Source organism: Pleurodeles waltl, chromosome 7 (assembly GCF_031143425.1).
Source record: "Pleurodeles waltl isolate 20211129_DDA chromosome 7, aPleWal1.hap1.20221129, whole genome shotgun sequence".
In the NCBI taxonomy this organism is placed as follows: Eukaryota; Metazoa; Chordata; class Amphibia; order Caudata; family Salamandridae; genus Pleurodeles; species Pleurodeles waltl.
Window position 1 is genome coordinate 646,360,498 of NC_090446.1, and position 144,179 is coordinate 646,504,676.

Below are 144,179 nucleotides of genomic sequence, written 5' to 3' on the forward strand. Positions count from 1 at the left end.
GTATGGGGGCGCAGAAAGAGTGGCGCATCACAGCTTATGTGCCACTTTTTTAAAATCTCGGCTTAAGTGTTCTCCAATATTTGGCACAGCAGTTTGAAAACTGGTTTATTAAGAAACACAAATTTTCTTTTCCCGCCATGAAAACAATATGGCCGCTCAAGACCATAACATCTACTCCTCACATGTGGTGTCATACTCATATTCTATGAATGTTTCCATATAGTACTTCTTTACGGTTGCTTGGACATTCTACTGACCTAGTAACAGAATATGTTCTTTAGAAATCAATAGAAAACATTGCACACTGTACTTTCCAGGCAATCTGAACTGAATGGATAAATCACAGATTTACAGTTACCTCTACTTGGAACTTCTGTACAGTGTCTGTTTAATATCGGGAATAACTGTGACATGCGTCCTGATAGCCCTGTACCCATGAGCGGTGCCAGGAGCTGTCTCCGATCTTCGCAATCCATTTGCTGCTCAGGCGCCTTTGGCCCTAATAACCGTATACAGGCAAATGTCTGCAAAGCCCTTCAAATAAACACACTAGAGCACAATCTACAGCATTATTATTACAAATAAAGCACATGCCAGTAAGGAAAACATTTCAATGCTCGCTGGCTGCCGCTTTCTGTGTGGTCCGGTCAGAATCCATACCCCGACGTCGCTCGGAAGCCCAGTCTCATAAACACGAAGCATTCTCCTGCGTAGATTCAGCCAGAAGGATCTTGTGCCGTTTCCTGCAGGCCCTGGCACCCACCTCTCTTTCTGAAAACAAATATTCGCAAAACTGTGCCTTGCACCCTTGAGCAGTACGGCGTTAAACACGCCGGGCCGTCTGAGGGCACAAAGAGGATTGCCAATGCAGGCCATTCGTGGTCACGATTTACGATCACAGCTTCGGAAGACATGCCGTGCTTTCACCCCTAGACCTGTGTAAGTGGTAGATGGTACAAAGAACAGAGTGTATGTGGGGGTGGAGAGGCCTAGCAGTAGATGTACACGATTCTATGTCCCATCCCATGTTGTACTCTTCACCAGAAGGCAGAGTATCTTTCAGCATCCCTCATCCAACTGGCGACCTGTCATTAATGAAGCAAAGAAACATTCAAATAAGAAGCAAGCAAATGAGAGGGACAGGAAATCCAACCAATCGTGAGCAATAGAAAGTATGTCTTTTAAGGAGAGACAAAACCAAAAACGGAGTTCCATGCAGCCCAAGAGGGCCCTCAGCTCCAAAAGCACATAAAAATGAGTTTTGATTTTTTTTTAATTGGAACAAGTAAATGATGGACCACATCCGGTCTCGTGAAATCACATTCCTCAGGGAATGGAGTAGAATGGTAATCCTTTTAACTACTGTCTTTCTTCATGCACAAACAACCTCAAGTAAGAGACTCAACAGGATTCTCCTTTGGGAAAGGGGTGTCTACATACCCAATGGAAACTAGTCCAAAGGACTACAATGATCTCCAAGTTTTTATGACAGTGATGGGGAGACATCTTCGCTTCAAGGAGCCCCTTTGCCGAACTAGGGTGAATTCCAGATGGCAGCTCAGGCTGTCTGGCGGCTAAAGGAGGAGCTCAAATGGAAGTGAGAGCCAGGGCTCCATCCAGATGTGAAAGGATAAAACTCCTGAGACTGAGGGGCTTCTGCACCTCAGCCAGTGGGTGCAGGGGCGACGCACTGGGGCAGGCCCTTTGGATAGAGTGGAGTTTGTATTTGGAAAAGGTTGCATCTGCCCCCCCCCCCCACTTCAATGGAGAGATAGTAATTCTGCTCATATAGAGTAATGCAGACTTCCAAGAGTTGCAAAACTCTAGTAGCCAAAGAGTAAGCTAGAGACACTCATTTCTAACGATGCAGCCATGAGACGGTCACCAAGATGCTAGAAAACACAATTGGAATACTTGAAAACTCAGTGACCAACCAACAATCAATGGCTTTGTCACCATAGTTCATCCCAGTGCTGTAACCTCCAGTGACTTCACAGAAGGATGACTGGGAACACTTGACAATAAGACAAGGGCTGGCACAGATGCAACACTGGACCAGATCTGCAAGCCTCCTTCAAGAATTTTGGGCTCTTGGAGCCACCAACTCTTACATTTGAAGCAAGCACTGAGACTACTTAGAAAAGGGAGCAAATCTAAAAAAATTAACAAGGCAGTGTGTTACTGATGTTACATTTGGTGTCACAATGGAACAGAAATATGAGTCGTTAAAGGGGTTTTATGGTGATTATGTCACAATACACCTCAAACCCAAGTAGACATCATCGAACAAAGGAACTTCACTGGACGTCCCCTGTATCCAAACATATGGTACCAGAATACATTGGCCTAAATATTGTCTGACAAAATTGTGCTCCAAATAATATTTATAGAACTCTTAGCACATTGGAGTTAATAATAGAAAATACATACCTAATGGAGTGATATTTTTGTAAACAATATTTAGGCCACGATATTCATGAAAGGCAATATTTTTGTTACCGATATTATGACATACAACTGTAAAAGAATGGAGAAAGTAGTTTTGTCGAGGTGGCCGCCTCCTGTTTGGATCAATGAAGGCAAATAACTTGACTGCCACATGATATTGTTGGAGAAATACTACTTCCCATTTTCTGGGGTCATGTTGGACATGTCTTTATTCAGAGTGGCTAGCCAAGTTAAAGCTCTAGAGAGAAGACAGTCTCCCCGGATTTACTCTGGAATGCCTTAATAATTCTTATTTGTCGTGCGGATGGAGAAAGGTCCCCTGCATGACTTTGGAGACTGTCTGTCCCTGCCTTGAAGCCCCCATAGCAACCTGTAGTGTTTCTAACCCACTAATATAATATAATACACTGTTCCAAAACTAACAAGAGGAAAAGGAAAGGAAAAGGAGTCCTGATAGTCATCCGGGAACGCAGACGCAGGGGTAGGTGCTGCTCCAAACGCCGGCAGTTAAACAAATTCACTGTGAACCGGGCAACAGGCCTGCGTGATCCCATAAAGCCCCTTTTCTAATGGAGATGGGTGACTGATAGGAAAGGAAAGCCAGTCCGGTTGACCTCCAGTAAGTGACTGATGACGTTCTGACTGTGAGTGCTAGATCATAGGAGCTGCAATTTTGTTTTGCCTTTTTTTTCACTTGGAAAATTCCAATAATTAAGTAGGTCCTGAAGAAGCGTCAGGGGATCCTGTTGGACCATGAGAGACGCGAAACATGTCGACCGTATACTAACCAAATATTGAGGGATTTCGGATAATTACCAACTCCCTCTTTTCTAATTAGTGTGTGAGTGTCTGAGCATTATCTCTTGTGTCACTCCGCTGTTACTTTTTTAATCTTGACCATTTCCCAACAGCAAATAATAAATTATTTAGTGAGGGTCTTGAGCCAATTTTATCTTTTCTTTTTGTTTTTCCGTCCTCTTTCTTGGACCCATACTTGGCTCCGCGGCATCATCGTTAACAAAAAGATCTCCGGCAAAGAGCCCCCCTTCGGGGGGTGCCCGTCAGGCATTGCAGCGCCGGCCTGACAAGGAGCTGTCCGATGATGAAGCATGACACCAAATGTGGTGTGTGAGGACTTTTGCTCCTGACTATCAGGACTCCTTTTCCTTTCCTTTTCCTCTTGTTAGTTTTGGAACAGTGTATTATATTATATTATCAGGTTGACTGGAGGATATACACTGGACCAGAAAATCCTCCTATCCCTTCTCTTTATTTGTGTTTCTAACCCACACCTCGGCACACATGATGATAATCTCTGCACACTGAGCCCTTTCTGTGATGTGGAATGAGACACAGGGTGGGGATCTGTGGTCTGAAGGTCCCATTCTTAGGTAAGTAACTACTGCCATCATCCTTTGTTGTAGAAGACGGATTATGGTGGCAGACAGATAAATATAGTGTTAGAGTGAACTACCAGCCTGTCCCACATTTGAAATTGTTGTTAGTCCCCTTTAACCGGGTCCTTAGTCCAACTGTAAGAGGAATGGATGTTAAAAGTACAGATGTGTAGTTGTATGTGTGCAAATTGCCTATGTGTGAATAATACATGTAGAGGGCAAGACAATGCATGTGGCTACAGCCACACTGGGTTCCATTTTGTATCCGGCATACTCTATATAGTACCTAAGATGAAGGCTTGGAGGGAGAGCCCGACAGCAAATGCACATTGCAGGACTTTATCCAGAATATTGTACGGATCTCTTTCAGTACGTCAGGCAGTGGAATGTTACATAAATTAAGAAAGGAGACAGAGGGTCCCTTTTGAGCTAGAGAGCTCCCCTTCTCCTTCCTGGCCCACTGTTTCCTGGAAGAGACTACCCCACAGTAGTTACGAGGGACAGCCTCCCTTGTCTTTATGCTCTCGTTTTAGGTTGCTCCTGAGAGGATACTCCGAACTCCACCCAGCTTCCTACTCACACTTTCACCAAGACCACGGCTGGCCGATTTTGTGTGGAATAAAAAAAATACAGAACTGTTCAGAGAACTGCTTGAAATGCTTGAATACACAAGGACTGTCTGCAACGTGCATATAAAGATGGTTCATAAACTTCCAGCAAGGGTGCCAAGCTTTCCTAATGAGAGGATTGGTGTTCAACACCGATGGTGACCGGGAGATTTCTACGATCTTACCACCAACTCCAATTGCAAAGTTTGGGGCTAGTAATCTATTGAAAACACCCTGAACTTGCCAGGAGAGCTGTATGCTTTCTAATTCAATTGTGAAAGCTGAGTGACTGCTCAGAAGAAGTAGAGGTTCCAAGGCGAGTTGAGGCAAGGCAATGCTGACACAATGACATTGTTGTGACCTGAATCAAGGTCTGGAGGCCTGGACGTGTCTTCAATGAGAAGGCTACATAGACACCTGCGACTGAGGGTTTCCCGGGAATCATCCTAAAGAGAATGCCATTCTGAGACTTAGGGCTCAGTGTAGAGTTTGCCTGATGAGTACTCCGTCACAAATGTGAATGATATGTCATCTGCCTAATGGCATTGAAGGGTATTCAGTCTGCCTTATTACAAGGGCTTTATATCCTAAGGCATTTGTAATGAGGCAGATGAGATATCTGTTACATCTGTGATGGAGTACCCATCTGTCAAACTTTAAATTGGGCCCTTGGTGCCTATGTCCTAGATGATGTGAAGAGCTGAGGCAACCTCGGCCGTCAACACACTCAGGCTTTCAAGAATCTCAGAGTGCTGAGAGAAGCCCAATAATGTTGAGAGGAGTCTCACAGCTGACACTAGGGATGGGCACATGCCTGTTTGATAGGGGAGTTTGAGACTGGCCTCAAGAAAGAATCAACCACAAGATTCCTGCGACCATGAGGCCTGTTACCACTCACACAATACCAGTGGGATAATGCTGGTGCTGCCATGACTTACCGTTAGCTAGGAGTGGCACATGAGGTGAGAGCTCTACCTCCAATGCAAATAACCATAGTTTATGAGCAGTGCCAGAATAACATCACTGGTGAGCAGCCTCTGATTACTGTGTCTCACACAAGCAGCTCCAGTGAAAGGAGTTCATGAACTACATGAAAAGTAATGTGAAGTACACTGAGAAGAAAGAAGAGACAAGTGTACCCGAATTGGAGCGATGTAAAAGATTTGACTCCGACTGAAAGTACACTGAACACCAGGCAATACCCCCTTTCCAGGCACGTATTGCACTCACCCTGTACAGGGCCAAGTGCTACTATTCTGCACCAGAAAAGACTGTTCCATAACATACTGAGGGCAATATTCTCATTATTTTCATATTAATAAAACTCTGCTAAATTACGTCAAGTGATCCTTGTTAGGTTTGGCTTAACAGTGCAGCCGTCATCACCCCTTATGTGATTAACCTAAAAAAAGAGCTTTCTGGAGTACTACAGAGGAGCTTTAGTTTGGCCCACAGAAAATTGCTTCTCCTCCCTAGTGCTATATGTATATGACAACAAAAATTGTGGCTGTGTGAAAATGGTGCGCACTTTCAGAAATTAAGCTAGCATATATGTGCAAAGTCCATGGTAGTAAAGTCTATGTTGGTGAAACGAGTGCCCAAAGTGGTTTGGCACCCAGCCACAAGGTGCGTAAGTTGTCGCCTGGAAGGGCCACAAATCATTTGTAAAGAGAAGAGAAACCATGGCACATCACAGGTATGTAGAGTATTAGATTTATTTCTCTATGGTGTCTCGGGAAGCACATCACTTGACCCGGTGAAGCAAAATAGGCATGATGTCAGAAGGCCAATACAATTCCCATATTCGGAAAACAACAGCCGACACGTGTTTTGTCAGAATTGACTTTTTCAAGGCTCCAACAGAAGTATCAAATTGCGTAGTTGAACTCCAATGTTCAATGATGTTAACGAGATAGCATGGCATGAATTAAGAAAAGTATCTGCAGACCATGATAAGTCTGGACTTGTTGTGAAACAAAGGAAGTTTTCACGAGCTGCTAGACTGCAGCCCGAACCACTGGACGGAATTACACCAAATTTGGTAGAAAGCTTGTTTTTGGTATGCAGATTGTGCTTTCGCTTATTTGGTGTAGATCCGTCCAGTAGTTTTTGAAAAATTAAAGGGAAAACTAATTGATATATCTCTGGCCGCTGTAACTTTGCGATTATTTTGTGAATAAATCGTGAAGATTTGTAAATTTTCGCGAATGCGCGTGCAAAAAGAAGCACTGTAATTGGCTGACCACATCCTGACTAGAAAGTTGCGACTGCCATTTTATTTCATGGGGCACGGTTCCCTGGGGTGAAAGTCTCATTGAAAGTGGCATAAGGGGTCAGGGTGAAGGTACCCTGACCCCAGGGGTGTAAAATAGGTGTGTTTTAGGGGCAAATTATGGGTTTGAAATAATTTTACATTACCACGTGTGGTATTCGCAAAAATTCATGAATTTTCACGAATTATTTGCAAAATATTCACAAACGTGAAAAAAATTGAAAAAAACACCACAGGCTCATTCATTATATAATTCATTCACTCATACATGCATTCAGAGACCCATGCGCCTACTCACACACCCACTCAGACACTCATGCATCCACTCAGACCCACTCATAGACACACACCCCTGCCATGCACAGAGCATGGACAGCAAAAGGGAGTGGCAGCAAAATGGACCACGGAGGACAGAAAGGAGGGGTTAGGGGCTTGGAACTCAGGCAGAGTGGAGGTGGCAGGGACAGACGGCAGTCATCTGACCATCCTAGACAGGTGGAAGGGGCAGTGGCAGCTCAAGAGAACATGGTGGGCAAAAAGGAGGAAGCACACAGACAGCGTAGGGCATGGGGGGAGGAGGGTGGGGACAGAAAGCTAAGCACAGAGACTAAGAAGCCGGGCAATGAAAGGCCATAGTAGGCAAGTACATCAAGCTAAATGGAGGACAGTGGCAGTACGTCGGACCATGAAGGGCAGGAGGGAGGGGGCTGGTGCATGGACTCAGACAACAGTGGGTAGGAAGGAGGTGGATGGGGAAGAAAGCTAACTATTCAGGGCAGGCGGGATGGGCAGTGGCAGAACAACAGCCACACAAGGCTGTAATGAGGGAGCAGGGGCATCTACTTGAACAATGGTGTCAAGGAGGAGGGGATCAGGAGTATCAACCTTGGATGAGGCAGCACAATGACAGGCCAGGCCCTGTGTCCAACCCCCGTCCCATTGTGCATTTTATAATGGGCATTTTACTTAATGTTGAAAAAACCCTAGAAATTCACTGAAAAAAAACAAAGGTTACAGGAGATAATAGTTAGGTTCAGATTTTACACGCACAAAAGCATATAAATCCAGCCGTTATAGTTGCAATTATTTTAAGTAACTATAGCTCGTGCCCTAAGGTAACTATCACTTGCATCCTCGTCATTCACTGCTAATTACCCCCGATATTGCATCACTCATGACATCTTCTATGACAGCTTTGATAATATCACTACAACATTTGCAGTAAAATTATTGATGAGAAAACTGTGCATGGTGAGGGCGTGAGTTATAGTTACTTTAAATAACTCTAACAGCTGAATTTTTACGGTTTTGGGTGTATTAAATCTGTACCTAGCTTTAACGTCCCTGTAATCTTTGTTTTTTCAGTGAATATATATATATATATATATATATGTATATTTCTTTCTTCATATGATATGTAGGGTTTAGTCCTTTACCCTGACACAGCACCCACAGTTAGGCACGCCGCTGTGCAGGATCAAGTATTTTGTTGTAAATATATATATGTGTGTGTAGATAGATAGATAGATAGATAGATAGATAGATAGATAGATAGATAGATAGATAGATAGATAGATAGATAGATAGATAGATAGATAGATAGATAGATAGATAGATAGATAGATAGATAGATCTTTGGGTTAGCCTTCTACTAATAGTGTGTTTAACTGTCAGTTACACTCTGCTTCTATCCATAACAGTGTACCACTTAGGGCAGTGGTTCCCAACCTGTAGTCTGGGGACCCCTGGGGGTCCGCAAAGGCACCTCAGGGGGTCCGCGACTGCTTAGAAAATTCAATAATATTATCAGATTACATCCCCAGCTTTCAGTAATGACTCAGTGGGGGGTCCCCGGATTCCAATAATTATTCAGTGGGGGTCCCCGGGATCCAGTAATGATAAAATGGGGGTCCACAGACGTCAAAAGGTTGGGCACCACTGACTTAGGGTATTAGTTCAGTGCACATCAGTCATTGGATTTCTTACCCTGTGAATGACAGCAGTTTCTGAACACATGTGCACATCCACCTGAAAATTAATGCACTGCAGTGAGAGGGCTGATTAGCCAGTCATTTAGTTTTCAATTTTCTCATTTTATGGTTCCCCTTTTATCTCTTTCCTTCTACTCGTTTTATTTAAAGTCTTCTTGAGAGGATACAATGGCTGTCTGGCAGTGGTAACAGGCATTTGCTTGGATTATTTCTGCCCCTTCCACTCCCGAACCCACCGACCCTCCCAGTAACGTCTGATGATGTCAGTGCCCGATCGCGTGCTGACCTCATCAGAGGTTGCCGACATCGCGCTGCAAGCTGCTCAGCATTTCGCTTCTGATCTGGGGTTGGGAGAGGCCAGAGCGACCCCTTAAGCAAGGGTCCCCTGGGGGGCAAACTATTTTTAGGACATTTCGGCCTAGTTTTATTAGGCCAATTTGCCCCCGGGGGGGCAGAAACCACTAGACACCAAGGATTTTTTTTCACGACAATTTCACAAAAGGAGAGTGGTCTCTTATGCAAAGGTCGCTCCGCTGGGTGGAAAATTTATTTTAGGCCATTTCTGCCCCACTTGGGGGCAGATCAGCCACTTTTACTTAGGCTTATCTGCCCCCACAGGGGGCAGAAACCACTAGGCACCAGGGATTTTTAAAATGTTTTTTACAGATGGGGAGCGACCCCTTAGGCAAGGGTCGCTCCGCTGGGCAGCAATTTTATTTTAGGCCATTTCTGCCCACCTTGAGGGCAGATCGGCCTATTTCTATTAGGCTGGGGCAGAAACCACTTATGCACCAGGGATTGGTGTGTGTGTGTGTTTTGCTTGGGGAGACAGCCCCTTGGGCAAGGGACACTTTCCATGGACACATTACTGTTGGCCATTTACCCACAATGCCCTGCAAACCTCCAACTTTGCTTGAAATCACACTTTTTCCCACATTTTTGTGAGGGAACCTTCCGGAATCTGCAGGAATACACAAAATTCCTACTACCTGCATTGTCGCATCTATACCGATAAAAATTCTGCTCCACTTGTCAGCCTAAAAACGTTTTTTTTTTCTAAACTGCCCTTTTGGACCTGATTTGGTTCCCCCTCCTATTTCGGCAAGTTTTGGGCTCTTCTTTGTCACAGGTACTTGGCCCACCTACACAGGTGAGGTATCATTTTTATCGGTAGACTGAAGGGAACGTTGGGTGGTAGGAAATTCATGCCAGTGTGGTGATCCCACACAGAAATGTGGGGAAAATGTGATTTTTTAGCTAAAGTTGAGGTTTGCTGAGGATTCTGGGTAAGAAAACACTGGGGGATCCACTGGACTCCCTCGGGTGCCTAGATTTAAAAAATGTCTGGGTTTGGTAGGTTTCCCTAGATGGCTGCTGAGCCCAGTACCAAAAAAGCAGGTGCCCCCCCACGCAAAAACAGGTAGTTTTCTATTTGATCATTTTGATGTGTCCAAGTAGTGTTTTAGGGCATTTCTTGTTGCAGGCACTAAGCCTACCCCCACAAGTGAGGTACCATTTTTAATCGGGAAATGTGGGTGAATGCTGGGTAGAATTAAGTTTGTGACTCCTCTCAGATTCCAGAACTTTGCAGCACCGAAATGTGAGGAAAAAGTGTTAGTTTTGCCAAATTTTGAGGATTGATAAGAATTCTGGGTAACAGAACCTGGTGGGAGTGCCACAAGTTACCTCATCCTAGGTTTTCCTAGGTGTCTAGTTTTCAAAAATGCACAGGTTTGCTAAGTTTTTCTAGTTGCCGGCTGAGCTAGAGACCAAAATCCACAGCTAGGCACTTTACAAAAAACACGTCAGTTGTCAATGTAAAAATGTGATGTGTCCATGTTGCATTTTGGGGCGTTTCCTGTCGTGGGCACTAGGCCTACCAACACAAGTGAGGTACCATTTGTATTGGGGGACTTGGCGGAATGCTGAGTGGAAGGAAATTTGTGGCTCATCTCAGATTCCAGAACTTTCTATCACTGAAATGTGAGGAAAAGGTGTTTTTTTGCCAGATTTTGAGGTTTGCAAAGGATTCTGGGTAACAGAACCTGGTGAGAGCCCCACATGTTACGCCATCCTGGATTCCCCTAGGTGTCTAGTTTTAAAAAATTCCAATTTTTGGTAGTTTTCCCTATGCGCCAGCTGAGCTAGAGGCCAAAATCCACAGCTAGGCACTTTCCAAAAACCACATCTGATTTCAATGTAAAAATGAGATGTGTCCATGTTGTGTTTCCTGTTGCGCTCTAGTCCTACCCACACAAGTGAGGTACCATTTTTATCGGGAGACTTGAGGGAAAGACAGAATAGAAGAATACATTTTATTGCCCCTTGTCTTTCTCTACATTTTTTTCTTCCAATGTAAGACAGTGTGTAAAAAAGATGTCTAATTGAGAAATGCCCTGTAATGCACTTGCTAGTATGGGGACCCCGAAATTCAGAGATGTGCAAATAACCACTGCTTTCAACACCTTATCCTGTGCCCATTTTGGAAATACAAAGGTTTCCTTGATATCTATTTTTCACTCTTTTTATTTCACCAAATGAATTGCTGTATACCCGGTATACAATGAAAATTCATTTTATAGTGCAGCTCTTTATTGGCTCTGTATACCTAGGGTTCTCGATGAACCTACAAGCCCTATATATCCCTGCAACCAGAACAGTCCATCAGACCTAACGGTATATTGCTTCAAAAATCTACCATGGATGGAAAAAGTTATAGAAGAAAACGTGAACAGAAACAGCTCTTTTTTTCACCTCAATTTCAATATTTTTTTATTTTAGCTCTTACTTTCTGTAGGAAAACCTTGAAGGATCTACACAAATGACCCCTTGCTAAATTAAGGATTTTGTCTACTTTTCAGAAATGTTTAGCTGTCCAGTATCCAGCATTGGTTTCACACCCATTTCTGTCACTAACTGGAAAGAGGCTGAAAGCACAAAAAATAGTAAAAATTGGGAATGTCCCAGTAAAATGCCAAATTTTTGTTGGAAAATGGTTTTCTGATTCATGTCTGCCTGTACCTGAAAGCTGGGAAGATTGTGATTTTAGCAGCACAAACACTTTGTTGATGCCATTTTCAGGAAAAAAAAACATGTGCTTTCTTCTGCCGCCCCTTTTTCCCATTTTTTTTAAAACAACATTTTTGTATCTGTACTTTGGCTAATTTCTTAGTCTCTTACTGAGGAACTCTCAAACTCTGGCTACCTCTAGAATCCCTAGGATGTTGGAAAAAAGGACACAAATTTGGAATGGGTAGCTTATGTGGACAAACAGTTACGAGGGCCTAAGCGCTTACTGCCCAAATAGTCTAAAAAAGGCTCCCCACCTGAGGGGAAAAGGCCTGGCAGTGAAGGGGTTAATGTATTTTCCACGTGTTGTTGAGATTGTGTGTTGTATTTTATTTGTATAAGAGGGAGAATTAAAGAATGAGTTAGTGGGTGGATGGAATGGTACATGAGCGCAACCGTGAGTGACATAGTGCATTTATGATGACTTATTAAGTGCCTACACCCATCAATGACACATATGGCACTTTCATTCATAAAATAGACCTATTGACATTGCCAATGGTTGTTCTAATTTTTTTGTTATGAAATTATTTTCTTTTCTACAAATTAAAGTACTGGCTAGACAGTGATTGCTTCTTACCAGATGAATGCTGAGTGTTGAGTCTATATCCTCAAACCACCTCCCAAAGTAAGCCTTGGGACTGCTCGCCTTTGTTACCTTGACACTCGAGTGGGAAAGACGTCTTCTGGGTAATACTTGTCCTGCCAAATAATAAGGTTAAGCCGCTGGACACCAGGGGTAAAAGGCTCTGGTTGATAAGATTAAAGCCCACTAACCCATTACTGCAAATGGACTCCTTGAAAAGTCCCATACTTCTGTTTAGGATTCCAACAATTAATTATGGAAAATTAAATCAAAACTACTCCTGCGAAGTGGGAGTGGGCAACCAAATATAAACTAGAGAGTGAGCATACTTAAAGTACCACACCTATATTAGAAGAAAAAGTACACACTGATTATAATGTGTAGAACAATTCTATTTTCTTTTCTCAACTTTGAGAACATTTACATCCGATACATAATACACTCCATTATTGTGATTTACGCAAACTGCCTGTTTGCCACATAGCATTCCGACCCCAAATGTGGTATATGTTAGCAAATCTGTGGTAAAAAAAAGTGAGCACAAGTGGGTCATCCAGCAATCGAACCCACCCCACCCTGTGCCACTGTTGACATATCATGCACTAGGCCTCTTCTTCCAAGGATGAGCAAAGATAAAAGGAAGGGTGGACCAGAACACAGCTTTCAAAAGGAACAAATCACCAATCGTGAGATTGGGCACATTTCAGTTGTTTTCCATGTCTGGGGGACTTGCTACCTTTTGACAGTCATGGACCTGATGGCTGACAAGGAAGAGCTTCCTGTATTTGTGCTATGCTTGTCACTCTCCACCGAAAGTTAAACCAGCCATATTGACTTACAGGTATGTATATCCAGGTTCCTATAAATAGAATCAGCTGAGCCTTCTGCGTGTAGCACACTGATTAATCTACCAGCCTGTGACAAGGGCACGACACACACAGACAGTGCACAGAGACAGTGCACTCCGGTCCTAGTGCTGTGAGACCAATAACAGCTCACTCCGCAAGATCCGTCTAGGGGACACCCTCCCCTTCCCATAACAGCATGAGTGTAAACGATAACATAACAAACGTAACATGTATGTGTAGGCTGGTCTGGCATGCTGGATGTTCTTGCTATGAATATGCTGTGGCCAAAAGTTGAGCAACTGATGCCTAGATAGTCTCTCACTCGGCATTAATTAATGTCTTGAGCTTCACCATATGACTGCTGTTGGATTTCCATACTCGTGCCTCATGACGTTTGCGTTGCCTCTCCCAGGACACTGAAGGCTAACAACTTATCCTCAGAAAGCACCATCCAACACAATCATACAATCCCAATTAGAAATGGTCATACTCGGACAAAATGCACTCACCATTATGAGTACAACAGGGCACATAGCCAAACAGCTGGTAAGTTCAGGGAGCCTGCAAAGTTCGATGAAAAACAAAGAATGGTTTAAAACTTGCATAACAAGTAGTTTTTATGCATAAAGAACCCTACAACAAAACCAGCTTTATGACTTTTTTTAAACAACTCTGCGGTTAAGGTTTCAACAGAAACGTATTCTAACTGTATTTTACTTTTCGTAATGACGTACTGAAAAGCAGACAATCTTCGCAAACTTTCCACCACCTCACAGTAAGAGGTATTGGTTTTCAAGGATGGCTAGCCCGTCTCGTTTGCCCAGAATATATTCACACACATTCCCCTCGACACCCCTGTTCCATCTAGTCACTCAGTGTCTCACTCTCTGGTGACGTAAGGGAGGACTGGCTGCTGAGATAGAGGTGAGGTATTTTAGAGCCCCGACTCCTCCAAGGTCACTCGACACCAACCAAAGAGAAATCCTCTGACGCCGGTTCCCACGGGCTAAGATGAGCTCGCGCCTCCTTCTGGGCTGGACACCAACCAGCTGCCATCTCCCGCGGTTACTTGATCTAACCGCCATAACGGTTCTACAGAGCAATCACTCCTCCATCCTCTTCATGTAACTCTCTTTCGCGATATTATCTATGCTGCCGCGATCCTTCGGACACCTCCAACGTTCTTTTAATAACACTTTACGAAACGAGCACTGAATAGTTTCAGCTTTATGTGAAGACTGGAAAACAATCCAGTCTTGATTGCACAGATGACTGAGTCTCTGGACAGATGCAGGACTACGCAGAAAGGCGTGCCACAGAGATAGACTTGTAATTTCGACAAGACCCATTGTGTCTGTGTACAGGGCCGGCTTTAGCGCTGATGGCGTCCTGTGCGACAATCTTTTTTGGCGCTCCCCATCCCATGACCACCACCTCGGACTCCCTCACTACCACCAGGTAAATGAGCCCCTCATCTCTCCATAGCACCCATACACATGTATTAATTTGCTATAAAGAGCTTGTAAAGGCTGGCTTTACTAATCCACTCAGCTATCCACATAAAATATAGTTCTCTTCTTTGCAGCCTCTACGCTCTTTTATGGGGAGTCAAAGCTGCCAGTAGACAAAACTCCCATTTCTCTCCCTAGCAGGAACTTTACTCACAAGAGGTACCTTGACATTTTAATTGCTTCCTGAAGGCTGGACGCACAAGGAACTTTACAGTAGGTGCTTTTAAATAGCGTTTCTAAGTTATTGCTAAACATTGCACCCCCTAAGGTCAGCGCCCCTCAATTCAGGTCAGCACCCGGTGCAATAGCACCACCCTAAAGCCGGCCCTGTCTGTGTACCATGCTAGCAACAGTGAAGCACTCTAATGCACTTCTGCCAAGCCCTAACTATATAAAACTTCAAAACTGCATTCAGAGAAAAAAAAGCATAGCGCTGTGCGATGTTAAACACTTCGACCAAGCTCGGACTGGGACAGAAAATAGTCTCGGGCACTACAATAAAAGTGGCACGCATTTGTGAAGTAGATACCTAAAAAAGTACACCATGTTGGCAAATTATGGCATTTTTGAACTTGCAAAGGCACGCTATAAATGTTTTACAAGGGAGGTAAGGCTGCATGGATTTTAGTTTGCAAGCAGTATTTGTTTAATATGAGGGGTATCAACAGTAACAAGCCTTGGCAAAGCCAATAGAACTACTCGCCTATACAAGAACAATTGGCTTTGGCAATGTGTTTTGCAGTGGCGGCTGCTGTCAATCTAAAGTGTCATGGGGGGGTTGGGGGAGTTAGGAGATTAACATTTTTAAAAAAGACATACCTGCCGCTGCAGGCTGCCTCGGTGCTCCTCACCTCCGGGCATGGGCCACACGCACAGGCTCCCACCCAATCCAGACACTGTTCTTATGCTATACCAAGAATGCGAGCAGCGCAGGGATTGGCCTTAGCATGCTGGTCTGATGCTTGTTTAGGCACAGGGAGTCTGTGCTTCTTTTTGTCCACCCAGCTGGGCTGGAGAACAGTAAGGCGCATTTCAGTTTGGCCGTGCTAAGATGGCCAGTCGAACTGACATGTGCACTTCCAGTGCCCACCACTCTTCCTCCCTGACCTGGCCCGGCCCGCCCCGCCCTCCATTCCATCGGCTCAGTCAGTCAAAAATAAAATGATAATAAAATTGTTTTATTATCATTTTATTTTTCTCTGGCTGACTCTTAGCAGGGTGAGATGCTCGTCAGCTATTATGGAAGAGCCGCCCCTGGTGTTTTGCCATGTTGTACACCAGTGTAGCTGCTGCTCAGCATGGCTAAAAGTTAGTGGTGTGGAGTGTCAGAGTAGAGTCGGGGAGTAGAGTGTCGTAAAGTAGATTTGCTGGAGTGTTGTAGAGCGGAGTAGGGGGAGGTAAGTGTTGTATAACTAAGTAGAGGGGAGAAGAGTTCAGTGGTTCAATGGCAGAGAGTGGAGTAGAGTGGAGTGGAATAGGGTGGAGTGGGTTGGAGTGGATAGAGGTAGTGGGTGGATTGAATTGGGGTAGAGTGGGGTTGAGTGAGGTGGTCTGGAGTGGTGTGGGGTGGGTGGACTGTATTGGAGTGGGGTGGGGTGTGTTGGATTTGATTGGGATGAATTGGGGTGGGGTGAATGGGTTAGATTGGAGTGGTGTGGACGGAACTGGGATGAGTGTATTTGATTGGGATGGTGTGGATTGTAGTGGGGTGGATTGCAGTGGGATGGATTGTGGTCGATTGGACTGGAGTGGGGTGGATTGGAGTGGGGTGGATTGAAGTGGTGTACAGTGAATGGACTGGATTGAAGTGTGGTAGCCTGAACTTGGATGGGGTGGATTGGATTGGGGTAGAGTGGGGTGGATTGGAGTAGAGTGGGGTGGATCGGATTGGAATGGAGTTTATTGGAGTGGGGTTGAGAGGATTAAACAGGGTGAGGTGGACTGGAGGAGGTGGATTGGATTGGAGTGGGGTGGACCGGATTGAGGTGGGGTGAATTGCATTGAGGTGAGGTGGACTGGATTGGCGTGGGGTGGATCGGAGTGGAGTGAGGGGATTGGAATGGGATGGACTGGAGTGGGGTGGACTGAATTGGGGTGGATCTGATTGGAGTGGAGTGGAGTGGGGTGGACTGGATTGAGTAGGGTGGATTGGATTGAGTAGGATTGATTGGAGTTAGTGGGGTGGATAGAATTGAGTGGGGCTGGATGCACTGAGTGAGGTGGAATAGAGTGGGGTAGGGTGAATTGAATTGATTAGTGTGGATTGGATTGGGCTGGGTGGGATAAGGATGGATTGGAGTAGGGTGGGGTGGATTGGGGTGGGGTTGGGCTTTATACTGGAGAAGGGTGGGGTGGACTGGAGTGGATTGTGGTGGATTGGGGTAAATTGGATCAGAGTGGGTTGGATTAGATTGGAGTAGGGTGGATTGGATTCGAGTGGGGTGGATTGGTGTGGGGTGGATTGGTGTGGGGTGTGTTGATTGGAGAGGGGTGGACTGGGTTGGACTAGGGTAGATTAAGGTGGTTTAGAGTGGTGGACTGGACTGGAGCAGGGTGGATTATTGTGGACTGGATTGGATTGGAGTGAGGTAGAGTGGATTGGGGTGGGGTGGAGTGGATTGGTTGGGGTGGACTGGATTGGAATGGAGTTTATTGGAGAGAGGTTGAGTGGAGTGAACAGGGTGATGTGGACTGGATGAGGTGGATTTGATTGGAGTTGTGTGGATTGGATTGAGGTGTGGTAGATTGGAGTGGGGTGAATTGCATTGAGGTGAGGTGGACTGGATTGGCGTGGGGTGCATCGGAGTGGAGTGAGGGGATTGGAATGGGGTGGACTGGAGTGGGGTGGATTGAATTGGGGTAGATCAGATTGGAGTGGAGTGGGGTGGACTGTATTGAGTAGGGTGGATTGGACTGAGTGGGATTGATTGGAGTGAGTGGGGTGGATAGAATTGAGTGGGGCTGGATGCATTGAGTGAGGTGGAATAGAGTGTAGTGGGGTGAATTGGATTGATTGGTGTGGATTGGATTGGGCTGGATGGGATAAGGGTGGATTGGGTAGGGTGTGGTGGATTGGGATGGGGTGAGGTTTGGTTTTATTTTGGAGAAAGGTGGGGTGGATTGGAGTGGATTGGGGTGGATTGGAGTAAATTGGATCAGAGTGGGTTGGATTAGATTGGAGTAGGGTGGAAGGGATTTGAGTGCGGTGGATTGGTGTGGGGTGTGTTGTTTGGACAGGGGTGGACTGGGTTGGACTAGGGTAGATTAAGGTGATTTAGAGGGGGTGGAATGGACTGGAGCAAGGTGTATTATTGTGGACTGGAGTATATGGGAGTGAGGTGGATTGGGGTGGGGAGGGGTGGACTGCATTGATTGGGGTGGATTGGATTGGAATGGAGTTTATTGGAGTGGGGTTGAGTGGATTGAACAGGGTGCGGTGGACTGGAGGAGGTGGACTGGATTGGAGTGGGGTGGATTGGATTGAGGTGGGATGGATTGGAGTGGGGGTGAATTGCATTGAGGTGAGGTGGACTTGACTGGCGTGGGGTGGATCAGAGTGGAGTGAGGGGATTGGAACGGGGTGGACTGGAGTGGGGTGAATTGAATTGGGGTGGATCAGATTGGAGTGGAGTGGGGTGCCTGGACTGAGTAGGGTGGATTGGATTGAGTGGGACTGATTGGAGTGAGTGGGGTGGATAGAATTGAGTGGGGCTGGATGCATTGAGTGAGGTGGAATAGAGTGGGGTGTGGTGAATTGGATTGATTAGTGTGTATTGGATTGGGATGGATGGGATAAGGGTGGATTGGAGCAGGGTGGAGTGGATTGGGGTGGGTTTGGGTTTTATACTGGAGAAGGGTGGGGTGGATTGGAGTGGATTGTGGTGGATTGGGGTAAATTGGATCGGAGAGGGTTGGATTAGATTGGAGTAGGGTGGATTGGATTAGAGCGAGGTGGATTGGTGTGGGGTGTGTTGATTGGAGAGGGATGGACTGGGTTGGACTAGGGTAGATTAAGGTGGTTTAGAGGGGGTGGATTGGACTGGAGCAGGGTGGATTATTGTGCACTGGATTGGATTGGAGTGAGGTGGATTGGGGTGGGCCGGGGTGGACTGGATTGATTGTGGTGGATTGGATTGTTATGTATTGGATAGGGGTGGATTGGAGTCGGGTGGATTGGATTGGAGTGGGGTGGATTGGAGTGGAGTGGGGAGGATTTGATTGGAGTGGATTTGATTAGATTGGAGCAGGGTGGGTTGGATTTGAGTGGGGTGGATGGGGTGGATTGGATTGGTGTGGGGTGGGCTGATTGGACAGGGGTGGACACAACTGGACTAGGGTAGATTACAGTGGTTTGGAGTGGGGTGGATTGGACTGGAGTAGGGTGGATTAATGTGGACTAGATTGGATTGGAGTGAGGTGGATTGGGTAGAGGTGGACTTGATTGGAGTTCGATGGATTGGAGTGGTTGTATTGGGTTGGTCTGGAGTTGGAGGCTGGACTGGGGATGGGTGGGGTGGATCAAATTGGAGTGGGGTTGGGTGGACTGGATTGTATTGGTGTTGACTGGACTGGGCTGGATTCTGGGGATTGGATTAGTGTGGCGTGAACTGGATTTGTGTGGGGTGGATTGTGGTGGATTCAATGGGGGGAATTGGGATGGAGTGGGGGTGAGGTGTATTGGATTGGAGTGGGAAGAATTGGAGTGCGGCAGATTGTTTTGGATTGGAGTAGGTTGTTTGGGATTGGAGTGGGGCAGGCTGGAGTAGGGCAGATTGTTTTGGATTAACGTGGGGCAGATTGGAGTGGGGCAGACTGTTTTGGATTGGAGTGGGGAAGAGTGGAATGTGGCAGATTGTTTTGGACTGGAGTGGGGAAGATTAGAGTGGGTCAAATTGTTTTCGTTTGGAGGGGAGCAAACTGGAATGGGGCAGACTGTTTTGCATTGGAATGGGGGCAGATTGTATTAGGATGGATTGGAGTGGTGTGGATTGGATTGCATTGGAGTGGTGTGGATTAGGTTGATGTGGGGTAGATTGGATGAAAGTGCAGTGGATTGGAGTGGGGTGAATTGGTATGGAGTGGGGTGGATTAGGTTGTGGTGAAGTGAATTGGATTTGAGTGGCGTGTATTGTTTTGAAGTGGAGTGGGGCAGACTGGAGTGTGGTGGACTGGAGTGGGACAGACTGTTTTGGATTGGAGTGGGGCAGACTGGAGTGGGACGGATTAGAGTGGGGCAGATTGGTTTGGAATGGAGTGGGGAAGATTGGAGTGGGAGAGATTGTTTTGGACTGGAGGGAAGCCAATTGGAGTGGGGAGGATTATTTTGGATTAAAGTGGGGCAAATTGTTTGGATTGTAGTGGGGCAGATTGTTTTGGACTTGAGCGCAGCAGATTGCTGTTGCGAAGATTGTTTTGAATTGGGACAGATTGTTTTGGAATGGAGTGGGGCAGATTGGAGTGGGGTAGATGGGAGTGGGTCATATTGTTTTGGATTGCAGTGGGGCAAATTGGAATGGGGCATATTGTGTTGGATTGAAGTGGGGCAGATTGCAGCGGGGCAAATTGTGTTGGATTGGAGTGGAGCAGATTGCTTTGGAGTGGTGCAGATTGTTTTGGATTGGAGTAGGGTGAATGGGAATAGGCATGTTAGATATGGGTTGGTTGGAAGGATTGGAGTGGGTCGGTTGGAGTGGATTGGGGTGAATGGTATGGACTGTAGTGGGGTGGATTGATGTTGGGAGAGGTGGGGTGGATTGTAGTGGAGCGGATTGGAGTGGGGTGGATTGGGGTGTACTGCACAATTTTGTGGTAATGCATACTTTCAGAAACTACTCATAATTAAGAAACAACAAATAAAAACAAAAGAAATCATGAGTGCAAAGTCAGAAAAGACGACTTTGCAAAATAAAATAAAGTTAGCTCTAAAACACATAAGACTTTGCAATTTTGTTTGGTCTTCTGAGCACATTTTTGCCAGTCACAAGCCTTCTGTTTGCAGGGCACTGGAAGTTAAAAAGAACAGAACAGTATCAATCACGTCGGGAGCAGTGGACGGACACTGATTAAGTTGAATCAATCATTGCTTGGTCCCTGCTCCACTGAGAGGAACGGAAATGATGCCAAGCCTGCAGTGATTAATTATGAGGCTGTAAAGAAGAGTGCCACTCAATGTAACAAATGATAAGCAGCATGCAGGCTCCAAACCCTCCTGCTAGCGAGACGCATGCGCTAGAGCCTGCTCTCGCAGGTTCGACCCTAAAAACCAGTACAGCAGAGCATAAAACAGACAACAGACCCACAAAGAGCTAAAAAATGGCCAAAATCTGACCTGTAAAACAGCCTTTCTGCACTGCTGGACACCCTGACTTTGACTGTAAGGCAGAAAACTCCAAGTTTTGCGACGTTTGGTCAGCAGGTGACCGTTTCCTGCTGTACTGAAACATTTAGTGATGTCTCAAAGGAACTTGAGAGTCTTTAAATACTGTTGGGGTGGGGAAGGCAAAGACAATGGTTCTGAGCAGATGTAAATATTTTGCCCACTACCAATCAGGGCTATCCTTCTCTCTGAGTGGCACCAGTTTAAAAGCCATCGGAAGTACTGCCTCTTCACAGCACGACTTTGGGCTCAGGTGAAGAACAAAGCAAGGACCAGTTGCTGTCACTTGAGTTAAGCTTAGCTATGGTGGAAGCTTGCTCAACAAGATAATTTAAGCCCACTAATAGGGAGATCATGAAAAAGACTAAGACCAACTGCTATTATAATTCACTCCACATGTTTTGGGTGAATTTGACACCATAGTTTCTTCAGTCAGACTTCAAAGAACTCAAATCCAAGGCAAGCAAAATCTAGTTGTCTTCTACTTGTGAAAATCAGTAAATCACTGAGTAAGCCAAAGGTGAGTACATGAGTTCTATTGTCTTCAAAAGTTATCCCTAACCCTTCACCAGCTTCTTTTAAAATGACATCTCTACATATGTTTCAGAAAAGTTAAGTCTGTTTATAACAGTTCACTTGGAATTAAGTAAAAAAATCAGTCACTCTTCACTGTGGTAGCCCTATTCATGGAGGTCTATCAAACACTTTTCCTTCGATCTTCAGTTTAATGAGCAGGAACATGCACAAAGGACCATGGAGGAGAGAAGGCAAAGGGAGGGTCTGGACACAGACCATAGAGGACAGGGCAAGGGGCTTCACAACACACCACTCATTGCAGGCAGGAGGAGTAGTTGTAGAACAACAGTGCAAGGAGGGCAGAAGGAAATGGCAGCAAAATGAACTGTGGAGAACAGGAGAAAGGTGATGGGGTATGGTACTCAGGCAGTCAGGCTCACTCTCAGCAAAGTATGACCATTCAGGAGCAGAGCACCTTCAGCTAGGCATCTGTGTTCTCTTTGATCACCTGATTACTGAAAGTTGTCTTCAATGTTACTTTGCACACTTGTCTCTGTTTCTTGATTGACTGTCTCTGCAATGGGCTTCTATGACATATAAGGTCTGAATCTTTCACCCTTTCTTGGCACTCGGTCTCTTCATGGTCCCCTCTGGCTATACTGCTTATTCCTTTGTCCATATCAGAGTTGTTGTTTACATTTTCTTCAGCTGGGTTCACTGTGGCTACTCTTGGCTCATTCACCACAGACTCAGCACGTGTCTCAGACTGACTTTGAGGCACCTGTGCACACTCTTCTCCCCACTCTGCACATTCAGGGTTCTCTGGAGATTGACTCTACAAATCAGTGGTTGTGGTCACCACCTCTGCACTAGCTTGTCTCACACTTCGGGTATGAGAAGTATGCACCCGGTTTGGAAGGCCACTGCACTTCACAGCATGTTGGTCACCAGGATGACTTGAAAGGGGCCACACCAGCAGGGCTCAAGACATGACATTCTAACATTTTTCTTCACCAGGACCCAGTCTCCAACATTAAGGTTGTGGCATTGTTCTTGGCTCTCAAAGGGAGTTGCCACTTCGAAAGAACGCACCATATTAGTCAGTGCTTTGCAGTAGTCAGACCATATCATTTGTAATATTCACAAGCGCAGCCGCAGACACAGTGGGAAGTCTCATTGCTCTTCCAATAAGGATTTCATGCAGGGGCAGTCCTATCATCCAATAAGGAGTGCTTAGAAGACTCATCAACACCAGGGGAAGGGCATTCGGCTACTTAAGGAACGTGGATGCACAAACTTTGGCAAGCTGAGACTTCAGTATCCCATTAATCTGTTTAACAATATCTGAAGTTCGAGGCCTGTAGCTACAATTAAGTCTTTGAGACACTTGCAGGGATACATACAACATGCGCATCATCTCTTTATTGAAATGAGTTCTGCGATCTGACTTCGAAGAAACCAGAAGTCCAAACCAAGTGGCCAACTCCCTCAATCACAGCTTCGCTACAGTGAGACTGTGATATGTCCTAGTTGGATACACCATCGCCCAGCTTGAGAAAATACACACCACTACTAATGTATTGGAGCCCATTGTATGCTTGCATTTCAACAAAATTCAACAGCACACTATTGCAAAGACCACTTATTCTCCCTACACGGCTTAGGGTTACTGCGGTTCTCATGCCCACATTTAACTGTTGACAGGTGGCACATCGGGGACATAGATTCTCACCAATGACAAGGATTCAGGGATGAAACCGATGCATCTTAAACAAGCACACCATTGCATCCCTCCATATAGGGGTTGGCCATTAAAATGTCTGGCCATAGGAGACATGCATTCGGCAAGATAGGTCTACCTGCTGTGGAAACCCAGCTCTTATTCTGATTCCTCACACAGCCTGCTCTGAAACGTCCCTCCTGTTCACTCTCTGAAAAGTCTTCCTGCAGCCCCTTGAGCTCTCCCTATGTATTAGCAACAGTCAGCAAGAGTGTTGAGGGTGACATTGCGTTTAGATTCATTGAGAAATCTGCATTAAATGCGCAAGACTCAAAAGCGCACAAACTGGCTACTTCATCTGCAAAGCTGTGGCCAGCGGTCACAAAATCACATCCGCTACAGTGTACAGTACATTTGACAACAGCTATTTCACTAGGCAACTGTAATGCCTTCAAGAGATCCATGACATAATTAACATTTTGTATGGGAGAGCCAGAGGAAGTCAACCACTTTGGGAGCATAACTGTCTAAAATCATGTACCACGCCAAACCCTATAGGTTATCAGTAAAGATGGTGACTCTTAGAATTTTACAGACACATCAAGTTCTAGTAATAGCAATCAATTCAGCCACCTGTGAAGAAGTTACATTAGAGAAACAGGAGGATTCCACCACACCTTCTAAGGTGCAGAAGGCATGTGCTGCTTTCTACAATCCCTTGTTCATCTCTTTAGAGCCATTATCAAAACAACATATGATAAAGCTCTTCTAAAGGGACGACTCGAATGTCAGGTCTTTGCTTGGCACACTACTCTGTAACATCAAGGCAGTTATGATCAACCCCATCATTATTTTTATGCAAAGGTAACAGTGTCAGGATTGACACAGTCGTACCACCGAAGAATGATGTTTTCAGCAGCGAGGATAACCTGCTTATAAAATGTTTGTCTGCTATTGGTCATGGGTTGGTCTCAAGTGCAAGTAAGCAGGATCTCAACAGAATGCAGAACCATAACTGTACGGGAATATCCCATTAATATACCATAGCATTAGTTAATGCAGGCAACAACTGTGGCAACTGCCTTTAGGCAATCTAGCAACGTGTTGGCTACTGAGTGAAGAGTGAATGAGAAGTAAGCAACAGGATGTTTGGAGTTGCCATGGGTTAGTGTGAGCACTGAGAGAGAGTGCCCATCACAATCAGTGCAATATAACAAAAAATCCTTCTTAAACTTCCATTGCTATACCATAACATTACTGAATGCTGGCACCAACTATGGCAACTGCCTTTAGGCAATCTAGCAAAACAATATAGAGGGCTTCTGGCTCACGAGTGGCTGAGAAGTAAGCAACAAGATGTTTGGAGTTGCCATGGGTCTGTGTGAGCCCTGAGAGAGAGTGCTCATCTCTCTCAATGCAACGTAAAACAAAATGCTTTTCAAAGTCAGGCCCTCCTAGATCCGGCGTGCAGAAGCGAGGTAGGCAATCATTAATTTGCTGTCCCAAGACTGTGCATCAGACACAGGTTTGTGAGTCAGCCTCTGTAGAGACTTTGCCAGTAGGGAACAGATGGGAATCCACTGGCGACAGCAGCCCACCATTTCCAGAAACAACCTAACCTCTTTATGGGAGGGTTAATATTCAGTATTCCAGAGTTTTCCGCGAGACACATTTCTAGCTCCTTTCTCTCATAGATACAGGACCGCCTTCTGACAACTCCGCAATATTGTCAGAATACTTTATGTCTATTTTCAGCCAAATGCTTCAATAGGTCAATGTCTGTCTTGTCTAGATGCTTCTTGTGTTGTCAACAACACAAGTAGATTGTCAATATATTGGACAATGACCAAATTGCACAGCAAATGCAAGGTCTCCAGATTCTCTTTCAATATCTGATTGAAGATCAAGAGACTGCCCCTGTGGAACGCGGCATCATGGAAGAACTTTATTTTCTAATTGGAATGCAAGGAGGAATGGACTCTCCTCATGCAAATGGATGGAAATGAATGGCTGGCACCAGTTGATGCCCGTGAACAACTTACTATCTTGGGGTATTGGGAACAGTATCACAGCCAGATTCAGTACCAAGGGACAACAATATTATTGATCTTTCACAGGTCCACTATCCACGACTATCCACCAATTTATTTGGCGAGATGGGGAGATGACGTGCACTCTGCGGAGAGGCCCATGAGCCGGATGCCACCAGTTAGAGGAGTCCCCTACCATGAGACCATTATGAGGCTTCCTCCTAAATCTTTACCCTGCTTTAATCAGAAGCCGCGATTCGTGGCAGGAATTGTGGTTTGCCACTATTAACGAGATCTTTACCCCAGGGGAGCAGTAGATTTGTCAAAGATAGGACCAGACTTCCCAGTGTGCATCTTTTAACTAGCAAGAGTGGATATTCACGTGCCCTGAAGAAGGTGTGTGACTGGCTGGTCACATGACACCAAAACGCGCGTCGGCACGATTCTCATACTATTCCAAACCTACCTGATGTTTCTCTCTCTGCATCCCGCAACATACATTAATAGAGTTAGACGATTCATTTAAGGATGGAATCAATATATTATGATTGGCTCACAGCAATTTATTAAGACTTCGAATGAACATAACATGTCAATAGTCGAATTTACAAAATTATTTCTGTGTTATGTTATTGTTCTCCTTTATAAGTGGGGGATCATGTGAGAAATATCTGTTAGGCCATCTGTATTTTTACAGCGTTTTAACTGGTGAGCATGAAGAGAGTATGTTGGCATTAGTGATTTCGATAGGAAGTACAATTTTAGGCCATTGTATTTATGAAATAACATATATAATGATATTGAATAATAACTTGCATGTGTATAAAAAAAAATCATGTTTATTATTGTTTTTGTATGTATAAAGTTTAAGCTTGATGCCTAGAGAATCATTCTAAGGATTCTAGTATTGGAACCTCAATTGGAGGTGGTTGTTTTCTCTTTTTAGTCTGGTTTGTCCCTGTCCCGCTCCTTTATCTATGTTCTCAGAGTACCCTTCTTTTGTGGTGCAGTACCTCATGCACAGGCTTTAACTGCCAAAAGTTTTGCATTCTGCTTAATATACAAGCTAGTCTCCAGGTGCAAACCAAGAGCATCATGTGGCACAAAATAACTCAGATTTAATTGCTCATGGTTTTCAATATCACTATGCTGGTGAAAGATTTGCTAGAGCCTTTTGTAAAATGCATGCACCAATGCTTTTTGGTATTTATTGATATTTTCAATTACTCAATCTCTTTCTATTGAACCTTAGTTTTCAAAAAGTTAATCACATGATTATATTATTTCATCACAGTCTGAGAAGGAGCATTCTTCTGAGCAAACTACAAAGATTCTGCAGTTGGCCATTGTACCAACACCTAGCACTCAGCCCACAAATCATTAAGGACAACAATATCAAAGAAAGTATTCAAATCTTCCCAAAGCACCTTTGACATTTTCACAAAAATTCACCTTGTGTAAACCAAAGGTCCTGATTTTTTTATCAGGTTTTGGAAATTGATTTGTGAATGTGAATAGATCTCTACGACTCTAGGGTACATGCACATAACCATCCCCAGGTACTTCCCTCAGTGAGTAAGCCCTATCATCTGAATCACTTTTACTGCTCTCATCTCATGACCCTCCAGGATCATTATCCTTATTCTTCCTCACTCTCTGAGCCTACCAATCTTTAATCCTTTCAGCTTTTAAATGTTACAAACTAATTCCCTCGGATATAATTTCAATTTGGGCGTTTGCATATTCTTGGGAACTTTATAATTCATGAACATCCTAAAATTCTTCTGCAGAGTTTGTCTCTTCGACAAATCAACCCAAAATTCATCTGCTATCCCTTCTAGATACTCGTGAGCATCACACGCCTTCCTAGCAGCTGCTCTGTACAGGAACAAAAGTTCCTCTTTGTTGTGCCCATTACTTTTAAAACCCATGTATAAATTCCAGTTCCAGATTTCCTTTAACAATCTCTTCAAATTTCATCTTTACTCTCAACACATTGAACGCCTTTACTAGAACCTCCTCCTCTGGAGTGGCTGACTTGAATTTCTCCCCAATCTCCTCAACCACCCTGCTAATGGAGCTTGTCCAACAAGAAGTAAACCTCCCCAAGAACACTCTGATCTACCGGTGCACTCGTAACTAAGTTGACAAGCTGTGTGGGCACTATGGGCTGTTAACTTCTCGGGCCGGCCAAACAAACATGCGCAGTAGGCTCTCTCCAGCCCAGTTGTACAGTTGCCGGGCTTGAGAGAGCCTGCACAGGCTCCCAGTCAATCCAGAAGCTGCTCGGAGCAGTGTCGGGATTGGCCGCAGGGCACCTGTGCCTGCAGCCTTCCTGCATTAGAGGAGCAGCGCGGCGGTGACGATGAAGGTACGTTTAAAAAAAAATCATTTCATCTCCTCCACACCCACCCCGTTAGCACCGCTAGCCGCTCCTGAGTAAAGTATTCCCAGCTTTCACAACAACGAGGTCTCGCTATACCCAAACTTTACATTAACTGTCCAGGAAACATTTTTGTCCCGGTGAAAAATAAGCTTGCGCAGGTTGGAATACAGTTCGCCATGTTATACCTGGCATGCTTAAGGATTACGCATAAGGGAAAACTAAAGATCTTCCACACCCCGCAGCAGGTACTGAGGTATTTGTGACTGATGTGTAAGGGGTCTATTCCGGGCTCAGAGCAGAGATCGCCAATGAGGTTCTGTGCCTCGCAAATGACTCAGACTGAAGCAGGGAGCAAGGCTTTTGGTGCCCAAACAGTCCGCACACGGACCAAGATGCCTTCCCTCTTTCCCTGCAGTTACAGCAGGGAGGTAAGATTGTGCCAGATTACCTCCCTCACAGCCAATTCCCCGGTTTGACAATGGCCACAACATGATCTGCTGCCACCACCAGGGAGAACGGTTGGACTGTGCCTGTACTGTGCAACGAGTGTCATTGTGGCATGCACACATTTGATTGCCCCAGATACTCTTGGCTTCTGTCGGGGATGACTCACTGCCTCTCATGCCAGTCCCAGAGGGACACACACATATTTGATAAAAGCACTTGGTGCCCTACTTCTGTTACTTGGATTGTTGAACGTATGATTTACTGGGAGACTTTCTCAAGGGTGACACGGCCATGGTGACCGCAAGGATAACAAAAATATAATGCATAAGAGAAGCAACAAACAAATAGCACTAAACCGGCACATATGAATCCCCACCCTCCAGCCCCGTCCCAAAGTCCAGTTCCAGAAGTCTCATTTATAAAGAGCGTGAAGCCATGCGGTTTATCAGGGGCGGGAAGCCCCATATTTTATGACCTCATTGTCCAGACAAGATGTGAGGGGTTGTATAGGTTCCAAGCTGATACTCCTATCTTCTGTCCATCTCTCCTAGATTTTGGGGTGTTTTGGGGGGCATTCTCTCACCTCAAACACTGCAATTTCCAGCCCTATGCAGACATCCAATCCCCATTTCCCCGTAGGGGGCACGATCCTCTTTCCATGCCCTTGCTATTGCCACTGAGTCCGTATGTGGTGTGCAAGAGAATTAATCTCGGGTCTACGGGAACGGACAAGGCAAGAACCTCACCCAGGCGGGAGGTGACTCCCCCCCCCCCCCAGAGACAATCCAGAACAGGCCAACTCCAAACTGTATGTAAGAACATGCTTCTTCCGCTTGACACCGCAAGCATAGTGGCGAGTTTAGCAGGCCCATGCGCCATAAGGGATGTCGTGATAGCATGCCCTATGAAGATATATAAGTTGGATTAGGTGGCGACGAGCCGAAATGGCTGCCTCACGGTACGCATGCAGTGCATCAGACCAGTCATCATTGTCAACATATCTTGGTCTGCCTCCCATAAGCTCCTATGAACCAATGAACCAAGAGAATGTATGTGCTGTGTAACATCAAGGAGTGGTATATCTGGGCCTCCAAGTCGCCAGAAAGCAATTTACCCTCCAGTGGACTGAAATTGCGGAGCGTGACTAAGTGTCTAATGTAAGGGGTAATGGCGTGTCAGAGCTGTGGACCACTGCCTGCTCTGAAAAAATGGAACGAAAACGTTTAATTTTTTAGTTTTGTAATGCATCTCGTTTTCCTTTTAAAAAAATCTGTTTTAAAAGCAGTCACAGACATGGTGGTCTGTGATCTCCAGCAGGCCACCATCCCTGTGAGTGCCACCACTGTCAAGGGAGTCGCAAATTGCAACCCACCTCCTTATTATTAATGAGGTGGGCCTTTGCTACCCCCTTGCGAGTCGCAGATGGTGTCAGGCACACCATCCTACATTCTGGACTGCGACTCGCAAATTGCGAGTCGGTCTGACTCGCAATTTGCTGCATTTTTGCTACATCTGGCCCTTAGTCCCTATTTTGGAGTCTCAGATCTTCCAATTGGAGGGTGCTGGAGGCCATGTGCCTGACTCTGATGTCCTCCTCCTCCCCCACTTCCTGAAGAGAAATGCGGTGCCTGTAAGAACAGAAAACATGACTGCAAAGTCATTCATCAACAAACTGGGGGAAGGGGTTGAACAAGATTGTTGGTACTTTCCAAGAGCTCGGATTAGATTTTTCTGTGGGCAGAAATGAACTGGATTTAATTTTCAGCAGTTCACATTCAGGGGGTTTGCATCAATATTGTGGACAACCTGAGTAAGGCCATTCAGGTTTCGGAGGAGTTTTGTTTGCATCCCTGGAAGTTTTCTCTGATATTCCAGAAATGGGGATGACTGATAATTTGTATGTTTGCCTCTCCTCTCAATGCTCAGGTGGAGAGGTTTTGTTCAAGAGGAAGAGAAGAGTGAAAGAGACATTTTAAGGCATGGGCAAAGTTAGCTCTGGCCCAGGGCCTCAGCCCTTCAGGAGGCCCCCTGATTGGGCCATCTCTGTTCTGCAGAGGAGTCATACCCTGTTGACCTTGAATAATTCTTAAACAGATTGTTTTAAATACTGTTTTCCTTTAACTTATTTTAAATGTGGATGACGTGTGAGAGTTTTTTACAGACATTTTGCAGAGAAATGTTTCATGCAACATCCATAAAAAAGTTATTGTAGATCAAAACAGGATCTCATGTATGAGAAATGGGAAGGCATCACAGAGATTATCTGCAGTAATATTAGTGAGCTGCTGCTGGGTTACAGCACTGAAAACACGCGTCACTATTCCTGAATAGTAGATGTGAACACATTTAGAATTTGGACGATTGTGTCTGTGCACTGTCAGTGACCTGGTAAAAGAGAGCTTGAAAATTGGATCACACATTCATGGCTGTTTCGAACAAGGGCCCCCAAAATACATTTGGCTTAGGGTCCCCAAAATCCTTAGGATGTACCTGAAGAATGAGCCTGCTTGTGGATGTTCCGCTTGCCGGTGGCCTCTAGATCTTCTTTATGCCTTCTCTCCTTTGCATTTAATGTTCAGATTTTCGATCAGAGTGAGGAGAGGAGAGGAGAGGCGTTGCCACGCTTGTGTTGTTTTCTTTTTATATATCCTTACTAAAAGACTCCCAGAAATTTCTATTCGCCACAACTCCTCCTCTGTTGTTTCCCAGTTTGCATTAGGAAACCTTGTTTAAAGCTCGGTCTTAGAGGCTGCAGATTGGAAGTTTAAGGTCTGAGTAAAGGTCTGCAGGAATATTTGGCTTCTACTCTTTGGGCATCTAGAAGGGCATCCTCCTTAATATATTGTGTCAAGCACTGAGGTCTTTTAACAAGTGGTGTGTCTCAAACCATTTTGATTCTCAAATAGTGGATTTGACTCATAATCTCTCGTTCCTTCAGGGTGGGTTTCACCTGGGTCTTAAAATGTCCACATTAAAGATTCAATGGCCAGTAATCATAGCCTTGAGGAGTTCCGGAGGAAACATTACAGATGAGGATGGATTGGTTCAGCATTTGTCCAGGTGTTTTAATCATATCTGTCCCATGACGGCTCCTGTTCTGCTTGCTAGGGATATTTTGCTGCTTTCGGAAGCCCTGAAAGATCTACCTTTCAGCCTCTACAATCAGGAAATGTAAGATACTGGTACTGAAGACTTTTGCTCTAGTGAAAATAATTAGACTGAGAGGACTGTGATCCCTGTTATACAGACATCCATTCTGTAAGATCTTTGACTATAGACATTCTTCACACTGGTTCTTCTTCTGTACCTATGGTTAATTCTACCATTCACAGAGAGCAGGAGGTGAGTTTGTATTAATTTTTCCAATCTCCGGAGGAAGCAAATAGGCTCCACAACCTTGATGTATGGAGAGAGTCCCTCATTTATCTTGAGAAGGTTCCTTCTTCTAGGGCTTCAGGTTCAATTTTTTTTAATATTAGTCCTGTTAGGAGGAAGGAGAAGCCTTTGGTCTCTTCCTTAAGTAAATCAATAACATCTTTAATCTCCTTAGCCTACATAGCAGTGGAACACCTGCCTCCTCTTGGGGTTCAGGGCAAGTTGAGAAGGGGGGTTGCTAGTGTCTCTGGCACAGTTTCAACGGACCTCTATTGCGGGGAATTTGGGAGTGGCCGCAATGGCTACTCCTTGTACTTTTGTAAATCATTACATGATTACTCAAGAGTTGGACCTAAAGGAAGTTTTGGCTCCAGAGTGATTTCCTCTATGAAGTAAACCGAGGAAGGTTATAACTAGTGGAAACGCAACACTTAAGTCACTGTTTCTGCATGGAACCTTAATTGTACTGAATCTGCTTTGGTAAATCTCAATTTGGAATGAATTCAAGCGAGGGAGTGACGAGGAGGCAGTGCTTCAATTATTTACTGGTAATTGTAGTACTGTGAGTCCTACTCCCTCTCTTTAATTCATTACTTCCTTCCTTTTTCTTTCTTGGCCACCTAACTCTGGTTGTGTCTGGTGCTTTATACAAACAGGACTGATCCATGGGGGTTACTTTTAAAATACTGACTGCATGGTGATTGGTGTCTGTAGAGGCAGGATGACCTCAAACTGTGATGAATTGAAGCGAGGAAGTAGGACACGGTGTAATGTGTTTACCAATAAGTAATTACGCATTAAAATGGGCTCATATGACCTTGCATTTAGAACATTAGTGAAGGGCTTTTTCTAAAGATTTAAAACTTTGAAGACCATCGTTGTCTCCGCATACAAAGTAGCTCTATCAGAAAACAGTGTGGAACATGCAGAGAACTACATAAAAAGAAAATGTTCGCAATTAGACAAATGTAGGCCATGGATAAATATGAAGGAATGAAAGGAAATGAGAACAGAGATGTCCCTTTGGTAACAGAAAGAAATGATTATTTGTCAGCATGAAAAGAATGCAACTTTTAGCTGTCACTACAGCAGTACAACAATTTATTATTGCAAATTATTCATCATGCACTAATACATTATGATGTTTATTAACACGTTAAAGTATCTGTGAGCTCTAAACCGCTTATATGAGTTAAAGGTAAAAAAAAACACAAAAATAGATTTCAAATCTCACTGTCTTCTGCCACCAAAGCACCAGACCATGGCTGCCACCTCACCAGGGCCTTCGTGTGCTAGCAATACAAATTTTAAATTTAAAATACATTTACTGATGTGGCTTTGCTAGTGTTTTTTTTTAAATAATAAGCCTTTCAGTAGTGGCATGCATTTTATTCAAATATTATTCATAAAGGAGAGGAATAAATCTCCACATAACCAATTACTCAAATCGCAGGCAGCTACAATGGTCCACTTCACTTTATAACAGCAGCTTTAAACAGGAATTGGGAAAGCCAATAGGTTTCGCCAATGCAAGAACCACTGGCTTTGCCAATGTGCGTTAACCATGTTGTACATCAGCATGGCTGCTGTTCAGCTTGGTTAAAAGTTAGTGGCATAAAACATTGTGGGTTGGAGTGTCATAGAGAGGAATGGCGAAGAGTGGATTAGAGTATTGTAATCTGGAGTGGCAGAGAGTGTTGTGTTTTGGAGTGGCACACTGTGGAGTTGCGTAGAGTGGCATAAATTCCGGAAAGCACAGTGTGGCAGAGTAGAGTATCAGAGTGCAGTGGAGTAGAGTGGGGCAGCGTACAGTGATGCAGAGAAGAGTGCAGTGGCATAGAGTACAGTGACAGAGTGCAGAGTAGATTTGAGTGGCGTACAGTGGATTGGCGTAGAGTGCAGGGGCATAGAGTTGAGTGTCACAAAGTAAACTGCATTGGTGGAGAGTACAGTGTTCCAGAGTGTTGTAGAGTACAGAGGCGTAGAGTGGAGTTGTGCAGAGTAGATTGGTGTGGCTTAGACTGGAATGCTGTAGAGTGCAGTGGCAAAAAGTGCAGTGGTGAAGAGTAGAGTGACGAAGAGTGCCTTGGCATAGAGTTGAGTGGTACAGGGTAGAGCAGAGAGGCATAGCATGAAATGGCATAGAGTGTAGTGGTGCAGACTGCAGTGTCGTGGAGTGCTGCAGAGTAGAGTGCAGTGGTGTGGAGTAGTGCAGAGTAGAGTTGAGTGACGAAGAGTGGAGTATTCATGGTGTGGTAGCACACTGCCATTACAGACAACACATATTCAATTAAATTGAGTATTACATGTGCACAGATATACAGTTTTACTAATTAAACTATATAGTTCATAGACGAAAATGTGGAAATTGCATCATCTAGTTTAATGATTAATTTTGATCATATTAAAGTATTTGTTTCCAACAAGCTTGCTAACAAAAATGTGCTTCATTTGTGCGTTCCTAATTCTGATATATTCTGAAAATCAGAGACAGTTCTTTTAAATGTTGCCGCATGCTTTCATACCCCCACTATCCACCAAGACTGTCACATAAAATCTCTCACTTTGAAGTCAGAGAAAGAAAGTAAACAAGTGCCCTTAGAATACAGTGTCTGTCATTTGACCTCAACCTTTGAATGCACAGAAAATGTGTCAAGATAAGAACAAGATTTATAGCCCTGTTTACAAAAAGGGGGTCACTCGGAAGAATTCTGTGAATAAGATGTTGGCAAGGGAAGGACCAAACTCAAGCTGGCCTGCCTAAAACAATCCTAGATGAACTTTCTGAATGTCTCCACGATGTCTTTAGCAAACTGGGAAGCTCTGCTGTCTGGTAGGCTGCGACCTAAAAAGGACACAGAACATAAACCAGAATTTAACTGGACACCCAAAGTGTAGTCAAAACAGCGGGTGTTTAAAGGTATTTAAAAAAATAAAATTAGAAAATGCCCTTTGAACCTTCACTGAAGGGAAAGGAACTGTTTTGAAGAGGAAGTGAAATCTGTTAGATTCTCTCATCCTGAAGGGAGCCAATGGGAAAATTGGACTGGCTCATAGCCCCATGCTCTGGTGGGGGTAGCAAAATGTGAATGACAATAAGATCAATAGATGACACCCATTGACCAAAAGGCCCCTCTATATATATGTAAAAGCCAGACCCAAAAATAGCAGACATTGTGCAATGCCTTCTGTCACTAAGTGAACCTAGGTGACAGTGCAACTTGTGTAGCTGGTGAACATAGAAATATATAGCACCAATGCCCTTTGTTTGGAACTGGTCGATTCCAAAACTTTAGGGGCAACTTGGGAATGGTCAACTGGCCTGAGAATAAGTGCTACTCTTCTAAAAATAGGCAAATCATTTTAGCTTTTTAAGAGCACATTTTTTTACTTGTAATTCTTTTTTTACACCAGTACAGAGAAAGACTAAGACAAGCTCCCTCTGCTGAAGGACTGAGTAAAACACTTTTCTCCTGCTGTAACCTGAAGAAAGGATATAGATACCCTGACGCAAAAAGAGCCTGGCTTCTTTCAGCCCAGAGACAGAATCCAGCTTCCCAGAGTGTTTTGTGAGGAGCAGTGCTTAATTTGTGCTTGTTGTTTCCGGCACCAGCACTTATTTTTGAGGGCGAGCACTTATTTTTCTTCCCCAAGCATTTACTGCGAGCAAAAAACACATATGGGAAAGACGGAGGAAGAGAAAAATGAAAAAGCGTGATAATGGGAGAAAGCAGAAACTGCAAGAGTGAGCTGAAGGGGCAGGGAGTGGCTTTAAATGGATAGAAGAGGCCCGAGATGGCTTCAGGAATACGCTTCCTCAGTATTCCATGTTTCCACATTTAATTGCAGTAGCTGCTTCTTTAAGAGGAGGGCTTTGGTCACCGGCACATTTATATTTACAAATTAAGCACTGGTAAGGAGCCTTGTTTTTCAGAGTTTGCAGAAGCTAGAGCTAAGTGTCCTTTGCCAAGCCTGACCCAGATTGCACTACAAGTGACCAATGCATGGTGTGTGGAGAGAGTGAAGATTGCAAAAGTGAAGGTTCATCGAAGCCTGTCTCCTGCCGTGCCTTGTACTAGAATAAACACACCTGTGATTCATGGTCACAGAGATGGGGAGGCAGAGCTTTACTGGTCACGGCAGCAAGACTCTGGAATGCTCTTCTTCATCACTTCACGTGTCTGAAGCTGCACCCTACCTTCAGAAGGGCCTTAAAGACGAGGCTTTTCACATTGTAGGGAGATCTATTTCCTTCGGCATCTTTAGGGACCAGCATATCACCGAGCAGCATAGCAGGACTTTAGCCCTGTGACACCTAAGGCAACTGTTGCACTCATAAATCTTGCTCATATCAAATCATGGTCCACAGGTTACCTTGGTGTCTGATAGCCATGGAGCCTCCATACCCAGAACACCACGCCATTCTCTCTGTTGGGTTTGCCAACTCTGTGCGACTTCCACTCCAGCAGCTCCATTCTGTTTCCCTTGTTGGTGGTTCTGGCCCAATCTAGGAAGGGCCCACGGGCCTTTGTAGCACTAGCCCCACATTATCTTACCTTTTGGTGGTGGCTTACCCATGCAAAAGGGCTCATTTGCCTCAGTACCTCATGATGCTTGAACCCCAATCATGTCAGCACAAGATGTGAGAGTCCTACAGCCTGACTCCTCACCTAAAGCCACTTCTCAGTCATATGAACTGCACCTGCAATATCCTGTGACCTTCGGAGCACCACATTGCAACCATGGGTCTACATCTGCAAAGTTAAAGAGGCCACAGCATGGCCAACTGTTTGCAATACAGGATAAGCTACATTCATTGCCAGACTATTGTGATGCAAGGGTTCCCCATCCAAGAGAGAGACTGATACTGAGCGGTAAGCCTTACGATCATACATGCAATGTGGCCAAACTTTGGTCTCACATTAAAACCGTATTCCTCTTACCACTGTGTGCAAAATGTTTCAATCGTGAGCCTATGATAAAGAGTATGCACAGAACTTTATTGAGAGCAGTTAATAATGCAATTGAACTTTCCTAAATCACAAAGGGCCTGATTTAGAGTGTGGAATATTGTTTGTCAACGGAGTTCCTGTCCTCCGCAATAAGAAATGTCAATCGGCCATGCAGATATCTCTAGTCATTGGCAGGAACCGCCTTCATTGTGGTTACTGTTAATGCAGGGGTGGCTCCTCCACTATGGGTAAGCAGCATCACTGCCCCCTGCCAGCAGCTGCTAAACTGCTAAACTTTAACTAAGTTTATTATGATTTTACTTTAAAAGGGGCAGGGCCATGGGGCATGACAGGGACCTAGGGGAGTGCACAGCACAGCACTCCCCCTCAGTGCCCATATGTGTTTGGCTGGCCATCTGGTGCCTGCTAAATGCACAGGCACACTATGCTCCCACCAACCCGGCACTGCGCTGCCAGCAGCATGAAAGCAGAGTTAGGATTGGCCGCAGGGCAGGCTGGGAGTCTGTGCCTGCAGTGGAGGAGAGGACCAGATCGGAGCGGCGGGTAAGGGAAGTTTAAAAAAAAATCAAAATCTTGTTGCCCCCCCGCCACGAGCCACCACAGCCCTTTTCCCTCCCACGAGCCACCACTGTGTTAGTGTGTTAAAAGTTTGATGGACGGTACTGTTAAATTGATGGACAAGTGTCAAATTTTTTACATGTTTTTGGTTTTTCGAAAACAAAATCCCAAAGTGGGAGTTTGTGTTTAAAAAATTGATGGACGATACTGTTAAATTTATGGACAACTGTCAAACTTTTAACATGTTTTTGGTTTTTCGAAAAAAAAATCCCAAAGAGGGAGTTTGTTTTTGAAAAATCATAAACTAATGACCCAACACCACAGAAGTTGTTTCCCAAGGCGTGGGCGTCATTTAGTCATTTTCTCTATCCCTTATCGTCAGGTTTTACCCAGCAGTGAAGAATAGGGAAAACTAGCCATTTGACCGCCCACCCTAAATTGGATGGGTGCTCGAATCACCAAACTCAGACAATTCGTACTCTGTCTGGTCAATAGAGCACTATCTCTGCAACAGAGGTACAGTAGACTCTGTTGTCGAGATACTGAATGTTGGCCCATCTGTAAATCAACGGAGTGGTATGAGTGTTTGGAGAATGGGTTCCCCTTCACAGTGGCAATCGAGAACCCTCTCCACCAAAATATAAATCATGTCCTAAGTATTTTTCTTAACCTAAATAACGGTTTATCTCCTTTTTACAAAATAATAGAATCTGGCCATATTTTCTGTGAAGGATACAAGAGCTGGCCGAAGGTAAAAGTTGTACCCTACACAACAAAGAGAAAAAGCTGCTGTTTGACCTTGCTACTAATGAAAGTTAAACCGCAAGAGAGGGTACTTGGCAATCACTTTGTTCTCAGTAGTAGTTTATATCTGTGGTTCCAGGAACAATGCTAATATTTGTAACAAGGTTTGCCTTGTTCCACGAGCCCTTTTAACTTTTAAGCCTGGAAAAAATATAATGATGACCTAAGTCATGTGACAAAATGCAATTTATGTCACAGAACTTTTAACACATTTAGGTAGGTACATAAAAGTAGGTCACAGGGGTTTTAAAGAATTTGAATGGCAAAAATTATACACATTCATATCGCTGTATTCAGAATAATACTCACCAATAAATGTCTTAGACGAAAAATCGCATTTTGTTTATTTTGTCCCCGCCTCTAAAGTGTGCTATGGAAGGTCAGTGCGTTTTTTAGTTTTTACGTTTTGTTTATTTCAACTCAGCTCAAAGGTTGTCGCATACCAGGTATGTGTAGGTGCCAATTCCTATATGTGTGTTCAAAGTAGCACTTGCAGTTTTTATCCCCAGTATAAATGGAGAAATACAAAGATTAGAATAGAAAGAAAAATCAAGACTGAGACTGACAGAGATACGCTTGACAAGGGATGACATTTCACTTAAAGACGCAAATATGCGGAAACATCTTGACATTAAAAGTAGATGTCAAATATTTGAAGGGGAGTGAGGAGCGATTTTAATTTTGACTGCTGTCCCAAAATTGATAGTTTAATAAAATTGAGACAAAGACAAATTGGCTTCATCAGTTAAAATAACCCACTGAAACATCAATAAATAAACAACATACTCATAACATAAGTATGACACTCGTCCAGTACTTGAGGTCCTTACGCTGCCATTTAGTTGTTATACGTTCGATGCTGGCGTTCGTCCTATTTGGTTATTGGGTATATGTAAGTATACATAGCAAGAAAACCAATGCTTCGTTAAAGCCTTATTAAAAAATATCCTGTTTTGAATATAGTCAAATGTGCACATTTTTATTTTTGACCAACCTACAGTATTCTCAGCAGTCTTTTGGGTGCCACATTAGAGATGTTACCCTTGAGTGCAGAGAGATGCTCGACCCTTTGAAGAGCAGCAGGGAAGAGGTGGAAGGTGAAGAAGAGCATCAGAAGCTGCAGCGTATTTTCCATGCAGCGTTTTGTAGCTCAAGCTAGAAACAACAATTCAGATTTATCAACCAGTAGCACCAGTGCAAAGTCACAAAAGTTATGAAAACTGGCAGAAAATGTTGATTTGAGATTTACACATTTTTTGTGTGCTGGAAAGTTATTTAAAAGTAAAGCAAAGTAACACTACTTTGCGCTCCCTTGTTAAAATGGGGTGTCACGTTTGTGGAGCCAATGAGGCATCCAATGGACTTTGATGCAAAGCCGAATCTACAAGCAATGTTATGCAGTGGTTTGTGCCAAAAATAAAAACCTTCTTTAGGCAGGCGCAAAGTATGGAGAAAAGTTTAATTTCTCTAAACTTTTTCCAGTTTGTATGTCAACACTGTCCAGCACACATACAAAGCTAGTAAAGTTTGAAAGTTAGTATAAGCATTCTATTTTGCACTGGAAGGCCACCCTTCCTATACAAAACCCATGCTAGACTTACAGATACACCTATGTACAATGGAGAAAATGAGTGTCCGTGGTGCTAGGCAGCCAGTGCGTTGGAAGGGACCAGCAGTACTATATTTGAGCAAATATGGTGCTACCTTGCATTCTCCCTTTCACGCAAAGCAGTGCATCTACTGCACAGCCCAACATTTCTTCTAGCAAACGGTAAACTCTGCGTAAAATGTCTAATAATTGTGTACGGGTGGCCACAGCTGTAAAATTGCACGAGATAGTACCATGGGTTATATATTTTAAGTTACACATAGATGGGCCTATTCATGTGTGTGGAAAAGGATTTCCATGAAAAAGCCTCTGAGCTGTCCTGGGAGGTTCTGTTCTTTCTAGATCAATTTGAAGCTGCTCTGCTAGAGGTGCAGGGGATATTTCAACAAGCAGTATTACTAGAGACTCAGGATATGAGATGAAATGTCCTCCCTTTGTTGGAGCAGTGCCATCGATAAAGACGTCAACAGGATGCACCACTACATGCAAGTGACATCCCTGGGGGGGCATAGCCTCGGCCTACTGGAGGGACAGATATTAGCACTCAAGTTTATCTCCTGCCTCTGAGCAAGAGATGAAGTCTCCTCCCAGGAGAAGGGATTGATGGGATGAGGTCATGCTGCTGGCAGGCAGCAAGTATTCTTTGGTGACACCGCTGAGGAGGTGGGAGGGTGAGTCATGCATTTGGCCTTTGAGGATCATACAACGTATGCCTCAAGGCCTTCTGACTGTGATTTACAGTTCAATAGCTGTCTTTAAAGTTGTATTCTGGTGTGGGTTCTCTAATCAGCTGATCAGCTTTAAGCTCTACCATTGTCTGTTCTGTGATTGGGGTTGTGTTATTTGTTCAGCTTTGAGATCTGATATCTCCTTTAAATACTTTGATTAGCTTTTAGACAAGTGATCAGACTTCAGTACTATATTTACTGTAATTATGTATTTATTTCTACATGTATGAATGTATTCATTTATATGCCTAAAATATATATACATATATATGTATAATGCCTCCTGTCTACCCCTTATAAGCAGAATGCCGAGGTTTAAAGAAGAGGAGCTTGAAAGAGGCAATAGAAAGAAGTACTAACAGAAGCCAGTGATAAATTCCAGTTATGATTTTTATTTATTTATTTATTCATTCATTCAACTATTTTATATAGCAGTCCTGAACCCCACTGAGTAGTATGCTGATTTCCATATAACCAGTGACAGAGCAGTATAGAGGGGAAGAGACAGAACGATGAAACATTTATTGAACAAGATGATTGTGTATCATTTATGGAAGGAAAGCTTAGCAGCGGAGAGACAGCAGGGTTTGTATCTGACCAAAAAAGCAATGGAACGTTTGAGTTCTTCAAATATCTTCCAAAGAAAAGCAGAGTGTGCTAAGAATAGAACTTGGTGGGCAATGAGTTCCAGCAGGCAGTTGCTTCACCAGGGAAGGACTCAGAGTGAATGCAGAGATTTTGGAGTTTGGTCTTTTGAGATAGAGGTAGTTTGTCTGCCATGCTGCTCAAGCCCCCCGAATGTATGATACGATAATATCAGTGACTTTCTGTCGTCTGACAAAAATATTGTGATCTAAAATAATTGTCAAAATAATCACCCTTAGGAGTCAATATTATATCATCTTCAATCAACGAGACATATTTTCGTAACTAATATTGAGGCCAGAATATTTAAGTCAAGCAATATTTTTGTCAAAGATATGCTGCCATACAACCCTCCAGAAATGGTGAATCGACAGTCCAGGTTAGAAGTTTTGGTGAGTTGCTTTGGACACTAGGCAACATCTTTAGAAATGCATTGTTCTTTTAAAGGGTGCCAAAAAGGCACTCTTAGCATTGGTGAGGTGTGATTAAATGTCCTCTCGTTGGCAATGAGTCATACTGCTGAGAGAAGATCAGCCTGAAGAGGAAGAGTGAAATTTGAAATAATTCCTTGTACAATGACAAGTTTAAAAATGACTATTGTCACATTGGAAGCAGAAGTAAGATCAATGATCCTGTGAGAGCGAAAATTGAAATCTGTGGCTTTGGCCATGTGTTTGTTATGTGAGATGTGTTGGATCAAGGGTGAACCCCAGGCATTAGAGTTGAGGTGCAAGCGCGAGTGAGCAGCCCTTAACTTCTACTTCTGTGGTCACCTCTGTTTGGTGTCGGTGAGAAAGGACTCAGATTTTTGTAGATTAATCATCAGAAATGAAGCAGCCTTCTAAGTTCCCAAACTGCAGTCAGGAGTGTAGAGGTAGTATATAATAGAGGAGGGGCTGGCCAGTATTATCAGCTGACACACTTTGGGATTTAAGAGGGCATGTTGGAAAAACTTTTTTTAGCTTGTTTTCATTATCTGGGAAACTGTTTGTGAGCAAAACCTTGGGAAGAAAAGTGAGATGTCACGAGAGCTGGTCATGCCTTTGGCACTAATGAGAGGTGTCCTTCACAGAATTTTTGTATTTTGCTGAGGGGTCTAAACAGTTTGATAATCCTAGGGTTTGTTACCTGAAAAAAGGGGCTGGTTGTTAATATTCCTAACCCAGCCATGTGCCAAATATTAGGAGCAATGTGAGGTAAGTGTGAGGAGTAGTTTTCTATTTTTCTATAGGGGTTGATACCTGCAATCTGTTTAGAAGGTATGGAAGTGGAAACGTTTTGTAGGACTTATGAATTTCACTTTTTCTGTATCCTCTATGCCCTGGGTTACTGTGTGTCCATCCATTTACAGTCCCAGCAGAAGTGACTCCACGTTTGTTCCCGTGGCTGTCCCTTTTTCTAGCTTTGTTACACAAAAGATATAATTGTCTTAAAGTGATTGCAGCTCTTTTCTATCCCCAAAGAGGATGGCACCCATCCTCACACTGACCAGGCTTCTCAAAGTTAAGGCTGAAGCATAATGTCCAGCTACCCATCGATAGAAAGGAAGCGAAAAATGCAAGATCTCACTCTACCATGAAGTACCGTTGTTGCATCCAAGCAGCGCAAGCAGTGAGGTGGGATCGTCTTTGAGCTCTAATCTTCTGGATGGATGCCATCAAAAAGAAAAAAAGACCTCACCTCAGTAAGCCCAGGAGTTATCTGCTGGCATGATTCAGACACATAAGGGAATGGGCCAAGATCTTCCTATATGGGCAATGTGGGAAGCTCTGTATGTGCAGACTGTTTAGCGGCTTTGCTTTGGAGAGGGTACCTCCTTCAAGATGCTGCACACTGGCTTTTATGACACTCCCATTCTAGCCCGCAGGTCAAGAAAACTCCTCCAGGGTTGATATGAGAATACTTGCAGCAAACATTTGAGGAGAAACAAAAAACTCTGCCCTTGCCTGTTAAATGATGCTGAGTTGAACATTTGATGCAAGCATTCCATAATATTATATCATGCCAAGGAGACAGAGACTGAAACTCAAGGAATGATGTCATATAGATGAAACAAACACTTCAGCACCCCTCTGCCGATTATGAATGCGTCACGTAGATGAGACAACATTTGGAGGTCTCACTTGTTGTCAGCACTAAGACTCCAGCCCCAATTTGTTGGTGGTAAACACACTGGACATGCAAACCACTCTCACCTCAATGTAGAACTACAGTGATCTGAGGAGACATACAGTTTAAGAGAAGAATTTGATCAAATCTAGTCAAAATCCATGAGGCCATATGTAGAACCACGTCCCGAGGTAGCTTCAAATTATACTAGTACCCACAGACACACATACATATAGAATCTCAAGGCCTCCTCGTTTTCCTGTGGTGTATATGATTGGTTATGGCCAGTTCTAAATAACCGGATGTGAGAAAAGAGAGTAATGAATGTATTTTGTTAGATTGTCACAGACAATTGTAAATACAAAACTAAGAAAAGCAAACTCGTGTATTTGGTTGACCCGACCTTCTGGAAAAAGGGATGCAAATGTAAATGGGGCTGATGGTGGATGCCCAATGAGGCGTTCCTTCCAGCTGAGCTCTGCTGTGGCAGTACTTGCCTCCTGCCCCTAGTGATGCAGAAATTTGCTAAAGAGTACAAGGAGATTAGACGACTATCAAATCAGGCATCCATAATCTTCGCTGCCCATCAAAGCCTAAGGGGTGAAAAGAAGAAAGCTTCTGTGGGACACAAGCCCAGGCAACTCACAGCAAGCAAGAGGGAGGTGGGGCCAGGGAGTAACTTGCTAGGAAAGTATAAGGTACATTCCTGCCTTCCAAGACACGACCAATCCAAGCTACAGTAGGCCGATGTCACAACAGTGAGGAGAGTTTCTGAAAGGTGAGGGCATTTATGAGGATGACAGGTCTGCTACAGAGTCAACTCCACATAAGGTTCATATCACTTGTTTCTGTGCTCATTCAACTTAATCATGGGGGTGACTACATCTCTGCAGCAGAGCTAAAGGACCAGTGACTGCCCTGCATCTGTGACATGGGACAAACCACTGCCCTGCAGCTAAGAAATGGGAATAATCACAGTTCTACCTACAGGTGAACCAACAGAATCTGTAACAAAGCTCTACAAACGAGACCTATGACCAATTACCCAGCTTTACTATCATTCATACAGTCCAAATACAAATCAGAACAAACGACCACTACTTCATGGGATCAGAAACATAGCCCTATCACAAAGCTTTCAGATAAATCATAATCATTCGGAGATTTGGTGCAGACAACTTTGTGCTATATAGATGATTACTCCATCCCCCTAACCTGCAGAAAACATTTCCTATACCCATGATTCCAAGAATTTCAAAGATGCCAGTTCTTCCTTCTTGTATTTTTCCCAGTACCAGATGGTTGAAGATCTGGACAGTTGTCTTAAATATCAGTTATTTATTTAATAAATACACCAAAAAAGTTTTCCTTGGACAGTTCATTATTTTTGGTGTTGGATTGCCATATCGACTGCCTCGGAGTTTCTGGTGGAACATGTAATGCGTTTCTTCTGTGTGAGATAGAAGAAGGCGCTGGAGGTTCAACAGAACATTGGTGTATTGAGTAGCGTTGGAGGGCTGGTGAAAGGTAGGCCTCGCCTCTAGTTGAGGCTCTACAAGTACAGGCCTCATTCCATAATTAAGGGAGCTGAACAATTCTAAACGGTTGGCTTCATAGTATTCTGACCTACTAGAGAATAATCTTCATTGGATAGTAATTGTGCACTATGGCAAGAGCTGAGGGACAACGAATGAAGTTTGTTTTGACATCTTCTTTTATCCACTTTCCTTTCCAGACATCATTGTCTCACTTTCTCTAAATTACTGTCTCTGGTACTGGCTTCCCCCAGGTCTTCCTTGCATCTCTCCAGTCCGCACTCTTTGCCCAGTATCCTACCAAGGGTACAGGAAAGGAAACTGGACTCACCATCCAGTGGTTATACACAGTGAAAAACTCTGAGGCAAAGTGGGCCCCTTACACCACTGGGTGGTGGTACCACTGCACCTGCTGCGTTACTGATGGCTGTGCCCCTGTCTCTGTCTCTCTGGCCTGTCGTTTTGTCTCTCTCTCTTTCTGCCTATGTTCCCTACACCCAGCGTCCATCTCTAATGCTTCTCCCTTGTTCATGCAGCATCCACGCCAGTGTTTCTTTCTATTCCACGATCTGCTGTTTGCACCGTGCATCTCGCTGTTATTTCTATTCCTTTATTTTCTGTCCCTCTTACTTTCCTGTTCCCATTCTCAATGCCCACTTCTTTTTTCCCTCCCCTTCTCTGTTTTCCTCTGTTTTTCTCCTTCCCAGTCTCAGAACTTTTCGTAGCCGTTCACTTTCCGTTCCCTCTTTCTCCTGTTTTCGGTCTCATTGCCTATCTCATTAGCTCTCAGCACTCCTGACTGTACTGCCAGCTACCTCTTTTCAACGTCTTTCTCTCTCCCCACTTCCCTTCCATTCAATCTCTAACTCTTCTCTCTACTTCCTCTGTTCCTCTTTCTCCCCCTTTCCAGGCAAGGCGTATCTCCCCGCCCTTCTCTCTCTCCCCCGTGTCCCTTGTTTCCACTCTCGTGCGGCTCCGCCCCCTCCCTTTTTCTATTTCAATTCCCAGCGCGTCTTCCAGTTCTTCACTTCTCTACACCTTCTGGTCAGGTTTTGTGCCATTTCCCTTTCCCCAGTCTCTTTCACTCCTGGTATTGCCTCTCTCGTCCCATTTCCATCTCCTCCACTCATCAGCTCTTCATCTCTCCATCTCCCGCCCCTCGCCTCTCTCCAGCTCTCACGGCTGCTCTCTCTGCCCACGCCCTCGCGTCTCTCCATCTTCCCACTCCCTCTGCTCCTGCTTCTGACACATCTACATTATATTCTCACAAGAAATAACGCCCCGAGACGCTCCCGCAGCGCAGCATATGCCAAAAACAACACCGCAGCTGCTGAGAGCAATTCACGTATTTCCGGCTATTTTTGGGCCCACAACACTGTACGTAGAACAAGAACATCTGGGGGCGCCGCCATGCTGTCAATAATCCCCAATTTCTCCAGTGGCTGCCCCCCCAGCGTTTTCCACAAAGTAACTGTTCCTATTTCCCACTCGCTAATCTCAGGTGGTACTCGTCTGCTACAAGCCTTTGGTAGTATTCAACCTCTACCAACCCCAGAAATGTTCTTGCCATACGAACTTCTTATGGTCGGTCTGTCCTACCACTGTCGCAAAGCGTTTCTGCCCCGGAAATCTCCCACCGTGGACCGGTCACAACAAACTCACGCATAATTCCTTCCTTGCTATTCCGCTCTGGTGCTACCCAACCCCTACAACTCTCCTGCAGTATTCCTGCTCTAGCCACCTCTAGGGCGTTTCTCCATTAGCAGCCTCCTGTGGTATTCTTACCCCGCAGACTCCGACGGTAGACCCTTCCTATCACCTCCAGTGGTATTTAATTTCTGCATTACCGGTATCCTGCGGTATTCTTGTCCTCCCTCCCTCCAGTAGAACCTTTGCATTAGGAATTTCATTTTGGCATTCCCGCTCGGACATCCTCCTACTAAACTCATGTGGTACTCCGGTCTGGCCGTCCTCCAGGGGTATTTAAGCAAAACCTACGTGTGTATTATTGTCCCAACATCCTCTTCTGGTAATTCTGCACTACTCGTTTTCGGTGCAGTCCTGCTCTACCATCAGCCTGTGGTATTTCTGTACTACCAGCTGTTCGGGGTATTCTCGCCTTAGAAATCCCCTGTAGTATTTCTGCCCTAACAATTTCCCGAGCCATTCCAGCCCTAATAACTTTCTGTGGCGTTCCTGCCCGAGGAATCTCCTGTGGCGTACCTGGCACTGCTGCTCTATGAAACGCCTGAAGTATTCCCGCGCTGTCGCTCTTCGGTGTTACTCTGGTCCTGTACTACTTCTGTGGCTTTGGGGCCTGGTCTGTCTCCCGGGCGATTCCAGCCTTACCCAAGCTCTAAGGTTATCCACGCCCCAGCCAGTCTTTGCCTCGCCTTATGTTCAACACCCCTCCCCCCCCCCCCCCTTACTTTTAACACGCCGGTGGATTCACCGAATGACCAAATGCATATTCTGGGATGATTATACTACATAAGCAATCCCTGGACCTGGGGCGCACGAAATCACTTCACTAAATTTAGGCGGCACGGGACGTCCGAGCGTCCTTGCCCTGGAGAGTTTGGAGCCCTGCATCCGTGCCAAGAGCCTCTACGGGCCAGCACCACTCCATGTGCCGCTCCCCGATCCAGCTGCTCTCCCCCCCGGTAGCAGTGACAAAAGGAAGCACCGACGAGGCCGCCGGGACAGTGCTGTGCAGAGGCCAGAAGCGAGCATTGCATCGCGCTGCCATGTGCACGCGGGCTTGTGGAACAGCAGCTTAGTCCCCGCCCCCGTGACCAGGACGGAAATATCGCTCGTGCGCCCCTCTATGATATGAAAAGTCTACTAATCCGCGCTCAAAGGAAAAGGTATTTATGTAGGATTACACACTGCATCCCAGAACAGGCCCAGCGCCCAGGCCGCAGGATCGACAGTCACTGAGAAACGCGGTCGTCTTTAGGTCCGGCAAGAAACAACATTGGGCCATATGTACGAACACATTTCCCCACTGACAGAATGGGAAAAAAAAACTTTGCTACATCTGGCCCATTGTCTCGTGTCCACTGAAAACCTTTTCAAAAGTATCTTTCTCTGCCTGTTTCCCAGTGATCTTCTCGGGACTTGAAGAAAAAAAATCTAGTTTTTGAGGAGATGAGATCCAATGGCTAGCTTGCAGTCTTTGCAACAAAGTCACCCGTGTTCTATTTACAGTTTTTGTACAACTAATTGTGTGCTTCTGGGCACAATTGCTTTAACTTGTGTTCAAATGCATAATGTGAATATTTGACAAAACAACCATACGAGTAGAGTCTCACTTACACTTCCTTCCCCACATCATTACACCCATGTTTCCGTAGTTTAACCTCCATTGGACACCATTAAACATACACTTCTACGTTCATCACCTCATAATCGAAGCACTACAAAAGATCCAGAAGCCAATGTGGCTCAGGGATTTTGTAATCATCTACAGAGGTCTGATTATCTTGACCCCTTCGGGCAGGATTCCGCAAATCTGTGATTCTGTCCATGGTTGATGACCTGCAATGGGATGGAAATGGAGAGTAGACATCGGCTTTGACCTGAGATCTGTCCGCTGCTTTCAAAATGGCCGACTATGAAATACTGGCTGACTGTCTGGAAGCCGCTGGACTTTAGTGCTTTCCCCTGAACTGGGTAAAGTTTTTCAGTGAGACTGAACCCAAGCAGTCCGGCTGCCAACATTTCAGTCTAAAGGGACACAGGTTAAATGTGGGGTCTCTTTCTCCACACCTGTTCAATATATACACAAGGCAATTGATAAAAGAATTAGCAGGTAGAGGATGCGGGTTAGATAACTATGCAAATGTTTCCAAACTGCTACTCCACTTAGATGGAACTGTAAACACACAACTGGAATTTCAGAATGCTTTGAGCTTTTCCTGGGAATGGATGGGGCCTAATCTTCCAAGATTAAATGCAGATGAGACAGAAATCATAATTTCAAACAACAGAGTGAATTTCTGCAACCAACCCTACTGACCAGCATATATTGACTTTGCATCTCCCCCTACGACAAGTGTAAAGAATCCTGAATTGATTGTTGACTGTAAACTTTGCATGAAACTCACATTTTAACAGTTCTATCGAAAATCATTTTATGCAAAAAATGCTGAAGAAACTGTTTCTGTTTCTACTGCAGGATACCTTGAGAACAGTGGTGGCAGGGGCGGCTCCTCTGCTAGGGCGGAGGAGCGTCACCCCCGCCAGCAGCATCAGCTGCCAAGCCTCTGCAATACAATGATAATAAACTATGTTTATTATCATTGTATTGCAGAAGGGGCGGGGCCACGAGGCTCACAAGCACGGTTGGTGAGTGCTCAGCACTCCCCCTCAGTGCACATGTACGTCTCAGGCCGGCCAAACATACATGAGAACTAAGCTCTGTCCAACCCAGCATCGCAGTGCCAGGTTGAAGAGAGCACAGACTCTCCCAGTCTGCCTGGGAGTGCCCTGGCTGGGTGCTCCGACCATTCTGAACACTGCTGACAGCAGCGTTTAGATTGGCCGCAGGGCAGGCTGGGTGCCTGTGCCTGCAGCAAAGGGAAGAGGAGGTGCGCAGTGGTGGTGGCGGCGGCGGATTCAGGTAAGTTTTTTTGTTTGTTTTACTATTCATTGTTTTCCACAAACCCCCCTTCGCCGCCCCGCCCCTGCCACACGCCGTGAGCCACTCCTGAGTTCTGGCAGCCTTGGTTTCCTCGGGACTTGATTATGCTAATTCTATTTATCTTGCCCTTCCTAAAAGCATGATTCAAAGACTGCAGGTGGTCCAGAATGAGGCTGCTCACTTAATGCCTAACATTCTAGGAACTCTCATAATACTCCATTATTGAAGCAACTTCTCTGGGTACTGGTAAAACAAAGTATCCAATATAGAACCCGTTGACTTGCTTTCAAGGCCCCTCGTCTTGTAGCCAGGAGGATCAAACCCCTTATCATGTTCTTGGATCTTTCTACCCAACATTCTGAGCATACCCAGATATCGAATAAAGGTAAGGTATGGTTAAACGTAGTTTTTCTGTGCAAGGACCCTCCTTCTGGAATTATCTTCTGGAATATTTACACAAGGAATATACATTTGGAATATTCAGAAGACATTTTAAAATATTCTTAAAACAGCCTTACTCTGTTAATTGGTGGCCTTGCTAACTCCAAAAATTGCCATAATCTATTCCGTACCCAGCGCTAAGAAACCCTAGGCGAATGTGCCCTTTATCAAGTTTGTTTAACACAAAATAAAAACCTTAGGCGAATGTGCACTCTCCATCAAGTTTGTTTAACATAACATAACATAACATAGCATTACATAGCATAACATAACATAGGATAGTGTGGGATAGCATAGCATAACATAGCATAACCATCACGATAATTGCACCTTTTTGGAGAATACAGCTCTAGACTGGACGGATCATCACTTGCTTACCTTTAAGGTAGCAAGTACGATAGCCTCCACTAATGTCACGCCAGCCCCTAGGCTAACCAGGCAATGGCACAGGGTTGAGGAGCAGAGCTTTGCACAGGCCCTTAAGGCGGGCTGAGATCAGATCAGGGAACAGTGCACTTCCAAGCTGGAAGGCTTTGAGTACAGGCTCAGGGCTGCCATAGACTCACTCGCCTCTCTCATTAAATTAAGCCGGGTAGGAAAATACCTTCTCCTTGGTACACTGAGGAACTCAAATATCTACGAAGATTATACAGATGGCAGGGACGTAGATGAAAGCTGCATCAGAATGATGCAGAGAGAGCTAAGCTTAGGTCTATTCTTGAGGACTACAAATCAGCAATCAAAAAAGCAAAATCCGACTACTTTTCCCGTAAAATTAAGGAAGCAGACAATGTACCCAGGGAACTTTTTAAGGTGGTCTGCTCTTTGACCTCCCCTACTCCACCCCCGGAATTGGAGAATTCATCTGCTTTTTGCCAAAGGGTCGCCGTCTTTTTTAAAACCAAAATACTCCAGATCCACGCAAACTTTGTGCAGCCTTTTGTGGATCTGAGTCTTGGGGTTTCGGGGGGGAGCTTTGGCCCTGGATAATGGACCTAAACTCACTAGATATCAACCTTTACAGGCAAACAGAATCAAAGAACTGCTGTGTGGGGTTAGGTCAGGGTCTCTAATGACCCTTGCCCTCCCAAGATACTGAAGCTTGCCCCAGACCTAGTTTCAGCCATGCTAGAACCAGACTATCATGAAATCCTGAAGGAGGGGGGCTTCCCTCTTTCCTGGGAGGAGTCCATTGTGATTCCGGTTATAAAGAAGCCAGGTGGCACACTAAATGACTTGAAAAATCTCTGCCTCATATCCTTACTTCCTACCCGACCAAAATCTTGGAGAAACACTTAAATATTGATCTGGCTGCCATTTTACAGGCCAGTGGCGGCCTTAACCCTTCCCAACACGGGTTCCGTAAAGCACATAGTATGGAATTCGCACTCATCTCTACGGCGGATATTATCCGGAGAATGGTGGATCAGGGGGAGGGCGCCATTCTTGTTCTGTTAGATCTTTCATCGGCGTTTGATACCATCTCCCCGCAATTGATGATCCATCACCTTTATCATGCTGGAGTTAGAGATGAGGCTCTGGACATCCTAGAATCCTTTCTGTTGGATCGATCCATCAAAGTAAGCTGTGGTGATTTCAGGGCTGACCCATTTCAACCCCCTTGCGGGGTTCCACAGTGGTCTTCTCTCAGCCCTACTCTGTTTAACCTATATGTTGCCCCGCTGGCCAGACTGGTCTGTTCCTTTGGCTCTCAAGTGTTTCCTATGCTAATGATACTCAGCTCATCATCCCTGTCAACAGTAATTAGGAGGAGGTAGCAGACAGACTCCACAACTGTATAAGGGAGATTAGCAAGTGGATGAGCCTCAATTGGCTCAAATTGAATGGAGAAAAAATAGATATTCTCTTCTTTGGCTTAGATAGTGCCTTATGGAGCTCCTGCTGGTGGCCTCAGTCTTGCAGTGATCTCCCAGTTCCTAGTCTTATGGCCAGAAACCTCAGCATCTCATTTGATAATACTCTATCTTTTGAGCAACAGGTGAATCACACCGTCAAAACCTGTTACTGGACTTTGAAAATTCTTAAGAAAATCCTTCCTTTTCTTCAGAAGGAACTTAGAATTTTGGTAATTTTGGGCTTAGTCACCTCCAAACTGGATTACTGCAATGCCCTGTTGCTAAGCATTAGCAAAGGGTCCCTCTATGTGTTACAACTGATTCAGAATGCCGCGGCTCGCCTTGCATTGGATCTCCCGCACCCAGCGTCTGCCAGCAGCAGTTTGAGGCAGCTGCACTGGCTACCTGTGGGAAAGCGCATTATTTTTAAGACACTTTGTCTCACATAAGGCTCTTCACTCGGAAGGCTGTAAAGACCTATGTTCATCTCTGCAGCAGTATGCACCTAGTCATTCGCTCAGATCATCTAGTCTCTATTTAATCTCAATTCCCCCCTGTGGAAAGTCCGGATGGGGAGACAGAGCCTTTTTGGTGGCGGCAGCGAAACTTTGGAAAACACTCCCACTGCCAATCAGGAAAGAAGACACTCACCTGCCTTTTCGGAAGAAGCTAAAAACCTGGCTCTTTTCTAGCTAGGGCGGGCTTTACTTGCCTGCCCCGCTGATCCTTGGGCCTCTTAGGGAATCACTTGCTTTACTCACCTCTTAGCACTTCAATGCTACGGCCGGAATGCGCTTTATAAATTCAAATACAAAATACAAATAGCATAACCTCTGCTTTATGCCCCATGTGTAAAGCAGCCTGCTGCTTCTTGAAACTAGGAGAGTTGTACATCAAACACTCAAAATAAGTAAAAAAGTAAAAAGAAATTTGAGGTAATGAATCTAGTTTTGAAGGAAAAAACACCTGATTTGTTTAAAAAAATAGATTAAATAGGAAAGGGCTACACTTTAAAGCGCTGTGTGTTGCTCCACAAAAAGTATTCAAAGAAGGTGGCTATATCAAAGAAATATTTTTCAGTTGATCTTTATGTGCTGTTCTCTTGTCTGTGTGCACTTGACATGGCTTCCACATCAGAATGTTGTCTACAGAAATATTACCGAAATATCTTCTGTCCTAAATGTCAATAAAAAAACATTCCATTGGGTGTAGATTTTTTTATTATTAATTCCCATAGGGCAATCCTTTTGTAGATCATAGTTAGACAACAGTATTTATGTTTAATATTTCAACAGTGATATTCTGATGCCACACCATGCCAGAAAAGGGTGCATTGTATGACATGCAGGTTTTGAAAATAAATGTGAAAAAAGTAATTAAAAAATAACACAGACATACGTGGTAATAAAAAAAGGGAGCACTAGTGTTTAGAAAATAAAAGGAAACTAAGAGCCTCCTGGTTTTAAAAGACAAAGATGCATATGACATGTGTAGGTAAGGGAGTCTGTAATATTGTTTTCATTTTTATCTTAGAGTAAAAAACATGCATCTGCCTTTGAAACCCCACACACAGCTAAACCCCTCACCAGCTCTTGTGGGAATGTTTCATCCCAGACTCCACAATTTCGTGGATGAGACAACTCTTTAAAGAGCATTTTTGCTGCACAGGTTTTAAAACATACGAGCCAAAGCAGTAGTCAGTCATTTGTGATTGCAAAAGTGCTAGTGTTCTGATTTACTATTTAGTGCCAGTGGTTAACTTGTAAATAAAAACATGCCAGTTCCCAAAGCTCTCCTTTGAAACACGTGGCTGCTGCATGTAAATGTGCGAGCACAGAATACTTAGGCAGCATAATTCTAAAGCCATTGCAGGCCTCTTTAATCCATTGACAGCCACTTCCTGCCCCTTCAGCTCACTCTTGCAGCTTTCTACCTTTGTGACGCTTTTTATTTTTTCTCTTCCTCCACCTTTCCCATATGTGTCTTTTGCTTGCAGGAAATGCCTGATGCAGAAAACAAAGTGTTGGCCCTCAAAAATAAGTGTTGGTGCCCCGCATCGGAAACCACTGGCTCAAATTAAGCACTGTGTAGCGCTACACCTAAGAAAAAGATCCTGACTAGACGTAGAGTCTTCAAAACAATTTTATTCTTCGCATATTGAACATTCAGCCAAGCCAACACGTTTCACCCTTGAACAAGTACTTTATCAGGGCTGTGAAACAAATATATACAAAAACTCTATTTAAAGTTAAACTTGCACACAACACTCAGTTGCTGCACTGGTCAGCTCTTAGCAAAACAGGATTTTAGGACCCATTATAGCGATACTCCAGTTGTTTCTGACTCATTCTTTGCAATCGGCAAGGTGAAGTTTGAGCTCTTGGACACATTCTTCCACACTGGCTGACGACACCTATTACTAACAAGCATTAGTAAAGCCAGTAGGTCTGGCGCTGACTGCCAGTCTTTTGGCTTTTTAAGTGCTTGTTTTACCATGTTTTTTGCAAAACCTTATTTTTGGGAAGATGTTGGACCCTTGTCAGACTAAGAAAAATACATTAGTTAAAAGTAAAAATATTTTATGGTCTCCAAAAGCACACATCGCTACAGGTAACCCCTTGCACTGAAGGGAATTACTTTATGGGTGGAGGTTCTCTTTGTGAAAGGGCAGAATGCTGTCCCTCTCAGTGAAGTTAGCCAATTACTGAAGTGGGCTGACACTCTGCAACACACTGTATGCTGTCATGAGCAGAGGACAGACGTCAATTACATGACAACAAATCAATGGATGAAGAACGCTGGCTGAAAGTCCCTCAAACAAGCAAAACTAAGTATATAATATATATAATTTTCCTAAAATCAAAATGTCTTGGCTAATGCCAGACACAAAATTATCACTTTTTTTGCAGATAGGACCAACCAAGCACACTGCCCTGGCATGCTGCAATCACAAAGTCAGTATTAGTCACCAGTTCAGTCTTTATTGTTAGACTGCACATGCTGCCACTGATGTAATAACCACTGCCTTTAGAACAATGAGCCACATGCTGGCACAGCAACAAGGCAGTTGTACTTCTGTCTACCCGTACCTTACCGATATTTGAAAGAGCTACTATAAATAATCCGTGGCCAGCACAAAACAACACATCTTTGTGCTCTACACACAATAACATTTAATATACACCAAACTAAGACCTGTTGGCTCTCTTGATGTGTGTTTCGTTGGCTCGTTCACTTAGGTGAATTCTTTCTTACTGCCTTGGATCTGCAGTTACATAAGTGGTTACTGGAACAAAAAGTTGTTTTCGAGTGTGGTGACAATTTTTCTCCGGGTGTCAAGAGAACTCCGCCAGATTGCCTATTTGCAATTAATTGTAGCAATCAACATTTATTGGTACCGGCATGTCTTTATTTTTCCTAGCCTTTGGCTACTGGACTTAAGAATAAACAGTCTACAGTAAATAATTCTTCGGGAGCCATATTAAAGGGGGTCTCAACACAGCACCTGTCAAAGAGATTGGGAACACATAGAGCTTTGAATACCCACGTTTTTGCCATATGCGGTGTCTTCATATTTAGGACAGAGGTTATGTATAATCGAGGCCGGCTTTAGTGTTGGTGGTGCCCTGTGAGACAGTCTTTTTTGACGCTCCCTACCCCATGCCCACCTCCTCGGATTCACTCACTACCACCCGGCAAATGTGTCCCTCATCTCTCCGTAGCCCCCTTTTCACAAACATTCCTTCTTTTGTTTTAAAGCGCTTGTAAAGGCTGGCTTTACTAATCCACTCAGCTATCCACATAAAATGTAGTTCTGTTCTTTGCAGCAGGCATGTTAACCCTCTACGCTACTTTATATGGAGTCAAAACTGCTGCTAGACAAAACTCCGACCTCTCTCTAAAGCAAGAACATTAATCACAAGTTATCTTGACATTTTAATTGTTTTCTGAAGGTTGGCCGAACAAGGAACTTTTCAGCAAGTGCTTTTAAATTGCAAGTTTCTAAGTTATTGCTAAACACAGGCCCCTCCTGAGGTCTGCGCCCCCTAATTCAGGTCAGCACCTGGTGCGACCGCACCACCCTAAAGCCGGCTCTTGCTATAAGCACCCTCCAACCATAAAAGCATGCTCCGGCCTGAATGCTTACAATCAAAACAATATATACAAATACATGCGACCAGCTTCCGTCTAACACTTCTTGAAACATTAACATATAGAGACATTGCATCATGTCTGTAGCTACATAATCTGAGCACATATCTGGCCCTTATGCACAACCCTCAGCTCTACTCATCTGGGCACCCTGTACTCCTACACCTTCCAGCTGTATATACTGTAAAGTTAAATGCAGTTCAATTCATTGACAAAGCATTGAGCCAATGGCTAACCAAGGCGAGCCGAAGAAAACTATTGCTGAAAGGTTGGGCACCCAAAGCCTTTACTATGTATATTGTTAGCACAGGTCTGTTTTGCAAGATATGCAGTTAAAAAATCGAGACATAAAAACAGGCGGGACTTGCCAAAAAAAGACGCAATTTTGTGAAGTTTTAAAATATGAACTTAGGATCTGGCTACTTGCAAAGTAAGAATTTGTATATACAGAACACTCTGGCAAGGCCATGGGACAAGGAAACTAATATTTAGGGGCAGATTTATGAAAAGTGGTGCAGCACCTAGTGGAGTGCCACTTTTCTTGGGTCCATTAGTGCCCCCCCCCCTAACGCCACCAAGTGTGCACCGTATTTAATATACCGCGCTCCATGGAGGTAGTTAGGGAACTAGCATCAGAATTTTTTATGCTAGTTTGGAGCTTTACCGGATTATCGTCAAGAATTGTTGATGCTAATCCTGCAAAGCATGCAGAGGCCTACTGAAACCAATGAGAGCCTCCTTTTAACGCCTGCTCTGAGCAGACGTTAAAAATCCTGGAAAAAAATGACGCAAAGAAACTGTTACATTTCTTTGTGCCATTTTCATGGCCCCCGGAACAGGGGAACGCCCCCTTTGCATACATTATGACTGGCGTAGGTATGATGTAGTACAAAGGGTTACAAAGTGGCACAATGCATGCATTGTGGCACTTTGTAAATATGGTGCAGTGTTTTTTGGCCTTCTAACGTCACATTAGTGTAAAACAAAATGATGCTAATGTAGCACTGGAATGGAGCTATACCCTCTTAAATCTGGGCCTTAGTTTTAAATGTCACAAAGATACAACATATGACAAGGGACTAGTTAAAGAGTTTAACTTTTCCCCTTCATAGTAGTTATTTCATCTACAAGGTATGAGCATGACTCCGGCAAACTAAGATATTTATTGAACCAAGGATGATGTGTAACGCATGTTCCCATGTACGAATAAACAAACATAATCAACATAACATGGGTGAAAAGTTGTCCTCAACACCTGTGGCAGTCTCAAGGTGTTTATATGTCATACATTGCATATTCTCATGTTCCACACACAGCTAACATGATATTCTGTAATGCACACTGTGCAATATACCCAGGCTGTTGGGTACACTGATGTTACCACATTTCAACCACATGTATTTTTCTTTAAAACTTCTCCGTGTTGAGATGGTGGAGAGGATTTCTGTATAGGATTCACGTGGTAATCTTAAATCAATTTTATAAAAACAAAATATTTACGAGCATGCATGACGAATATGTTCCCAAAAACAAGTAAGAAAAATGTTTTTAGCTGGGAAATGGCACCTGGAAAGAATCCAGGAAAATGAAAGGAATCGCACTAATGGGATGCCGGTCAATATTCATTTTAGTGTTGCACTGGACCCACTCCTCTGAGTTACCAACAAACGCTATTTGTAGTCAAGTCTCCCATGTTTATTGTTCAGTGTAGCAGATTCCACTTTCTCTCTAACATAAATTAAAACTGAAATAAATTCCCGTAGGTTTCCATTCATGTTGCTCAAGTACCAAATGTAAAAATGGCCCGAAGTACACACAGGAAGTTAAAAAGTTGAGCAGAGCAAAAGGAATATTGCAGCTCAGGAAAAATGGGATGATTTAACTTCCACACTGTAATAAGATGTCCGGAATGGATTTTTAGGCAGGGACAAGAACAAAAATACATACACAATTTAATGTAAGTCCCACAATCAGAGTTTGGGGGTGTACAGCTGCCTCACCCCATCTGCATGTGCTGTTTCACATTGCTGAGATCCCAATCGTTATGTATGGTTGAGTCCCCTTCAGGGTTTTGTGACTGTTCAAAATGTCTCCCTTCACATTAAATACATCAGCAGTTATGGACCCTGGGCTTAGTCTCCATAAATGAGCCTTGTGTTTGTTCTATAGTGTATGTCAAATGTTTATTGATGTCACTGTAGTAGGCCCCCCAGTCTCTTTTTAGGGTCGAACGTGCACATGCGCTCTGGACCATGTTGTAATCTCTATGTGGGCTTCTAACCACGCCCATGTAACGCCCGTCACTTTCATTATTTTGTGGGCTTGCCTTTTAAAAATCGATTGATTCCATTTGTGAAAGGCATGCATACGTCCTTGAGTGCACCGGTAAACTACTAAAAACATACACGGCTCCATGTTTTCTGTTAGTTTCTGGACTACTTTATCTTTTCATTTCCTGCACAGCAAGATCTCGCTGGGCAGAAGTCGAGCGCTTTGCATGTCATGGCGACCATCAGCTTGCATATGTGAAACTGTTTTTATTTTGATTATTAGTTATGTGGCAGGAAAAGTCCGGTTAGGAGTTTACAATGCTAAGAGTTCTAACGCGAGACCCGTTGCATTGCAAATGCTTGTTCTCAATGTCAGCCTGATGACTGCAGCTTCACAGTACACACGTGCGGGTGCACATGTGTTGTGCATACACTCAGAAGGCTCATAGTTAAAGGGAAACTGTCCCCATCAGTGGCTTAGAAAAGTTGCCACGGAACCTACTGCAAGCAAGGAAAACACTCACTGGTGTTTGGCTAGAAAAAAACTGCAATAATCAAGGTTGTGTGGGCCGTCAGGCCACTTGGCCCCTGTGCCTCTGCATCCAGCTGCACCAATCATAGCTACACCCCTGATCAATTTTGGGGTTAGTTAGCCACATACTCATGAATTAAACCTGTTAAAAAAATAACTCTCTAATTAGCTAATCAATCACAAAAAATACTTCTAGAAAATCACCAACACACACCCCACCTTCTTGTTAGATACATTCAGTTTTGTAATTAATTGCACATTTTGAAACATATCCAAATTGTATGTACATAAACGTGACAAACATCTAACTAATTGCTTTTTGAATTTGAATCCAATCAGGTGTAGTTGTGGCAGCTATTTACAACGTTGCAAACATCTAAATAAATAAAGGAATCTTAGAATGAGGAGTACATGTGATAAGAGTATCCAGTCCTATTGGTTAGGCAGCCTAGCACTTAAACCAGTCTTTAAATCCTCAATGTGGGTGTTGCCAACCACAGTCAGTAAAATCAATACATTATTCCCGGGTCATTTTGAAGTGATTCAAATGTTCTCTGCACTACCCAGTTCTCCTTTCGTTTCATCCTCCGTCATAATGAGAAATGAGCTGATCCTCTGCCTGGCCATCCAGAGAGCTTTACCAGCCCGAGCTAGTTTCTATGTGTCATTGCCTGAGTGAAGATCCTTGACTCCCCATTCTCTAGTGGCACTAGATAAGCCAGACTCTTGAAATAACTTCAAGAAAGATTATACTAGGGGCAAAAACGTGCTTACATGATTAAATCCACGCCCTGTTTTAGTGTAACGGCAACCTGCTGGAGCCATGTTTTCCTGTTCATGGTAATTTAGCCTACCTGGTGCGTCCATCGCTGAGCAAACTACCTTGCTCAACCGAAACCGTTTACATTGTTGGTATTCGTTAGGGTCATTAAGTAATTCTCAGGTGCTCATATATAGATGCCTGTTAGTTCTGTTGATGAGAATTCTAGTCATGTCATGAATACTTGGAGCTGTGTGCATAATGGGATATGTACTTGGGTATTGGCTTCTCTTGAGAAGCATTCCTTCATTGCTGAAGTATGGAGGATCCCCTCACTTGCAATTTCTGCGATTTACAGATAATTATTTTTTGTAATAAATGATTAATATGTAGAACTGAAATGTGAGGCAGAGTTTTTGTGAACATGCTCAAAATTATTCATCTGTGTCCCACAAAATAGAATTTCTGCAGTCCTCGCAGACACTAAAATCTCATCACTTAAGATTTTCTCACCAGCTGTGTTTTCACAAGAGGTATAATTGATTATTTAAACATTCTGGAATCTGGGAAAGGAATTGCTGAAGGACTTAAAAGATGTAAACCTTAGCAGCATTCAGGATTTGAGCACGTAATAAGCTTCTTTTCATATCTTATTGATTAAGCCATCTAAAATATATGCCCCTCTAACAGTGAATTTGAATGTAATTTCTAAACCTAAAGCTGAATTAGAGTGGGGTACTGACTTAGGCATTACCTGGCCCAAAGAGACATGAAACAATGTTTGAAAGAAGTGTCTTGGCAATTCTGGATTAGCTGGTAGGGCTAAAACTCTTTTCTATTCAAACAAAAGTTTTATTACCATTTGTGCCTAGCAAAAATGCAATAAACCTTGATCAAGTATTTGTTGCTTGTGCCACAAAGAGTGTTGGTACATTATTACATCTATTCTCTGAATGTAAAACTGTTTAAATGTTTTGAAATTTAGTATGGTCTAAAAAATGACCTAATAATTATTTTGAGAAAAATAATATACTTCTGGGTAGTCTTATTAAAAATTGCCATTATCTCTCGATGCAAGGTAAACTTGTTACCATTTTTATAACTTCTGCAACCCAACAATTTGCCTCTAATTGGAAGAATAACTCCAAAATATTATATACCACTTGAAGGAAATCCATTCCCTTTAATCAAAAGATAAATAATATAAAAGTTGATACTGATAACTTTGTTTAAAACTGTACTTTTATGGTTTCCCCCTTGTAGATAATTTGTATAGGAAAAGGTAAGGATATGAAGTAATTCTTGTTAATTCTGTTTTATATTACTTTTAATTGAACATCTATATTGGGTTGTATTAGTGAATGATTCATGATTATTTTCTTAGTGACATTGCTTTTCTTCTCCTTCTTTTATCCTTTTCTTTTCTCTGCCCTGTTATTTTTAAATAACACAGATTATTTTTAATAGTAGGATGTACTAATGTTAGCTTGGATATATTCAATATCTGAATATAGCATATTGATTATAATGCCGTTGTGTTAGTCGCTATGTTTCGAACCTGACAACATTTTACATAATGTCTTATATGTTGAAGAAAATTGTACACCTGCAATCTGAAGTGCTGTTCCACAGGATTCTATGTGCACAAGAGACTAGGTTACAACAACTAATTTTTCACCAGTGAATGGCATTGAAACAATTAAATTTGACCTTCAGAGGAAGCAATATGTCTATATTTCCCAACCTCATCAGGAACATGTAGAATAGAAGGAAAAACCTCCAACTCGTCAAAAAAGATCTCTTGGCCGCTGGACGCACTGCTTCACTTTTGGTACCAGGCAAAACTCAAAGTGATGTGTGAGGGAAAGGTCTGTGCCTTCTAGGGCTTACAGGTAGCATATCATTTTCTGGACTTCTGGGAGTAGACCTGAATTTCCGGTCAAAATGAAAGTGGTTTGCTTGATCGCTTGATCATCTGCTCAGTTTCTGAAGGGGATTAGTACTGAAATGTAATGCACACTTGTAACCTAGATTTATCAAAGCAGTTAAGTTAGTTGGCCCATGGAGGGCATCTGCTTCTTTTTGAAATAGCTTGTTGGGGGGCACACTGCAGTACCGTGAGCATTCTTGGCAGCTTTACCATGAATTACCCCTGGCCTGTGACCGGTCAATTAAGGCGTAAGGCTGCAGCTAGGATTCACAGACTCACAATTTCCTGCTTATCTCTGGCTTCTGTATAGCAAGGAAGACATTCACCAAACTGCCCAGTACAGAAATATGCATCCACCAAGGATGAACATTCACTAACTTACTTATACATTTGTTTGAGTACAAACAAAATACCTTGTGCGGTAGCGGCTCGCGGGCTGCGGAAGGGGTGGGGCGGGGAGGAGGCGCGGGGGGGACCCTAAAATTAAATTTAAAAAAAAACAACACTTACCTTTTTCCGCGAGGTCCCGCGCCGCTCTGCTCCCCTTCCTTTCTGGCTGCACAGGAACAGGCTCCCAGCCTGCCCTGCAGCCAATCCTGATGCTGCCAAAGCAGCATCAGGATTGGCTGGGAGCGCCCTGGCTGGGCGCTTCCAGGCACACTGGAAGCGTGTGCAGGCTCTCTCCAGCCCGGCAACACCGTTGCCAGACTGGGGACAGCCTACAGCACATGTGTGTTTGGCCGGCCAGAGACGGCCGGCCAAACACACATGCGCACTGAGGGGGAGTGCAGTGCATGTCACCCTGTGGCCCCACCCTCTTTTAAACAAAACAATAATAAGCATAGCTTATTATCGTTTTGTTTAAAAGGATTTGCAGCTGCCGCTGCTGGTGTTGGGGGTAACGCTCCTCCGCCCATAAGGAGGAGCCGCCACTGACCTTGTGTAGATTAAAATGATTTACTCACTTGATGGCCAGTTATTGTTATTTTTTTCTTCATTTTAGTAAAAGAGTTGGCAAAATATAAGTACAATGCGGAAGAGAAAATGGTACTTAATGGTATTCTACTCTGATTTAAGGTGCTGTCAGCAATATGGACATCTCAATATCGGCATAGGTGCAATCAGCACCTTTGTCGTGAGCAACACCTAATGACAGCATTAGCCTCTCTAAATCCATGTCTTGATCACATGTTGTTATGTTGTGCAATCCGATAAGGTGGAAAAATAGTTTGAAAAAATAGTCCTCCTAACTTTTACTTTCCACTCTATAATGTAGCGTGCCTGCCCACTCTTGGCTTCTGGAATGTCACTATTCACTTCAGATTTAGTGAATAGGGCCATTCCAGAAGCGTGAATGAACTCTGTGCATGGCTGTATTGCAGTACCTTCATGCATCTGCTACAATTGAAAAACAATAAAATCTGTTCTGCAACTCTTCGATGTGTCTCTGAAAAGGGACGCCATCCTCCTGTTCTGCCATGGAACCCGCGGACCCTCACTTCCCCTCTACAATGAGGTGTAGACGCTGTGCCACCAGAATAGTGTTGGCTTAACTACATGGTCAAACTTAGTGAATGCTCTCAGCTCCTGGCCAATCTTTTTACTTCCCTTTATCATGACTGTTTCTTTAATGAGGATCACGTGGCCCTTCTGAAGGAGCTATGCTTGTGTGGGAGTTTTTGAGGAAGAATCCTGTTATATATATCAATATTGGAGGTTAGCACCACTCCATTGTGGAACTCTGTCCTGCTTAGGTTCTGAAAGGAATGTTATTATTTGAAAAGGGGAGACCGGTGGAGAGAGACGCGAAGAGGAGGTTCAGAGGGTAAGATGTCTTTACAGGCTGTACTTCAAAGTTATAATAAAAGTAATCTTCAAGAAGTTAACTTGTAACATTGGCGACGAGCGGAACGAACTCTACGGAGACTGACATCTCAACATCGGCACAGTATTTACAGTTACGGATTGTTTTTTTTCTTTAAACGCGTGAAGAACTTGTAACAAGTCCCTCCTGCAATCCATGGAATTCTAGATGTCAGAGTGTCTCCAATCACTATAACGTTTGACTGAGTAGTGATGTCAACAATAGGCACTTGTTGTGTACATTTCAATAATCCTGGATGACGCTCTACTTCTAAATGAATAATATCATTTTGAAAAATGGGAATATTAATTTAGAAGTGCAGCCCTGTCCAATATTCTTGTGATTATCAAATATAAGTGCATGGGAATGCAAATGGATACCACCGTGGTATCTCGAATGGGAGTGCTGTAGGTGTCCCTTATCAATAACGAATCAGCATTCTATGAATCAATCAAGAAATAAGGTCACTTATCAGGTCCTTGATGTGAGTCAAAGTCTTAGCATTTGGAACCACTAATAATCCAGCCATATTAACTGTGCTGGAGCTACAGGTGAAACCGGGCATTGCCTGAACTTGAAGGTCGCTGGCCACTCATATGCCACTGCATTTTTACAGAAACCAGGACGGGTAGCTTGGCAAATACTATTGTATATGTCGCGTTCCTTGCAGAGACGAGCAACTCTTTATTTGGGTATTGTTTGGTCTGGCATTGGTGGCCCGAGGGTGTGTGGTGCCTGCCTTCGCTTATTAATCTCATTCACACAGTCATGGTGGCCAGGGGACGGTATATTTTTGGGGAGCTGCATAGAATTTTCCTTTGGGGAGAGGACTATAGGCATAGCAAGATAAACTGAAGCAAAGCAAGAATTCGCTCCGCAAGTCGTCACGTGAGATTATTCACTCTAGGAAAATTGAAGGCACATTGGTAGCCCCAGCCAGCAACAGCCTAACGTGTGCCAGCACACTATTGGCACACATCCTTTGGAGCTAACACCAAAGCGCAATGAGGGCATTACAGACCACAGTAAGAGGGGAACCAAGAAGGGAATGATTGAAAACACAGAGTGGAACTGTTCCTACATACAACTTTGGAGTTTCAGCAGAGGAAAACTGTGCCAAGCAGACCGCCTCCACTCTCTGTTCCACTCCAAATCTCTCTGACTAGCTACACAAAGCAAGTCTGTATTAATGAAACATTTTTTTATAGCCCCAAGGTTCACTGGGAAACCTTAGCATAGTAAACACCAAGTATTATTATTCTCAACTCGCACAGCTAGCATTTCCTTCAGAGAAGTGACTGTTTTGGTACTGCCAGGGGTCAAACCTGTCATAATTTGGTCATGCACTAATCTGTGCATCAGAAACATGAAACTAGTGAGTTGTCGTACCACCCGCTTCTCTCAGGTTCTCCTCTTTCAAGCTTTATCAGACTGTTTTCATTCAAGGTATATAATGCATCCATGCCAGCAGCTGGTAAAGTTACACTCCTATTTCAAGGCCTTTGGGATGGTGGTTGCTGTAGGGAGAAAGGCCAATTTGAGAAGAACAGTCTATTGCAATAATATTGTTTCCTCAGAGCAAGTCGGTTTATCATCACAGTTTATGAGTGAAGTGAATGGGAGATCAGGTATTACGGATGCTGATGTGGTGAAAACAGCATACCCTGTATGGTGCAGCAATGAAGGGCAATGTCATTAGAAAGCTGATGTTCACAGAAGACCTGTCTTGCCCGACGGCAATGGGCTTTTTCATGTTAGTAAAAAAGAAGATGGAAGAGAAGAAGGCAGATCAAGAGAGAGGTGGATGACGGGAAGGTGTATTACGATTGTAGTTGAGGATAGCATTAGGAAGGGTGGGGCCATCCAGTGGCTGGGGGCAGTGAGGCAGTTAAGTCATTCTGGCATGAAGATGGGTGGTGTTTGAGTCGATTGAAGAAGAGCTGGAGTAGACAAAAGGAGATGTTTATTCTACCCAGTGGCATACTAACCAGGAGAAGACACAGGTTCAAGAGAGTGTGGGATACTATGGGCAGAGAAGTAGGTGAAAGGTTAGGAGAGCTCATGCTAGAGCATTGTCCAAGAGTTGACTTATAACTTAGCCAAGGCAAATGGTGCCCACGGGAGGGGGGGGCTAAGGCTGCAGATCCATAGTTAATAATATTGAAATGTGTCAGAAGGTCAAGGACAACGAGAACAGAGGACATTGGGTTGGGATGGACAGGTATGAGGAAGTAGACATGGGTGAAAGCTGAGTCACTCTTCCTTTATCTGTGCTGGAAGGTACTAAAGGGGTTGAGAGACAAGATATAGCTTGCAATTCGAATGAAGAGTAGTCATGAAGACATTGAGAAGAATAACAAGATGCAATACTGAGCTGGAGAAGAACAAATCTAGTTGTCCCATGACTTTTTAAACTGAAAGATAAACCACTGCATTTAGCTTTGAAGTATCATAGTAAAATAACATGAAGAGCATGGTGCAAGGGCGCCCCACTGCAAGACATAACGGTTTAGCAATTTAAAAATCGATTGGTGGTGGTAAAAAATTTAGCAGTTTGAGAGAGAGAGACTTCCAATTTAAGAATGATGAGGAAGGTGGTGGCAAGGATCTCCGGGTGCAAAGGGAGAGCCCTATTTAGGGTGCTAGGAGATCAGAGGTTGGTGAGTTTAGCACGGATGGAGTCAACCAAGCCCAGCCGGTGAATGTGTGGATTGCTATACCAAGGCACGTGGAAAAGGAGAATGTGGAGCATTCTCGATTTTGTTGGGGTGACTACAATGGGAAATGAGTGATTTGAAGTACAACTTCCAAATCTGGTGCTGTTCCTATTTCTGGGCTCAGGTATGCAAACTTGTGTGGCCTTGGTCATTTTGGAATATCCTAATCTCTGAGCTCCGGAGTTCCATTCCTGGTAGTCTGTAGTGAATTCTGTGGGCTTAAGCGTCCATCCCTGGACTTGATCCCTGCTGTCTTTGGATGGACCACAAAGAGCCAAGGCCTGAAAAGCAGTGGCGGCATTCCACGAGCCCCAGGAGAAACTCGGGAATTTCTTTTCGATTTTGGTATTACATTCATACCTCACTTCATACTCCTTACGAGGCATTAAGGAGCTATCAGTGGACGAGTAGCATGCTGCTCCCTCATGTAGGGCCACGGATGAGAGCTCGATGATGTGGTCACAGTGGAGTTGGGTGTGAGGGTAACAGTGGAGTAACTAGATGAGTTGCACTGCTAGAATGGTAGGCGGGAGTACAGCGTGCTTGCGCTAGAAGAAGGTCACACTGTCAGTGGGGTCAGTTAAATATTTACATTGAGCTCAGTGCATCCAAAATATGTCAGTGCAAATGACTGTCGTATTTCATTTTTGAGCGTTATAAAGGGTAGCAATGCTAATGGGAATGTTGCTGAGTACTTTCGGTACTTGTTGACAACAAATAGTACATTTATACACAATACACATGCATGAGCTGCCCCGCAGGGGTAGCTCAGTGAGTTCAGAGCTCACCACTGATCTCTGCGGGGTCCTGTAGGTCATAGATGAAAGTCCTAGCATGGCTGGCTCATCCTTCTGCCCTTCTGTCAGTGAATTGAGCTCGGTAATAGTTACACCGTTATTGATAGCACACAGGAATCACAAAGCCAGTGAAGTAACGAAACTTGGTGGGGGGCAGCAAAGTACATGGATGGGCCCCATTCCCAACTCACTCAGGAGCTTGCTGGCCAGTGTACTGTGCTGAGGGTGCTCCCTGGAGCTCGGGGCCCCATCACCGCAGGGGCTGTAAGGGCCTTTGTTACGCCACTGCGCAGAGCAAACTATGAAGTCCTACATAAAAGACATGTTATTTATGTGTATAATCTTAATGAAAAAGGGAACTTTTTGCTGTTCTGTTTATTTTATTTTTTATTTTTTGGCTTACTCAGAATACAAAGTTAAACCTTCAGCAGAAGGAAAGTCAGTAAATATATTATGCCTAATGACCATGACATCTACCTGTCCTAGTGGATTAGGACTGCCAGCACGACCCCCCACTGTGACCTGGCAGTTATTGGACCTCCAGGGTCGTAATATGGCCCTTAATCTTGACACCCTTTCACGGGGTTGCCCATCGCTTGGAGGTAATCCCACTGAGTCCCAACGCATCCATAATCTCAAGTCATTAATGTGGTGGAAACCAGGATAACAGTGGCAGGGCATCACTGGCACAATTCACAAGCAGACATTCCATGCTCAGATATTGTTGAGCAGCTGCCGCAATGCATATGAAGCCACCAGGCGAGGTCAGTCAGGAATTGAGACTTGATCTGGAAATGTTTCTTCTCGCCTGTGGAGCGGGACTGATGTTGGCAGAATACTCCCTTTTTCTCCTCCAGCCCTGTCAACTTATCACTGCAGATAGGAAACGGGTCTTTCCATCTGGACAATGTTAGGTTCTTGAAGCATTCCGTCCAAACATTAGGAAATATCTGTGTTTTTTTTCCCTGCAGGCCCTTCAAGGTCTGATTCTCTCCATACATAATCACTGGAGAGCAAATATTTGTTTCTGACAGCGCTATCCTCTGTGCTATTGCAAAAGGGGGAAAATAACAATTTTTGTAGGGTTCTTTGCTCAGAGTTCTTATCCCAGACCACTCATTTGGGGTATGAAGTACAGATATTAATTTCTCGACATGAAGATGCGTCAGCAAGCACACAAGGAAAGTTACTGAGAGATTAAATGAAGGAACGGGGAGCTGTTTGCTAATAGCACGAACCTCAAAACCAAAGAGCTTCTGGTTGCTGATAAACAGCTGCTGAAAAAATAAATCAAAGGAGAGAGTGATTGGGGCAAGATGACGTGCAGCACCGCGAGCTCTTCACACTGCACAGACATGTGCATCAAATCTGCTCAGGAGGCAAGTGCTGCTGGGACTCACCAGTGTGCGGGTGGGTTTTTAATTTACTGGGGTATGTTTACCTAACACTTTTCCCAATTAGATGAGCCCCCCCCTGTGAGATATAAACTAATCCAGATACAAAAGGGATCCTTTTGATGGAACACTCGGTGCAAGCGGCCTCAGACCAAGGTCATAATCAGGGTTGCTCACGCTGTATGTGCCCCACATTCCTCATGTGGTCTGGTCTTGTCGCTTTAGCTCCTCACACTGTCCATATGTTTCACACTCCTCGTCCTGTCTGTAGGTGTCCCTACCTCCTCACACTCTCCATGTGCCCCACCCTCCTCACACGGTCTGTGCGAACCCGGCGGATGGGTTACTCCATCACAACCGTAAGGGATATCTCGTCCGCCGTATTACAAGTGCCACTGGGTATAATTCACTTGTAAAATGGCAGGCGAGATAGCCTTCAAGTTTGAGGCACAGCAACCTATCCACTGAACTCTAAATCAGGCACTCAGTCTCCTCATACAGTCTTTCTGTGTGTCCCATTCCCCTCATGCTTCGTCTCCATGCTAATTTATATCCTCAAACTGACTGTCGATATGTCACTCTCTTCTTCTGCTGTCTGTCTCTACATTCATCTATCCTTCTGCTGTTTGTCCAAATGTCCCACTCTCCACATGCGGGCTGACCAGCAGGGTCGAACTGGGACAAACAATAGGCCCGTCAGCAAAATAAAAGTGCCCCTTATTATTGAATTAGATAGCTAAAAAGTTGCCCATGTTTGCAAATGGGGTCAGTTTTCAACTTGTAAAGACATACTGTATAAATGTTTTGCACGGTATGTAAGACTGTGCGGTTTTGAGGTTGCTCCAGGCCATGTTTAAATCAGGGAAATCAATAGTAAAAACTGGCCCAGCAAACCATAAAACAGGCCCACAAACAGTTGAAACAATACAGTCCCACACTGACCGGTTAAACCAGCGGATCAGGCATTGTCTGATTGCCCTTTCAGCCAGGCCGTTCATCCCGTTACTCTATCCGAGTCTCCTTGAGTGGTCTTTCCATATGCCCCATCATCGAATGCTATCTATGACCCCCCAACCTCCTCGAAGTGTTCAATGGTCCTAATCTCCTTGCACAATCTTTCTACACGTCCCAATCTCCTCACTGTCTCTCCATGTACACTGATCTCCTCATATTGTCTCTTCATATGTCCCTCCCTCTTCACACTGTCTTCCCATGTGTCCTTCTTTTCTCATGCAGTCTATGTGCCACAGTCTCTTCATGTGTTCTTTCCACATGGTCCTCTTTTTTCACCCTACTTACCCAATCTCCCCAGGCAGCCTGCCCATGTACATCTAGTTCATCACGCTCTTTCCTTGCACCCCATTCTCCTCACGTGCTCTGTTCAAGTGTCTCCAGTTCCTCACGTTCTGTCCATGCACTAAAATCTCTTCATGCTCTTGTTCATGCACACCTAGCCCCCCACTCTGTCTGTCCATGTTCCTGAAGCTCCACGTGCTGTCTCAGCACACCCAGCTCTGCAATCACCTCAGTCTGTCGGTCCAAGTAGACAACCTCATCACACTAAGTCGGTGTCAACCTCTCTCCTCGTCCTTTTGACCCACGCTCCTCATGCAGACTGCCTATGTGTACCTATCTCCTCACACAGTACATCCACGTGTCCTCTTCTCTTCATGCAGTGTATCTAGGTGCCCCTCTCTTCTGATGCTATCAGTCCATGTACCCCAATCTCCTTACGCGGTCTCTTAAGGCTCCCAAGCTCCTCGCGTTGTATGTCAGTCAGTGTGCTGCTCCTCCTCGCACCACTACCCAAGTCTCCTACGTTTTCCACATTTTCGCACTATTAGTTCAGGTATGCCCACCACTTCACACCGTTCACATATTCCTGATTCTCACATTGTCTGCCATGAGCTGCTGGCACCACACAGGGTCCATATGTTCTTTCTTCTCACACGGAGGCTGCCACCCTGTCTATAAATGTGCTTGACGTTCTTGTCGCGGTCTGTCCTCGTGCTGGTATACAAGCGAAGGTGGGTGTAAAGGTGCTGCTAATGACAGGAAATAGCGAAAGCCGCCTTACAGCTCTCTCACAAGAGATGAGGGGAAGCATTGCAAGTGAAGATGCTATATCATGACTCATTATGATAACAGTGATTATAAAAAGGCTTTAATAGTTGATGAAGGATAAACAGAGCAATGAACCATTCAATATTTAACCAAGACAAATGCATATCACCACAGAGCTATCGCCTATGACATCACAAAGTCTACAGTTTAGGATTATGGCAACAGAAAATCAATGTTTTTTGTCTAGTGCATCACAATGTGCAAGGCTAGGGACCTGTGACATCACAAGCCCCACTGCGTTGGGGCTTGGAACATCAGAAAACCTAAATCTGTGACTGTGAAATCAAAGCCCCCAAGGCCTGGATTTAGGGATTTCAGAAAGCCTAAGGTCAGTTTTTGTGATCTCACAAATGTCAAACATGTAGTTAGGAAACAAAACAAAACTCAGAACCTGTGCCCCAGGAAAACACGAAGCCCAGTGGTGGAGTTGCATATGCAAAGGGTTATATGACATCCCGAAGCTCATGGTCAACTTTTGACGACAACCGAAAGTCCAAGGCTAGGTTCTGTTGGGGGCACAGCAGTGGTGTTGATGTTTGTTACATAACAAGTTTGTGCCCACCTAGATCCTGCAGCGTTACAAAGCCAAAACTCCAGCATATAAGATCTAGATTCTGTGACATCAGAAAGATCATAGAAAGGGTTCTGTTATGTCTTAAAACCAAAGTTTGTGTCTCATGACAAGTCTCTCATCTTCAGATACCCGTATCTCTCTCATTGTTTCTTCCTTTCAGCCCATCCCCGTATTCCCATAGATTTCTCCCTCATTTTGTCTTGTCTTTCCTACTGACCACCTGTGGCACACCCCAATGCTAACAACTGTTTCCAAGGCATTCAGCTCTACAACGCCCAAATAAAAAGCACATCTATAAATATGTCTGCAGAAATAATGATTTTATCAACTGTCTGATTTAAATCTTGGTGGAAGAGTTACTCCATCAAAAGAGTGGCAGATTTACCGTCCACTGAAATATAAATCCTATTATATCCTATTGGATTTATATTTTGGCAGCCTGGAAATTTGTCACTGTCTCACTGGATAACCATATGTGCGGAGATGCAGGAACAAGAAGGCAAGAGATGAGCTATCATTAGCCATGGAGGAGAATAACATGTTTCAGTGGAGTTGTGGTTGCAGATCAAAGGGTCATTAGATAAAACACTAGTGGGGGGGGTGCAGGCCTAAAACTAACATAACAGTGTCTTTGCAAGTTTTATATTACACTGAACAGAACTGTCTGGATGAATATTTTGTAAGGAAGTGGCTTAAATAATGCTAGGCCATAAATGAGTGGCACCTGAGACTTGTGCATGAAGGTTGTGCTGGAGCTGTCCTGTTTCTTCCTAAGAGTCTGTCCTACACAGTGCACACAACAGGTGCAGGTCGCTGTGCCAAGGCACCTTTAATTTCATCTCATATCCTCCCTCTTTACAGCTGGGTTACAAGCAGCCTTAAGACTGGTCGGATTCACAGGTTACAGGTTTGTATAGTTGAGTATTCTCCAATTTCATATACTCTTAGTGTTATGTGTTCTTGAGCAAACTGTTGTCTGTGATTTGTGGGTTTGGGTGGAAGGGCTGGTCAAAAGGCTTTCTCATGCAATTGGGGGTAAAGTCATACAGTTATCAATTTCCATAAGGTGCGGCTTCTTGGGGCCAGTGACAGGACCTTGTGACGTTCTAATCAGTGTTAGGACTAATTGTGCTATGGGTTTTACTGTGGGATGTTCTCCAGTGGGTTGTTTGTGCCTTGAGGCTCTACTTCCAACCAACAGCAGCTGTAGCAATGGCTGTTTCATTTTAGGAATCTTGAATGACACCTTCTTGTATGAAGGGTCTTGTGCTCTTCCATTGACCTCTGCGGGTATTTGTTATTATGTGTGTTGTGTGCAGTGCAACATTTGATTATTGTCTTGGGCTGTATTGTCTTGGACTATGTTCTAAGTAGCCTGTGTCTGGTGCCTGTTCCCTGTCTCGTTATAATTGAGAAAAATCTGGTGTCCTGCTGCTTTCTTCGTCTTAGATTTAGTCGTCTTTTCCTTGTCTTCTTTGGTGTTTCTAACCTGGTGCTTGTTTTGCCTCAATAATGACTGAACCGAAACACTCATGCACTAACAAAGATCTCTGGAATGCACTTCTTAGTCCACAGAAGACGTTTATTATTTCACTACGCAAAGTTCCTAAAAGGAGATTAGCATGCTGAAAGCACACGTTCAAAAATGCTCACAGCAATGAAATGAAAGAATGTACAAATGATTCTCCACTGCAATATACACAGCAAATATATGTATCTATATTATAATGCAAAACAAATAATGAATTAAAAATATGCATCACCATGAGAAAAGGGCATCACTGCTTCATCTCCTTCCTATTCAGCATCAGAGTGCCAGATCCCAGAATCAATCAAGGAGAGAGAGATTAATTATCCTCACGGGAAGGATGGCACACTCCAGCGTACTGGATGTGTCTGAGATTTGCAAAAACTGTCTGTCCCCGATCCATCTGGTCTCGGCCTCTTATACTTTGAACAAACAAGCTAGGAAAACTCTACAACCTTCCTCTCCCTGCAAAAGTTTATTTATTCAAAAATGCTAATTGCTTTAGACCTTCTTTGAAAATAACATGTTGTGACTTGGCCACAATCCCAAGGTGCCATTTCAAAACAAGACCGTCCCTGCCGTCTGAGTACATTCTTATCAGCCTAAGCCCTTGGTGGGAAAAAACACAAAGAACGTGGCAGTGGATAATGCTAAAATAAAGTCAACAGGCAAAATGAATCTGGTGGTCACTAATATGATGGTGCAGTGCTAGGCTAAGTGCAACGTGGAGTCAGTGGTCAAAATTCACATATCATTACAGTGCTACACCATGTTAGAGTTTCCCCAGCTTCAAGTCCCTTGTCTCTGTGTAGGCCCCGCCTCAACTCATGCACAAAGAAAAGAAAAAAACACCAATCACCTAACTATTAACCTCTAATCTTGGGTTCCAGAGTGGTACTACTCACCTCAAAGCTCTTCAACGTCTTGTCAGGGGTGGCGAGAGCTATAAAAAAACAATTTACATTTGCATTGTGTTAGTTCCCGGGATGGCCTGCCCCTCACAAAATGTCTTCTTGGTTTGATGAGAAACTGACTGCTGCCACCTCAGTTAACATACTGAGCATTGGCTGGTCATGGTCTCTAGTCTCACCCATCAGCCTCCAGAGTGGGGGTGACACACACAAAAGGGAACTACGGTATGAGGAGCAGGCTCTTGGGTGCAATATGAAAAGCTGGCACTATTGTGTTGGTTGAAGAACTGACACTGCTAGGCAGCGGTCAGAGCTGACAGAGCAAACAATGGTGGGCTGGGGATAAAAGCTAGCAGAGATGTGTGCGAGAAGTTGGCACTGCTGGGCAATGGGATGAGCTTGCAAAGGTGAGCAGTACGAAGGGCAGACATGGAAGATCAGTGTGCAGAGCTAGCACAGGAGGGTGGTGTGAGAAGTCAGTACTATTAGCCAGTGTAAGAAGCCTTCACTGTGAGAAGCACACCCTGGGGTCCCTGGAAGCACTCACTGCTTGGTAGTGTGAGAAGGTGGCATGACAAGCTTGAACTTATGGGTAAAGACTGTATCGACCTTGTAGTCATGGATAGTGAGAGGAAACTAAGCTGGTGGATAGTGAGAGGAAATTAAGCTGGTGGATAGTGTCCTGGAGCTCATGGAAGGCTATGTGATGAACTTGGCAATAAGAAAAGCCTGCACTGATTGACAGTGTAAGGGTCCAGTGGTAAATGTGGGCACTGCCAAATGCCTTCACTGATGGGCAGTGCGTTGAACTAGTACTGGCTGGGAGTGTAAAATTCTGGTACGTATGGGCATTGTGACTCACTGGCGAACATCTGAAAATTAAGTTGATATATGTCGTGTGAGGTGCAGCACAGACAGGCAGTATGCGGGGAAAACGATTGTGTGCTGAATGAAAACCTGCTACATGTCTCAATGTGAAACCCTGGAACTGGCTGCCAGTGTGAGATGCATGAACTTGGGCAGTGTAAGGCATTCACTTTGGTAAACAGTGTGAGGCATTAGCATTCGTTGGCAGTGCGAGGACCTCGCATTGGTGAGCAGTTTAAATAACATATGCTAGACTGGAGCTAAGGACCAGGCACCAAAGTCAAGTCTCAGAACATCACATGATAAGCAGTAAGAAATGGATGGCAATATAAGAAGAGGGTACTGGTAGTCAGTTAGCCTTTATGTCACTAATAGGAAGTACGAAGGCCGGCTGACACAAACCGATAGAATAAAATTCACTGGTGGCCACTATGAGGTACTAGCATCGGTGGGCAGGCCTTGCAGTTGTGGAACATTTGAGGACCTCGCACCAGTGGGCAATGGAAAGAACTGTTGCAGGTTGGTGATATTAAGAACTAGCACTGGAGGGTAGCTTGAGGTACCAGCATTGGTGTACAGTTTGAGGATCACATATTGTATGCGTCCTGGTAAGGGTGAGAAGTGTGAGAAACAGAGACAGTGTAAGTAGATGGTACTAGTAAATGGTGTGAGTGGCTTGTGAAGAGAAAACATTAGTGGGCAGTGTAAGAAGGCACAGGTGGACATTGTGAAGAGCATGGCAATGGCGGGCAGGGCAGAGTCAGCTCTGTTGGACAAGGAGAAGCTGTCACTGGAGGGCACTATGAGGAGCCCATATTGCTGGGCAATAAGGAGCTGGCAATGGTGAGCAGGTGAGGTCAGGCATTGTTGAAAAGTACAAGAAACTATCATTAGTGAACAGTGTCAGTGATATACATGGGAAAGAGCTGGCGATGAAGAGATTTAAAATGTGTCTTGTGAATTTACACTTGTGAGGCTTCAAGTACAACACTCTGAAAGCTGCACCATTCACAAGCACTAAATGTACTCCAAATGTTCATGTAGATGATGCTTGTAAAACGCAAAATCACTATAGGAGCTTAAAAAGCTTCAGTTAGATATGGCTCAATAAATTGCCACACTCAAGACAAGACAATAACCTGCTACCAGAAAGATGCTAAAAGCTGGCGCCATACACAGTGTTCTGTGTCATTCTAGGTGAAACTTGAAGCTAGATTTACATTTTGTAGCATTAGACTTTCTGATGCTTGTGGTAAAAAACTCCCTATCCATCCAGCTTCAAGTTGTGTTTTTCTCATCAATGGTTTAAGTTACAGAATGCAGACTTTGGTGTGTTTTCTTATTTTGCATTTATAAATGCAGTTTGCTGAAATACTTGTGTATCTTTGGAAAAAATAATTACTTATTGGGATGGTCATTGCCCCAACAGATTTCTGATGGAACAAAATTGCCAGATTAAAGCTTTACTCTTGTAGTCACAAAGGTCACATCTCTCATCAACAATTTTAGTTACTTTTTTTTCTTAGGCCACACCTCCTTTAGCAACACTTTATTCAGCATACGTAAATAACTACTTAGTCCTCTCAGCTATCTCTTGTTGCAGTCCTGTTTATCATCAAATAAGAATCCAGAAAAGGCTCATTGTATTTCTTTCCCAAATTCTTCAAGGGAACAGATTTTTTAAAATAATGCATAGAATACCAGCCATTGTTCTGCTTCTCCTGATATTGCCCATCATGGCTCTGCCTACTTGGTGCCACACCCAATTTTCAAAATTGTTTTCAGAGATCTAGAGGTGACTAACGAGGCTTGCTTCCGATGTCCACAGATATGTGACTGTATCTTTACAGGGAACTAGAGGTGTGCAGAACACGTGGAATTTGACTCTGCGGAATTCCCTGGAGTTGCAAAAAAAGTCCACAAAATTCTGTGGATTTTCGCTCGGGCTGTGATTTAGTGCCAGGAGAGCATTCCATGAAAGATCAGTGCGAACAGCACCACACAACGCACCAGAGAGTGCAGCTACTCGAGCTGATTTTGCTGCCGCACAAGTAGATTTTCTACTTGAGCAGCAGTCTTCTGACTGTGAATGGCCGCAACTGCACACGGCTGCCCGCTTTGGAAAAATCTTACCGTATGTCCACCTACCGACCAAATGTCATGCTAGGGGATGCCAAATTGAGCTTGTCCACTTACTGACTGTGGCACATGTGCAAGAAAAAATTCTGCCAGACGGTGATTGGCAGAATTTGGCCGGAACTCTGATTTACAAGAGTAATGCAGAGTCGCCAAATTTCCGCCAACTCCACTAGCAGAACAGAATATTTCACCCACCCCTACAGAGCACCTCTCAGTTTAAGACCCCTTGTATTTCAGCAACCTCGTAAGAAGTACTAGGTTGGTGGACTTAGCAGCTCTTATAAACCAGTGAGTTCCCCGTTAGAAAGCTAATCCCTGCTGAATGAAAGAGCTTCATTTGGCAGGTCTGAGAGCCCTAATTAACAGGATGGGTTCTGCTGAGATTTGGCCGCAGCAGTAATTAAGATGTTCGTCTTTGTAATCATGCCAAGGCCTAAAGGAGTCAGTGGAGAAGGCACAATTGAACCTCAAAGGGTGCCTTTCAGTGGCAACTCAGCAGGGGCAGAGGCTGCGCACGCCACAAGGGCCGCAGGCCGCCAAGTCTTTGATTCATATCAAAGAGGGCCTTGTCGCAAAAGGGGGATGAAATCAGATAGAGGAAATAGTTGGCACGGAAAACACAGAATCATGAGTGAGGGGGAGAGAGAAGCATGAGAAACAAGTCATGGCAAACCAATAGGTCTAACCAATGCGAGATCTATCTGTTTTGTTCATGTTTTTTTAGCCATGTTGTACAACAGGCACCACGTGGCTGAAAGTAAAAAAAATGTGCTATGTCGCAGTCAGTGCTGGGCACATCATAGTGTTTCATTGTTTTTTAACTTTCGTAGTATATAGTATGGTATGGCTTGTCACTGTAGTGTATGATATGGTATGGCCTGTAATTGTATGGTATGGTATGGTAAGTCATTGTTTAGTATGGTATGATCGGTCATTATATAGTATAGTATAACTATGGAATAGCTGTCATTGCATGTTATGATATGGTATGGTATAGCTTGTCATTATACAGTACGGTATGCCCTGTTAAAGCATGTTATGGTATGGTATGTATGGTATAGCCTGTCATTCTATGATATGGTATGGCCTGTTATTATATGGTATGATATGGACTGTGGTAGCACGGTATTGCCTGTCATTGTATGGTTTGATATGGTGTGATCTGGTATAGCTTATCATGGTATAGCATAGTACACTGTGGTATAATATGGACAGTCATTGTATAGTATGGTATGGACTGCAGTGGCGGCCGCAGCTTTAGGAGGGGGGGGGCGGGCGGGGCACACACACACACACACACACACACTCATTCTTTCACACAGAGACACGCACGCACGCACATACATTAACAACACTCATACCATTCAAACATGCACGCACGCACCAAACATTAATTTTAAAACATCACACACACTCATGCTTTCACACACGCACGCACGCACATACATCCATTAACAACATTCATACCATTCAAACATGCACGCATGCACCAAACATTCAATTTGAAACATCACACACACACACACACACACACTTACCTTCGGCCTCCAGGTCCCAGGAGGGTTGGTACTGCTGCCTTCCCTCACTGGCTGACCTTAGGTCAGCCAATGAGGGAAGGCAGCAGTCCCAGCCTCGTCACAGCGTGGGATGAGGTCAGTGAGACTGCTGACCCCACCCCACTCTGTGGCGAAGTGTCACTGATTGACACTCGTCCTGGGCACTTCAGGGCTTAAACTGAAGCGCCCAGGGAGAGTGTCAATTGGTGACGCTTTCCTCGTCACCCAGGGGAGGGCCTCGAGGTACCTTTGCTGGGCCGAGGAGGTCACGCCCATAGGAGCTGTGATCTCCTCAGCTCAGCAAAGTTCAGCTCAGGCAGCCAGGAGTCTGCGCAAATTGCACATGTCTGCTCCTGTTTGCCTGACCTGAACATGAAGAGTGTCTGTCAGGCTGACCTTTGTTCAGCCTGACAGACACTCTTCGTGGGGGGCAAAAGGTGGGGGGGGCGTGGCCCCTCCGCCCTAAAGGACGGGCCGCCACTGATGGACTGTCATTTTATAGCATGTTAATCTTTTTCACATTGTACACATTAAGTTACAAGAGGGCGAGTGGCCAAACAAGCAAAAACGCTTTACAATATAATGTAATTTCCATACTAGAAAGTTCTGTCCAACTCTTAATCATGCAAACTTGAACCACTGAACATTTTATTCACATTCAAGACGTCCTATAAATCATGAAACACATATCAAGAAAGCACTTGGATACAACTAAAGAAGTGATTACTTAATACCGATAGCACAAAGCCATTCCTGTATTTTGAAATCATTGTTAAAAGTGACACTAACAACCTATGGGGTGCTGGTGCTCTGATGCACGGAAAGGTAATGGGGAGAAAATGAAAAGTAAATGGAGACAAACAAGAACACGGGAAGAGATTAAGGGAAAGCAACAGCGTGGAGCAAATCCAGGAGCAAGACAACGTGAAAACACATACACTTTCATGAAGTGCTGCAAGTAGAAAAAAAATAGGCCACAAAAGAAAGTGGAACCAGTGGAAGAACACTCAAAAAAAAGGAAGCAAAACTTGTCCCATGCTCCAGGGACGAGGTAAACACACAAATAGGACGTGAAGCCAACACTCGCTGGCCAAACAGAGCCAGTGAATAAAACTGAGAATGAAGACAACAAATGGTAAGAGATATGGGCAGGCTATAAGCAAACAAAATGTCTTGCAAACAACAGTGAACATGATGCTTCACACAAGACCCAATGAAGTAATTGGTTAGAGGGAGTAAAAACCATAGGTACAAGAGGAACTGCAAAGTAGAGATGAAGTGGACACCAAATCAGTAGGAGGGTGGAGCTGGGCCAAAGCTGTACCAAAGATATGGCTAGGCTTGAAGAGCTTAAGAACAAGCAGAGCAATCAAAATATCCGGCACGCCACAAACACTATGTAAAATATGATAACATTTCTCTAATGTTCAAAAAGTGCAATTATTATGTGGGTGTAATAGTTTCTAACTTCAACTCACAAAACGTCATGCCCTCCACATGATTTTATTATGGTGAAATTAGTGAACTAAAAGGCAAGTCACTTGTCATAAGCTCCCTATATGGTGCCTAGGTTGTTACTGTAAATGGAACAACATTACAGTGAATTAAACCAAACACAAGAGATGTTTTTGACCAGCGCATATCCTGAACTGACATATTTCAAGGATCTCTCAAATGTAATAATGAAGTAAAAGCAGTGCTTAATTTGAGCAGTTGGTTTCCGGAGTGGGGTACGTACCAGCACTTATTCTGCTGCCTCAAGTATTTACTGCGAGCAAACGCCTCATATGGGAAAGATGGAGGAAGAGAAAAATGAAAGATTTTTACAAAGGGAGAAAGCAGAAAGCTGCAAGAGTGAGCTGAAGGGGCGGGGAGTGGTTGTAAATTGATTAAAGATGCCTGAGATGGCTTCAGGATTACGCGGCCTCAGTGTTCCGTGCTCACACATTTAATTGCAGCAGCTGTGTGTTTCAGAGGAAAGCTTTGGGCACTGGCACGTTTTTATTTACAAATTAAGCACTGAGTAAAAGGAGGTATATTGAAACTAAATAATTGACATTGATTGCACAGTATGCTCAGTAGGGGAAGTTGGGACTCCACCCAGGTTTCCTCAGTTCACATTGTGCAATTAAGTCACTATTTAGGAATCCCTTTTGCTATCCCATTTCACATTTTAAAAAGTGATTGCTGTTTACTGTTCTTGAGAACAGAAATCAGTACTTTATGTTAAATAAATATTGGTATAGTAAACTAGATCATATTGACACAAGCAGCATGAAAAACAAGCATTTGCAATGCAACGGGTCTCGCGTTTGCTCATGTTAGAGCTGATAGCGTTGTAAACTCCTAACCCGACTTTTCACCTATCGGCAAAAGTTCATTTATTTACGTAACCCAAAAAAGTGCAATTAACTGTATAAAGCGCTCGACTTCTGCCAAGCGAAATCACACTAGGAAAATAGAGAAAAAGTAGTCCACTTGGTCGATGCGCTCGAGGAGGGCTAGCCACCGGAAAAGGCATGACGTATGCATGCCTTCGACTAATGAAAGCAAGCAGATTTTAATAGTCAAGCCCACGAACCAATGAAAAACACTGACGTGACGTCGACAGGGCTCCGAGCCCTTTTCTAATACCTAAAGCGTCTTGCTACGATAGGCATGCGCGAGCACATGCGACGCAGTCTCGACCCTAATCACAAAGTTAGCTGAAGGGAAGGCAGTGTACCCTCTTTTAATGTTGATATCACCTGCTTCCTCTGACTTCTCAATGACCAATTTTCAGAGAGGCTCAATATTGCAGAGAGGACAATTAGTGGTATAAGCAAAACGAATGTCAAGATCTTGTAAAGTGCTGTTAAAATGCTGAGGCAGGGACTCATTCATTTTTTTTTTCGTAATGCGAAACTCTGAGCTTTTTCACAGGACTTTCACAGGCCTTCATCTTCTGCTGCATGAGGGATAGGTGGGGAGGGCTTGGAAAATGAGATAAGAGAGTGTATGGCAGGCGAAAGCCACATGAGCGCTCTGCTTGGTTTGGGCTTGGAGTCCAGGGGACATCAAGCTGATCTAGAGCCTGACATCTGGCTCGATCCCAGCTTGAAGCTTCACTGGCTAGCCAAATTATACGAGGAAAATTAGTAACTTAAAAATGATGCAAATCGGCTTCAGAGAGAAAAATATGTGGTGTAACAATATGTAAAAGAGAGATAAAATCAAACAGATAAAGAACAAAAACAAAGTTAAGAGAATGAAAGATGACCCCCCCAGAAAAAAACATCGAAGAAAAAAATGAAATAAAAAAGTACAAAGGGGACTGAGGGAAAATAAATATAAAACAAATGAAACAAAGGAAAGAAAAGTACTTTAAATAATCAATAAATGGACTCCATAGCTAGAGAATGAAACGAGTCAAGAAAGGAAAAGCATAGGAAAATGAGAGGCACAAAAAAAAATCTAAAATTTAATAAAAAACCTGAAAGAAAAAGAAAGGAAATAAAGAAAGGAAAAATAAATGGATGAGAGATTGGTTATGAAAACGGAGCCCCTGAGCACCTGAAGTAGTATGGATACAGCAAACCCTGAAAAGTCAATCATTTTGCAATCATAATTTAAGAAAGATTTAAAAACAAGTGATGAACAGAAGTTGACTTATTCAGGGAAGAAATTAGGGGGCATATTTACAATGCCCTGTCGCCACCTTGCGCCACATTAATGTCATTATTTTTTACATTAATGTGGCCCAACGAGGCCGAAATCCCCGTGCTGTATTTACAGGGTGGCGCAAGGCGTGCATTGCGCCACTCTGGAACTCTTTGTGCTATATTATGCTTGTGGCTGGCATAATGTATGCAACGCGGGTGTTCCCCCGTTAGGGGAACCGGAAAAATGGCATAAGGAAATCTATGAGATTTCCTTGCACCATTTTTTATGGCACTTTTAACGCCTGCTCAAGAGCAGGCTTTAAAAGGGGGCATCCATTCTTTAGAATGGGGCCTATGTACTCTGCAGGATTAGCACCAATATCTTGGTGCTACTCCTGCAGACTACATCAATAGTGTCATGAGAAATTATGCTATTGCCCCCTACCATGCGTCATGGTGCGCCGTATTTTAAATTCTGCGCACATACAGCGCACACATGGTGGCAGTAGGGGGGTGCTAAGGGGTGCAGGGAAAGTGGTGCTGCACTCAGAGCACCACCACTTTCTATAAATTTACCCCTAGGACTGACTGCACCATAAATTGAAGTCTAATGTCAATGTCAATCATTTATACAATGGGCCTGATTAGTAGTTAGGCGGTTGAACCGCCACAACTCCAATACGGCGGTGGTGAGGTGGCCATCAAGCCGACGGCCTCACCACTGCATTATTACTTTGTTTCCACCGGGCTGACGGGTGGAAACGTCGAATTATGACGTTTCCGCCGATGAGCCCAGTGAAAATAGTGTGGTGGCACTGGCCTCGCTCCTTTAGGGAGCCAAGGCCAATGTTATCGCACGCAGTACCCTCATATTGTGCACTGTCTGTCATAGCAGACAGTGCTCATTCCAAGGGTTCTGGCAGGGTTGCCCCTGCACTTCCCAGGAGATGGTCTTGGGCATTGCAGGAGCCCACCTGCAGCCCCCTGTGCCTTTAAACTTTATTTTAATCTTGCCACATTCACAGTGCATTCAAAAAGAGAGGTCAAATGTCAGACTACGCCTTCTGGCAAATGGCTGCTTATTCTTTTACCATGGAGAATTGTGTTTACTTTTCTTTCTCTGATTGCAAAGTTAGAAGATTTTGTAAAGCAAACTATCTGGCAATCTTGCTGGAACACAGGGAGTGTGAAAGGAAAAGCTATATGTTGTAATGTCTTAGGTTTCACCTGCGATAACGCACGTGCTGCATGCGCTCTTGTTTGCAAGAGATATTGTATAGAACAAGGGACTTGCAGCCCACCCATTGCCTAACATTCATTGGCTTCACTGTCACCTTTATCTGCTGCATTCCAATGTAGATGTGCATGCTGAATTCACTTCCTGTTCTTTCAGCTGGAGCATGGACAAGTACTGTTTGATTCAGCTTGATTGCTGTTCTTCCAGTGACTGCTCTGTGACTGAGCTACTACTTTTATTTTTGATTCTTCCCCGTCATCCTTGTTGACTCTGTTGCCAGTTGTAGCTATGTTTTGCTATGCCCCATGCACTTCAAAAAAGCCCTTTTCTCTTTTGAAGTAGATGTTTATTGTGACAACTGGCATTATCTGATTTTATTGTGACAACAGATGTTAGCTGCATCCAAATGTATTTTCACCAAGACATGGGTGCAACTACCTTCTTTATGTTCTAAGAATTTTTACCAAATGTCATATTTTTTTACCAAGAGTCATATTTTTCTCTTTTTCACACATGGGGTGATTAACTGGTTTGCTCAGAATCACAGGGGCGCTGTGGTGAGACCTAACGGACATTGACAAAGCCAACCAGTCTCACCTTTGAAACTACTCGCTCTGCCATTGTGTTTTTTCATGCTGTACAGCATGGGCATTGCCGACTTTGGCAATGATTGGTAGCCATTCTGTATAGCAGCATAGCTGCTATGCAGCGTTGCTCAAAGTAGTACTAATAAAGCACTATGAGGCATTTAGAGCTAAACGTCTATAAAAAAGGTATGTTAGCACCAGCTTCATCATTGCACTTTTCAAAATTGTTTTTAACCACACTGCAAGCGTCTGTGCTGCTGTACAGCATGGCTACAAAATATTGCCAAAGCCAGCAGCTCTCATAAGTGAGACCTGTAACACAACAACATTTAAATACCTGTAATTGAACTGAACAAATGTCTCAAAACACATTGGCAGTTAGGACAGCACAGGTGTAATTCTAAAATGTTTGTAATTCTGAAGTGTGGCGTGAAAACAAAGACTTAATAGGATTAAAGCAAACCAAGAAATTGTACATGGTGTAGTGTAAATGATAAATATTTGCTGAACCTCTATTTTCACACATTATTCATTATGCGCTATAAAGTTTTATCAGTAAAACTGAAAGTCTGTGCAAATTTTGTTTGCCATTTTAATGGAAAAACTGCTCGGTAAATGTATACTTGGGGCAGTGTGCTCCAAAATGCACCACTGGCTGCATACAACACCCATACCACTCTCCTGCTGAACTTGCAAGGCTCATCTGCTATACTCGTTCTTTGCGTGACCCTTAGATTTTTCACAGTCCCTGTGACTTCAGTGGTGTAACACTGATGCCAGTTACCCACTCTGAAAATTGTTCCATCACTAGTGGCTAACATGCTATTGTCATAGATGGGTTGATTTTCGATAAGAGAAACGTTCTAGATACTACACACCAATTGAAACAATTACTACTGGTGACCTGGGGTCACAGCACTAATGGACCATTCTTCTTTCAATAATAAGAAGACGGAGTAGCCCAAGGCTTATTCAAGAGTTTGAAGTAAGTATAACCACTCAGAACATATTTAACGCAGCAATGCCACTAAATAAAATTGCTTCATCTTTTACTTTACAAAGGAAAGGTACATTGATACACATTAACAAACTGCATTAATTAGAAAGTGCTAATAAATGCAATCTCAAGATCTGTGCGTGTCAGAGATATGACCTCCTATAAGTATTAAGGTGCTGATATGCTATGATCCATAAATATCCTTAACACTGGAGTATGTGGGCAATATCATCATCTGACTGTGCTTGCAAAGCCCAAAGTTGACAGTCTCAGAACATAGGGTTGGATGTTCTAAAGCAGTGGTTCCCAACCTTTTGATTTCTGTGGACCCCCACTTTAACATTAATGGAACCCAGGGACCCCCACTGAATAATCATTGTAATCTAGGGACCCCCGACTGAGTCATTACTGGAAGCTGGGGACCTAATTTGTCAATATTGGTTAATATTTTTTAATTTTCTAAGCAGTCGCGGACCCCCTCAGAATGCTTTGCGGACCCCCAGGGGTCCCCGGACCACAGGTTGGGAACCACTGTTCTAAAGGATTTTGTGACCTCAGACCCTGCAAACTGCAAAATCACTGGGCTTGCGACTACTAAAACCCAGTTCGAAAATGCTTCGTTATTTCAAAACTGCAATTTATTATGCTATATATCAATGGTTTGCGATGGCGGTTTCAATCACAAGCCGCTGCACACCTTATAGCAAATGGTAACTGAGTCACCAAGGGAATGGGACTCCTTCCTCTTTGATTCTTGGGAATCGAGGTGACCGCCTCAGGGGGAGTAGCCAGTGGTCCTGTGGGCCAGTACCAGCCTACTCTGATGTTTTGTTCGAAGGAGGATAGTTTTGTTTTTTGTAAAGCAACACTGGTTCCTTTAGGGAGCATGGGCTGCTTAAAAAACAGATGTTTTTCCACTGTGAAATGTAAACATTGGGATGATTGTCTGCGGGGCCCTCGCTGGCAACCATCGCTGAGTTTGTTGCCAATTACATTGGTCCCAGTAATAACATTCATAAGGCAGGTGTTTCTGTGACACCCGCTAAATGGTGATTTTGCAGAATGAACTAATCGCACAAAGAATAGTTCATACTAGTTGCAAAATCTGAATATACAATTTGCAACATTTTGCAACCAGTATATTAGTACATCTGTCCCCAGTTCCTGTTTTTTTTTGCCAAAAATAGTGAGCAAACGGTAGCAGAAAACAAAACACCTTTAAATATAGATACTTTTCAAAAGGGTAGCTGTTCAAAGTGCGTCACTTCAATGACAAATGTATCTTTCTGTTTGCACAGCAGTGCTTCCAGTTTCGGTTATGCTTTCCGGAATATTAATCTGGTTTCACTGCACCTGCCATAAAATCCTTATGGACCTAAAGAGCTGCCTAAAATAACACTTACAGGAGCAACAAAGTGCCCGTCATTGCTTGGAAAGCCAAATTTTGGGGCACGCCCAACTGTGGTCCTGCTAGTCCACTGTTTAATCACTAGGTTACAAGCTGGTTCTGGTGCTATATACCAGAAAAACAATGTTTTAGAACTAGATGGTTCTAGGCCATATTTCATAAGAACCATTGGTTGCAGTGAACATATTTTGTTGACTTTGGGTGCCAGCTATGCCCACACATTACAGGCCAACCGAGCAGCCAAAGACAACATTAAGGTTAAAGCTGGCAGCAATTTACCTTGATGAGTATGGACCAGGGGTTCAAATGTGAATAGCTCTGGAACTTTGTGGGCAGAAAGACATGGACAATGGGTCCTCCCTTAAGGCGATGTCTCCGCCTACCTCTGAATACCCCAGCCAGCGGGCGAAGTTGAGGTCGTCCTCAAGCCAGTCTGAGGCATCTCAAAGGTGTACACAGGCTTTGCTGCAGCGTCAAACATATTGAAAGAAGGACGATCACACAAAGTGCTAGCGCTTCCTGAGGGCCCCAAGTGAGGCAGTTGATGTTATGATAAAAAACTCAAGCAGGTGGCGGGAGTGGATTTGTCTCATGGAGCAAGGTAGGTGCCACCACAGTTCCTAGTGGTCTTTTCAATGCAGCTGGATTGGCTGGCACTTCTTTTGAAAGGCACATACCAGTATCTTCTCTAGTCCTCCTCACACAGTACAATCTCAACATGACTTCTTCTTGAGTTCTGGGCACAGGCTTGTCCCCAGCATAGAAGGAACTTAGTCTCAAGCAGATGTCTACCATGGGAACTTCTCTGTTTCACTTATGTGCAGCATAGGCTTCCATGTAGGGAAATCCTGGAACCACATATTGGTCAAAGGGTCCAGTTTTTATGGTCACGGCTGACCAGTCATATCTCCTGCAATCATGAATTTTGGAAGGGTCTTCCAATCCCAGAGGGCATGGACTGTGAATTATCAGAGTATGCAGTGGTCATGAACAACCACAGGTTTCCCTGGGGGTGTGTCTGCTGGTGCAGGGAGAATGTGCTCACATTCCAGACAATGTGGCAGTTTCTTTCTTTATGCAGATAGAGGCAGGAAGAGGTGGAACAGCAAACATGTCTCTGGTACAGGACCTGCAGCTACTCCAAATACCAATAACCACTTCACGCAGAGAACCAACTGCTTTAGAGGTTAGGTGGGTTTGAAATGTGTCCAACCAAGCTCTAAGGTTCAATACTAACCCTCATATAAAGTTATGTATAATTCTGGATGCAACACATCTGCAGAACACTGGACTCTACCTGTGGCTTAATACAAAATGATGGGGCCACTTAGCAGAGTGTGGTGAGGGGTCCAATACTCCTGTATCTCGTGGATATTCAAAGGCTTTATGCGGAAGTGGAGGGACAATACAGGGGCTGCAGGGACAATAGCTGCAAGCCTTAACTCCACTATGCACTTGGTCACGTCAATGTCGCTCATTGCCTTGATGCTTGGTGTAACTGCTGCAGCCATGTTCTCTTGCTCCTGGTAAATGTGCCTACAGGACACCCCCATCGGTGATACTTACAGCATCTCATTCACCTCTTTAATCTTGAAGCTAGGAGCTTCTGATTAGCTTGCTTAGCTGAAAATGTAACGTTCTTGTAAGTACTGAAGGTCCTCTGTTTCCTTTATCATTATATCAGTCCCCAGTACCCATGTGTACTCCCTTTGTTTTGTTAATGTTTGTGACTCCCATTGGGAAGTGTAAAATATGGTATAATCTGTGGGACTGCAGGATAATGATAGAAGATGAGGTGACAGGTGGCAGTGAGAAGAATGAGAATTTACAATTTTGAAATCACAGTACACTACTGAAAAGACAATGGACGGGACAGGGAGAGCCCCTGGACCGCATTCATAATTTAAGTGCTTTTAAAGACCTCTTCAAAGAGTCTACTGTCGGACCTTTCACTCATTTACCTGGGAATACTGAAGAGGGAGATGATGGGGTGGAGGGCCGGGAGCCATAATAGAGAGTGAGGAAACACTCTTGTGTTAAAGCAGCGAAAGGGGAGACGATAATGGAGGAAAGGCACTTAACCACGACACCCCACACTGGCCAGAGGGCAATCGCTCCCACTCCTCTCTGCAGCCAGGGAACTGAGGGATTCATATACAGGGAGTGCAGAATTATTAGGCAAGTTGTATTTTTGAGGATTAATTTTATTATTGAACAACAACCATGTTCTCAATGAACCCAAAAAACTCATTAATATCAAAGCTGAATATTTTTGGAAGTAGTTTATAGTTTGTTTTTAGTTTTAGCTATGTTAGGGGGATATCTGTGTGTGCAGGTGACTATTACTGTGCATAATTATTAGGCAACTTAACAACAAAAAAATATATACCCATTTCAATTATTTATTATTACCAGTGAAACCAATGTAACATCTCAACATTCACAAATATACATTTCTGACATTCAAAAACAAAAGAAAAACAAATCAGTGACCAATATAGCCACCTTTCTTTGCAAGGACACTCAAAAGCCTGCCATCCATGGATTCTGTCAGTGTTTTGATCTGTTCACCATCAACATTGCGTGCAGCAGCAACCACAGCCTCCCAGACACTGTTCAGAGAGGTGTACTGTTTTCCCTCCTTGTAAATCTCACATTTGATGATGGACCACAGGTTCTCAATGGGGTTCAGATCAGGTGAACAAGGAGGCCATGTCATTAGATTTCCTTCTTTTATACCCTTTCTTGCCAGCCACGCTGTGGAGTACTTGGACGCGTGTGATGGAGCATTGTCCTGCATGAAAACCATGTTTTTCTTGAAGGATGCAGACTTCTTCCTGTACCACTGCTTGAAGAAGGTGTCTTCCAGGAACTGGCAGTAGGACTGGGAGTTGAGCTTGACTCCATCCTCAACCCGAAAAGGCCCCACAAGCTCATCTTTGATGATACCAGCCCAAACCAGTACTCCACCTCCACCTTGCTGGCGTCTGAGTCAGACTGGAGCTCTCTGCCCTTTACCAATCCAGCCACGGGCCCATCCATCTGGCCCATCAAGACTCACTCTCATTTCATCAGTCCATAAAACCTTAGAAAAATCAGTCTTGAGATATTTCTTGGCCCAGTCTTGACGTTTCAGCTTGTGTGTCTTGTTCAGTGGTGGTCGTCTTTCAGCCTTTCTTACCTTGGCCATGTCTCTGAGTATTGCACACCTTGTGCTTTTGGGCACTCCAGTGATGTTGCAGCTCTGAAATATGGCCAAACTGGTGGCAAGTGGCATCGTGGCAGCTGCACGCTTGACTTTTCTCAGTTCATGGGCAGTTATTTTGCGCCTTGGTTTTTCCACACGCTTCTTGCGACCCTGTTGACTATTTTGAATGAAACGCTTGATTGTTCGATGATCACGCTTCAGAAGCTTTGCAATTTTAAGAGTGCTGCATCCCTCTGCAAGATATCTCTCTATTTTTGACTTTTCTGAGCCTGTCAAGTCCTTCTTTTGACCCATTTTGCCAAAGGAAAGGAAGTTGCCTAATAATTATGCACACCTGATATAGGGTGTTGATGTCATTAGACCACACCCCTTCTCATTACAGAGATGCACATCACCTAATATGCTTAATTGGTAGTAGGCTTTCGAGCCCATACAGCTTGGAGTAAGACAACATGCATAAAGAGGATGATGTGGTCAAAATACTCATTTGCCTAATAATTCTGCACTCCCTGTATGAATAAATATATGTTTAAAGGATAACCCTACACTCCCTAATATCTACTCTTCGCCTCTCTTTCCTTTCAGAAGTGATTTTCTACCCGGTATCACTGAGAATTGAGACAGAACCGGGAACGGGAAACCCACAATCTTTGCGGACAGGTCACTCATTAGCGGGAACAGGTCTGGCTCACTATGGCAATGCACACTGCGTGTTTAATTGCCTTGTGTAAGGCTTTTTCACGGTAAGGGTGGGTGTGGTAATGGGCAAACAAAAGGCTGCTCTTCCCGATTTTTGCATCATCAGTGTATTCTGGGAATTAGCATACTTTCAGGTGGGCACTTTTTAAGGTGTCCGCCCTCAGCATCTTTCAAGCTCAATCAGGGTTCACATCTAAAACTCCAATATTCTTCTAGAATTCTAAAACCTTCACCAGTTAGGTCAAACCGGCCTTCAACTTCACCCAAACCATCCACAGCGTGACCACAACTAGCAGTCGGGGCGGGGCTTCTGCAGTCTGCAGATTGAGCAGTCATAAAGTGCGCATGTCAGGCTGGACAGGTGCTGTTCTGTTTACGCACTTGAGGCCTCTCCCTACCTGGGCAACATTAGTGAGCCCGGGGGTCACAGCCAGAGCCTCCCAGTTTCCTAAGGGACGCTGGATGTGCCTGACCGAGCCAATCCTAGAGCTGCTGGAGGAGCGTCTGGATTGGCTGAGGAGCAGCAGGAGACGCAAGTATGCCTCCTTTATTGAATCCACACTTGAGGAAGCTATAGGGTGGGGACATGGCCAACCACTGCATGTCTTCATTTTGAAGCCATGCAGTAATTGGCCATTTACTACTTGTCCCTTATTCTCTTCACTTTCCGCCCCCGCACACGTAGTCGCATTGCGCACGAGGCAGCAGAGGAGAACAGAGAGGGATATGTCCTGCTCCTGCTGCCATCCCCATCAAGTGAACATGTATTGTGGGCTTAGAGAGTACCAGAGGCCCCCCTTTTAAAGAGTACTGCAAGTACAAGTTTACAAGGTACCAGACTTTGTGTTTTTTAACACTCTGACAGACACAATTATGTGAAGAGTTCACATCCGACCTTTTTTCTTTTATTCAAATAAAGTGTTGTTCAGTTTGGCAGATGCGAGACCTTCTCCTTACTGGTGCAGAATGCTTTTCAAATATACTGAGTTTCTGGCGGGATGCCTCCAGACACGTCTCATAATTAAGAATGACAAACCAAGATCATCCTGACTAAAGTCTTTACTGTAACCATATTAGTCAGGATGTTTTGTCATTCCATTTCTTAAACGTGAGACAGATGAGTGAACGAGGCTCAGCTTTACCAAGGAATACATTGTTTACTATCTTTGACTTTCCTGAATCTATTTCATGAAATGAATTATACTGGCTGCTTGTCATGGGCAATGGAAAGGGTATAAAGCAGACACTATTTACTTTGACAGATCGGCGTGTATTAGCATATCTAGCAAGGCTCTATATATACATGGGCTAGAGGGCAGTGTACTTACCACCTACAGCAGCGTGCTAAAATATTACCACCAATGTTATTAGGAAAACAAAATGAACACTCAATGTGTACACTACTAGATGTGTGTTTGGTGAATGAAACATTGTTAGGTACACCCATGGCAATTATGAGCTCTCATGTCTGGCATGAGCAATTTAGACAATGGCCTCCTCAGGAGAAATCAAAACTTGCTTTTGCACATGAAGGTCATAGTAGTAGCAGAAATGATAACCTAAAAGGGGAAAAACAAATTAAATCAAGGTGAATGTGTCAGTCCTAGCTAATTGCACCTGCATGCCCAACTTCGTGCAGACCTTCTGTGGTCAAAATTGAGATTTCTCAGATGTAGAGCACAACAGGGACACACCATTATCATGCACCATGAATGTTTATGGAGAGAGAATACATTATGATGAATTACTGTACTTTGAGATTTAAAATCGTTCCTCATGCATTGCAACGCAAGGGATTTCATAGGTGGCAGAAGGATGACACCAAATTCAACATGTGAGAGGGAAGTTTTCTTCCGAGCGGAGCCCAAGCCTATACTGTACATTTCAAGGACTTGTTAACAATAGGTCTTGCAGACAACCACCTATAAACAAGCGTATTTGCTCCCCACAGATATTAGGGGTGCAAACTTTCAATTATGCAAGTGACATTTTGCACTGTTCCTTATTTATTGCCCTTTAACTAATTCATGAAATTTCCTAATTTTCCATTGGTTATGCCTAAGCTTACCTTTTTTCTCCATTGTGTTACTTGTGGCGAATGTTACTTCCTCTTGTGAAAACCATGAAATCAGGTTGCTATGGTAACTTGTATGCATTTCATACACAAGTGCATACCTTCCATAACATCTTCCATGAGTAACTCAACAATTGCAAGTACTGGACATATTTAATGCAGTAAGAAATGAGGAAGGTTTTCATGTGTTTATTGCAAGACTGCATATTCACAATTGCTTCATAAACTGTCTTGCTTTCTCACTAAATTCTTTATTCAAAGTTTATTTTAGAAAAACAAATCCACTTTTTTTTCCAGATTTTCTCATCGCTAGAACCTCCTCCCGAACCTTCCTTATGGCAGTCTGGCTCTCTCAGGTCACTCGCTACGTAACACTGAACCCCAACTTTTACACCCCACCATCTTGAAATGCCACCAGCTGCCACTGATTTCAAGTGATTACATGAGACTGTGACTGCGGGTTGCAGAAGCAGGTGCAAAGGCGCTCTACTGTTGGTGATTTTGGGCACAAGGATTCTAATTCTTTGTGTGGTGCGGAGTTGAAAACTTCAGCTTCCTCCGAATCTGCTGCTTCCCGCACCAAAACTACTTTTTTGACTAATGGGTACTTTCTCCTTTAATCCTGACATTTTAAAAGAGCTGAGACAAATAAGAGAAATGCCTGTCTGTTATTGATGACAAAGGCGTGTGGTCACATTGTAACATGTTTATTCTGCTCTAATATAAATCAGTTATCTTATTCTTGTCACATGAGTATGAACACTTGGTGTACATTCTTGCATTGACTGGTATATCTTATCAGAGTAAATGTTGTATTGGCTAGTAATTCACAGCTTGCTTATAATAGGTGTTTTTTTTATTAAATGTTTGATAATGGATTGAGGGCAATGAAATATAGTCCACTGAAGGAAAATGGATGTCTTCCTGTAACAACGTTAGCTACATTTCAGAACTGGGTTGAGGAGGTTCTCTTACAAGTATCCTTCTCAGGCTTCTCTCCAAGCACAGGCTTTGCGTACAGTGCTTCTCACAGTAGGTAGCACTGGGCCAGTGTCTAAACTGAAGCACACAGGACATAGGCCTATTGAAGTATGAGATTTCCGCACCTCTCTCTCATCAGCTTCCCTGAAGCAGTCAACAGAGGAGGACATAGGTGCAGGTCTGACTGAGAAACTTTCTTACCCTGAACAATAGAGGCTGCAGTTCCACCTCTCATGTTTGATCCACATGGCAGTGCTTAGGAAGCACTAATCGGCTGCACTTTGCTAACAAAGTCCTCATGGATTTTTATAAGGTAATCTTGTCTCCATTCTCATTTCTTTGTCCAGATCCCCATCCTCTGACCACAGGAATGCAGACAATACATTTCCACTATTTGCCACATCATCCATTGTGTGCCACGCTGCTCCAGGATCATCCAAAATGGATCCCAATGACCCTAGTACTCAGACTCTCACAACACATGGAGTACCATTACCATACATGTACTGCACATACACTTAACATACACACAGGATATCAGCACAAGGTTGTGTGTGCCACATTACAGTGGAACTCTACATAAGAGGGGTTAGCAGGCCACACTCTCACAGACATATAAAAAGGTCAGCTGAACTATAAGATCACAATACAAGCTGTTCTGCCACCACTGCCGTATGTGTTAATCCCAGCGCAGGGACAGTCGTCCTTTGTCACTTGGTGAGTCCCTCCAAGTCCCTGAACAGGTCCTGGATCTTGCATTGCCAAACACAGGCATAAGCCTCTGTGCACAGGTTAGATTAATGTCATGTCAGGATACCAGATAATTCAGGATAACCGATGAACTCGCAGTTAAGCACTCTGGGTAGGGGTACGAACCCTCAGACCATACAGGGAGTATTCCCGTTCCACACAAAATCAACCCTTGCGTAGGACAGACTCGTCTGATTCTACTGCCCATCAAAAATGCTATCTCACAAGCAAATTATGTTTTGTTTCTATAGTCTCTTTCTCGGTTTTACATCCTCAGATTGCATGCTATCCCAAAAAGCCTATTCCAACTATATATTTAAATCCTCATGAAAATTTTACATTGACCTAAAACTTTCAATTGTTCCCTCTTCTTTCTTTCATTTTAAGACCCCCTTCTCACCTCTGTCCTCTTCATGCATCTGCTGATGACAGCCAACTCAAAGTCTCATGCCTGTCTGCCTTAATCACCTTTTTCGTACTTCTGTAAATCGCTTACACTTCATTTCATAGACCCCAACCCCCCTCTCTGAAACCATATCAGTGCACCTAGTGTCCTCTAGCCCATCTGTTCAGCCTACACCATGTGCAAGAACTCTCCTAGCCTCCACTAGTGATAACACATCACTCCGCTAAACCTAACCTACTGCAAAGAACACGCATGGAGGGAGCATGTCGAGAGCACAAGACTAAAACCAACAACATGAATAACCAAGGGGTTACTCATTAACACTGTGTTCCAGAACCACGTGCTATTCTTCGTAAAGCGCTTTAATGCCCCGTTAGGGGTAGTAAGTGCTATAAATCATATTATTACAATACAACATGTAAAACGATATGGTTTTATTTACAGCGCTTGGAAATTACATAAACTGTGACTACATAAATACATGAGTTGTTTACTTCTATACAAAAGCCAGAGAGTGGGTGAGCCTCCCGGGCTCTCTCTGCCCGCGCCCTTCCAGTGGGGGCCTCCATGAGTGTATTTTTACAGCGATCCGCTAGCAACAGGCGTGGGTTAAAGCGGTGCTCAGCGCCGCCCTCGGGCTCGGCACACAAGCTGAATCCGAGGGACAGGACGGCGAACGGTATGTAGGTCGCCAGCCGGCAGCGCCCTGCGCACCCCTTGGCTACAGCCCTCGCCCCCACCTCCTCATAGACATTTAGCGCCGTGTAAGTGGGCAGGCAATCACTCCAGTCAGAGAGAGCTGTCAGTGCCCCAGCTCCCCCCTGCAGGCTGGCACCGCCGCGCCAAGGCAGGCCTGCCTGGCACTAAAGGCCGCAGCGATCTTCGCTGGCAGCCCCGGGCCCACACGCTGCGGGGACACAATGTGCTGATGGCGCAATTACCTGCTGCCTACGGGAGGGGGCGCCAGAGGGGATAGCAAAGAGATAGAAAGGAGAGAGACGGGAATAAAATGGAAAAGTAAAACGGGGAAAGAGAAATACACATGCACGCGGACACACGGCTCACAACGGACATCACGCTACATTTATGAGTACGGGAAGTAATACTACACAACTTTACATACTCGTAAATGTCCTTGTGTATAGTCATCGAAATGTCTAACGCCCTAGTAGTAAAAAGGTCAAGGAGAGCACAGACCGTTGTAAAAGGGAATAATTCCAGATTAATATTTCCTGAATATTCCATGTGAGGTGCTGTGGATAATTCACAAAGCTATTTGAGTACATTAAGAAGTATTAGAGGAGTACTGCTTCACACACTCATAAATGCTTTTGTGAATTGGTCACAACATGCCCATCGCTGTCAAAAGCTGTAATTAATATTTAAAATTCAAATAAAAACTGAAAAACTTATATTGGTGGCTTGAGTAATCCAGCTAAAATGAACTGATTTCCTTTCCGGAAACCCTGAGAGTATTTACACCTCATTGCCCGCATCACAACAAGGCCACACTTTCTATTGCATGCATTACTGGTATTTTAAGACAAACCATACACTTAAGGCGGGGGAAACAAAGCCTTGGTCCATGGAACTCCACTATATTTCACATGGGGACATCACCCATGGACAATAAAAAGCTGTACTCAACAACGTAGAGCAAACAATCAGATAGATATCCTACCACTAAAGAAGGGCTTTTACACTCTTGTGACCAAGGAAGAGTTATTTTTTGTACCAAATAGCCAGAAGAAGCTGCTGAGCATGTGCGTTTATCTCCAGGCCCCGCAGGAAGGCCAAGAGTTTAAATTTAGACCTAGATGTTTTGTAGAAATCAGCAGTCAGCATAGTTCTCAGCACATCCTCATTTAGATGTCGCCTTACCAACCTTCTAAAAAAGCAAAGTGCATCCCATGGACTTGAGTGGGATAACCCACTATTAAAACCTTTCACACTACCCAAACACTTGCCAACACCATTGATCTCAATAGTATCACCCTCCACAGCCAATAAATCTCACCCTCCGTGAAGATTCAAAAGGTTGAGAGATATGAGTCAGGTTGCTGCACAGGTCAGACATGGCTCCTGCAGAAAGTACACATCCACTGCAGCAAGGTCCGTACAACACCTGACCACTGAGAAGGGAGGTTAATTTATTAAGAGAACATCTACTCCTCTATTTTTAGCCTTTTTCTAATCATGCTCACTTTTTCTCAGCAAAAGGAATGCGCCTAAGGAGAGCTAAAGTGATATGCCCAGAATTGCACAATTTGGTCACTGGTAAAGCTGGGATTATAATTCCCAGTTCCATAATAAACAGGTTAGACACTAGGCGATATCTACTGAACAGGCCATATTTGGAATGTATAACTGGATTATATCACTAGGGGTTGTTGTGAGATCTCAAAGCGATATTCCACTTCTGCCCCCCATCACCAACCCCCTACGCATACACATTATTACAGAGACACGAGACGCTACCTATGGGGGCCAGCCCGGTGTTCAAAATATCCAGAAATGGGTGCCCGCCCCGCTGATAGAAGAGGACCACCAGCAGGGGAACAATGAAAGGGGCTTCCGCTTTCCGCTGTTGGCTAAAAGTGGCGCTCTGGCTACCAGCATCTCTTGTTCTGTCTAGACGCCAACGGAGGTCCCACATTGTGTGAACAAGAATTTATTTTGCCTCTCCTACGGGATATTTTTAGCGACAGCCGGACTCTGAGGTAAATAGGGAAATTCTGTCAACATAAGTGTGGAAACACAATACCCAACGCTCAATGGTAGCCCGGCTTGAACAATGCCCTTTCGTTGCTATGTTGGCCAAGACCCAAGTGGAAGAATGAAGTGAGTGAAAGGAGCCGTTAGCGCGAAGCACACTAGGGAAAATTTTGTAAATGTGTTCTTAATGACTATGCAGAACACTGTCTGTCCACTTACACTCAGAGGGTTGCAGGCCCTTACTTAAGCCGGGGGATTTCCTGATAGGCCTCGCTGGCTGAAAGGGCTGTACATCAGAGTATGCGCGACAGACATTTCATAACACAAACGTATTGTGACCTAGAAATCAAGAACCAAAATATCGTGAAGGTAAACATGTATAGGTAAGTAAAGATTTACTATTCTTAACTCTGCATCCACGCCATATGTATGGGGCCTTTAGCATAGTAAACGTATACATGCTTATATATTCTTATCTTCACTATATTGTGGCCATAATGTTTTCTGTTACAATAATTCGCTCACAGTATTCTGGCAGTATACTTTGGAGCTTCAAGTAAGGCTGAGTCAGCCACGCCTCAGCTTCAAAAGCTGGTTGTGCTTCTGGGAAGACGGTAAGGCTGGGGCAGAGTCAGTCACATGTAGCCTGCTTCACTCTCCACCAATTGAATACTGCCACAGATACTACCAGCGCTTCAAGCCCGGAGAAGTCCACAGAAATAGAAACCGCCTCCCACCCTCCCCTGAAGGCAGTGCTTTTAATGGTTGTGTAACAAACTCCCCACAAACATAAATAATTCATTGAAGGCCTGACAATGTGTGAGCAAGCAGCAAAGTGAGCAAATATTTGCCAAGGGAAATAGTCTTCCTAAAAATACCTCAACACTAGGGATTACTGCTGTCCCAGTGCAGGCCACGGCAGGCTGGGAGCCTCCCCCCGCCGGATGTAACCTCTACCACAAGTGAGACACCGCGTGGGCGGGACAGAGTCTGGGAGAGAACAGAGGGCTTACATGTGCAGGTAACCCGGCCAACAGGTATTGTGTTTCACCGAGTTCATGTGATCCTTCATATTTGTAGCCCAGCTCGCTGTTTAGCTCACTAAGACGTGGTAACTTCAGAAGCAGGTTCCTTTAGTTCTATAGTTGTACACAATGATGATCTGCTTGAGGCTGCTCGCGCCCTACAACAGAAGGCACAGCCGCTCCTATAATGTCTCTCGCAGCAAAACAGGTCTGAAGCCTAGGGTAACAACATTTATAGAAGCATGTCAGACATAAAAAAAGTGCTAAAGCCTTTAGTCTCACTTTTATATCTAGCCTGCCCCATTTTGTTTTATTGCGCAGCCTTGCTATCTATCTATCTATCGCCCTCAGGTAACTAGAACTCACGCCCTATCCATGCATAGTTGTCTCCTCAATAATTTTATTGCAAATGTTGCAGTGATAATATGAAAGATGGCATAGAAGATCCCATCAATGATATAAGCAGTGCATGGCGAAGGCGCGAGTTATAGTTACCTTAGAGTGCACGTTATAGTTACTTGAAAGAACTCTAACTATAACTGCTGAATTTCTATGATTTTGTCCGAGTAAATTCAGAACCTAACTACAATGTCCCTGTAACCTTTGTTTTTTTAGTGAATTTCTGTGTTTTTTTAACGTCTAGTAATTTTCATTACTATATCTTAATCCAACCGCCACTGCGCATGGCCTCTGGCCAATCACAGTGGCAGCTGGCTACAGCCAGGCCCTGATGCCAACCCCATATAAGCACCCAACCTTGCACCATGCACGTCCTTCACCCATGTGCAGTAGGGGTTGCAAGAAAGGGCTGGCCTGCAGCCAGTCCCTGCGGCCAACCCCTCTAACTACCCAACCCCATGCTGTGCACAGCCATTTAGCCATGCACAGCGAAAGATGGCCGCTGCCTCTCTGCACGTGAGAATAGGTGTGAAAGGCTGTATCTGGGGGTCAGAGTGGCTATCAGAGTGTCTGTCTGGGCTTGAGAGTGTGTACATCAGTGTTTTAGTGGGTGCATCCGTATGTGCGCAGGTCTGTAAGTGGGTGCATGAGGATGTCAGTGGGTATGTGAGCGGGTGTGTCAGCCTGAGTGGGTGTATGAGCGGCTGAGTAACCCCTATTTCTCGGCCCCCACTTAACAGATCACCCTGAAACTTTCCATGCACAACAAGAAAAACTGCAACACTTTTCTTTGCAAAATTTTGCGAAGATTCGTCAAACGGTGACAAAGATATAGGCAAGTAAAAACACTTTACATATATATATATATATATATATATATATATATATATATATACACACACACACACACACACATATATATCCTCCTGGTGGTCGCCAGGAGGTAGTAATAATAAGGGCCATGTTTCAACTGAAAAACAATTTTTTGACTTGTCTATATCTTTTACGACAAATCTTCACAAAATTTTCCCAAAAAGGTGTTCCGAGAATCTTGTTGTACATGGGAAATTTCAGGGTGATCCATGAAGCGGGAGCCAAGAAAAGGGGGGTCAAAGAAAGTGCTTTTCCCATTATAATTCCTATAGGGATTTTGAACACGAGTACAGCCTGAACCGCTAGAGGCGTGCACTGCTGATATTTGATTAACTGCCAACAATTCAACCAGGAAGCATTGGCAGCCATTTTGGGACTCAACTTCAGCCAAGTCCCAGAAAAAAGATTAAGGGAAAAAAAAAAAAAAGAAAAGGGGGCAGGATACGGACACCCTGACCCCTTAGCTCTGGTGCTGGGTCCCAGAAGGACCCCACCAGGTCAAAAAAGCATAAAAACAAAAATGCCACAAGTTTGTGACAATGTAACGGAATTCGCAGCAAAAATAAAATTTAAAAAAAACGCGGTCTCCTGTGCTTGTTTTAGTAAGCCCCTGGGTGGACAAGGTCCGGGGAGCATATAAATAATAACAGAGGGAGGGTGCACGTGTCCCCCCATCTGGGCTTTATTATGCCCCAGTGACCACCACCTCCCTGAGGATTAAATTCAGTGGTATAGGAGGGGGCTGCGTGCACCTCCCCAGGGCAAAATGCCTTAATTATAATAGGTGGTTCCTTCGGACCCCTCATGCCCTGGAGTCTGCCACCTCCTCAGGGCTGTTTTGATAATACTTGGGGGCCATGCACCCCCCAGCAGCCCCATGCACCGGCACCGTACATTGCTGACCACTGGCCCCTGGGACCACCACTTCCCAGGGGCAATTAATTGCAAATAAGGGTGGGGGGTCTGTGTGCCCACTGCAGCCCGGGGACCGGCACCTCCCAGGGACTGAAATAAAATGATGTATGGGTCCGTGGTGGACCCCCCCAGCCCCAAGAACCACCACCTCCCTGGGGCTGAGTTAAAATGTTGGAGGGGTGCCACCCAGGGCTGGCTCCTGCTATGTTCCAGAGTGCCCACCCTTGGGATACAGCTGTTTACTCTGACTTGGCAGGAGCTTTGACAGCTGTTTTTCTGGTTCTTAGGCCATGTTTGCCTTTGGAACATCTGACTTCAAATGTGCCCCTTCCACAAGAACGCTGGAGTAATGTCCCTATATCCAGAAGGGTCCTGGTGCCTAAAACACAAGGAGACTGGTAGCAGCAGAGTTCTTTGCATTGCCATAGGGCAGGGCTCATCCTTTGTGTCTGAGGAATGCTCAGAACCCTTATAGCAAAGGGGTTGTTTATAATGAGGCACAAACCACAGGCATTATTCATATTAATGTCCAGGCAGAGAACACCAAGGGACAGCAGACCTCCATCCCAACATTCAATTCACAGTGTGCTGACATTGTGAACCCAGGATTCAATCACACCACAAAAAAGTGGCACACTGATTTGACGTCAGGGAGAGCATGAAGCACATCAGGGAGAGCATGAAGCAATTTGCTCCATCTGACCTTCCTGGCCCACACAATCACAATGTAAGTTGCCAAATATTGACAACTTAAAACTTTAGGAGTGGTTGCAGCATGCACCTGGTAAGCGCAAACCATTTCTTGCTTTGAACTGGAAAGCCAGACATGACGCATTCCTGCATGCTATTGTACTTTGCAAGAGCGGTGAAATGCCCCTGGGCCACTCACTTTCCCTTGCGCCTCACGAGAGACTGCACCGCATGCACTGCGAGTCCCAACACCAATTGTGAATCAAACAGTTCCATTCACTGCAAATTGATTTTTTCCATTTGCAAAGTCTTCTGTGCATCAGGCCCCACGTTTCCTTCGATTTGTAGATCTGACTCACTCCTCAAAGACGTCCTCTCATTAAGCCATCAGTATGGACTATTTCTTTTATTTAAATGAAATAACTCAACAAATTACATTAATTCCAAAATAAATGTTCCTTTAAGACCCTTCCTCTTAACACAACCTTAACCAGCACCTCCTACCCTGGAATGTCTGGACTTAGGGTGTGTTTCTGTCAACAGCTGTTCAAAGTGTATATGTGACTCCCCACTAGTTATTTAAGTTATAAGGGTGTTACTCCTCCCATCAGGCCCGATGTCTACTAGCTTAGCAGAATCTGGGCCCATTGTTAGAGCATCCATCATGTCTTAACCTCTGCTTCTCCAGAGATGTCATACCTCTTAAAGAAACAGGACTGTCATAGTAGTTATGTCTGAGACCTGACTGGCTCTTTCCAGTATAGGTTAGTTTAACAAGAACCTAAGCTCTTCTTACAGAGTGGCTGACTTTCCTCACTCTAAGTTACTCTTTAGTACAATGACACACTGGTGCGCTTTGTCAATAACCGAGAGGCCAATCGTTTGCACTGCCCTCACACTGACACTAAAAAAATTGTCCCAAATAAACTTCAATAAAGCTTAGAAAAGTTTCGTGATTTTAGTGTAGAAAGGTAGGCCAGGGAACTACGTCAAACAAAGGTTATGCAATATTTAGGGCCCCCGGCTTTCTGGGACTCCACATCAGTGGTAATTACTGAATAAGTAAACGCCTGATGCATAATTCAATATGGAGCTGCTGAGCTACGGTTATACTACGAGTGGCTGCCTCTCCCTAGCTTTGCTGGCTTCTGCAATTTCATATTAGGCTGCCTTGTTATTTTTTGGAAAAGATGACAAGCACCTAGTAAATAGTTTCAAATTTAAATCAAAAATTGAAAAAAAGATTCCAGAACGAGGTTTTACTTTACAGCGGAGGTCTACAAACTTTTTTACTCTAAGCCCCCTACCCGAAATATTTGAAGTCACCCCCGACCCACATCTTTAGAGAATCTAATGGGGGAGCGGGAAGGGTAGGGCTGAGAGCTTGGGGGTGGGGCTTATGGAATAATATCAGAGGCACTTTTTCAGTAGATCATACTCCACACTAAGGCCCTCATTACAACTTCGGCGGTCTTCACAGAAGACCGCCGACGCTGCAGGCGCCAGTATACCACCAGTGCTGGCGGTATTTCTGGCTCCCTATTTGGACTTTTCCGCTGGGCCAGCGGAAATGTCACATCAACATTGCTGCCAGTTCGTAATAGAGCCGGCGGCAATGCTGATGTGCAGCGGGTGCAGTAGCACCCGTTGCACATTTTACAGCCCGTAATTCGGGCAGTGAAATGCGTGGTGGGGCTGTGCCTGGGGGTCCCTGCACTGCCCATGCCAAGTGCATGGACAGTGCAGGGGCCCCTAGGGGCACTGCAAGTCCCCCTTACTGCCAGCCTTTCCATGGCAGTGTTTCCCGCCGTGGCCAGGCTGGCGGTTGGGGATTATGACCACCAGGCAGAAGCCTACCGGTATAGTGGAGGGGCTGGCGGAATGGCCGTGGCTATTGCGCCACGGTCATAATAGCTGGCGGAACACCGCCATCCTGTTGGCGGTGTTACCACCAGCTTACCGCTGGCCGCCAGGGTCGTAATGAGGCCCTAAATGTAAGACATATAAAAGAGCAAACACATAAAAAAACTGAGTCAGGCAAAAGAAGTACTCTAATTAATTGCGGTCCTCATATTCTCGGGCCCCAGTGCAACTGTGCTTTCTGCTCTAATGATACCTGCGGCCCTGAATAGTAGGCTATCACCTCTGTCTCTTTCCCACCACATCTGCCCATCACTCTATAGCGCCAAGATACCTGTACAGGTGAACGTTTGCGCTTTAACAAGTGCTGTTACTTACTTACTTACTTACTTACTCTTTTCTTGTAACAGATTGTCTGTCCCTTTCAGTAAAAATGAGCACCCATTGTTTGGCCCATGTCATCCCTAATGCTCTCCACATGTCTTATTGTGAAGTAAGAGTCTTAATTGAGAAGCAGTGGGCCCTCCCATTCTCCTTTTTCACAACTCCTTGAAGTCCAATGCTAAGATGTCTATTCTGCTCCAGATCTCCCCTCTCTTGGGCCATTGATCCAATGCTGAATAAACTGGCACAGGTAGGGTGCACTGAGCCCAAATGCAAGAAAGGAATGAGTAAAGCAGCTATAATAGGGTTTTGTTGGACCCTCTCACCCCTGGGTCCCGGTGCCACTGCACCTGCAGCATCAATGATGACTACTCCTCTGCACATTCCATTGACCATTATTTCTAGGCCTGAGGACTAAAGAAGACTGTTTGTCCCTCTCTTTTTTTAAAAAAAGGGGAAATATCCATAACCCCCTGTTTCTTGTAATCTGGGCCGAAATGCTAACAAAGAATATGGCTTCCCACCTATTTGTGCTAGTACCGCACCCATTGCTGGGGTACAGTGGCCCCTCACACCATTGTCCCAGTGCCAATGCACCTGCTGCATTAATGGCAGTGATGACCTTTTAACAAAAAGTAAAATGAGCTTGGGTTTCTCAACACCTTCTCCAGGGCATCTCTCTGAGGAAGAGGAGAGGCTGTCTCATTTATAAAAAATAAAAAAAAATCAACATAGTGCCACCTCCTCTGGGCCATCTTTGTTGCTATCCACTCCTTTACTCTTTCTCATGGGCCCTTACCCAGAAACACTAACGGGTCTGGCTGATCAGGCTCTGAATATAACTTTTTTGGCCTCCTCACTTCCACCCTCTGGACTCACTTGAAAGGGCATCTCTACTAAACCGAGGCCAAAGCAGGCAGGGTGTATGTGGACTAATATGGCCATGTGTTTTTAATTTTACAAAAACGGTTACCATACTTCCTATTAAAGACAACCAATCAGAATTTGTTAATGGGGACCTGAAAGTACCTCTGTATGAGAGGTAAAGGAAGAGTCACTTGAAGCATCATAATGACAAAAATGAATTATTTTTTAGAGGTAATGTGAGGATGCTGAGTTTGGGAAAGTGTCCTATTAATCAACTTGTAAAAAAATGCCTGCACTAGGTACAGTCTGGTAGGCTATTGCAGATATGTATTCTTTGAAAGCAGCAGCAGCATTTTTCGCATAATTATGGATTTGCCACATGTGCAAAATAATCCACCACCTGCAGTATAAACTGCAGATTTTAACAAATACTTTTTTCTTTCTAGCTCAAATGGATCAAAAGTTACTAAAAACGTAGTGATGTGTTTGCGCACAGTGGAAGCCCATCGCAAACTTTAACTGTTTATCTTTCAGTTGCTTATTTCTGTATTTGGTTGTTAAATTGGTATTAATGAGGTGACATCTTTGCCCAGACAGTATTACCATGTGAAACATGTCAAAATAATGAAGTAAAACTAACAAAATATTTGCCAGTATACCACATCATTTGCCTTTTCTTGCCACATAATTTATTAAACCCTGACACAGAGGGGGTCATTCTAACTCTGGCGGGCGGCGGAGGCCGCCCGCCAGAGTTCCCCCTCCAGAACACCGCTCCGCGGTCCGAAGACCGCCGCGGTGATTCTGTGTTTCCCGCTGGGCTGGCGGGCGACTGCTAGGAGGCCGCCCGCCAGCCCAGCGGGAAACCCCTTCCCACGAGGAAGCCGGCTCCGAATGGAGCCGGCGGAGTGGAAAGGGTGCGACGGGTGCAGTTGCACCCGTCGCGAATTTCAGTGTCTGCTAGGCAGACACTGAAATTCTTTGTGGGTCCCTCTTACGGGGGCCCCTGCAGTGCCCATGCCATTGGCATGGGCACTGCAGGGGCCCCCAGGGGCCCCACGACACCCCATACCGCCATCCTGTTCCTGGCAGCCGAACCGCCAGGAACAGGATGGCGGTATGGGGTGTCGGAATCCCCATGGCGGCGCAGCAAGCTGCGCCGCCATGGAGGATTCCTAAGGGCAGCGGAAAACCGGCGGGAGACCGCCGGTTTTCCCTTTCTGACCGCGGCCAAACCGCCGCGGTCAGAATGCCCTTGAGAGCACCGCCAGCCTGTTGGCGGTGCTCTCGCGGTCGTTGACCCTGGCAGTCAATGACCGCCAGGGTCAGAATGACCCCCATATTTTGGTGTTTCACAGCTGAATAATTTGTGGCCCTGATCACATACTTCGTGAAGGAACTCGCCAACCCCAGATCCTGCTCCAGCGACACTCCACCTTCGCAAGACCTCTGCGAGTCCCTCTCCACCTTCTGTCACCGCAAGATCACAAACATCCACAACAGCTTCAATACCTTGACCCTCACGACAGCCGCTATCACCACAAACCCAGACTCACAGGACCCCAGCCACACCAACCTCCTGCCCTCCTGGACCCGCGTCAACGACGATGATAAAATCAAAATCATGAACACCATTCACTCTGGCTCACCATCCAACCCCTGCCCTCATCACGTCTTCAACACAGCAAGCTCCATCATCGCCCCATATCCGAAAGATCATCAACAGCTCCTTCGAGACCGCCACCTTCCTGGAAAGCTGGAAGCACGCCGAAATCAACGCCTTACTAAAGAAACCCAAGGCAGACCCAAGAGATCTCAAGAACTACCGGCCCATCTCCCTGCTCCCATTCCCGGTGAAGGTCATCAAGAAGATCGTCAACAGTCAACTGAACCGCTTCTTTGAAGACAACATCACTCTGAACCCATCCCAATCTGGTTTCCGCAGCAACCACAGCACCGAGACTGCCCTCATCGCCGCCACCGATGACATCAGGACCATGCTAGACAGAGGCAAAACTGCGGCCCCCATCCTCCTAGACCTCTTGGCTGCCTTCGACACCGTCTGCCACCACACCCTATGCACACGCCTCCATGAAGCAGGGATCCGCTACAAAGCCCTGGACTGGATTACATCCTTCCTCACTGGCAGAACCCAGAGAGTCCGCCTCCCTCCCTTCCGTTCTGAAGCCACTGAGACCATCTGTGGCGTTCCCCAAGAATCCTCCCTCAGCCCGACCCTTTTCAACGTCTACATGGCACCACTCGCTAACATCATCCGATCACACAACCTCAACATCGTCTCATACGCCGATGACACCCAGCTGATCCTCTCACTCACCAAAGACCCTGACACCACCAAAACTAACCTCCACAACGGAATGAAGGCCATCGCCGACTGGATGGAGTGCAGTCGCCTGAAACTGAACTCGGACAAGACGGAGATCCTCATCCTCGGCTCCACCCCCTCCGCCTGGGATGACTCCTCGTGGCTGGCCACTCTAGGAACCGCACCGACACCCACCAACCACGCACGCAACCTGGGATTCATCCTGGACTCATCGCTCTCCATGACCCAGCAAGTCAACGCCGTCTCATCATCCTGCTTCAACACCCTTCGCATGCTCTGCAAGATCTTCAGGTGGATCCCCACCGAAATCAGAAGGACGGTCACCCAGGCCCTCATCAGCAGCAGACTGGACTACAGACAAGCTCTCTATGCAGGAACCACGGCCAAACTCCAGAAAAGACTGCAACATTTACAGAACGCCTCCGCACGCCTCATCCTCGAAATCCCACGCCAAAGCCACATCACAGCCCACCCAAGAGACCTGCACTGGCTCCCCATCAACAAGAGGATCACCTTGAAGCTCCTCACCCACAAAGCACTCCAGAACACCGGACCACCATACCTCAACAAACGACTCACCTTCTACACCCCTAACCAACACCTCCGTTCCGCCAACCTCGCCCTCTCCACCGTTCCATGCATCCACAGGACTACAGCCAGCGGCAGATCATTCTCCCACCTCGCCGCCAAGACCTGGAACACCCTCCCCATCCACCTACGGCAGACCCGGGACCTGCTGACCTTCAGGAGACGCCTCAAGACCTGGTTGTTTGAGCAGTAGCAACTCCCCCCCACCCCCGCCTCTGCGCCTTGAGACCCTCGCGGGTGAGTAGCGCGCTCTACAAATGATTGATTGATTGATACACAAAATCATTGTGTGCAAGCCTATGTTATACAATGCGTAATACAATTTTAGAACAATGCAGACATCTAGAGTGATCATCTACCAGGATAGTAGTATCTTCATGCCCTTGAAGACTGAGTTTGATAGATGGTTAATATAAGTGCCTGACACATCCAGGTGGGCAGGTTAAGGTCAGTAGGGATCCTTTCAGGATCTGGCACTTTAGATGCTAGACTAGTCTTAATGGCCACCAAGGTTTCACTCAGCCCAAATTTCATAGTATTCTGGTTTTCCAATTTGGTGGCAGGGACAGATCAACATCATTCCAACATAGTTCCTCCACACCTGAATATAAATTACTAAAATGGACCACCCAATCCCGTGGCTGGATAGAATATTCCAGTTCTCTCTGTGTACCATTAACTCTTATCACAGCTACGTTCCAGAATGCTTTAACATCTTTGTTATGTATTGTACAGTGCTAATTTTCCCATGTGGTGTTCTCCCAGGCTTTCTTAGCTTTGTCCAGTTCCTCCCTGTATGCTGCCGTGTGTATCATCACATAACTCTGGCACTTAGCTTTAGCTGCAGCTACTAAGCCTGTTTTTCCTGCCCTACATGTTATGTTAATTTAACTTGCTATAGTGCATGAATCACACCCGAAGGTATATCTCAGAACTTCGCTTAAAACCGGTCAACCAATGTGCTAGGTTAAATTAAAGCTGTCTTAAGAAGTTTCCAAAATTTGACATGATCTCTGGTAGAGCAAATGTGATATGTTAGCTTATTGCAATTGGAAGGGGCAAGGTAAAAGGAAGACTTGCCTCCGCATCTAGCCAAGCGGATATGTGGGACGGTAAGTAAGGCTTTGTCCTTGGATTTCAAGTTCCTGACTGGGCGATAATAACTGAGCTTCTAATGTAAGTAACTGGGGCCTTTTCCCATTAAGAATGTATGCACAAGGCAGCAGAGCATGAAGACTGCTTTTTTACTATCTGACAGCCAATATAAGACTGTCAGTAAAGGTGCAGATGCTGAGTATGAAGAAAGATTACAAACAAGCCGAGTTACTGTATTTTGGATTACTTGCATCTTAGACATCAAAGTCTCATTTTCTGATGCAAGTAGGGGGTTTCCATAGTCCAATCTACTAATTATCAGTGCTTGGACTAAAGCTTTCCCAGCAGGGAGAGGAAGAAAAGGAAATGCTTTCCTCAGCAAACGCATTGTATTGAAACAGTTACCACTAATGGATATAACATGTTCCTTCATTTTCAAAGTCTGATCCAATTTAACACCAAGGTCCTTAACTGACTGCCTGGGAATAGGTGCAAGACCCATGTTGTTGGACCTTATCAAACAGCATTATCTTGGTTTTATCACTGTTTATTTGTAAACAATTTGTTGTAATCCAGTCTGCAATCGCTTTCATGCCTTTAGAAAAACAGCCTTTTACTTCTTCCAGATCGTTATCAAAAGAAATAACAAGCTGGGCGTCATCATCGAATGATAGCATTTCAAATGTGTACATTTTACCATTCTTGGCAAAGGGAGCCACATAGATGGTAAATTATGTAGGGCTTAGACAAGAGCCCTGCGGGACCCCCTCATCGATCAACATAGTGCATGACTTAAAAGAACCAAGAAAAATTCTGTTCTATTTTCCAAAAAGTCTCTGAACTATTAAAGAGCTGTTCCAAAAATGTCTATCTCATGAAGCCTGTGAATCAGCCTGGTATAGGAAACAGTGTCAAAAGCTGCTGACGGGTCCAGCAACACCCGCATAAGTGGAGTACCTGCATCTCAGGATAGTCTTATAGAATCTGTGAAAACAACCAAAGCCATCTCTGTACTATGGGAGGCTCTGAACCCTGTTTACGAGGGGTCCAGAATCTTATTCTCCTGTAAGCAGGCTGAAAGTTGCTGATTTACTAGGCCTTCCAGCATCTTGTCCATGAGTGGAAGCAACAAAATGGGCAAAAGTTAAATTCTTAGAATCCACACTAGCTTCCTTTTGCATTGGGGAGACCTGTGCTGTTTTCTGGGCATGAGGGATTCTCCCAGTGTCTAGTGATAAATGAGTGGTAGGTGCAATCTGGTTGGAAAGACTCGCTGTAATCCTTGGAGGGCGTAGGTCTGAAGGAGAGCCAGGTTTGGCTCTTTCTAATGTCCTCTGAATTTGCTCAAGGGAAAATATTTCAAACTTTTCCAACCCAAAAGCACTATTTAAGAGGGGGAAGTGTTGTTGTTTGGTGTATCTTCAGACTGATCATGGGGGCTAGGGAAGATCTGATAGAATCATTTTAATTTTTCCTCAAAAACATCCGCAAGAGAATTACATAGTTCTTGCAAAGCCGGTATGACCTGGGAGCAGGCATAAGGTTTAACAAAATCTTTGAATAATTCTTAAGATGAATTACCTGCTAAATGAATTTGGTTGATAATGTGGATTTTCCCAGCTAGTTTGATTTTCTATTGATATGAGGACACAACAGTTTTGTAAGCGTCATGCGTCTTTATCCCTTTTTTGTCTGACACCATCTTCTTTCCAACTTTTTACTAAAAGATTTCTCCATTTTCAGCTCTTTGGAGTACCATAGAGCATGTGATCTAAGTTGAGCTTAAGATCCTATTTTAAGAGGAGCAATAATATCAAATGCGGACTTTAGGGAACTGTGATATTCTTCTAGCGCCACGTTGGTATCATTGTGCTAAGTAGTCATTGAGAACTTGAAGACTTTGGAGAAGGAGCCAAGGGATGCTAACTGCCATTGCCTTGAGGCTCTTTTGTCAGCTGTCCTTGACTTTTCTATCCCAACTATTTTAAGAATCTGGAAACATATCATGACCCGATCCGTCTAGGTGAGAGGTAGAGTGAGATCACTGGTCAAACATTTAGAGTTAGCAAAAATTAAGTCTAAGGTATGGTCTAATGAATGATTAGGGCCTTTACCTTTCTGGTTGTGACCCAACATCTTCAAGTTCATAATAATTTGCGCTATCTCGGGATTAGAAGAGTCATCCCCATGGTAATAAAAATTTCCAAATAAAAGAAAATTCAGTGATGACAGTACGTGTGGCGATGAATTCAGTTAACCGATCACTAAACTCTTTTTTAGGTCCTGGAGGACAGTATACAAGCGGTCCGCTCCAATTGTCCTCTGAAGAAAACTCAATTTCAATTTCAAGAATATACAATCTGCTATTAAGGTGTTAATAAATGAACAATAGGAATTCAACTTCCGATACTAGCTTCTCTACTGAGTCTGCCTATGCAATAATTATCTGGAAGTGCTAGTGTGATGGACGGGAGGGCAGTGTGGTTGAACTAGGCGTCCGAGTAAAAACTGACTTCTGGTGCCAAAAAAGAAAGAAGGTTCCAGAGTTCGGCCAGAGTTCAAAGTTAGAGTTATTTCAAGCAACTATAACTCTAAATGACCTGAAATAACTCTAACTGTAACTGCTGAATTTCTCTGGTTTTGTGTGAGTAAATTCAGAACCTAACTATAACATCCCTGTAACCTTTTTTTAAAGTGACCCCATCCCCCGGAGCCCATTATGATTCCATGGGGGGGGGGGGTGGGGGGGGGGCATGTGCCCCCATCCCCTTGCAGATTTTGGCCCAAGAGACCCCACTCCCAGGGGCCCGGCCTTATTTTTTTAAAAATATTTTTGGGGAGTAGGGCCGCGCTGTCTTCCTACCCTGGCCGATTTTGCCCTGGGGACCCCATCACCCTGGGGCCGGCCATAAGATAAGTATCATTTTTTGACAAGCGGGCGACCTAAGCCTTCCCACTGCCGATCTTGGCCTAGGGATCCCATCCCACAGGGCCCGGTCATCTGTCCTGGGTGCCCCGCAAAGGACCCAGTGTGCAATGGAACCGTGGTGGGAAGCCTGAAGGCCCCGACGGTCACTATCAGCTACCCACCTCCTGTGAGAGCCAGCGTTGCTGTCACAGACAGGGAGCTGCTAAACATACAGTTCCCTCTCTGTGAGAGCAATCATTTCCTGTGTTTCCCTGCCCACATGTCAGCAGACAGGGAAACAGAAGAAGCCTCTGCCTCCAGCAAGCAAGAGCTGTTTGATAGCTCTCACTTGCTAGAACTGCAGTGTTTGCTCTGGCTTAAGCTAAGGGGTCAGGCTGTTCCCTACCCTGGCCCCTTTCTCTTTTTTGTATCTTTTTTTCTTTTATCTTTTTTTCTGGGACTCGCCTGAAGCTGAGCCCCAAGATGGCTGCCAACATTAACTTGTTGAAGTGTTGGCAGGCAATTAGATCTCAGCACGAGTTCGGGAGGGTTTGCGGAACCTTTGCGTCCCTATACATAAAAATTTGCTTTTTTTTCAATATTTCCAAAACTACTGAATGGATTTACAACAGATAACAAAAATGGCTCTTTCTGGACTAAGAGCTAGCTTTCTGCCACATTGGGTGTAATGCCTACCAATGGTTCTAGCTGAAGACCTGTTTAAAAACCCTGCAGGAATTAACATGGGAAAACATGTTTTCAGATACCCTTTTTTCTCGGCCCCTGCTTGATGGATCACCCCAAAACTTTCCATACAGCAGCTGACATGAGCATTGAATTTGTTTGGAAATTTTTGTGAAGATTCATCAACCGGCCCGAAGATATGGGCAATTAAAAAAGACACTTTTTCTATAGAAACTAGGTCCTAACTATAACAACCTAGTGGCAACAGCCACTATATATATATATATATATACACACACACACACACTCATTCAGTTACTCCTCACATGGAACCCCAGCAGCAGTAACAGTCACGGCCACAAATATCTTTCCAACGTGAAGCATTTTATTATATTATAGCATACAAAATACCAATGCGTTTCGGAGATAACCTCTCCTTGTTCACGGTTCAGGACACCTCCCCACACACATTAATTTAAACAACACCCAAATTACATAAGAACCCATGTAATCCTCCAGGCAGTATTATAGTTTCATCTGGGGTAGTCTACTGGAAAATACATCTAAGTATGGACTATTTGACCATTTTCTGCACCTGTTTGTAGAAACAGTTCCATCATATATAAAGGATACTACAGATTTCTTAAGACGTATACAGGATATTACATAGGAGGACATTTTTCCACTGATGTGTTTGGATGTGAATAGCCCACATACAAGTATACCTCATGACTGTGGAATTCGAGCAGTCAGGCATTTTTTAAGGGCACGGTCATTGTCTTATCTTCTTTATACTAAGATGATTCTAGAAATGATTCATACTTATTTAACTAACATTTTTTTCATTTTCAATACGTCTATCTATCGCCAGACCCAGGGGACCATGATGGCCTCCGGTTTTGCCCCAGCTATGTGGGTTTGTACCTAAGCTGGTAGGAGGAACAGGTCATTGGGAACATCCGTCAATTTGATGAACAAGTGTTCCTTTGGGTCAGATATATAGACAATATCTTCTGTATTTGGAAGGGAGACAACGAGTCGGCATATGCCTTTGGAAATGTATTGAATGATAATTCTTTTAATTTACAGCTTACATGTCAAAATGAGGTAAACAAAATTGAATTTCTAGATGTACAGGTATATGTGGAAAACAACAGGTTGGAAAGTAGCTTGTACAGGAAGAAAACCGCAGGCAATAGCTTGCTACATGCTGAGAGTAGTCACCCCTATAACCTTATACAAAGTATACCATTTGGGGAATTGCTGCAAGCAAGACGGAATTGTATCTCTGAGGGGGCTTTTCTGAAGGAACTGGAAATAATGAAAAGGAGATTTATAGAATGAGGCTATTCTAAAACTACGATAGAGAAAGCTGTAGAGGGGGCCAGTTCGAGTAAGAGGGAAGATCTTTTCTCCAAATATCAGAATGAACATTGACAAAGACCCTTTAAGATTCATCACTACTTTTCATAGTCAAGTTAAGGATGTAAAAACGATTTTCCATAAATACTGGCATGAACTGAAAACAGGTGAAACCCTGTCTACAGAATTGGAGGGTTACCACAGTTTCATATTTAGAAGGAGTATGTCCTTAAAAGAGTCTTCTGAGTCAAAGTTTGGTGTCCATTCGAGGCTTCTTTGTATGTGCAAAACTGCAAAGCATGTAAATAAAGTGAGATTTGTAAAACTGTAGCTTTTCCTACAATAGCAAGAGAGTATAATAGGATAAAGAGACATTTAACATGTGATTCTGATTACTGTGTCTATGCATTGTGTTGCCCATGTTATAGATTTTACATAGGGAGTACAATCCATACAGCTAAGAAAAGAGTTATGGAATAAAAGAGGGCAATCAGACATGTGGATAAAACATATCTCGTAGCAAGACATTTTAAGATAGAACATGTCAACAAAGTGTATTTATTGAAGTTTGCGGTGTTCAATAGGATTCCTATTAGAGAAAGAGATGGGAATAGAACATTAGAGTTGGGGAAACTGGAGTCAAGATTGATTATTTATTTTATTACAGCACAACTGACAGATCTGAACATTGTTGATGAGCTGCAGTCCATGTGGGGTAATAAGAATGAGGGTGAAAAGATGGAAAGGTTGATGTTATAGGAATGTGTTAGTTAACCACATACTAGGACTCCTAGAATGATGAAGGACATATAGCTTTTTAAAATGTGGTTTTAATCATTTGTTTGCGTTTTTTAGGATGGTGTATGGAGACTACAAAGAGAGAACAGGGAATATGCTGGTTGAAAAACTACATGAGAAAAGAGACTCCTGCAAAAGAGCTAATGTATCCTTTTGCCCACTATGGCATGATTGAACTATGGTTTAAAAGTAATGATGTAATGGTCCTTTTTTAAATTTGTAAAGAAATTTAAAGTGCATTTAATGATCAGAGAACAGGGTTAGCCCACTACAGCTGAATTGATTTGATATGTATAGACATAATTTTAAGGAGAAAGGGATACATTATTCAACAAGCATTTGCAATGCAATGGGTCTCGCATTTGCTTGCGTTAGAGCTATTAGCGTTGTAAATTCCTAACTGGACTTTTCTTGCCACATAAATTGAAAATGAAAAGTAAAACATTAGTTGACAAAAGCAAGATGATTCAAAGCGCCATGGCCGCCATGAACATGAGCGCGAAAGAGAGACACAAAAAGAAAAAGATGTTTTCTCGTAGTCGAACGTATCAGCAATTGTGCAAATATCTATGTATCAAGGGCAGTCTGCAAGACCGTAACAAGACCACCCCAAGGAGGGACAAACATAAAGCATTTATCAATGATGATAAAATACTTTCGAAAGGCAAGCCCACAAACTAGTGAAAGTGATGGGCGTGCAGTGGGCGTGGTTAAATGCCCACAGTTCTTACAACATGTCAAAGCACTTGCGCGCTCGACTTAAAAATGAGGAATGTGTTGGACATTTAATTCTTTTGGTGAGTAGGGTATGAATTCATACAGTAGTGAAGGTGAAACAAACAAAATATTGAGTAGAATGGATAAGTGGCTTGAAATGTCTATGCCAAGATGGCGGAACTGTTTTGCATTCAGGTTCTCTAGAAACTAAAAAGTAGTCAGTTGTCAATGTTTATATTATGTGCACAAGGGTGTTGTGTAAATTAAGGTGTTTGGGGTGGTGTCCTGAACTGTGAACAAGGAGAGGTTATCTCTGAAACACGTTGTTTTTTTTCTATGCCATAATATAATAAAACGCTACACGACTGTTACTGCTGCTGGGATCGTGGATTAAGTTCCATGTGAGAAGTAACTGACTGAGTGGATATTTGGGGATCGCAACCCTGTGGTGGCCCACCGCACAAGGGAGCTTAAGGACAAAGGAAGTGTAATGTGGCACATATATATATATATATATATATATATATATATATATATATATATATATATATATATATATATATAAATTTGCCTTCTTTGCATGTTTTCCCATACCAATGGAGATTTCCTATAAGGGGAGACAGAAACAATGTTTAGACACAGATTCTCAAATTATCCAGGCTTCTTGAAAATATGGCACAAATTACTCCTGCCATTTCTGCCATCCTTCAGGGGAAGTTCTAGTTGGGGCTCAAGTGTGTACACCAAGTTCCAGCGTCAGTACTTTGCCACATTATGCATGTCTTCATGTTGAGTATTAGGGCTTTCCTAGTCCCAGTGAGGTTGGTCTATGTCCAGCTACAAGTGCCTACCTCTCTCCCAGCAGCATGTTCCCTGGTTCAGTGTTAGTGTGGTAATTGGTCCCAGTGCTCGTGCAGTTTGAGCCCAGTATGTGTGTGTTGATTCTTAGTTAATAGGATTCCCTGTCCCACTTAAAACTATCCGTGGTTCTAGAGTGGGTGTCATCCAGTCCTGTTAGTACATTCTAATACTGTTCCACTGTATGCATTATTTCTGACATTGCCTCCCTATCTCAGTCACAGTACCATATGAGTTTGTTTCATGGAGTGATGGCTTGGTGGTGCATCAATCGTGTATTTCTAAGCTGCCTATAAGTGTCTGTGTGCAGTGTAAATGTTTCACGTGTACACTGTCAGTGCATTCCTTCTCTCGTTGTTAGTGTGGTGCTTGGCACAGAGTCAGGCCGTTCTGTGCCCCAATGCATTTCCTGTCCTGATGGTGGACATATTCACTGCCCCACACATTTTCCTCCCAGTCCATGTGCTGATGTGTGCCTGGTGCTGTCCCTATGTATGATTGCCTCTGTTTCATCTCAGGGTAGTTACACTGAGCATCCAAGTGCCAGTATGTTCTATGTCTCTGACAATGTGTTTTATTGACTTGTTTTAAGTAATTTTCCCCTATATCCTCGTAACTACCTGTTCTAACCTTGGTGGACCCTTACCAGGGAGATGTATGTGCCTCTCATAGATGTTCATGTGTACATGTGAATGCAGATGTGATCGTGGGTGTCATGGATGTCCACTGCACCGTTGATAAATGCATACAAATGATGCTGAATTGGAATTAGTGGATAGGGAAGAAGATAAAATTGAGTTCGCCTAAGACTGCACATTTCTTAACTTCCTGCCTCTATGTTTTCTGCATAATTATGGATTTACCACGTGTGACATATTCAAAAATAAAGTGCATAATTTGCAGGTTTCAACAACAAAACGTTTTTAGCTCAAATGGATCAGATTTTACTAAAAAATACAATACACATGGAGCACCTCTGAGGCAGGCTCTTTATAAACGTTAATTGGTGAGCTCTGACGTGCTGGCTGCTATATTAATGTGTTAAACTGGAACTAATTAGATGAAATCCTTGCCCAAGCACAAGTAATGTGTGAAGAAATGACAAATTAGTCACCTAACACTACCACAGAAAGCTCTATTTTTTTTGCTGAATAAATTAGTCTAGCCAACCACATAATTTGGCCGTCCATTGCCGCCTAATTTCAGTGGCCCTACCTGTACGACAGTCCAGCTACGCACACCACAACTACCACACCAGATACTCTCCTCTAGGCCAGTGCCAGGGGTCTCCATTTGCACACTTCACAAAATAAATTGAAAGTGATGAAAAAATAAATTCAAGTGAGACTCACAAGGATTCCCGCTTGAAGAATCACATGCAGAGTGTGCGGAAACAGTGGCACTGATTGCCGGTAATTCTGCAGAAGCCCTCACTGCGGCTGTGGGAAGTCTGAGGCTTGTGGTGGGGGGTACTGTCATTATCAGTTGGTGTTTCCCTGCCGCAGACAACACTCCAGTCTTGTGCAATTCTCGCTTCCCAGACACCATAATAAACACAGGAGGTTCTTGTGGTCGAAGGCCAAAGTGCTGAGCATTTCAAAATGTGTAGACATGGTCTGGTTTTTTTTTCTTCGTAAAAATACTTTTGCAAAGACACCATGCTGGAGAGAATTCTCACCCCAAGCATCGGGGGACACTATGGCCAGTGTTTTATAAACTTCCAACATGGACCATAGGAGGACACTTTGCAGTGTGAACTGGCCCAAGGCCAGAGGGTCCCTTGTAGGGTTACAGAACCCTATTGCAGCTTGCTCTTCCCTTATGGCAAATTAGGTACTTTATTCCTTACAAACGTGGCCACCTTCTCCTCAATCTTTGCATCCATGCAGGATCATTTAGAGCCAGGTGCAGAGCGAAAAACAGAGGCAGGCAGTTTTTGCACCCACTTTTCTTGCTGTCTACATTATGACTAAAATTGGGAAGCCATACTTGGAAGGAAGACAGATGTTTCACAGAAGAACAGTTCAAAATCTTGTTTCTGGTATGTTTCCGTTGTCGAATACTGCACACCAACTCTACACTATTACAGGGACATGTACAGTACTACTTAATCATATCTTCGTATTACACTTGCTTCTTCTGGTAATCCCGGAGATGATTCTCAATGGATTGGGGTGTCAAAAATGCCTGGTAACGCAAATACTATCTGGTTTTTTTAATCACACCACTATACATACTAGACCTTTACAAAACGGTTGTTCATTCTCGGTTGGTCAGGGCCGCCTACCAGCCTAACCTTTTCTTACTGCAATGATTCTCACCTGTCAAAAACTAGAAATTGCCTACCAGCGCACTGTATCTGACCATCCACCTTCTCCTGTGTGTGGCGCTAATCACAGAAGCAATCTTTATTGTCATGCTTATTGGTGTTACATTGCATCGAAGAGCTTCATTGTATCGTGATATAATGTCAGCATTAAAAGAATGTTATCCCTACAGTACATGTAAAAGCGACAGCAGACCATCACCACCAGGAAAAAGCAATTTGCCTACAAAACCAACACCACCCAAGCTCGCTCTGCTAGTCTAATTTAAAGGGAAACCATGGACCCCAATAAGACATAATACTCTCTCTCAGCTACCTCAGTCAGGTACCTTAACCACATACTAATACTCGTTTCTGAATCTGTAGAGATCTCTGGCTCCAAAACTTAACAGCACTAACCACCAAACACATGAAAACAGCTTATTACCACACTACTGATGTTCCAAGTCAAACTGAAATCAGAATCCAGTCTGTGACTGATACCTTGAGACCAAGACATGAAAATGTCTAAATGACGGCAGTGCTGCAAGTCCGTACAAATGGCAATGCTGAACTATAAAGAAAATCTTTGTAACGTAATAAAATACATCACATAACAATCAATTCTCTAACAACTGCAGTTAAAAAGATGGTCCTCAATTCCACGATTTATTCTGGCTTTTCTTAATCTCTTTTGTCCGTTTTGTGGTGGGGAGCAAAAGAAACACTGGCAAAACCAATAGGTCTCGCCTATGCTCGAGCTACTGGCTTTGCCAAGTTAATGGCATAGTTGAGGGTGATGTGGAGTGTTATAGAGCCTAACAGTGAAGAGTGGAGAACATCATTGCAGAGTAGAATGTCGGGAAGTGTTGTGTATTGGAGTGGCATAGTGTGGAGTTGCGTAGAGTGACATACACTGGAGTGGCACAGAGTAGAGTGGACTGGTGTAGAGTATTGCAGAGTATAGTGATGTAGAGTGCAGTGGCATTGAATTCAGTGGCATATAATGCAAGATCATAGAATGCAGTGGCGTAGATTAGAGTGGTGCGGAGCAGGGGACAGTGGCGCAGAGTTGAGTGGAAAAGTAGAGTGGCACAGTGTAGAGTCGTGCAGAGTAGAGTGCAGTGGCATAGAGTGCTGTAGCGTTTAATGCAGTGGCATAAAGTAGAAAGGCGTAGACTTGAGTGATGCAGAGAGCAGTGGCTCAGAGTAGAGCGGCATTAAATGCAGTGGCGTGGAGTGCAAAGTAGAGTCAAGTGGCATAGAGTCAAGTAGCACAGAGTAGTGCAGAGTAGGGTAACATAGAGTGGTGCAGATAGAAAATAGTGCCATAGAGTGCTACAGCACAGAGTTCAGTGGAGTAGTGCAGAGTAGTGTGGCGTAAAGTTCAATGGCGGAGTGTGCAGTGTTGCAGAGTAGAGTGGCAGAGTGCAGTGGTGTAGATTGTAGTGACAGAGAGTGCAGTTGTTTAGAGTGCATTGGCATACAGTCCATTGGTTAAGAGTTGTGTAGCGTGCAGCGGCATAGAGTAAATTGTTTTAGACCAGAGTGAAGTTGCGTAGAGTGGAGTGGTGCAGGATAGAGTGCAGTTGCGTAGAGTGGCTCAGAGTGCAATGGGGTAGAGTAAAGTGGTGTAGAGTGCAGTGGTGCAGAGTAGATAAAAGTAGCGTACAGTGGACTGGCGTGGAATGCAGGGGCAGAGTTGAGTGTTGCAGAGTAAAGTGCATTGGTGTAGAGTGTATTGGCATAGATTGCAGTGGTGTGTAGTGGAATGTTGCAGAGTGGCATAGAGTACAGTGGCGTAGAGTGGAGCTGTGCAGAGTAGATTGGTGTGGCCTAGACTGGAGTGGTGTAGAGTGCATTGGTGCAAAGTAGAGTTGCACAGAGTAGAGTTGCACAAGTTAGAGTGGTGCAGAGTAGAGTGCAGTGGCATAGAGTGCAGTAGCATTGAGTGCAGTGGCATAGAGTAATGTGGCGTAGAGTAGAAAGGTGTAGAGTTGAGTGATGCAGAGACCAGTGGCTCAGAGTAGAGTGGCATTAAATGCAGTGGCGTAGAGTGCATAGTAGAGTCAAGTGGCATAGAGTTAAGGTGCACAGAATAGTGCAGAGTAGGGTAAAGTAGAGTGGTGCAGAGTAGAGTATAGTGCCATAGAGTGCGGTAGCATAGAGTGCAGTGGAGTAGTACAGAGTAGAGTGACGTAAAGTTCAATGGCGGAGTGTGCAGTGTTGCAGAGCAGAGTGTCAGTGTGCAGTGGTGTAGAGTACAATGATGCAGAGTAGAGTGCAGTGGCATAGATTGCAGTGACACAGAGTGCAGTTGTGTAGAGTGCATTGGCATACAGTCCAGTGGTTTAGACTAGAGTTGTCTAGAGTGCAGTGGCATAGAGTAAATTGTTTCAGGGTAGAGTGAAGTTGCGTAGAGTGGCACAGAGCGTAATGGGGTAGAGTAAAGTGGTGTAGAGGGCAGTGGTGCAGAGTAGATAAGAGTATCGTACAGTAGATTGGCGTGGAGTGCAGGGGCACAGAGTTGAGTGTTACAGAGTAAAGTGCATTGGCGTAGAGTGTATTGGCATAGATTGCAGTGGTGTGTAGTGGCATGTTGCAGAGTGGCATAGAGTACAGTGGCGAAGAGTGGAGCTGTGCAGAGTAGATTGGTGTGGCCTAGACTGGAGTGGTGTAGAGTGCAGTGGTGCAAAGTAGAGTGGTAAATAATGCATTGGCATGGAGTAGAGTGTTACAGGGTAGAGTAGAGAGGTGTAGTGTGAAGTGGCATAGAGTGAAGTGGTGTAGAATGCAGTGGCATGGTGTAAAGTAGTGTGGTGCAGAGTAGAGTGGAGTGGCATAGAGTGGAGTATTCATGGTGTGGTAGCACACTGCCATTACAGGTGTACAGTTTTAATAATAAAACTATTCAGTGCACAGACGAAAATGTGTAAAAATTGCATTACCTGGTTTATTGATTTGTTTTGAACAGTTTAAAGTATTTGTTTAAAACACACTTCAGAAATAATTAAAAATGTACTTCATTTGTGCGCTCATAATTCCGATATATTCTGAAATACTTACACAGTTTTTTTAAATGTTGCGTGTGCCAGACAAAATACTCTTTCCTGACCCAGTATCCAACAAGATTGTCACATAAATCCTCTAACTTTGGAGTCAAAGAAGGAAAAGAAAACAAGCGCCCTTGGAAGACAGTGCCTGACATTTCTCCTTGGTTTGAATGCACAGCAAATGTGTTGAGATAAGAACAAGATTTAAAGGCCTGTTAACAGAAAGCGAGTTTGTGAAAGGATACAGAAAACATGGTTTAGGCAATGCAGGGATGACCTGAACCTGGAGAGCCTAAAGTAAATAAAGCCAGCAAATGGAAAGCCGAAAAATGTGAGTTACAAACCACAAAGCCGATGGTAATTGTAGGAAAGTACCATCTTGCCTAGCATGTTACCCCCATTTTTCACTGTATATATGTTGTTTTAGTTGTATGTGTCACTGGGACCCTGGTAACCCAGGGCCCCAGTGCTCATAAGTGTGCCTGTATGTGTTACCTGTGTAGTGACTAACTGTCTCACTGAGGCTCTGCTAATCAGAACCTCAGTGGTTATGCTCTCTCATTTCTTTCCAAAATTGTCACTGACAGGCTAGTGACCATTTTTACCAATTTACATTGGCTTACTGGAACACCCTTATAATCCCCTAGTATATGGTACTGTGGTACCCAGGGTATTGGGGTTCCAGGAGATCCCTATGGGCTGCAGCATTTCTTTTGCCACCCATAGGGAGCTCTGACAATTCTTACACAGGCCTGCCACTGCAGCCTGAGTGAAATAACGTCCACGTTATTTCACAGCCATTTTACACTGCACTTAAGTAACTTATAAGTCACCTATATGTCTAACCTTTACCTGGTAAAGGTTAGGTGCAAAGTTACTTAGTGTGAGGGCACCCTGGCACTAGCCAAGGTGCCCCCACATTGTTCAGAGCCAATTCACTGAACTTTGTGAGTGCGGGGACACCATTACACGCGTGCACTACATATAGGTCACTACCTATATGTAGCTTCACCATGGTAACTCCGAATATGGCCATGTAACATGTCTATGATCATGGAATTGCCCCCTCTATGCCATCCTGGCATTGTTGGTACAATTCCATGATCCCAGTGGTCTGTAGCACAGACCCTGGTACTGCCAAACTGCCCTTCCTGGGGTTTCTCTGCAGCTGCTGCTGCTGCCAACCCCTCAGACAGGCATCTGCCCTCCTGGGGTCCAGCCAGGCCTGGCCCAGGATGGCAGAACAAAGAACTTCCTCTGAGAGAGGGTGTGACACCCTCTCCCTTTGGAAAATGGTGTGAAGGCAGGGGAGGAGTAGCCTCCCCCAGCCTCTGGAGATGCTTTGTTGGGCACAGATGTGCCCAATTCTGCATAAGCCAGTCTACACCGGTTCAGGGACCCCTTAGCCCCTGCTCTGGCGCGAAACTGGACAAAGGAAAGGGGAGTGACCACTCCCCTGACCTGCACCTCCCCTGGGAGGTGTCCAGAGCTCCTCCAGTGTGCTCCAGACCTCTGCCATCTTGGAAACAGAGGTGCTGCTGGCACACTGGACTGCTCTGAGTGGCCAGTGCCACCAGGTGACGTCAGAGACTCCTTGTGATAGGCTCCTTCAGGTGTTAGTAGCCTTTCCTCTCTCCTAGGTAGCCAAACCCTCTTTTCTGGCTATTTAGGGTCTCTGTCTCTGGGGAAACTTTAGATAACGAATGCATGAGCTCAGCCGAGTTCCTCTGCATCTCCCTCTTCACCTTCTGATAAGGAATCGACCGCTGACCGCGCTGGAAGCCTGCAAACCTGCAACATAGTAGCAAAGACGACTACTGCAACTCTGTAACGCTGATCCTGCCGCCTTCTCGACTGTTTTCCTGCTTGTGCATGCTGTGGGGGTAGTCTGCCTCCTCTCTGCACCAGAAGCTCCGAAGAAATCTCCCGTGGGTCGACGGAATCTTCCCCCTGCAACCGCAGGCACCAAAAAGCTGCATCTCCGGTCCCTTGGGTCTCCTCTCAGCACGACGAGCGAGGTCCCTCGAATCCAGCGACACCGTCCAAGTGACCCCCACAGTCCAGTGACCCTTCAGCCCAAGTTTGGTGGAGGTAAGTCCTTGCCTCACCTCGCTGGGCTGCATTGCTGGGAACCGCGACTTTGCAAGCTTCTCCGGCCCCTGTGCACTTCCGGCGGAAATCCTGTGTGCACAGCCAAGCCTGGGTCCACGGCACTCTAACCTGCATTGCACGACTTTCTAAGTTGGTCTCCGGCGACGTGGGACTCCTTTGTGCAACTTCGGCGAGCACCGTTTCACGCATCCTCGTAGTGCCTGTTTCTGGCACTTCTCCGGGTGCTACCTGCTTCAGTGAGGGCTCTTTGTCTTGCTCGACGTCCCCTCTCTCTGCAGGTCCAATTTGCGACCTCCTGGTCCCTCCTGGGCCCCAGCAGCGTCCAAAAACGCCAAACGCACGATTTGCGTGTAGCAAGGCTTGTTGGCGTCCATCCGGCGGGAAAACACTTCTGCACGACTCTCCAAGGCGTGGGGGATCCATCCTCCAAAGGGGAAGTCTCTAGCCCTTGTCGTTCCTGCAGTATTCACAGTTCTTCAGCCTAGTAAGAGCTTCTTTGCACCAACCGCTGGCATTTCTTGGGCATCTGCCCATCTCCGAGCTGCTTGTGACTTTTGGACTTGGTCCCCTTGTTCCACAGGTACCTTCAGACAGGAATCCATCGTTGTTGCATTGCTGATTTGTGTTTTCCTTACATTCTCCCTCTAACACGACTATTTTGTCCTTAGGGGAACTTTGGTGCACTTTGCACTCACTTTTCAGGGTCTTGGGGTGGGTTATTTTGCTAACTCTCACTATTTTCTAATAGTCCCAGCGACCCTCTACAAGGTCACATAGGTTTGGGGTCCATTCGTGGTTCGCATTCCACTTCTGGAGTATATGGTTTGTGTTGCCCCTATCCCTATGTTTCCCCATTGCATCCTATTGTAACTATACATTGTTTGCACTGTTTTCTAAGACTATACTGCATATTTTTGCTATTGTGTATATATATCTTGTGTATATTTCCTATCCTCTCACTGAGGGTACACTCTAAGATACTTTGGCATATTGTCATAAAAATAAAGTACCTTTATTTTTAGTATAACTGTGTATTGTGTTCTCTTATGATATTGTGCATATGACACTAAGTGGTACTGTAGTAGCTTCACACGTCTCCTAGTTCAGCCTGAGCTGCTTTGCTAAGCTACCATTATCTATCAGCCTAAGCTGCTAGACACCCTATACACTAATAAGGGATAACTGGGCCTGGTGCAAGGTGCAAGTACCCCTTGGTACTCACTACAAACCAGTCCAGCCTCCTACAGTAATCCGCAAGTGGAATGCAATGCATTCCTAGGTCAGTTTTCTGAAAGTCCACGAAATGTCTTTAGCAAACCAGGTAGTGGCACTGTATAGTAAGCTGTGACCTAAAAAGTGATTGAGAAAGATTTCTCAACCGCGTTTTGACCCCTATACTAGTTCACATTTACATACTTGAAATCTTATTTCTATTTACATTGTAATTATGTTTAACCTAACTGTGTAAATGATGCACTAGTAAACCCATGCAAGGGGGAGTGGGTCAATCAAGGGAACTCTTGACTTGTGAGTTTATAGACCACAACAAACTCACGAGTTGATGGTCCTTTCCAAACTCACAAACGCTTCTCTGACCAGTCCCCAGTCTGGAAATGATCTGAGATTGGCATGTGCCTAGTAAAGACTACCCAAGAGACATGTCTACACGCACGTGTCCCAGAGGTCAGACGAAAAACAAATGTGCCCTCCACTCACACCAAAAGGGGCCACATGCGCCTCTCACGCCTCAAAAAGGCCATTAAACCCCGCCGCCATCACGGTACCAACCATCCATGTGAACAGAGACAGTGCTTGCTTGGTATTATAGTTACCAGAGCAATATGTAATTCGAAACCGAACCCACCTTGAGTGCATCGGGAGCCATGTAATGAGGTCATCACCAAGCATATTGAACGGCCATGCAGCTATGCCATTTGCATTGCCGTTTTTTTAGCAACAACGCCCAGGCGGTATCCCCTTTGATCTGCCACTCGGCTTGGAAGAGTGAAACGCCTACGTCCCGCGTACAGTGTGGCACACCTGGGATACGTAAAGGCAGCTCTCTGTCTCCGGCCCTTGCTTGCTTCAGATGCCACTAGGCCTTTCATAGGCCTTTGGATTATTGCTAGAGTACAGAACGGACAAATAACGTGGCCCCGTTGCCCCCCTCGTGCCCTAGAAGCAGTTTACCTTTAAGCTGGCTCCACCTGTGACATCCCACTTCACTCCTGAGCGACAGGGCCGCGCCACCGGCAACGTGCACCTCAGGGTCCTGCTTTTTCCAGGCTCCGTGCATCATTGAGCAAACGCGAAGTGTTCAACCCCGGTCACAGAGTCGATGCTTATCCAGTCCACAGCAGACCCCAAGGCTGCTCCCAGTACCCCTGGAGCCCTCTGTGGCCTCCGACGACCTCGGTACTCTCTGGTGTCCTTGTAGTGGCCTATATTTCCAGTTACGTGCCCAAGACACCAGAACAAAGCTTCCTCTCTTGCTAATGAGGGGAGGCTTCCTGGCAGGTGGTGTACCTTGTTAGCCGGGTTACCGCGTGCCTCGCCGGGGAAACCCAAGCCAATGAGATATGGTGGCTGCCGTCCCCAGGGAGCTCCGCGGTACTCGTATGTCACAGGTGTTGAGGGCGTATTCCAAGATAATGCTCTGCCTGAAAAGAGCGACACACGTACCTATTCATGTAATGGCGGATCGGCCTTACACTATGGCAACATCAAGCCGCGCGCAACGCGATGCCGCAATGTGATAGCGATACAGTGCTCACTGTTGCGCAAGTCACATGTGCGATAGTCTGTGAAACGTGCAATAGGACGTAGGAGCTAGCACGTTCATGTTCAGGCATTTTGCAAAGCTCTCAATCTTATACAGTATCCCCTAAGCGCATCACAAAGGGGTGTTACTATTTTGTTCTGTAGCTTTACAAGTTATAGTGTCCAACATTACATTTAGCCTGCAAAAAATGCAGCTCTGGTGGCTTTACATGAAGAAAAACGTGCAGAGACACAATGTGAAAAATGTGCAATATTGTATTAGGATATAATGCATCCCTTTTCCCTGTCCCAGCTAACAGATCTTCAACATTTTCTTAACTGATTATAATATGATGGCAAGTCTAACTGAACCCACCAAATATGTCAGATTATTTCTCACGGTTTCAGTGGCTTAGGGTATTGATACTGCAGTAATACTGCAGTGTAATAGTATTGTAGCAGCAACTGTATAGCACTCCATACCGCTGCCAGATGCTAAAGAACGGTAGTGGCCGGGAAGCACATTACACTCCAGGAAGTGCTTGGTAGGACGAATGTTCACTTACAGCAGTGGTCTCCAAACTTTTTGATGCCGCGCCCCCCCAGTGGAAAAATAAAAATAATTGGGCCCCCCTCAGAATTTTTCACAATTATTTTATAAAGATGGCAATGCTTAAATATGTCTAGACCTATTTAAACATTTCAGTGAAGTACTGTTAGCTTTTAAAAAATGCAATAACATGTTTCTGCTTAAAACAAAGGCCTGTTATCTGTATCATGCTTCTTTTGGCCAGGGTCTGGCGCCCCCCCCTGCGATCACTTGAGACCCCCCCCTAGGGGGGCCCGCCCCCTAGTTTTCCTACCCCTGACTTACAGTGAGGCCTCGATGGGAAATGAGTTGGTGTTGTACGTGATAACCAGAGTGCTACCCTTATTCTCACACCAGTTGCAGCACTTGAGCGAGTAGTGGAGAGATGAGGAATGGGGGATAGTTCACATGAGCTTTATATTTTTCCTACATTTGTATTGAAGGGTCTGAGCTCTGAGTGTGACCAATGTAGGAAGTTCTTTGGTTTGATGCTTTATGTGGAGTGAAATGCATTTCCCGTATTGCTGCGATAGTGTAACTGTGTTTACACCTCGAGCTGAATGAAGTAGAATGAACATAGCTGAACATGCCGTCGTACTTAATGCCACAAAGCGGGAAGTTCATATTTTGCTTGTGAGAACTTGTTTCTAGCTCATTGTAATTCTGTATCACCTGTTTAGGAAAAGACAGACGTTTACTTCCTGAATTCCAAGTGATCTTACATATTTGGTGTAATTGCTTCAAGGCAATTCCATAATTTTGAAGCTCATTAGTGAAGAGTGAACCAGTTTAGAAGGGAGTATCCTTTTCTGTGGCTATCTTTGGAAATTTGCTTGGATAGTCACAGGGCTTTTTCCATAAAGGGCACTGTGCGCAACGCAGAGTGCCTTGAAGGTGAACCATCTGGCTAGAGGGAGCCAGTGTGGTCCTTGGAGCATTAATGTAATGTGTTGGTATGGGTAATGTATCGCAAGCTGTGTTGTTGCCACATTTTGGATCTAATCAGTTTACAGAGTAGGATCTCTTAGTAAAGACACTTGGGGCCTCATTACGCGGTGGTGGTCTGACCGCCACATTATGACCATGGCGGTTGCACCACAGTCGGACCGCCAGCACCGCCAGTTTCCCTCCACAGGAGGGACTGGTGATGTTAGCTGTCTGAATCCTCCAGGACAGCACTGCCCTGGGGATTATGACCTCCCTGTCCATCAGATTTTATCTGGCGGTCCGCCATGTATAAGCTGACAGAGACAGGGTGCAGGGAGCCCCATGGGGGTCCCTGCACCGCCCTTGGCATGGGCAGTGCAGGGGCCCCCATGGCCAGCCCAGTTGCGCTGTTCACGGGTGCTGGTACACCCTACGTACCGCAGCATTGCCGCCAGCTCTCTTATGAGCCGGCTTCAATGTTGTGGGCTGTTTCCCACTGTCCCAGTGGGAAACTCCTAATGGGGCCCGTGGGAAGGTGGCCACACTGGCGGCAACCTGACCGCAGGAGTTTGTCGGATGGCATTTTCTGTCCACCAAACTCGTTATGACCCCTTTTGTATAGTGTAATCAACACACTACAGGATGACAGTGGCCTGACACCTTTGAGGGTAGTCTATATGAAGGAAGACACATTAAACAGTTTATACGGTAGTAAAAGGCACTTTTGTGACTTAGTTCACTTGAGGCTTTAGGAAAACGCTGGAGCCCATGATCACTTCCAGGTTTCTCACTTAATTTAACATTGCTAGTGAGTTATTGAGATCCTAGGGCCAGATGGTTGAATGTTGGTTGTTCTTTCGTTCTCCACAGGTTCCTATCTCAGTTTTGAAAGTGTTGCCAGCATGTTACCCAGACTTACTTACCTCTCGATATTTCATTTTCGATATTCTGTCCTCAATATTCTATCCCATCAATTATGTTGATTCCATATTCAGGGGAGAGGCACTCTGCTGTCTTCGATGCTAGTGACTCCCAATTGTAAAATGCATGCACATGTAAATCCAGGACCTTTCCACCATGACTGCCGTGGATGCAAAGCTTCATAGGCTGCTGCTTCTACCTCAGTACCTCCATTTTCACTCCTGCGGGATGGTGGAGCTGTTGCCCTGTTCACCCACAATTGAAAACCTTTCCCATCCATGTGACTGGATGTCCACTGCTGCACCATTTTTCAAGTTTCTTGTTTTTTCCCCCAAGAAGAAAATAAATGCCATTATAGGGCATTATTCTAAGGCAGGGGAACAAGAAGATTGTTCAATAACGTAAGGGACCTGGAAGGTTACTGTGGCTAGGATGTCGTCATGGAGCCTGCATCCTTGTTATCGAACACACATTTCTTTATACTGCATCATCTGACCTCTGCTAATATTTCTCACAACTCTCACACACTGATTTAAAAACTGTTCACGTCTGTACTCTTATTGAGAAGGGTAAGGCCTGTAGAATCATTTAAATTCAGAAGAATTACCTTTATTCAATGTGACTATGACTTCATTTGTTCATTTGATTGCAGCCCAAACGAAGTCCAATGGGACAAAACACGTATTGGGTATACTGACGATTAGTTCCTCAATTTATTCAATACAATACAAACCACGTTTCACAAAGAAAACTTTGAGGGCATTTGTTTTTTTCGTCCAAAACCAAATAGGGTGTACCCTACTTAATATTTAACTAAGTGTCTGGGGTAACAGTAAATTATCAAGCTAAAGAAATGCCCCTTGGACATGGATTAAATATTAGAATGGATTCAGTGATCACATTTTATTTACCACAGTCAAAAAATCAAAGAAAAGATACCACAAAAAGAAGTATAACTTTTTTTAATTTAATTTTATTCATAGAAAGAATATAATATCAATGACAAACATATAATTATATACACCCCATTTGTGAGATAGAAACCCATCCCATCACACCTTCCTTCTAAAAACATAAACACAGCATATACCAAGGCAGAGTTTTAAAAGCTGAAAGTAGATGAGGAAGGAGGCCAGATGGTGGGCCCGCTGTATTCCTAGATTCTGGCATTATACAGCCCTAAAATCCTTCTACTCTGTCGACCGTTTTGCTCCCACTTTGGTTTGGTACTCAGAGCGTGTAGGAAAGTACCATCTTTCTTGGCATGATACCCGCAATTTTTACCTGTTTGTCAGTATGTTTTGCTTGTCTCACTGGGATCCTGCTGGTCAGGACCCCAATGCTTATAGTTTGTGGCCTAGTGTGTGTGTTGTCAGTAGTGCTTAACTGTGTCACTGAAGTTCTGCCAACCAGAACTTCAGTGCTTATGCTCTCTCTGCTTCCAAATTAGTCACTATAGTTTAGTGACTTAATTTACCAATTCCAATCAGCACATTGGAACCCCCTTATAACTCTCTAGTATATGGTACCCAGGTAACCAGGGCATTGGAGTTCCAGGAGATCCTTATGGGCTGCAGCATTTCTTTTGCCACCCATAAGGAGCTCAGACAAACCCTTTCACAGGACTGCCACTGCAGCCTGTGTGAAATAGTGCACACACTATTTCACAGTCATTTTCACTGCACTTAAGTAACTTATAAGCCACCTATATATCTAACCGTCATTTACTGAAGGCTAGGTGCAAAGTTACTAAGTGTGAGGGCATTCTTGCCCTAGCAAAGGTGCCCCCAGGCTGTCCAGGGCCAATTCTCCGGTCTTCGTGAGTGCGGGGATACCAATACACGTGTGCACTACATATAGGTCAATACTTATATGTAGCTTCACAATGATAATTCCAAATATGGCCATGTAAGGTGTCTAAGATCATGGAATTGTTCCCCCATTCCAAATCTGGTATTGGGGGGCCAATCCCATGCATCCTGTGAGCTCCACCATGGACCCCCAGTACTGCCAAACCAGCTCTCGGAGGCTTGCACTGCAGCTACAGCTGCTGCCACCTCACAGACAGGGTTCTGCCCTCCTGGATTCTGTGCAGCTCAGTCCCAGGAAGGCAGAACAAAGCATTTCCTTTGGGAAGAAGGTGTTACACCCTCTCCCTTTGCAAATAGGTGTTACAGGCTTGGGAGGGGTAGCATCCCATAGTCTCTGGAAATGCTTTGAATGGCACAGATGGTGCCATTCTTGCATAAGCCAGTCTACACCAGTTCAGAGACCCCCCCAGTCCCTGCTCTAGTACGAAACTGGAGAAAGGAAAGGGGAATGACTACTCCCCTGTCCATCACCACCTCGGGTGTGGTGCCCAGAGCTCCTCCAGTGTGACCCTGGCATTAGTCATCTTATTTTCTAAGGTGTGGGGACACTCTGGAGATCTGTGAGTGGCTAGTGCCAGCAGGTGACGTCAGAGACCCTTCCTGATAGGTGCATATCTGGGTAGGTAGCCAATCCTCCTCTCTAGGTTGTTAAGGGTCTCTCCTGTGGGTTTCTCTTCAGATTCAGCTTTCAAGTTTCCACCAGGAATCCTCTGCAACTCCTGCTTCATCCTCTGACTGTCAGATCAACCGCAGACTGCTCCAGGAACTACGGTAACTGCAACAAAGTATCCAAGAAGGCTACGGTGACTCTGCAACTTCAGCTCCAACCAGCACCTGCAACAGTTTCCAAGGTGTGCACGATCTGAGGACTCCCTGTCTTCACTCTGCACCAGAAGAACCAAAGGAATCTCCCGTGGAGTGATGGAGTCACTTCCCTGCTCCAGCAGGCACCTTCCAAGACGACAACCGGTTCTCTGGGACTTCTCTCCTGGCGACGAGCGTGCTCCCTGGAACACGGGTGGTGGACCCCTTTGACTCAGACTGTCCTAAGGTCCAGCGGTCCATATTTTGCAGAGGTAAGAGCTTACCTTCCCGTTTGCAGCAGTACCGCTGTGCACCACATCATCTCTAGTTCCTGATTCCTGTGTGCACTATTTCCAAGAACCCTTCGTGCACAGCGTGGCCCAGTGCTCCAGCACTCCATCCTGCGATGCACTCCTCACTGAGTTGTTCTCCGGCGGCGTGGTACCTTCCTTTGTAGTGCTGCAGCAACCGCAATTTGCACATTCTTTGTCCCTGTGTCCTGGGACTCCCGTGGGTGCTGCCTGATCATCTGTGGGTTCCTTCCAGTGTTGGGAGCCCTCTCTGCCTCCTCAGTCTGAGTTGAGGCCCTCAGGTCCCTCCTGGGTCCAGGCAGTGCCATTTTGACTCAAACTACGACATTGCTTGAAACAAGGCTTGTTGGATGAATCCAGCGCTGCTACTTGCCTGCATCCAATATCTCGACGTGGGACATCCTTTGCATCATGCAGGAACCCGCAGCCATCTTCTTTGGTGCTCTTCTGCAGACTTCTTCCAACCGGAGAATCCTCTTTTGCACCATCTTCAAGGTTGGCAGGCTCCTGTCCTTTCTCCTTTCTGGAACATTCTGCAACTTCTGGACTTCGTCTCCTCTCTTCACAGGTCTTCAGGTCCAGGAATCCACCATTTGTTGCTTGCAGTCCTGTTTGGTTCTTGCAATAACTCTTATCACGACTTGTAGTGTGTCCTGATGAAACTTGCAGTACTTCACTCCTACTTTCCTGGGCTCCAGGTGGGGTATTTTACTCACCTTTGTTGTTTTCTTACAGTCCGAGGGCCCCTCTACACACTACACTTGCCTAGGGGGGGATTTGTGATTTGCATTCCACTTTCTTAGTATATGGTTTGTGTTGCCCCTAGGACTATTGCATCTTATTGCATTCTATTGTGTTTTCTACTGTTTTCACTATTCTCTATTTACTTACCTGATTTTGGTCTCTAGTGTATATATTGTGCATAATACTTACCTCCAGAAGGAGTATTGCCTCTAAGATATTTTTGGCCTTGTGTCACTAAAATAAAGTACCTTTATTTTTGGTAACACTGAGTATTGTCTTTTATTGTGTATAAGTACTGTGTAACTATAGTGGTACTGCAGGAGCTTTGCATGGCTTCTAGTTCAGCCTAAGCTGCTCTGCTACAGCTATCTCTAGACAGCCTAAGCTGCTAGAACACTGACTACATTTCACTAATAAGGAATAAGTGGACCTGGTATAAGGTGTAAGTACCTAGGGTACCCACTACAAACCAGTCCAGCCCCCTACAGAATGTAGCCCTTCTCATTGGTATCAAAAACACCTGACTGTTGAATTGCTGTATGCCTAGGCGCACGGCTAGGGTGCTATCTAACGAGGGGGTGAAGGAATTGGAAACCTTGGGCATGCAGGTAACACGAGCAGCAGCCTACCAGACTGAAAAGTTAATTATGATAGAATTTATGTGTATCAACACAGGTGAAATGGGTCAGGTGTTTGTGGGCAAGCAGACACTGGCGAGGGATGATACAGCTGTGAAAAAGGATGATAAGTGATCCTTGATGAGCTCCATAGCCATTGGTAGTGTACTGATCCGAGTGAGACATGGATGACTCCTTTTATGGGATTACTGAACTGAGTAATTTTAAGTTGTGTAGTGATAGCACATTTATTTACGGCACTACACAACAACAAAAATTGTGTCATAATAAATGTATCTATGTTTTTTAAACTCGGAGATTTTAAGCATTGGGATTATATGTGATAAAAATGAGATATTAAATAAATGTGAGATATTTGATAAAAATATGCTTGAATTCCCATTACTTTCACTGCTCCAACACTTCAGACACGTGCTTTGTTCCTTAAGTACAAACAATGATCAAGAGAACAATTTCCATCCATTTGCTTTATCCAAAGTGGTATCAGTTATGTCCTTGGAGCACTGGAAGCTGATAGCCGAGGCAGTGGTGCCATCTCGAATATACCATTGAATTTGGCCTGGCTGGCCCCGCCAAAAAGAGATCTACAGACTGCAAATGGTACAAAATAAAACAATTGGCATTATCTTTGGCCCATCAAAAGACAGCCATGTATGAGCCCGCTTTAATTGCTAAGAGTTCAACAACATATTCACTGCTGTTAGTTTGGCTTAGCACAGGAAGCAGCAAATCATAAAGCCATCGATTATATCATTGATGTTTATTCTTACCATCAACTAACCAAATTCGTCCTCACCAACAAAGAGCAAAAATCGTCAGCACTGATATGACACAAACTGATTTCGGGGGGAAATATCCAAAGCCGGCTGGAGATAAAATGTGCAACCGTTTGCCAATAGGACTGAGATGGACAAAAAGTGGTAACAATTAAAAAAAACAGTTAATAGCAATATCTATTGTAACCTGCTTTCAGATTTAGAGGCTGATTACAAGAGGGTTGGTGTATTCGACCTGCTCGTAGCCCCCGTTTGCACACAGATCGGAATCAGGAGTTGGGAACTATTTATCACATTGATAATTACCAGATGCCTTAAATACCTCAAACCTTTTTTTTTTTTTTTAATCTGTTTTTATTTTCCCAAATGAAAAATTACAGGCCAAAATAAAAATCAACACAGTGCAGGTTCAGCAGAGCAAGATCACAGACATGTAATGATGCCCAAGGGGGCGCACACATCATTGCCTCATCGGTGAAGACATCACCAAACACCCCATCCTGTCCTCAATCCCAGGAACCAGCCCCACAACCTAATGAGACCAGGCAGTTGATAACATAAACAAGTCAAGATAGATCAATTCCACATTTGGTCGTCACAAGTGCTAAGAGGGAGAGTGTGTTTCCCCGCCCCCAACCGCCACGTTGCTGCTCACAGAGCAGATGTCCTCCTCATCAGTGAACCGTTTTAGAAGTGCACTCCATGCAACCTCATCAGTAAGCACCCTCTCATCGCTACGTGTTATGCGCATGTGTTGCTCCTCCGCCGCCCCCCACTCCAGTAGATCCCTCATACAGTCAATTTCTACTCTACGCTTGGCTAGTTCTAAAGCCAACTGTACCATCCTGTAGACAATCCCTCTACCCCGCCGCCTGCGCACTACACCCAGGAGACACGACAACGGAGTGACCTCCAATTCAAGCTCAGTAACCTCAGTGATTGCCGCCGTCACCTCCTGCCAGAAAACATGTACAGCTCTACAGGACCATGCCATATGAAGGAATGAAGCACCAAGCTCACCACATCGAGACAACAGGCCCACCTACCTGGGTCTATTTTATTTAGTTTCACAGGAGTGATATATGTTCTCTGCACAAAGTTGAAATGCAGCAATTTAAACCTATGATTACATTAGACCGTTCAGACCAACAATAAGGCCGAATCCCAGTTAACATCCTCAATAGGCAGCCCCAAATCAGCTTCCCACGCCTTACGTCCCACGCTAATCATGACTGGTTGATCCTCCCATAGTGCCCTGTAAAACCAAGCAATCAAGTGCGTATCCTCGCCCCAATTAAAAAGACCGTTCAAAATCGAGGAGGCCCTGGGGGCCAACGGGAAACCATCCCTGATCTCTCAGGTTACACTCTCAAGTTTGGCATATTGCAGAAACTGGCCAGAGCCCAACTCAAACAATTCCTGAGCCTCAGAAAATTAAAGAAATTTACCATTAGGGTACATATCACCAACCACCTCACAACCACCCGATTGCCAGGCCTCCATTGACATTGTCCTTGCCATATCCCGAAATAGAGAAAGATCCCATATCCTTAATTCCCTATCAAAGGGAGCCAGCCGGAGCACCCACTTCACCACCTGTTCCGAAATCCCAGCAGTAGTCCTCACCAGATAAGGCGCCACGTGGTCTGATCAGCCCCCGGACATGAGAATGTGCGCCAAAGATCGCCCATCGCACACACCAGCATACAATCTCTTTTCCCAATTATCAACCTCTGACAACCAATTTGTTGCACATTGTAGCTGCGCTGCATATAATGTCTGATGCTGGGGATCGCGAGACCCCTCCCCCCTCATCTAGGTCATTCTGCAGCACAGACAGCACCACCCTGCTTCGCCTGCCCGCCCATACTAGGGAAATCAACAGGCTAGCCAAGCGTTGAAAAAGCCGAACAGGCAACGGGTACAAGGAGTTCTGTACCAGATAAAGGCACCGGGGTAAAAACACAATCTTTGCTACTGAGGCCCGACCCATAACAGAGAGGGGCCTAGCTCTCTTTAGGTTATAGGTTAGGTCCATCATGCTAGGGTATTAGGGCATATTCCATATCTCATGTTATTGCAGGATGGTGGGCGTCTTTATACTCATGACTCTCATTGTTACAATTCTGTTTCTCGCATTGTTCATTACCCTAATCATTGCAGCCCAAGCATTTTACAGTAGATTGCAGTCTTGTTAATAAAACCTATTGAAAACTTTACTGCATCTCCTTCATTGCCTTTGTGTGTCTGAGACTTGTTGCTCTTGTGAGAAAAGGGTAATCTCCGTTTAACCCCGACTCCCCTGAGATGTCGCACTCTTGGGTCCATGCGTAAAGGCTGCCACAAATCACCTTTTACTGTTTGGGTGTCTGGTGAGGTACTGCTTGTCAGCCGGGAGGGTTGGACTGACAGTTGCAACTTGTTGTAGGAATGGCCTACTTACCTACTAACAGAAGTGCTGTCATCCCTAAATCAGCAGCCTTGCCTAGAGCAACCGTCCAACAACGACAATGTGGATGGTGGACGCTGACGCAGTACATCCAGCTGGAAGTAGCTGTGGATGCAGGAGGATAGAGGAGCCCATGCCAGATCAGAAATGCTGCTGATGAAAATCTATGTAGTCCCCTGCTAAGAAATTTCATCTAGATTCCTCCAGCCTCCAAGATTCTAAGAAACTGAGAAATTGCTAAGACTAAGAGTATACTTCAAGCTGTGAGACCAACACATGTTCGCACTCATCTCACACATCGTGAAGTGGGTATTTAGTAGGGGTGGGTAATATAGTCTATTCTGCCAGTGGAATGGAGGAATTTTGAAAACAGTGGGTTATGCTTGTAAAGTGTAGTTCTGGCACAATTCCGCCAATGGCCAAATTCTTTCTCGCATGAGGCTACAAAACAGCAAGTTAGCAAGTGCAAGTGCGATTTGGCATCCTATAGCTTGATTTTCAGTTGCTAGGAGGACATCCAGTGACATTTTTCCAATTTGGGTGGTCAGGACCATTCGCGATCAGAAGGCTGCTGCTAAAATCCACTCAGGCTGCAGCAAAATCAACTTGAGTAGCTGCACCCTCTGGCATACAGTGTGGGGCCATTCATGATGATTTTTCAGTGCAGATTATGCTCCTAGCACTAAATCACAGCACGATGTGCCTAACTCCACCCATTGGATAAACTCTGTGGAATCTCACTGAGTTTTTCTTTAAACCTGTGAAATTCCGCAGAGGCAAATTTCGTGAGTTATGCCCACCCCTAATACTCAGTCCACTTAGGTACTGAAGAGAGTGCTGCTCTGAAACAAACAAAAGGCCACCTTTACTATTTTGCAGTGCACCACAAAAAGTTGCTATAATGTATGGAGTGAAAGGGAGAGAGCAGGAAGGAGCCATATATATTAATATATGGCAACGCTGCTCTCCTATAAGTGTTGGCATGCTTTCTGGCTACCTCGTGGCTGACCCACACGCACGCCTCCTCACCCCTGTGCACTATAGTGTGAAGGTGTCGGTGTCTGCATGAGTCTCGCATCAGTGGCGGCCGGCAGCTTTGGGAGGAGGGCGGGCGGGGCACACACACAAACACACACACAGACTCATTCTTTCACACCCAGACACGCACGCACGCACCCTCACCCATTAACAACACTCATTCCATTCAAACATGCACGCACCATTCATTTTACAAATTCACACACATTCATTCTTACACACACGCACGCACGCACTCACATCCAGTAACAACACTCATTCCATTCAAACATGCACGCACGCACCAAACATTCATTTTACAAGATCAAACACATTCATTCTTTCACACACACACACGCACCCACATCCATGAACAACACTCATAACACTCAAACATGCACGCGCGCACCAAACATTCAAAGGAAAACATAACACACATACACACACACACACACACTTACCTTCAGCCTCCAGGTCCCAGGAGGGTTGGGACTGCTGCCTTCCTTCATTGGCTGACCTTAGGTCAGCCAATGAGGGAAGGCAGCAGTCCCAGCCTCGTCACAGAGTGGGATGGGGTCAGTGAGACTGCTGACCCCACCTCACTCTGTGACGAAGTGTCACTGATTGACACTCGCCCTGGGCGCTTCAGGGCTTAAACCTGAAGCGCCCAGTGAGAGTGTCAATGGGTGACGCTTTCCTCGTCACCCAGGGGAGGGCCTGGAGGCACCTTTGCTGGGCCGAGGAGATCACGCCCATAAGGGTCGTGATCTCCTCAGCCCAGCAAAGTTCAGCTCAGGCAGCTAAGAGTCTGCGCAAATCTCGCATGTCTGCTCCTGGCTGCCTGACCTGAACATAAAGAGTGTCTGTCAGGCTGACCTTTGTTCAGCCTGACAGACACTCTTCATGGGGTGGGGGGGCGTGGCCCCTCCGCCCTAAAGGACGGGCCGCCACTGCTCGCATACATTTTGTACTGGAAGTGTACCCATCTAGTACAGTATACTTTGCCCACACATACTTTTAAACGTTTTCTAGTTTGCATGTGTGCCTTACAGTACTGCACACGTGCAAAGTTAGAAAAAATTGCAAAAAATAAAACTTTTCTCCTTTGTACCTACTTCAAGGAAGCATATTTTTTGGCACATAGCCTTGCCTACAAATGTTAATAGGACTTCGCCTCAAGGATCATGGTTGGTTGCATGAGAACATGCATTTACCACTCATGGGACACATCCTTTGAGGCAAAATAGCGCAACGCACCATATACTACTTTAAGTAACTTTAAAGCTCAAATAAAATATTTGCACTGGATAGTAACTCTGAAATCGACACTTTACTCCAGACTGCATCACTTTAAGAACTTTGCACTGCCACAAAGTGTTCATAAATGTGGCCCTAAATGTTTACGCTGTAGCAAAATTCAAAAACATTAAACATTATAATGCAAAATGAGGACCGGTCCCGTAATGCATTGAGACCTCTTAAAGATGCTGTTGGTTCATTCAGACTTTGGAATCACATAGACGAGCGGTCCGGTGCATGACACACACGCAAGCACACGCACGCCCCCTCCTCCCGCCCCCGCAAATGCGAAGCAAAAGAAGCGTTTGCTCTGGGTCGAAATTTGGTCCAAACGCATGCGGATATATCCCGCCATGAGGGCGGCAGCCCATAAAATAATCCCTCGAATGGCTGAAATAAACATCATAATCAAACTCTTTATAAATAGACGTGTGAAAGTCCAACCGTGCGCACAGGAGTTAGGGAGACATTGTGTGGAAAATTCCATTAGCCTAGAGGGTAGATAAGTATCATAACACCCCCAGAGATGCTCAGAGAACTAAATTTAGAATCGTGATGGCTGCAAATTAAATTATTTGCTCTTTGCGTTGCCTTGGAGTACACAGGCGGCTCAGGATTGCAGACGTAAAGCATCCAGACGCGCCAGTGCTGGCGGACGAGACTAAATTTACTGCACAACTGAGGGGTATTCATTAGCAGTTCTAACTCCAGCCGTGAAGCGGTCCATTAAAGGCCAGGAACCCGAGGAGACGAGACGAGGGGAGTGGAAGATTGGGAGAAAGTGGATACCCAGTTCAAAGATGTGATTAGAAGAGGGGCGTGTTCTCCTGAATCACTGCTTAATTTGAGCCAGTGGTTTCCGGTGCTCGGCACCGGCACTTAATTGCCAACACCGGCACTTGTGTGGCGCTGTTTTTTGTAATTTAAAGATGAGGGGCACAACAGTTGTTTACTAATTTAACATTCAACTAGTACCTGTATTCCATTCATTCTTGTAGATTTCGGGGCCTCGAACAGTATGAATTGCCACACGTGTGTCAGTGTGATGGTTTGGAGTAGGTGCAGCCATTGGCAGCACCGACAGTCACAAAATGTGGTGCAAGCTGCTCCTGGTGAGGGCCCTGGCACTTATTTTTTTTTTATAAATTAAGCCATGGCCTGAGTATATTATTCACAGACGTGCTTAGTGATTCAGACCACCTTAAGAGCTTCCAAGGGGCACCCGGAGTCTTGATATCGAAGTGGCTATGCTCAGGGTCACTAGAATTATTGCAGAAGGGGGAACCAAAACTTGCTCTAGCACTGACTAAATTATAATGCAAATAAAGGCAATTTAGGCACTGTAACATAACACATTCCTTATTGTGTCATTTTTGCACAGGTTAACACTATCTAAACAAAAGTTTCACCTCCTTAGTACCTGTTTAAATCCAAATCTAGCAATAAGCAAAAGAATGGGGAACAGTCAACCTATGCGAAGGACCTTCCACTGCGCGGCAACAGGTGTCACAGCGTTTTAAGTAGCTCTTGATCCATTTGAGCTTGAAACACATTTTTGTTAATTTCTTCAGATTTTGCAGCAAATGATAGATTACGTACGAAATTTGGCAAATGCATCATTATGAGGAAGACACAGCGGCAACAAAATCACATTATTCCAGTGGATCTGGCTTTAGTATGAAGACAAATCAAGTGGCCTAATTCACCCTGATGAGAAACGAACTCAACAAATGTCAAACATTGCCCACATGTAATGCAAAGGATTTTTGGCAAACACAACACAGCTCGAAAGCACTTGCATGCTTTTTGCTGACTTTATGGAAAAGGTAGGGCTAATCAATATGCCAGACAGCAACCTTAGTTTGTGAGACATAGAGAACAATAGTTGCACTTAACTCTCCAGAAAGTTACTTTCAAATAAATGAACTCCGTTTTGTAGAGTTCTGTAACTAATATCCTATGGTTTGAGTATTCAGTCAGACCTGCTGAAAGGAAATATGGCTGCAAAGGGATGAGTACATAACAAAAAACAAATTATTTCCTGATTCTGAAGTGCACACCATGAAAAGTTATGATGAAATGAATTAGTTTTCCAGTAGCCAACAATTGTTTAAGAATACACAATTTGTCAGCGCTCTTGTAATTACACACAGTGGTAAACTGTGGAAATAAAAAAGAGGGGAGTGCATCAGCGGAAAAATAACGAAAATGTCAAAGGGGCCGTGTTGTATTCTAAAGTTTCATTGCTTCTTTAGGAAAAATTCTGGACCTCCAGTGAACCTAAAAGTGATCATCGGGTGCAAGAATTTGCACCTTACAGGTAGGCTTTGTCTTGTTTGTAGTTCAAGTTACTTCTTAGGATCAACTAAATAGTCTACTACCCACATAAATAACGATTTAGTATCATCACTATGTAATTCATATGATTACTATCAGTGGACTCTGGATGCTGATCATGTTCTTCATAGATAGGCCCTTTCATGTTCCAAAACTAAAGTTGGCATCTTATGATAAATTAAAATTTAGCCTACACACAGAAATAGGTATCTCTGCCTGTACCATGTACACTACATGACCAATATCTGCTGAGACAGGGCCTGGAACTTACCATTCATTTCTTTCACTGTTTATAAATCAGATTTTTGTTTTCATCAATTGACTCTGTGTTAGACTCATGATTTTCAGAATGTAAAAAAATCTTACAGTCGATAAATGTGCGTATTAGATATATTGATATTCTGATTAATTAGTGGGCATTCGTCCGATTGGGATGATATGTGTTGCATTTTACAAACTAGACAGTTTGTTATTTGTTATCCTATTTGTATTATTTAAAGTCTACACAAAAAAAGTTATATTAATATATTATTGACATACCGTATTTATCGGCGTATAACATGCACCGGCGTATAACACGCACCTCATTTTAAGAAGGAAATTTCAGGGAAAAAAACGTAAATTTCAAATAAAGAACTTTGAAGCAAAATAAGGGTAGCTCAGAACTTTTTTTTATTAATAATATTAACACTTATAAGGTAAATAACGTAAAATGACAGTAAAAGCAACTGTTTTAACCCCTTAGCTGCTGGGCCTTTCCCCCCCCAGTGCTGAGCCCTTTTTTGGCTATTTGGGGTAGTTCGCGCTTAGGGCTTCATAACTTTTTGTCCACATAAGCTAACCACGCCAAATTTGCGTCCTTTTTTTCCAACATCCTAGGGATTCTAATGGTACCCAGAGTTGGTGGTTTCCCCTGGAGGAGACCAAGAAAATAGCCAAAATACAGTGAAAATTTTGTTTTTTCCAAAAAAATGGGAAAAAAGGGCTGCCGAAGAAGGCTTGTGGTTTTTTCCCTGAAAATGCCATCAACCAAGGGTTTCTGGTGCTGAAATCACTATCTTCCCACCTTTCAGGAACGGGCAGACTTGAATCAGAAAACCGAATTTTTCAACACAAATTTGGCATTTTACTGGGACATACCCCATTTCTACTATATTTGGTGCTTTCAGCCTCCTTCCAGTTAGTGACAGGAATGGGTGTGAAACCAATGTTGGATCCCGGAATGCTAAACATTTCTGAAAACTAGACAAAATTCTGAATTCAGCAAGGGGTCATTTGTGTAGATCCTACAAGGTTTTCCTACAGAAAATAACAGCTGAAATAAAAAAATATTGAAATTGAGCTGAAAACAACAGCCATTTTTCTTTATGTTTTACTCTGTAACTTTTTCCTGCGATGTCAGATTTCTGAAAGCAATATACCGTTTTGTCTGCTGGACTCTTCTGGTTGCGGGGATATAAAGGGCTTGTAGGTTCATCAAGAACCCTAGGTACCCAGAGCCAATAAATAAGCCGCACCCTGCAGTTGGTTTTCATTCTATACTGGGTATACAGCAATTCATTTGCTGAAATATGAAGAGTGAAAAAGAGGTATCAAGAAAACCTTTGCATTTCCAAAATGGGATCAAGATAAGGTTTTGAGCAGCAGTGGTTATTTGCACATCGCTGAATTCCGAGGTGCCCATACTAGCATGTGAATTGCAGGGCATTTCTCATATAGACGTCTTTTTTACACATTCTCTTATATTTGGAAGGAAAAAATGTAGAGAAAGATAAGGGGCAATAACACTTGTTTTGCTATTCTGTGTTCCCCCAAGTCTCCCGATAAAAATGATACCTCACTTGTGTTGGTAGGCCTAGTGCCCGCGACAGGAAATGCCCCAAAACACAACATGGACACATCCTATTTTTTTTATAGAAAACACAGCTGTTTTTTCCAAAGTGCCTACCTGTAGATTTTGGCCTCTAGCTCAGCCGGCACATAGGGAAACCTACCAAACCTGTGCATTTCTGAAAACTAGAGACCTAGGGGAATCCAAGGAGGGGTGACTTGCGGGGCTCGGACCAGGTTCTGTTACCCAGAATCCTTTGCAAACCTCAAAAAGTGGCTAAAAAAACAAGTTTTCCTCACATTTCGGTGACAGAAAGTTCTGGAATCTGAGAGGAGCCACAAATTTCCTTCCACCCGGCGTTCCCCCAAGTCTCCCGATAAAAATGATACCTCACTTGTGTGGGTAGGCCTAGCGCCCGCGACAGGAAACGCCCCAAAGCGCAATGTGGACACATCAAAATTTTTGGAAGAAAACAGAGGTGTTTTTTGAGAAGTGCCTACCTGTAGATTTTGGCCTCTAGCTCAGCCGGCACCTAGGGAAACCTACCAAACCTGTGCATTTCTGAAAACTAGAGACCTAGGGCAATAAAAGGAGGGGTGACTCGCGGGGCTCGGACCAGGTTCTGTTACCCAGAATCCTTTGCAAACCTCAAAAAGTGGCTAAAAAAACAAGTTTTCCTCAGATTTCGGTGACAGAAAGTTCTGGAATCTGAGAGGAGCCACAAATTTCCTTCCACCCGGCGTTCCCCCAAGTCTCCCGATAAAAATGATACCTCACTTGTGTGGGTAGGCCTAGCGCCCGCGACAGGAAACGCCCCAAAGCGCAACGTGGACACATCAAAATTTTTGGAAGAAAACAGAGGTGTTTTTTGAGAAGTGCCTACCTGTAGATTTTGGCCTCTAGCTCAGCCGGCACCTAGGGAAACCTACTAAACCTGTGCATTTCTGAAAACTAGAGACCTAGGGCAATCCAAGGAGGGGTGACTCGCGGGGCTCGGACCAGGTTCTGTTACCCAGAATCCTTTGCAAACCTCAAAAAGTGGCTAAAAAAACAAGTTTTCCTCAGATTTCGGTGACAGAAAGTTCTGGAATCTGAGAGGAGCCACAAATTTCCTTCCACCCGGCGTTCCCCCAAGTCTCCCGATAAAAATGATACCTCACTTGTGTGGGTAGGCCTAGCGCCCGCGACAGGAAACGCCCCAAAGCGCAACGTGGACACATCAAAATTTTTGGAAGAAAACAGAGGTGTTTTTTGAGAAGTGCCTACCTGTAGATTTTGGCCTCTAGCTCAGCCGGCACCTAGGGAAACCTACCAAACCTGTGCATTTCTGAAAACTAGAGACCTAGGGCAATACAAGGAGGGGTGACTCGCGGGGCTCGGACCAGGTTCTGTTACCCACAATCCTTTGCAAACCTCAAAAAGTGGCCTCTAGCTCAGCCGGCACATAGGGAAACCTACCAAACCTGTGCATTTCTGAAAACTAGAGACCTAGGGGAATCCAAGGAGGGGTGACTTGCGGGGCTCGGACCAGGTTCTGTTACCCAGAATCCTTTGCAAACCTCAAAAAGTGGCCAAAAAAACAAGTTTTCCTCACATTTCGGTGACAGAAAGTTCTGGAATCTGAGAGGAGCCACAAATTTCCTTCCACCCGGCGTTCCCCTAAGTCTCCCGATAAAAATGATACCTCACTTGTGTGGGTAGGCCTAGCGCCCGCGACAGGAAATGCCCCAAAACAGAACGTGGACACATCACATTTTTTCATAGAAAACAGTGCCTACCTGTGGATTTTGGCCTCTAGCTCAGCCGGCACCTGGGGAAACCTAGCAAACCAGCACATTTTTGTAAACTAGAAACCCAGGGGAATCCAAGATGAGGTGACTTGTGGGGCTCGGACCAGGTTCTGTTACCCAGAATCCTTTGCAAACCTCAAAATGTGGCTAAAATACCACGTTTTCCACACATTTCGGTGACAGAAAGTTCTGGAATCTGAGGGGAGCCACAAATTTCCTTCCACCCAGCGTTCCCCCAAGTCTCCCGATAAATATGATACCTCACTTGTGTGGTTAGGCCTCGTGCCTGCGACAGGAATAGATCACACAACGGTCAATGTTGGTCCTTACGTGAGGCAGCTGTTGACCCTGGGGTGATCCATTCCTGACACAGGCACTAGGTGTAGGCACTCAAGTGGGGTAGTGTTTTTATCAGGACAGGTGAGGAGTCACTGGGTGGTAGGAATGTTGTGGATCCCAGCATATTCCTGTAGTTTGTGTGACAGAAATGCGAGAAAAATAGAGTTTTTTCTCAACATTTCAGCTTTGCAGGGTATTCTGGGTAAGAAAACTTTGGGGAATCCACACAAGTCACACCTCTGTGGACTCCCCCGAATGTCTAGTTTCCAGAAATGTTTGGGTTTAGTGTGTTTCTCTATATGGCCGCCGAATCCAGGACCAAAAACACAGGTGCCTGCCTTACAAAACCAGTTTGTTTTGCCATAGACAATTTTGATGTCTCCACAATATGATTTGGGTGGTGGAATTTGGGGCTGAACTAAATTGGTGAGCTCCCAAGAGAGCACTCTCTCTCTGCTTGCCGCCGCATTCACCTGCTCTCTGGGTTGGCCTAACCCACTATTACCCAGTTGCACGAACAGCTTGCGAAGGGACAGCAGGACTGTCCTCATCACCTCCCTCATAATGTACTGGAAGAGGAGTTTTCGAATGGGACTCCTCTGACTGAAAAATCACTCCCAGAGTCTGCACCATTG